The following is a 143,484-nucleotide window of genomic DNA, read 5'->3' as shown; positions in this document are numbered from 1 at the left end:
GGTTCAATCTTATGCTTCTAACCACTCAACTAGCATCAAAGTACTATTAACTTGGGCATTGATCCTAGTCTAGTGAATTAAGCAAGCTAACAAGGAAATACTCATCATAGATCCCTAATGCAAATACTTTACAATCCTACATGAAACATGCTAAACAAGATCCTAATGTGCAGTGCAAACTACATGAACACTCTTTTTTTATAAAGTTTTTTTGCAAAAATTTTCAAATTTTTAGGGTTTTTCTATGCCTTAGATGCTATGCAAGTATTAACATGATTATGCTAAAAATTTGAAATAAGAATCACAAAACACAATGTCAAATGCTATCTCAAACCCTCCCCCAAACTTAAATCACACAGTCCCTGTGTGAAAGAAATTTGATTGAGGATTCAAGATGAAAAACAAAAAACAAAACACAATGTCAAATGCAATGATATCTACAAGGGAAGGTGATAGTGGTACCTTAGGGATTGTGGAAGTAGTTGTCCACATCCATCTGCATGTTGTCATAGGAGTAGTTGGGGTCTTGTTGGTGACTTGGAGGTGGAGATTGGGGCAGCTCGACGATGGGAATCGACCGGGACACGGTCGAGTACGTGCTCGAGTGGGGGGGTCGAGCTGGACCGCGAGTCTCCTTTTCTTCTTCTATCTGGCCTCCCTTGCTTCCCTGATCATGAAAATACCAAAACTAAAATCAAAATACCAAAAACCTTAAACAATATGTACATGGATACCTTAGGGACTTCCTCCCTAGTGAGCTTGTTTAGAGTCACTAAGCTTGACTTTTGATTGCCTTCTTAGGCTTTGTTTAGATACCAAGGAGGTGATGACATCCCCCCTGGTTCGACTTGGTAACCTTGGTGTTCCTTCTTGATCACTACTTCCTTAACACTTGAACTTTGTTTCTTCTTAAACTTGAGTCTTGGTCTTGCCTTCTTCAAAGACCTCTTGTTGAGCTGAACTTGAAGATCTTGAACTGATTCCTCATGAGATGTGACATTAGCTGTTGAAGTCTCTTCTTCTCTCAAAACCCCAAAATCAGCCTTATCTTCAATCTTAAATGGTTGACCTCCAATGGTTGGTAGGTTAGATGGATTTGTAATATCCAAGTCCATAGTCAAACCTTCAGATATGTTCAACCTTATCAGCCCCTCCTTAACATCAATGATTGCTCCTGCTGTGGCAAGGAATGGTCTCCCAAGCAAGATTGGATCCTCTATCTCCTTATCCATCTTTATTATGATGAAATCAGTGGGAATTCTTGCCTTGCCTATCTTGACTAGGAGGCTCTCCAATTTACCAACTACATCTTTGTGTGAACCATCAGCTAGACTTATGTAGAGATTGCTTGGCTTGAATTCAGTGTGTCCAAGCTTTTCTGCTATAGAGTAGGGCATGACACTAACAGATGCTCCAAGATCACACAAGCATTTGTTGAAGTGAAGGTAGCTGATGGAGCAAGGTAGATTGAATGGACCTGGATCTTCAATTTTTGTTGGTACAATAGCTGTCCCAATCTCTTCTTGATCTCTCCTGTTTTGATTATGAGCTTTCTGCTTGGATATGTCAAGTGACATGCCTTTGTAGAGAGGATATGGGGCATATTGTTCCAAAGCTGGTCCTCTCTCTGCTTCCTTCTCTTCAATGACAACCTCCTGTTGAATGGCCCTCACTTCCTTCTTTTCAATCACAACCTCTTCCTTCAAAGCCATGACTTCTTCCTTCTCAATGACTTCCCCTTGTTGTAAAGCTAACTCCTTCTCTTGTTGCAAAGCCAACTGTTCCCTTTTCTCAATAATTTCTCTGAGTTCTTTCAGCTTTTGTGCTTTGAAACGTCCTGGGAATGGTAGTGGAGGCTTGTAAGCAGGAGGAATGTACTTAACAGGTTTGACAGCTTCGGAGTCTCCAGCTCGACCGACCACTCGAGCATGCACCCGGTCGAGTGGCTGCTCGAGTTCCTGGTCGAGTGCAATGTCGACCTCCTTTTGCTTTGCACAAATGTCACTTGGGGCTTCAGTAACTGATGAATTCCCCCAAACTTGGACTTCACTGTCCTCAGTGACAACTGCCTCATTGAGATGAATAGCCTTAGCAGTGCATTCCCTTGGGTGTTGAAGTTGGTTTGGTGTAGGAGAGGAAGTAGAAGCCATGCAACTTTCCATGTTCGTGATTGTAGAGCTCAGGCTCTCCAACTGGTTACTCAGTCCAGTAGAATAAGAATTCAACGTTTGGTGCAGCTCAGCAAACTGCCTTGCTTCCTCAATCTGCTTAGTGGCTTGCCCAAGCAACAGTTGTTGCATCATAGCTCTTAAGTCAGGTTCTTGAGCTTGTGAGGTCTGGAACCATGGAGAGGGATACAATTCAGCCTGGTAGACTGGTTGATGTTGCATGGGTATGTAATTGAACATACTGTTGTGGTACATCATTACTGACTCAAACAGGTACTCGGTCGAGCGCAGGCTCGAGTGGGTGGTCGAGTCGACTGGGAAGTAATGGCTATTTGGATCCGGCTTCTGGCTCGATCAAGTGCTCGATCACAGCTCGGTCGAGTGGTGGTCGAGTTGGTGGTCGAGCTGGTACCTGAAACTCAATCACAGACTAGCAGTAGAAGAAACGAGATCAGTAGTGAACAAGTGGATAAACGAACTTAATCTTAGACTTCTTTTGATCCTAATTGTCACAAAAACACACTCAAATGGGCAACAGCGCCAAATTGAAACAAGATTTTTATTGTGGTGTGAATGATGATGTATGCAATGGTGAGATATGAATGGAATGATGGATGAGTGTTTCAATTCCCCTTATGCTATTGCAGTACAAGAGGTATCAATCCTAAATGAGTGTTTGTGAACAATTAAGATATGCATATGAATCTAAGTTAAGACAAATGTAAAGATTGTTTGTCACTAACAATCCTAGGAAGAAAATGTAAAATGCAGAAAATAAACTACAAGAATTAACAACTAGATGCAAATGAAACTGAATGATTGAAACAGTGATAAAGCAAGAACAAAAACAGAGACTACTACTAATGAACTAATGCAAGATAATTAATGAACTGAAAACTAAATGTATGCAACTGGAATGAAACAGGAATGAAACAAGACAAACACAAATCATAGACACAGAGTTCTGGGGATGAACTCGAGCAGCACTCGACCGAGTGTAGGTCGAGTGGGTGGTCGAGCTAGACTAGACGCAGAAACAAAGCAATGCAATAAAAACAGAGTAATGCTAAATCCAATCAAACAACAAGCAAGCAACAAGATTAAGACTAAGATTTCAATAAACAAAGAAGGTCCTGAGGATGGATTCATGGGATGGACTAATCATTGTGGTTATCTAACTTGGTCAACAAATCTCAAGCAAACTTTGAGCTAACCTCTAGACATATTAATCTAAGACAAGTTTCTCCCACTCTCATGGTCAAGAAACAATCAAACCTATGCAATTCTAGACTTGTTCTCACACAGTAAAGAATCTACACAAGCAGGCATTAAGCAATACATCTCAAACCAAACAAGACCTCTAATCTCTTAGCAAGCCTAATGGTAAGCTCTAGATCTAGCCTTATCTATGCTTCCTAAACATTGGTGTGATGCTAGGAAGCTTGAAATCAGACTCTACCCTCTCAGATATAGAATCAGCATTAAGATCATCTACCCTAGAAGAGATCTACAACAATCAAGCTTGACCAAGTCACACAAACCACAAGATCAATCCATCCTAACCCATCCTCAAGATCCTAAGGAAACTACTCACAACAATACATGGTGATCAAAGTCAAAAACCCAGAAAATATTGAAACTTGCATTATTAGAAAGATTAAACAAAGATCTTCAATATTGATGAAAGGATGAAACTCAAATTCTCAATATCTTGAAAGTTATAGAACCAACAAAATACAAGAATCTAGTCTTCTTTTTTAAGGAAGTACAAGATCTTAAAAATAAAAATGCAAAAGGAATAAAACTAAAAAAGGTAAAAACTAGGTTTAGGGAATATCTAAAAAGTTGCACACTTTGGTGGCTGAAGGTACAAGGCCTTATATAGGTGAGGAGGTGGAAGCCCTAAAAATAGAAAAAGTCAAAGTAGTCAACGGCTCGGTCAACTCGACCAGTGCTCGGTCGAGTCCATGGTCGAGCTGGCTTCTCTCGTGCACACTCCACTCGGTCGAGTCCATCTACCCACTCGGTCGAGTCCATCTACCCACTCGGTCGAGTGCTTGGTCGAGCTGGACTCTGGACCTTGGTTCTTCAGCCTTAACTCTCTTGCTTTCCCTTCAAGATTGCTTCACTTCTCCTCAGGATTGTTTCCATGCTCCTTAAGCTCCAAAATCACCTGTTTATGCATGAAAAGATGCAAATGCAATGCAACTAAACTCTAATGCATGATTAGTCCTAAAGCTACACAATAATGATGAAAATGGCTAGCAAAAGATGCAAAAGATGTGAATAAACTAAGGGAAAACATGGTAAAATATATGAACATCAATCCAAGTAGTTGATTTCCTCATTAAGAATCAGTTCCCCTACCCCTAAACCAAACCTTCTTTCAAGCCATGTTTATTCTTGTGTGTGTGAGGCCTATTTTTGGGATTGAGCTTGGTAGAAAGTGTTAGGTTTGAACTGACAAGAGTAAAGCCTTGTGTATTTCTAGTTTGCATTTTCAAACTAGATAGGACTAGGTGGTTCATTTGTTGGGTTTGGGACTTGGCTGTTATGAAAAGAAAAGAGGAAAAAGAGAAAGAAAAGAGGGTAGAGTCTTTAAGAGGAGAATGTGTTTAAGTAAAAGTCTAGTGAAAGGATGGGAAGTAAAAAATGTTGAGAATGGTTCTAATTAAAGAAAAGAAAAGAAAGAAAAGGAAAGTCTAGCAAAGTGCTTATATGTCTTAAGAATAAGAAGAAAAGAGAACCATAGCAAATAAGTAAGAATCCCCCATCCCACTAGAAAGATCAAATAAGAAACATCTCCTAAGACTTGAAAACCAAAAGAGAAAAGGGTGAAAAAGAAAAGAAGAAGTTAAAGGGTAGAACTAGGATCATTTGGGTTTAGATTGCTAGGATAAAACACTTTGGGAGCCTTTGGGTAGACAAGGTTTTATTCTTGTATGTGTCTAGGTATTCTTACCTTTAACATTCTTCTAAAGCTCAATCCATTTTCATGAGAGAACCTTGGTATTGATAAGCCCTACTCTAAAAAGAGACCATCATTGTCTCAAAGCCTTTATTTCCAAGCCAAATGAGTTTAAGCATTGCATAGAATTGATTCATGTTCTTGATTAATGAATGTTAAAGGAAATGGTTGATTTGAATGCATGTGGATGTCTAAGGCTCAAATCAATAAAGGTTGTGATATGCTTGTCTAAAGTCTTTAAGTATAGCTCATTCAACTTGCATCATAGTACTAGTAACTTGGACATTGATTCTAGATAGTCTATTTGCAAGCTTTAGGAGCTGAGATCCCACTTTCAAACCTCACCTACCTTCTTTTGTCTTGATTATTTGCTTGAGGGCAAGCAAAGACTAAGTTTGGGGGTGTTGATGTTCATATATTTTACCTTGTTTTCCCTTAGTTTATTCACAACTTTTGCATCTTTTGCTATCCATTTAGGCCATTATTGTGTAGCTTTAGGACTAATCATGCATTAGAGTATAGTTGCATTGCATTTGCATCTTTTCATGCATAAACAGGTGATTTTGGAGCTTAAGGAGCATGGAAGCAATGCTGAGGAGAAGTGAAGCAATCTTGAGGAGAAAACAAGAGAGTTAAGGCTGAAGAATCAAGGTCCAGAGTCCAACTCGACCGCACACTCGACCAGACACTCGACCGTGTGCTGAGAAGGACTCGACCGAGTGGAGAATGCACGAGAGAAGCCAGCTCGACCAGCCACTCGACCGAGCACTGGTCGAGTTGACCGAGCCGTTGACTGCTTTGACTTTTTGTATTTTTAGGGCTTCCACCTCATCTCCTATATAAGGCCCTTGTACCTGCAGCCACCAAAGAGTCCAGCTTTTTAGAGAGTCTAAAACCTAGTTTTTACCTTTTTTAGATTTATTCCTTTTGCACTTTCTTTTATTTTTAGATTTTGTACTTGTTTAAGAAAGAAAGACTAGATTCTTGTATTTTGTTGGTTTCATAACTTTTAAGATATTAAGATTTCGAGTTTCATTTCTTCATCAATATTGTAGATCTCTGTTTCATCTTTCTAATGATGCAAGTTTCAATATTTTCTGGGTTTTTGACTTATTTCACCATGTGTTCTTGTGAGTAGTTTGCTTAGGACCTTGAGGATGGGTTAGGCTGGATTGATCTTGTGGTTTATTTGATTTGGTCAAGCTTGATTGTTGTAGATCTCTTCTAGGCTAGATGTTCTTAATGCTGATCCTATATCTGAGAAGGTAGGGTTTGATTTCAAGCATCTTAGCATCACACCAATGTTTAAGGAGCATAGATAAGGCTAGATCTAGAGCTTACCATTAGGCTTGCTAAGAGATTAGAAGTCTTTTTTGGTTTGAGATGTATTGCTTAATGCCTGCTTGTGTAGATTCTTTACTTTGTGAGAACAAGTCTAGAAATGCATAGGTTTGATTGTTTCTTGCCATGAGAGTGGATTAAACATGTCTTAGAATAGTATGTCTAGAGATCAGCTCAAAGTTTGCTTGAGATTTGTTGACCAAGTTAGATAACCACAATGATTAGTTCAGCCCATAAATCCCTCCTCAAGGCCTTCTTTGTTTATTAATATCTTAGTCTAAATATCATTGCTTGCTTGTTGTTTGATTTGTTTTTGTATTGCTCTGTTTTTATTGTGTTGCTCTGTTTTCACATTTAGCCTAGCTCGACCCTGTACTCGACCTACACTCGGTCGAGTGCTGCTCGAGTTCGTCCCCAGAACTTGTGTTTATGATTTGTGATTGTCCTGTTTAATTCCTGTTTTATTTCTGTTGCATTCATTTAGCTTTCTGTTCATTACTTGTCTTGCATTAGTTCATTAGCATAGTGTCTATTTCTGTTCTAGTTTCATTATAGCTTTAATTTCTCTGTTATGTTTGCATTTAGTATCTTGTTCTAGTTGTTTTTACTTTCTGCATTTCATATCTCATTATAGGATTGTTAGTGACAAACAACCTTTACATCTGGCTTGACTTAGACTCATATGCACATCTTGATTGTTCACAAACACTCAGATTGGATTGACACCTCTTATACTACAATTGCATAAGGGGAATTGAAACACCCTGACATCCATTCATTCCATACATCATCATTCACCCACCACACAAAAAGAACCAGTTTCACTGTCCATCGGTCTGGGGATGATAAGTTGTACTCATATGCACCTTAGTGCCCATCTCTGCCTGAAATGCCCTCCAGAACACCGAAGAGAACTTGGAATCCCTATCAGACACAATGCTCGCTGGCACCCCATGCAACCTGACTATCTCCTTCACATACTTCTAAGCCAAGACCGCTGCTCCATCAGTCTTCTTAATGGCCAGAAAATGTGCCGACTTAGTCAACCGGTCCACAATGACCCAAATAGCATCAAACGTCCTGGACACTGGCAAACCTACCACGAAGTCCATAGTAATCATATCCCACTTCCACTCTGGAATGGGAAGACTCTTCAGCAAACAACCTGGTACCTGATGCTCAGCCTTCACTAGCTGACACACATCGCACCTCACAACCCAACTAACCACGTCCTTTCTTCATCCCGACCCAGTGATAGTACCTCTGGAGATCTCGGTACATCTTAGTCGTTCCTGGATGAATAGAGAACATGCTAGCATGAGCCTCTCTCAGAATCTCCTGTCTCAACTCCTCATCCTTGGGCACACAGATCCGCCCATGCACCAGAATAGTACCATTAGCCGAAACCTGATACTCAGAATCAACATCCTTTGAGGCATTCACCAGCCCCAAATCTTTCTCATGTTCCAACCGCACTCTGCTCAACAAATCTCCTCTATCAGCTGCAACCAAACCCAACGGCTCTTGAGAAACCGCACACAAGCTCAATGCACTGATCTCCCCTACCAGAGACTCCATATCCTGCTCCTGAGCCGAAGCCGCCCACCGAGTCAAAGCATCTGCAACTAAGTTAGCCTTACCAAGATGATAGGCTATCTCCAAATCATATTCCGCCACCAGTTCCATCCACCGCCTCTGCGTCAAGTTCAGCTCGACTGAATGAATATGTACTTCAGGCTCTTACGATCTGTAAACACCTGTACCTTTGCACCATAAAGATAAGATCTCCAAATCTTCAGGGCAAAAACTACAGCACCCATCTCCAAGTCATGAGTAGGATAGTTGTCCTCATGCTTCCGCAACTACCGCAAAGCATAGGCAATCACCTTCCCATGCTGCATCAACACACAACCCAAACCAACTCTGGATGCATCTGTATACACCACATAGGGTTCTCCCTGCTCAGGCAAAGCCAACACCGGAGCAGTAGTCAACATCTCCTTCAGGCTTGGAAAGCCCTCCTCGCACTCCTGTGACCAGACAAAAGGAACATCCTTCCCCGTCAACTTAGTCATAGGACGTGCTCTGCTCGCAAAACCCTGCACGAATCTCCTGTAATACCCTGCGAACCCGAGAAAACTCCTGATTTCCGTGGCATTCTGCGGTCTAGGCCAATCCCTGATAGCCTGAATTTTCTCTGGATCTACAGAAACCCCATCTGCAGACACAATATGACCTAGAAAACCCATCTCACGCTGCTAGAAACTACACTTGATCAACTTAGCGAACAACTTCTGCTCCCACAGCTTCTCTAGAACTGCTCTCAAATGCACTGCATGCTCCTCAGGACTCTTAGAATAGAACAGGATGTCGTCGATGAAAATGATGACAGACACGTCCAGAAACTCCTGAAACACGCTGTTCATCAATCTCTAAACGCAGCTGGTGCATTAGTCAACCCAAATGGCATCACCACAAACTCATAATGCCCATACGTCGTCCTGAAAGCAGTCTTCCTCACATCTGCCTCATCTATCGGGATCTGATGATAAACCGACGCCAGATCTATCTTAGAGAACCAAGTAGCACCTCTCAACTGATCCAACAGCTCATTGATCCTCGGAAGAGGGTACTTGTTCTTCACAGTGACTCGGTTCAAACCCCTGTAATCAATACACAACCAGAAACTCCCATCCTTCTTCTTGACAAACAACACCGGTACTCCCCACAGTGATAAACTAGGACAGATGAATCCCTTACTCAACAAATCCTCTAGCTGCTTTTTCAGCTCTGCCATCTCTGCTGGAGCCATTCTGTAAGGAGCCTTGGATAACGGTGTCGTCCCTGGTTCCAGTTCAATCGTAAAAGGATCAGACCGAGATGGTGGTAGCCCCTGCAACGACTGGAACACATCCTCAAACTCCTCTACAACATGAATACCGCTAACCGTAGACTTCCCCACTGACTTTGGCATAGATATAGTAACCAAATAAGCCTCACGACCCTTCTCGATCGTCTTCCCAGCCTGAATGGCCAAGATCACGAGACTCCCCGAAATCGGTCTAATCTCTTGATAAACCAACTTCCCTCCTGAGCGCTCAAACTCCACTCTACCCCAATGACAATCCAAATGAACCATATGCTGATGCAACCAGTCCATCCCCAAGATAACGTCATACAGCTCCACTGGGCTGATAAGCAAATCTGCAGGCCAAGACTCACTCGCGATCTGAATATCGATACCCCTCGCTCTACCAATGACCCTTAGAAACCTGCCTCCAGCAACTCTGACAACTCTCGTACGCTCTCCGAGATCTCCCACGATACCCGCACTCTCTGCACACTCTGAGGTAATGAAGCTATGAGAAGCTCTAGAATCAAACATAACATGGGAATTAAACCCGCCCACCAACAAGGTCCCTACACAAACCTCATGTGTTGAGAACCTAACACTTTATCACAGGACAATATAAAATCTGAACTTACTAAGAATTCACAAAGACAAAGTACCAGAAATTATACTTGTGATCGCTCCGGCGCCTGCTCAATCTGTGCCACCTGCTCAATCCATGCCACCTGCTGCCCTCCCGGCTGCACCTGCTGCAACGCTGCCACTGCTATCGACTGCAATTTGGGACAATAGGGCCTGATGTGTTTTGGCCCCTTGCAATGATAGCACACACGATCTGCTGCCGTCGGAGCACTCATCTTGGGACAGCTAGCAACCTTGTGATCCTTACCTCCACACCCAAAGAAACTCGGACCACCCGGCCTCTGTGTAGCCTCCCATCTCCTCTTGGTTCCCTGCGTAGGCTTGCCGCCCCTGCTAGAACCTCCCTGATGTTGAGCCTTGCTAGGCTGGACTGCTGGGCTAGCCGCCACTGACTGTGCCCGGATATCCTCCTCAATCCATGCTGCAGTCTCAACCAGCTCTGCACGCGTAGCATAACTCTGCCCTCTACAGTGAACCCTCAAATCGTCACATAGGGCCCTAAAAAAACTCCTGATTTGAGCCTCCTCCGAATCCATATCCCGACCCCCAAACCTTAGAAGTCGACTGAACTCCAAGTCAAGCTCCCGCACTGACCGAGTTCCCTGAGCTAGCTGAAGGAATTGCACCTCCAACCTATCCAGTGCCTCCCTAGGGAAATACTTGCGGTTCAACTCCAAGATGAAGTCAGCCCAAGACATCTCCCTCTGTACTCTCCTGGCTGCCACAGAACTCCACCACAACTGAGCATCACCAGTCAAATGGTAGTCCCCAATGTCCACCCAAAACTCCTCAGGACATCTCAGAGTATGGAAGTTACGTTCCACACTCGTCTTCCACGCCTCCGCAGCGGTAGGATCAGTACCTCCCGTAAACTGGTCGGTACGAATAAGACCCATCTCTATCAGCATGCTGATATAACGAGAATGGACCCCCACATCCGCAGCCACTGGCTGCCGCTCCTCCGCCACCACTGGTGGCACTACCTGAGCCTAAGCCGGTGCCACTAGCGGCAACCGCTTTAACAACTGTGCCAGCAAACCCGCAAGGTCGACACTGGGACTCCAACCACTGGGACACCGGCACCTGGGGCCCTAACATCACCGGCTACTGGAGCATCAACACCACCCTCTCCGGCCACACTCACGGAATCCCCCTAGACACCCTGCGACTCGCCGACACCCTCTGCTGTCACACTATGGTCCTCGGTCTCACTAACCACTGGGCTCTCCCCCTACCACAACCACGTCCGCGTCCACGACCACGTCCACGACCACGACCACGACCAGCAACAGCATCCTCTCTAACCATCTGCATTACCATGAACAGAAGGCTAAGCACACAATTATACATAACACAAAATCATAAACTCACCGTGGAATGGCACTGTAGGCTCGAAGAGGATGTTTTAGGACTCCATGCCACACACAATTGACTAACTCACATAATCAATCAAGACATGCAATCCCTAACATCACAACAGAAATCTAGTGAACCCAAACCTAGAACCGTAAGGGCTCTGATACCAAACTGAAACGACCTGACCCGTTTTTTTTTTTAAATAAATAACAAATAATAACTACAGCTAGTGGTCCCATACCCACTAGCCATCTAACCAAAAACACAACCAACAGCGGAAAACAGATACCAATAAATAATCCAATAACCAATATTAATTCCAAATCATAAACTAATGATCCAAACAACATAAACTAGAGAACCAGCAATCGTAAACAACATTCTAGAACTCAACTCTAGCAAACTAACAGAAGCCAGACAACCAAGCGAACCACTAAAACATCCTCCTCTTCATTGCCTTGATTCCACGATTACACTTTGCCTTTACCTGCATCACAAATACAAATTGCAATGCATGAGTATTTTATAAACACTCAGTAAGGCAATCCTCCCATCTACTGGGCTATACACACAAGAAATAGAGACATCTCTAACCATCAATAAACAATCAACAATCAACAATAACAAACCAGGACTCAGCATCGACCGACACCAGTTGGAGGTTGCATCGACCGACGCAAGATCTGCATCGACCGATGCTCCCATTGAATCGACAGACGCATGCTCGACAAAGCACAAAAACCCTAGATTTTACGCGCCGTTCTCGCATTTGCATCGACCGACGCACAGAGTGCATCGACCGATGCAATGCCGAGCATCGTTTTCCCCCAAACCTTCTCGCCGGATTTTTGTTCCTGTAACCACAAAACACAATCCCAAGCCACAAGAAAGCTTCCAATCATCCCAAATACCAATCTAACAAGTCTAACAACACATAACACGCAAATCAGAGAGATCTCTAGCTTAGATAAGCCATGGTCCTGAACTTACCTTTGCCAAGACGAATCTGAACCTCAAACAAGCAAAACAACGCTCCTAGGAAGCTCCTACAACGATCCCAGCTACAGATCTCTACATGAACAGCCTCAAATCTCCAGAAAATCTCCAAGAACACTCTTTCTCTCTTTTCTCTCTCTCAAAAGCGGCCAAAACAACTAATGAGACAAAAGAAACGTCTTAAGGGTTTTTCTCTTTTTCTTTTGCCCAAAACGTAGCGTTTCACTTAAAATCGTCCGCAGAAAACAACCTTGCATCGACCGCGCCTCGTGATCGTCAACCAATTCTGTGCTCCGGGATCAAATTAAGCCTAAGCCTGAGATGCAATCCCTAAACCGGGATTTCGGTTCGCTGATGTTACACTCTCTTACCTCCTCTTAGAAGCCATCGCCGAAGCCACCAAATCTCTACTCTTATATCTTTCATACTTACTTTGCTTTTGAGATCAAGTAACTTTTATGAAAAATAGAGAAGTTTACTTTGAACCCCCTTTTATTGATTCGTTTTTGATGCTATACTTTATAATATCAATGTCATTTCTTTGCATCATGAGCGAGTAGTTTTATTTGTTGGGTTCTATGGGGTGATTCAAGGGAATTCATGGTTCGCTTCAATTAGGTTGTTAGATCTTATTTTCGGTTTTATTATAGAGTTCTTTTAGGACATCTTTATCTTAATGCTTATCCTTGGATTGATTACCAAGTACTGATCTAGAGAACGGGAGCGTTAACTGTGTTATCCTACTTCTCCGAACTAGTGTTATATCGAAACCTTGCTTGTAACCTGCGTAAGTTGAGTTGCGAAGTTTGGTGAATTTATCGAACTTGTTTAACTAGCTGGTTGACATGCGTCGTTTCCTGCGAAAGTTGAGTAACGGAGTGTGAAGACTTTAGACTTTCATTCTATGAGAATAGCTTGTTAGTTCATTAGTGTTTTGTAGTTGAGAACCTAGACCGAAAATTAGTATTTACTTGTTGGATCTTACACTTAATATTGCTTAAAACCATGAAAACCCTGAGATGACTCCCAAAACGCCCAACGCCTTAGTCTTATAGTTTTAAACCGCTTTTATTTACTTTTATTTTCTTGCAATAGTTATTAGGAAAACCAAAACCCCAATCTCTTCTTTAGTCTTAGCCATAGTTCTTTCTCTTATAATTCAATTTGTGTTTTCTATTACTCTCTGTGGGATCGATCCAAAAATACTACAACTGATTAATTGTGTACTTTCAGTCGTCGTGTAGTCTTTTCAGGTAAAAGATTTGAAGTGAAATTCTACACACATCAAAGCTTTTTGGCGCCGTTGCAGGGGAGTAACTAGCTGCCCATTGAATTTGATAAGAACTCTCATCTAAGATACTTTGAAATTTTTCTTTTAAATTTTTCAATATTAGTTTTAATTTTTTTGTTTTTCGATAACCTCTATTTTCCCTTTTAGTTTCTGTTTTTGGATTTTGTATTGCATGACTAGGAGTCAACCCTCCGGAACCGTATCTTCAATTCAAGACATTGATCGACTAGAACGTGAAATTAGGAAACTTCGAAGACAACAACTCATGGCCGAAGAAAGGAACCAGGACCAAGGTTTCCTTAACCTCGACCAACCGCTGATACCTCCTGCCCTCAACGAGCAAGGAGAACCAATTCTTGCACAAGGTGGCAACCCCAACCTTGTAGCCGCTGATCCGCAACTCAATCCTGAAGTTGGCCGAGACAATCTACAAGCTCCTCGTGATGCTAATCCTCTAGGCATGGGAGACAACCTCGGTGCTCCTCCTCACCAGCCTGCTCTCGTCACTAATCCACCACTACCTCAAGTTGGCGGAAGACAACCTGCTTATGTGCACCCTCTAATACGTGCCGCTCCTAACCGTACCATAGCCGATTATGATGGTCCTAACCAATTCGTTGAAGACCGCGCTGCTATCCTTATCACTCATCCTCCACGACGAGATTATGAGATTAAACCGCAAATTATTGGTTTGGTGAAGCAAAATAAGTTCCATGTCCTAACTACCATCCGATGGACCACATTGATCTTTTTGAAGAAATCTGCTCTACAACAAAAACCAATGAAATTCCCGAAGATTACTTGAAGTGTAAGCTTTTTCCTTTCTCTCTAGCCGACAAGGCTCATAGATGGTTAAATTCTTTACCTCTTGGATAGCTTACTAGCTGGGAAGGATGCAATTCAACCTTTCTCAACCACTTCTACACCAAGACGAGATCCAACTCTCTTCGCAACAAACTGCAAAGTTTTCAACAAGGACCGGTCGAAATTTTTTATGAAGCATGGGAACGTTTCAAGGACTATGAACGTGACTGCCCCCATCATGGTTTTGCTCAAGGTAATCTCTTAAGTACCTTCTATAGAGGATTACACCCTAAGTATCAACTTTCACTTGACATGCCCAGCAATGGAGATTTCACTATGAAGACCGTTCAAGAAGGACGAGCTCTCATTGACTACCTTGCCGCAAGTAGTAGCAACACTTGCACCGATTTTGATAGAACCATCCATTCTAGCAATTCCGATGCTAAGGAGATTGCTGACCTCAAGAACATGATGAACCAACTTCTAAGGAACCAAAAATGGGGAGTAAAATCTTGTGAGATTATTAACAATGGAAACATGGAGCCTTTCCAAGAAGATTATTATGACCAAGAAGAAGAAGTCAACTATGTTGGTGCTCAAGGATACTACCAAAATCGAGGGTACAACAACAAATTCAACAACAACTTTAGAAATACTTCTAACCTTTCTTATAGGAACCCAAATGTGGAAAATCCCCAAGATCAGAATTATCCTCAGCAAGCTAACTGCTTTCAAGGCAACAACTTTGGTGGAAACAACAACAACAACATTCAGCCGCGACCTCAATTCAACAACAACAAGCCGCCTTTCCAATCCGGACCTGCCCAGACGCCTACATCTCAAGCCAATGCCAACGTCAACATTAAGATGCATGAACTCCTTGTTGCTTTTCAAAAGCAATCAAGAGATATCAACTCAAGGATGGATAACATCTATACCGCACTAAATGGGAAGTCTGAAAGCATTTCTATCCATGTCAAGAAGCTTGAAACTCAAGTAGCTCAAACCGCCAATGCCGTTCCACGCCAAGTTGGTGTACTTCCGGGAAAACCCGAAGAGAATCCTAAAGAACATTGCAATGCTATCTCAGCCATACCAGCCCTCACCTACCGTGAAGCCAAGCCTATGGTACCACTCTTTGACTCTTATGAGGATGTTATTCGTATGACATGTCCATTTGATGAAGAAACCGCAAGCCACTACCCCCTAAGGAGACTACCTAAAACTGAAGATCCAAGACGTTTTGTTTGCTCATGCTCTAGAACAGGCATTGAATTCTCTAACTCTCTTTGTGATTCTGGTGCTAATGTTAATGTTATGTCAAGAAGTTTAGCCGATACACTAGGATTGCGAGACATATCGCCATCCAACCTTAGTTTAGTCTTTGGAGACTCATCACAAAAGGTTCCCGACGGATTTGTTCGAGACCTACAACTTGTAGTAGGAGATTGCATAGTCCCTACCGATTTTCACATCCTAGATATGGAAGACAAGACCGAGAGACCATTGATTTTAGGAAGACCATTCCTAGCTACTCTTGGAGCTATCATCGACCACAAGTCAAAGAGGACAACCTTTGCTAACATAAACAAGAAGAAGTCATATCTGACTATCTCCAAGCCAAAGCCATGGCCGACCAACTCATCACATGAAGAGCCGATGGATCCTAACATCGACAAGCTGAAGCAATTCGACCAAAGAGCATCCACAAGTACCAACAACCTGCTACCTAAGCCACCTAAACCGCCTAAGCCACCACAAATTTCCAAGATCAAGATCACAGTTCCTCCTGAGCTAAGCAATGAGAGCAAGGAACAGATCCAAGAGATGATAAGGCATACTAAAGAAGTTCTTCCTCATGCTAAAGTTTTTGAAACTTCTGCAAAAGGACAACTTGTTATTGAAAACTGCAGCAGACTTTCAAGATATCAAAGGAGCCGAAGGAGCATTAATTCCCGAAGCTAACTCTTCTCAAGCCTAACTTGGCTATCACCGTCGAGCCAACGACGTTAAACAAGTGCGCTTCTTGGGAGGCAACCCATGTCTAGTAAGTTTTTATTTTTAGGATTTATTTTCTTTTACTTTTAATATTTTTGCATTTTAGTATCAGGTTTTCATAAAAAAAAAACACAAAAAAATAGAAAATAGAAAAGCCAAAAAGAAGGAAGAAGAAGGACTATGGATTGGCAATGCACACTATAACTAGTGGCAAGTACCACCTACTGACCGGCCATGTTCACCGTAACCGATGTACGCTGAAGGCAACGGATCATCGCCGTCCTTGAGTGATCGATGCCGAGAGTCCCCACCAGCCATACCAACCTTAGCCAATGCAATGTCCCACGTACTATGTACTATGTACTATGTACTATGTACTATGTACTACGTACTATATACTATGTACTATGTACCATGTATTATGTATTATGTACTATGTACCATGTACTATGTGCCATGTACCATGTCCGACGTACCATGTACCATGTCCGACGCACCACCGTACCAGCTGCTGCTGTCCGCGACCGTTCATCCGTGTACCGCGAGACAACTCCGAACCACCACCATCCTCACCACCTACCATCACCATTCTTTTACTTAGGTATGTTTTTATTATTTTTGTTTCTCATTATTATTGATGGTTTTAGGTTTTTGTTTCAAGGAGGATGCATTTAGAGATATATCAAACACAATTCGAATGAACTTAGCCTAGTTCAAACTCGATGTCAAGCAACCAAAAGGAAGTATAACCGGTTAGTCACCACATTTTCATACCACAGCCGATCTCTAGACAATTTTTGGGCAACCATAAAATGTCTAAAAGTCGACACAACATCACTCCATCAGGGTGACATTGTTCTTAAACCCTACACTTTTCCTTATGATTTTTAATCCTCAACTCTTTCTTTTTTCCCACCAAGGACGGTGTGATTTAAGTCTGGGGGGAAGGATGTTCCATCCTATACTAATGCTACTTTCTATTTTGTTGACTTGAGACCTTTTTCCACTTTTTAAATCAATAATTTTGAAGTTTTTATCGAGTCACATTTTTTGTATTGAGTCAAAACTAGTAGGGAATTATGATCTTATTCTAACGGTTTAATTGATTTGGATTAACACTCTTATGATTCTTGATTATGTTTGACAACACAACCCAAGTTTGGAAAGACTGTGAGCCGACTCAACAATCCCTAAGTCCCTATTCGATGGATATTCAGATGATCTAACGTTGTCTCTAACTTTTATAGGACCTAAACTGGACATAATTTTCAAGCCCTGGGAATTGGTATTCATTGGACTAGATCTCTACATTCAAGCCACAAAAGACATTGCACTTCTTCAAAAAGTATGTTCCCCTCTCTCTTCCCTTCAATACTCTATAAAAAAAAAGAGAGAGAAGAAAATATGAGATGATTTTGATCAGTTTAGAGGGGGTAGGTAAATTACCTGTGACCTCGTTATTCTACTCTTGAGTCAAATGATCACACAAAGCTTGGAAGCGAGGGGTAGGTAAATTACCGATGACCCTAGTATTCGCCTACACCTTTGATTTAAAAAAAAAAAAGAAGAAGAAGTGAGAAAAGTGAGAGGAAAGGAATCATATGAAGAAAGTCTTGGCTTGAAGAGAGTCTGCAAGCCATTGATCGATTTTGCCTTGGTAAGATTTCACTTTTTATTATTGCTTTAATTTATGTAAAGAGATGACAATAGAGATTCTGGAGACTCTAAAGAATTGTGGGATTAAGGAGCGTTGATGATTCTCATGGTGGATTACAAATGGAAGTTCCTAATGTCAAGGCGAAGAAGAGTGAAAAGACAATATCCCCAAAGATAAGTGAATTCCCATTATTTTCAAAACCTCTTTTCCATGATTTAGTTTGATTATTTGCTTGAGGACAAGCAAAGTCTAAGTCTGGGGGAGTTGATAACATCATTATTTTACTCATTTTAGCTATAGTTTTCATATGCATTTAGGAAAAGTTTGATGAGATTTCAAGTATAAAATGTCTATTATCAAATATTTCAGGTTTCAAATACGTTTTAGGAAAGTTTTAGAGATTTACAGTACAGGCAACTTTTTAAGAGCTTCCAGAACTCGAAATATATCATGCTTGGTGTTTATGGAAAGCTGGAAGAGTCATCTTTCTCCTCAAAGTAAAATCAAGTCAATCCATCCATTCATCCGGAGGTTATGTCTGATTTACCGAGACGTGTTATAAACCGACGTAAAGAGAAGCAACCAGCCGATGGGCTTTCATTCAATGCCTGACCAGCGACCACCACTGCGGCCCAGTCCAAGCCTCCTACACGGTCCAAAAGCCTCTTTCGCCGCCCCTGACAAGCACTTAAAAAGAGAAGACGTTTCTACCCTTACAAAACTCTAACCCTAAACAAAACCCTATAAATACTCTTAAGACCTAGGGTTTTGAGGTGTGCTTCCTCGGTGCTTCCTCGGTGCCTCTAAGTTCTTCATCCACACCACCACCAGCCGACCTAGAGACGACCAGAGACTCCTCTACTGCCGTCGATGCTTGTCCTCTCTCACCTCCTCCTAGAAGCCATCGCCGAAGACACCAAATCTCTACTCTTCCTTATTTCTTTCATACTTACTTTGCTTTTGGGATCAAGTTACTTTTGTGACAAATAGAGAATTTTACTTTGAACCCCCTTTTATTGATTCGTTTTTGATGTTACACTTTATAATATCAATGTCGTTTCTTTGCATCATGAGCAAGTAGTTTTATTTGTTGGGTTCTATGGGGTGATTCAAGGGCAATTCATGGTTCGCTTCAATTAGGTTGTTAGATTTTATTTTCGGTTTTATTATAGAGTTCTTTTGGGACATCTTTATCTTAATGCTTATGCATGGATTGATCACCAAGTACTGATCTAGAGAACGGGAGTGCCAACCGCGTTATCCTACTTCTCAGAACTAGTCTTATACCGAAACCTTGCTCGTAACCTGCGTAAGTTGAGTTGCGAAGTTTGGTGAATGTATCGAACTTGTTTAACTAGCTGGTTGACATGCGTCGTTGCCTGTGAAAGTTGAGTAACGGAGTGTGAAGACTTTAGACTTTCATTCTATGAGAATAGCTTGTTAGTTCATTAGTGTTTCGTAGTTGAGAACCTAGACTGAAAATTAGTATTTACTTGTTGGATCTTACACTTAATATTGCTTAGAACCATGAAAATCCTGATATGACTCCCAAAACGCCCAACACCTTAGTCTTATAGTTTTAAACCGCTTTTATTTACTTTTATTTTCTTGCAATAGTTATTAGGAAAACCAAAACCCCAATCTCTTCTTTAGTCTTAGCCATAGTTCTTTCTCTTATAATTCAATTTGTGTTTGCTATTACTCTTTGTGGGATCGATCCTAAAATACTACAATTGATTAACTGTGCACTTTCAGCCGTCGTGTGGTCTTTTCAGGTAAAAGATTTGAAGTGAAATTCTACACACATCAATGACCATGGCTGATCTAAGCCTAAGATTTCCTTTGTCTTGCTTGTTTGTGGTTGTTTGTGGTGTTTTCTTGCTTGTACTGGTTGCTATAGGGTCTCTATGGATTTATATGGCTTTGGGCTTGAGTATTGGACGGATTAGAGGTGATAGGAAGCGAGATACGACTCTCGGCTTCGAGCGGATTGATGTAGTACTTTTACTTCAATTAAATTATCAATCCACAATTTACATTAATCAACTCACTAAGAATACACAAAGATGCTTAATCTAAACTTAAACAGGAATTGGTTTATTGTAACAGTCTTAACTAACAAAATGGATTAAAGAAAGAGAACAAAGCAAACTCAAAGCAATAAAAACTCAAAACAAACAAGGACACAACTAAGAAACAGTCTTTAAATCAAGATTAAACAAGTGAAATTTGGGCAAAGTAATTGACTTGGGAGATAGCTAACCAATCCTAGATGTCTAAGCACCAATCAAGAACAATCATATGGCTAAGAACACTTATGCAAATCAATTCATTTCCATGATAGAGATCCTATGCAATTCAAATGATAATCAACAATTTCCAAAGGCAATCACAAGGTAAGCATGCATTATAAACAAGTCCAAATACCACTAAACACCTTAATCAACAATTTCCATTGGCTATGAATGCAAAGCTCTTGAATAGTTTGGTTCAGGAATTTCATCAAACACCTTATGGGCATGGAAATCCTAATGTCTAGATTCAACCTTGATCAAGGCTATCTAGCATTATTAACACTAAACAAGATAGGAAACACATAAATAAAGCCCTAGACATAAAAGATCAATAATCTATCTCCCTAATCTACCAAGTCCAAAGTTCTAAAGGATCTACTCACTCATCATCATGATCACACAAAGGAAAGAGTTTGATCTTTGTGAAATCATAATAAGGGATTATAGATTAAGAGATTTGAAGAAGAAATTGCTATTAAAAACTTAGAAGTACTCAATCAATCCACAAACCAATAGTAAAAAAGTTTAAGAACCCTGAAAGCTGCTAAACAAGAGATAAGATAAAGATCAGTCTCCACTTAATAGGGTTAGAGTATTTATAGGAAAACAGAAAAGGACCCGGGTCAACCCAAAACAAACTGGGTCAAATCTGGAATAAAACTAAAACAAGTGTGAACTTAAGTGAACCGGGCAGGCTTTGGCTGGTGGTCCTGGCCGCGGGTGGTTCCTGTCTGGGGCGTGGAAAACGATCGGCCGGCTGTTGGCCGCGTGAGGTGGACGCGGGTGGTTCCTGTACGGGTCGTGGAGAGTTCAACCGGTCAGCCTTTACCCGGTGGTCATGGCCGATGACCTCACTCGGCCGTCACTTGGCCGCGTCCTTTGGCCGCTAGTGTCTCCTGTTCGTTGGTCCAAGTGAGTACAATCGGGTGGATTTTGGCCGATGGTGGTGCTCGATGGTCTCCCACGGCCATGGTTTGGCTGATGGTCTTGGCCGCGGCTAGCTCCTGTCCATGTCACTTCTCCAACTCCACTCTTCTTGCTTCTTTGCACCAAAATAAGTCCAAATGCTCCAAATGTAGTGAGATTACTCCAAGAACCTGAGAAATGAGACACTAGATGCATATGCTCATAAAACAACTAGAATGACAAGATTATGCAACAAAACTACCCAAAAACAAGGCTTAAACCCCAACAAAAACACAAGATATCAACTCCCCCAAACTTATCACTTGCTAGTCCTCAAGCAAGGACCAAACAAAAAGTGAGAGAGAGAGGTTTGAAAAAGGGATTCAGAACCAAAAAGTATCAACAAATGATTCAAACCACAGTCCTTAAATGTAATGCAATGGTGCTAAGATCAATCAAAGTGCTTACAAATATTTTTCTATTGCTTATCACAAGGCACCACTCTAGTTCACCTTCTATCTATTGGTAAAGACTTGCAATCCTATTGAACATCTCTTTCACATTCATTAAAGTGTTTGGTGTGATCTTGCAAATGGAAAATAAATCAAGCTCAATTGGTTTAAGGGAAAGGCTTTTTATAAAGTGGTTGGTAATGGTGCTTTTGGGTGGTTTACTCTCAAACAAAGAGGAATGCTAGACAGTAGTAAAACCTATCTAAGACTGAGAATAATTTGGGCATACAAAGATTAGCTCTTGATGTTCTACCCACCTAGAAGCTTTTCTACCCTTTTTCTCATCCTTCTTTTCTTTCCTTCAAACCCAAAAACTCAACTTGATTCAACTTAAACCTCTTCTCTTCTTTACTTATGGTCTTAAACTTTTGAATATCTCTAAGGCTTCACTTTAAACACAAGCTCTCTTTTTTTTAATTCTTTGAACTTCTTTTGATGAACTCCCATTCTTATTAAGCTATGCTTTAGCATTTTTTTATGAAACTTTTCTAGGAGACAACAGCTAGACTTTTCTTTCTCTTTTTCTTCTTAAGAGACTAAGAGCTTTTAACCAAATCTTAACCTTAGAGATAGATCTTTTTCTTTTCTTTTGACCAAGTAATTCTTTCTTTTCTCCCTCCTTAATCTCTCTTGTTTCCAAACCTTTACCCAAATCAAATTCTAACCACCTATTTCTTTCAAAACAAGTCATATTAGCTAGTTCTAAAGATTCCAAACCTAGCTAAAACAAGAGCCAGTTCTTTGTCGTTCTCAATACTCTCAAGATTTCACAACCTATAGTATTATCAACAAAGAGGCCTCACTCAACAAATCAACACAAGGCTTGAAAGAAAAGGTTAGGGTTCAAAGGTATGACAAGAGATTGGGTTAAACAAAACAGAGTGGCAAATAGAGATAGTTAACCCAAATGGAAGTTCCATGAGCTAGCATTCATAATCCATAAGCAAGATAATTTAAAGATAAAATTAAAGTCCAAATAATATAGAGATGCATCAATGATCAAGCAAGCTTTACACTAAAAGAAAATGCTTTCAAGTGACACAATGCTTTAAGCTTAGACTCTTCATTTTTTTCCAAAGATTAAACAAGCACCAATGAACTATAAATGAGGGCTGTGGGTTCAATCCTATGACTCTACTTTTACAAGGCAACTTCATCATTATCCCCAATGCAAATGCATACTAAATGCTTCTAGACTCAATCCTAAACACAAGAATGAATATGCAAAGCTACATGCATTTTTTTGTTTATTTTTTTTTCTTTTTTTAAAAAATTTTTTCAAATTTTTTTGTTTTTTCTCAAAACATAGCTATTAACAAATGCATGACACTAAAAATGAAAATCAAAACAAAACACAATGTTAGATGGTTAGTCCCTCCCCCAAACTTAATTTACACCGTCTCCGTGTAAGAAAAATCCAAGAGAAAGACTAACAAAAATATAGAAAACAAAACTCAAATGATATATACAATGGAAAGTTAGGATCATACCTTGGCCCTAGTTATGAAACTGAGGGAATGGAGTGAGTGGAGGAGCTTTGGTGCTCCCTTGAGATCCTGGTGAATTGATGGAAGGAGAGTGGAGGTTGATGGTGATGACTCTTGAGAGAAGGTCAAGGAGCTTATCTTTGTCATATGAGAACTTGGGATCTAGCTTGGATTTGACAATAGCAAAGGGTGAAGAAGGACTGTTGTGCCTCACTTTGTACTCTATTGCTCCATCAACAAGCCCCAAGGGATGCAAACACAAAGTCATAGGAGATGAAACAATGGTGGGAGGGTGGGTTTGTTTCTTCTTTCTCTTCTTCTTGTCAACAAATTTTGTTGCTTGACCCAAATCCCCTTCTCTAGAATCTCCTTTGAGGTCATCAAATAAAGAGTCTAAACACTCACCATCCAAAATGTCCTCATCAAGTTTTGTAGTCTCTTTAATCCCCACATTAGCAACTTGAAGCTTTTCATATTGATCATTCAAGTCTCTATCCTCTTCCTTAGTTGCCACTTCTCCACTAGTGATTGTTCCACAAAACATTGTAGAGGAAGGTTTGATAGGATATGATGTGTTGGGATTCACTTGAAGAAGAGTTACTCTCTTGTTTTGGAAATCAATGCTTGCTCCCACAGTGTTGAGAAAGGGAGTTCCTAGAATGAGAGGGAGCTTGTTGGTTTCTTTCATCTCAACTACCATGAAATCTGTTGGAACTGTGCAATCACCAACCTTGAGTGGACAATTCTCAATCAAACCAAGTGAAGATTTTGAGGAAGCATCTCCAAATATGATGGAAGTAGAGGGCTCCTTCATATCTTTGATCCCAAGACTCTTTACCATCTCCAGTGACATCACATTAACACTTGCTCCTGAATCACATAAGGCATCATCAAGTTGTAAATCACCAAGTGAGCAAGGTATAGTAAATCTGCCTGGATCTTCAAGCTTGGATAGTGTTTTTGGTCTGGGTTGTTGTTCACTTGGTGAATCAAATATTCCCATGATTTCTTCCACTTTCTCTCTGTTTGCTAGAATAGCTTTGATGAACTCTATATGGAGAGGAACTTGAGACAAGCTATCCACATAAGGCAAATGTGCTCCAACTCTATTCATATTAGTTTTGAAACTTGAGAGCACTTTCTTTTTAGCCTTTGTAAGAACCCATTGTGGAAATGGAAGAGGAAGAGCAACACTTTGTGCATCTTTCTTTTCAACCTCCTTGGTGAATATCTCATTACCCCTAGATCCTTTCTCAGTATTCTCAACTTTAGCAACCACCAAACTCTCAGCAGTAGAACCATATAGAAGAGCAGATATTTCTTCAATAGACCGTTCATTCTCATCAGCATGGCGATCCAGTTTTGATTTTTTGAAACTCATACTAGTAACCATGTTCACTTCTTCCTTGAAGATGGCATTGCAAAACTTTTTTGGGTTTGGTTCCGGTTTTCCCGGTAGAGAACCCATTTGTCTTGTTGAAGAGGAAGAAGCTTGTCCCTGGACCTGTGTTTGTAACCTCTCAATATTGGCATTTAACTCACCATAGACATTCTCAACTTTTTGGTGCATGGCTTTCATTTGTGTGGCAAGTTCAATGGCACCTCTTCTTTTTCCTTCTAGGAATTGTCTAAGTAGAGCATTTATGTCATCTACTTGTCCTTGAGGGTGTGGTGTATTCATTTGTTGCTGAGGTTGGGAATAGGTTTGAGGCTTGGCTTGGTAGTTCTCTTAAGGTTTTGGCTGATAGTTGGGTTGAGAAGGAAAAACAGGAGGTTTTTGCGGTGGATAAGTCTGGTCTTGTGGCTTCTCCACACTGGTGATGCGGTAAGAGAGGTTTGGGTGGTTGTGGTAATTAGGATTGAACTTGTTATACCCCTGCCCACCAACATAATTGACCTCTTCTTGTCTCTCAACACAAGCTTCCATACCTTCTTGATAACCTTGATAAAGTTCACACTCATTGACAAAGTGAACTGGTTTTTGATTGGCAAGAATAATTTTATCCATCTTGTCATTCAATGCTTTGATCTCCTTGCGGTGCTGCTCATTCATATCAAAATGATCTCTTGGAGTTCTATCATAATTCTCCCCATAGTTTCCATCACTTTGAGCAAGATTCTCCACCAAAGTCATACCAACATCAACCTCTTGGCCAAGAAAGTTACCATTACTTGCTGAGTCAAGCAACATCCTCATCTTTGGTAGCACCCATCTGTATAATGTGCTGAGAAGAGACTCCTTGGAGAAACCATGATGAGGACATTGCATAGTATAGCCCTTGAATCTCTCCCACGCTTCACAAAAACTCTCATTTCCCTTTTGAGCAAAGCTTGATATGTCATTCCTTAACCTTGTTGTTCTTGTAGTAGAGAAAAACTTGGATAGGAAAGCTCTCTTGCATTGCTCCCAAGAGGTGACTGATCCCACTGGTAGGTTCTTCTCCCAAGTCCTAGCTCTATCGCCAAGAGAAAACGGAAAGAGGCGGAGCTTGAATGCATCTTCAGAGATACCATTGATTTTCACTGTCCCACACGTCATGTCAAACTGATCCAAATGGTCAAGAGGGTCTTCCATAGGCAAACCATGAAACTTTGAGCTTTGCACAATGTGGATAAGACTTGACTTGATCTCATAGTTATTGTTCTCAACAGGAGGTGCTCTAATTCCCATGCGGTTCCCATGAATGTTTGGTTGATCAAAAGTTCAAATGACTCTTGGTTGTCTTGGAGGATGGAGAGGAGCTTGGTCATCTTTGTGCTGGTCATTTCCATTATGACCAGCAGGAGGTGGAGGGTTGTTGTCCATAGCTTGTCTTGCGAACCAGCGATTCTTTCGCTCAAAACGGTAGATGTCGTCAACCCGCTCAATCAAGTCTGCTTGGTCTTGACTTCTCAAGTCCATACACCTTGCAAAAGAGAATTCAAAACACCAAAGCAAACCAAGTAAGTAACAATATAAAGTAAATGAATAGGCTCAAGCAAAATTGAAATCCTAATGGTCAAATTGAATGCAAATGGGCAACGACACCAAATTGATGTAGTACTTTTACTTCAATTAAATTATCAATCCACAATTTGCATTAATCAACTCACTAAGAATACACAAAGATGCTTAATATAAACTTAAACAAGAATTGGTTTATTGTAACAGTCTTAACTAACAAAATGGATTAAAGAAAGAGAACAAAGCAAACTCAAAGCAATAAAAACTCAAAACAAACAAGGACACAACTAAGAAAAAGTCTTTAAATCAAGATTAAACAAGTGAACCTTGGGCAAGGTAATTGACTTGGGAGATAGCTAACCAATCCAAGATGTCTAAGCAACAATCAAGAAAAATCCTATGGCTAAGAACACTTATGCAAATCAATCCATTTCCATGATAGAGATCCTATGCAATTCAAGTGATAATCAACAATTTCCAAAGGCAATCACAAGGTAAGCATGCATTATAAACAAGTCCAAATACCACCAAACACCCTAATCAATAATTTCCATTGGCTAGGAATGCAAAGCTCTTGAATAGTTTGGTTCAAGAATTTCATCAAACACCTTATGGGCATGGAAATCCTAGTGTCTAGATTCAAGCTTGATCAAGGTTATCTAGCATTATTAACACTAAACAAGATAAGAAACACATAAATAAAGCCCTAGACATAAAAGATCAATAATCTATCTCTCTAATCTACCAAGTCCAAAGTTCTAAAGGATCTACTCACTCATCATCATGATCACACAAAGGAAAGAGTTTGATCTTTGTGAAATCATAATAAGAGATTATAGATTAAGAGATTTGAAGAAGAAATTGCTATTAAAAACTTAGAAGTACTCAATCAATCCACAAACCAATAGTAAAAAAGTTTAAGAACCCTAAAAGCTGTTAAACAAGAGATAAGATAAAGATCAGTCTCCCCTTAATAGGGTTAGAGTATTTATAGGAAAACAGAAAAGGACCCGGGTCAACCCAAAACAAACTGGGTCAAACCCGGATTAAAACTAAAACAAGTGTGGACTTAAGTGAACCGGGCAGGCTTTGGCCGGTGGTCCTGGCCGCGGGTGGTTCCTGTCCGGGCAGGCTTTGGCCGATCGGCCGGCTTTTGGCCACATGAGGTGGCCGCGGGTGGTTCCTGTCCGGGTTGTGGAGAGTTCAACCGGTCATCCTTTACCCGGTGGTCATGGCCGATGGCCTCACTCGGCCGTCACTTGGCCGCTGGTGTCTCCTGTTCGTTGGTCCAAGTGAGTTCAATCGGTTGGCTTTTGGCCGATGGTGGTGCTCGATGGTCTCCCACGGCCATGGTTTGGCCGATTTTCTTGGCCGCGGCTAGCTCCTCTCCATGTCACTTCTCCAACTCCACTCTTCTTGCTTCTTTGCACCAAAATAAGTCCAAATGCTCCAAATGTAGTGAGATTACTCCAAGAACCTGAGAAATGAGACACTAGATGCATATGCTCCTAAAACAACTAGAATGACAAGATTATGCAACAAAACTACCCAAAAATAAGGCTTAAAACCCAACAAAAACACAAGATATCACGGATCGCGACTGTAGAGGCAGTGTCGATCAACACCAGGAGGGTGTCGGTTGACCCCAAGATTCAACATCGATCGACACTGTGGGGTAGGGTCGGTGGACACCAATACCAGTGTCGGTCGACACCAATACAAGTGTCGGTCAACACTCGGCTGGTATCGGTCGACACCTCTCTTCCAGGAAGACGATACTTGTTCCCTGGTTTGATTGTGTTGTTTGTTGATTGTGTATGACATTGGTATCTTAGTTGCTTGTGTGTATAGCCCAGTAGATGGGAGTATTGCCTCGCTGAGTGTTTATAAAATACTCATGCATCTCAATTTGTGTTTGTGGCGCAAGTAAAGGCAAGATGTGATCGTGGAATCAAGGCAATGAAGAGGAGGATGTTCTAGTGGCTCGATTGATTGTTGTCCGGCTTATGTTAGGTTGCTAGAGTTGTTGGTACCTTGTTCTATGTTGTTTGGTTCATTGTTTTAATTTATTATGGATTAATACTCGTTATGGAAGATTGGTTATTAATGATTTATTGATATTGAATATTTTCTGCTGTTTGGTTTGATTGTGGTTAGGTGGCTAGTGGATATGTGACCACTAGTCTAGAGTATTTATTATTATTTATTATTTCAAAAAAAAACAGATCGGGTCGTTTCAGTTTGGTATCAGAGTCCTTACGGTTCTAGGCTTGGGTTCACTAGGCTTTGTGCTATAGATGTTGTGGATTTGCATGCTCTGATTGATTATGTGAGAAAAAATTGTGTTATGGCATGGAGTCCTAGAACATCCTCTTCGAGCCTACAGTGTGATTCCACGGTGAGTTTTGTTTTGTGTTTTGTTGAATTGTTTGCTTAGCCTTTTGTTCATGGTAGTGCAGATGGTTAGAGAGGATGCTGTTGCTGGTCGTGGTACGCGGACGTGGTCGTGGTAGGGGCAGATTTCGAACGGTTAGTGATACCGTGGACCAGAGTGAGACAGTTGAGGGTGTTGGCGAGTCGCAGGGCTTCCAGGAAGGGTCCATGAGTGTGGCTGCGGGTACTGATAGGACCGTAGGCATTGATGGAGTCGGTGTGGGCGGTGTCGGTGCCGGTTTTGCTGGTGATGCTAGGGTTCCAGGTGTGGGAGTCACAGCAGGTGGAGCCCCTGGAGAAGACGTTGATCTTGCGGGCTTGTTGACACAGCTGTTGGAGCGGATACCGGGAGTGATACCGGCTTAGACTCAAGTAGTACCGCCAGTGGCAGCGGGGGTGCAGCAGCCAGTAGCTGCGGATGTAGGAGTTCATTCTCCTTATGTTAGTATGCTGAGAGAGATGAACAACATTGGTACCAAGCGGTTTTCGAGAGGTACTGATCCTACTTTTGCTGATGCGTGGAGGACGAGAGTGGAACGTAACTTCCAGTCTCTCAGATGTCCTATGGAGTTTTAGGTGGACATAGCGGTCCACAATTCTCATCCAAACCCCTCTTAATTAACCAATTAAAATACAACAATATGCCATGTCATATTATATTTTAAAACATAAATCAAAATTAAAATAAAAGGATAAAACAAATTAAAGAAACAAATTATGTAGATCTTTTATTAAAGAAACTAGGTTTTGAACCCACGCTACGCGTGGGTTTATTTGATATATTTTGATAAAAATTATATATGATTGCTGACGGTAATGAAATATTATCTTATAGAAAACTTTAAATTACTATTAAGGAAAAAAAAATTTCGAATACACACTTTTTAAAAATATAAAAATCAGTTGTGTTTTAAAATCATGAATTTAACTCGACGTCCAGACGAAATGGATCAAAGTGGTGACATCACATATCCTAAATTATTTTTTTGACCACCAGAAAACGGAACACTTTTATAATCATGAATTTATCTCGTTTTTCATATTTAATTGATCGCTATCACCTATGTTTTCGTGTTATTTATTCAATGTTTTATTATTCTTTATATTTTTTTCTTGTCATTTTCACTGTCAAATTTTATGGTAATTGTCATCATTACTTTTACCGTCCGGTTCTTCGTTATACTCTTCTTCTTGTTCTTCCTCGTCAACTTCTTCACATTCTTCCACTGAAAAACCTTTTTTTAGACTACCACACAACTTGTTAACACATCAAACTCCAAAACCAAAATCATATCTTTTCTCATAAAAATTGTGCAATTCATGAAAACCAGCATAGTCAACACATGCACCCAATTATTGATAATTTCATCCATATTATTCGATTATAGATCCACACGGTTTGAAACTTCTCAAACCAAAATCCTTACTTGCTGAGAAAGTAATATGAACACATATATAGTTAAAACAATATTTATGTTTTTCGTCAATCCTTCTTTTTTAAACTCAAATAACATCAAATCAAGGTCTTGCGACGTCAATCCTTATTTTTTAGACTTGAAAATAAAAATTTACTGCGAAAATATCAAATCATCTGTAAAGTCATACACAAAAACATGTTTTACAGCTCATAAGATATATAAAGCACAAACGGAGATAAGTAAGATATTTTCAAGATATTAAAAATTTGATATATAATATTTTGTAATTCTTAAACTTTTAAATTTTTAATAGAGATTAAAATTTTAAAATATTTCAAACTTTAAATGTAGTTTAAATATTTGTAACATTTTATTTTTTTGAGTTAAATACTAATGACACTTTAACTTTTTATAGAGTTTAAATAATTATAGCTTTTTAACATTTTTATGGAGGTATTTATAATATTTCTAAATATTCTATATTAAATATTTAAACCTTTATAAATTTTAATTTGCTAAAATAAATCAAATAAAACTTCTAAATTTGGAAACCTGATAAATAAGCATAAATCAATCAAACATGATAAATTTATAGTTAAAAACATATTAGTTTTATTTATAATGGTTCTCAGCCATTGTCTACAATTTTCTAGCCGATGTGGGATGTTGTAAATATTTCTTTTATTTCTATAGATTTTACTTTTTTTTCTATAAAAATCTTAATATATAGATTACTACTATATTTCTAAAAATGTTATTAATGAAATATCTAATTCTTATTGATTTTTTTTAAAATTCTATATGGACACCTTTGGGAGTTTATAGCTTCAACTTTTTATTAGTATAGATATAATGTCTTCAAATTTCTATGGAGGTTAAGTAATTGTAATGTTTTAAAACATTTTATGAAGTTTAAAAATTTTTAATATTTGAACCTTTTAAAATTTTCAAGTTTCAATATTTATAATATTTTAAACTTTTAAAATTTATAAATTATAATTTTTCAAAAACCTTTTAAATGTTAAGAAATTTTTAAAATTTAAAAATTATAATATTTTGAAACCTTTAAAAGCTAAGACTTTTAGAAGTTTCAATATTTATAATATTTTAAACTTTTAAAAGGTTCGAAATATAATATTTGAACCTTTTAAAAAGTTTCAATATTTATAATATTTTAAACTGTTAAAATTAAAAAATTATAATATTTAAAAACTTATAAAAAGCTAAGAACTTTTAAAAGTTTCAATATTTATAATATTTAATATTTAAATTTTTTAAATATTATAATATTTTTTGAAACTTTTTGAAGTTTTAATTTGATCAGATAAAAAACCGGATCAAACCGAATAAAACTTTTAAACTTGGACGTCTGATAAATCAAGCTTTCCTACCCATTTGTTGTTGGAAGCATATTAATCTTATTTATAATGGTTCTGAACCATTGTCTAAAAAATTTCTAGCCGATGTGGGATATTGTACATAGTTCTTTTATTTACATAAATTTCAAATTGTCCTTTTTCTAAAAAATTAGTGAAATTTTAAAAATGTTAATGAATGGCATGTCAAATCCTAATTGGTCGTTTAAAAAATATCTTAATATAGAAAATTCTGGAAATCTTAAAAATGTTAATTAGTGACATGTCAAATTCTGATTGGATGTTTAAAATCCTAGGTGGACAGTTTTTTTCCTTTTTCTAAAAAATTCTGGAAATTTTAAAATTGTTAATGAATGGCATGTCAAATCCTAATTGATCGTTTAAAATAATTTTTAATATAGAAAATTCTGGAAATCTTAAAAATGTTAATTAGTGACATGTCGAATTCCGATTGGATGTTTAAAATCCTAGGTGGACAGCCTTAGGAGCTTATAGCTTCTACTTTTTATTAGTATAGTTTATGTTGGTTTGGGTTTATAAAATAGAATTAGGGCTTAAATTTATAATATTTAAAATTATATGGCTGTTTGGTTTTATAAAAGAATGGTTAGGATCTATATTTTATAATTAAACAAAATTATATGTCGGTTTGGGTTTATAAAAGAGTAGTTAAGGTTTAGATTTTACAATTAAACAAAATTATATGTCGGTTTGGATTTATAAAAGAGTGGTTAGCGTTTAGATTTTACAATTAAATAAATTATATGTCGGTTTGTGTTTATAAAATAGTGTTTAGGGTTTAGATTTTACAATTGAACAAAATTATATGTCAGTTTGGGTTTATAAAAGAATAGTAAGGATTTAGATTTTACAATTAAACAAAATTATATATCGATTTGAGTTTATAAAAAATAGTTTTAGATGTGATCAATAAAATCTATAATATAATATTAGAATTAACAATTTTAAAATTGATTTATTTACAAAATTTGTTTCTTTAATTAAGATTTGTTTTCTTAATTTAAAGGGGTTAATAAGAAAAGTTCATCCAGTGAACGGAAGAATTGTCCATATTATATAGAGTTGATGGTTTAACACTTCTCAGGATTTATCTCTTACTTACCCAAGGACAATATGTTGAAAGTTGAAACTATTATAGTTTCATACCGAAGCTTGGGAGAAGCTTCATGAAGGCGATCAGGCAACAATTTTTACATGAACTCCAACCCCGATTTCTTTATGAAAAATTGAATAGTTCAAAAATTTATTAATTAGGATTGTTGCACTTCAAGATATGTAAACGCATTGACGTTGGATTTGTTACTTTTGCCATTGAAATCAAACAAAAATCAAACTTAATTTTAAAAAAAAAACAGACAAACTTTACTTGGACAATGTCTCTAACACCCATTTCAGAAAAAAGCATAATTACTATAGTGGAGGATAAAAATAGGACGACACTGAAAATCCGAGGAAGAGGAGGCCTCCAACAGTTGCAACTGTGCGTTGCGAGATCCTTGAAGCCAGCATGCTTCCTCCAACAACCGCTAGTGAAGTACACATCGTGTGTCCAATTGTTGCCCCAATGGCCACTCCTATGGCGTTCTTGTGAGTCGCCAACTTCAAAAAACAGATAAAAGTCATTTGACTGGTAAATTTTACTAAGAAGCTTAGATATGAGACATGACTCTTACAGCTATTGTAGCAATCTGGCTACGGTCGCCCCATTCAGCTAGAAAAGTTAAGATGAAAGACTGCAAAAAAAAAAAAAAATAATACATGAGACAGGTTATATAGTCAACTTTATAAACAGTTTACGGCTAATGTACAAACCAAAAGCATCAATATGCCCAATAGAAGATTACCTCTAGAAATATTGGGGTACAAAATCTTGAGAATAAGCGACGGAAAGGTGTCTTTCCTTGGCCTGACTCAAGCTTCTCTTCAACCTTTACCAAAGATAATGGGAAGTCAGACAAATTTAAATGTTGATAGCAAATAAGGTCAGGCACAATTTCTTTTTAATTGTAAAGATGCAAACAACTGGCAAACACAAGTAGCTTGATATCCACATACTTCCTCCATTTCCTTCTTCTGATTTGACTTTGAATCAGTAGACCTCCAAGCAATGTAGAGTAATCGCAAACCAAAAAATGCATAGAGAACTGCATATTCAAAGATGAAACATCCTTCGAGTGAGACTCAGATTAAAAAGAAAGAGTCACCAAAACTTACAATTATGTGCCCAATGATAATGCAGATACTATTACAACATTAAATTGGTTTACGGATTCACAAAAATTTTACTATCCACTCATCTTGTGATTAAATTGAAGTAATCAGTTTGGATAGTACTTCTCTACTAAATGAATCAACTATCCTTACATTTCACCAGGTATCAAATAAACTTAGATACCAAGATATACAGTTCAAGAAAACTTGAGTTTGCAAAATCATAATCACAAGATGCACTAAAAGATGAGTGGATAGATACTATGCTTCAGACAGTACATTTTAAGACGACAAAATTCATAATCATATAGTTGCATAGCGCTCTCAAAAATTTTAAGCTAATAGAAACTTTAAAAAACCAAAAAAATATAAAGTGTGACAGTGTTCAAACCATATGATATGAGAGAAGGACATACCTGTAGCAGCGCTGTTGGTGTGCTTCCTTGATATCAAGTTTGGCACTATTCTACCAAGTCCAGTGGAAAGAATCTAAATCGAAATCATGAGAATCATAGATATCAGACAAGTAACCCTTTCTAGTTAACTAAGATTTCTCAAAGAAACTATTCAAGTGATCTTGCACTTACAGTCATAACAAACAAAGCAGAAAGTGCACCCGATAAAACAGTAGCTTTAGGATGTCGCATAGCCATCAACGCCGCTATAATAAACGTTTCATCCCCAATCTGACATAATAATGATGAAGAGAAACAAAGATATATCAAGTTTCTCCAAACTAAAGAATCAATCACCCTAGGCTTGAACCATATAAACAAAACCACACGAACCTCGGTCACAAGTATCATGGAGAAACTGGAAAACAAAGCATCAAATACACCAGGGCCAGTTGATTCAAGGTCAAGATTCAAACCAAGAGCAGCAATATTGTCTACACCAGCATCAACTCCACCAAGCCTTTCAGTACCAATCTTAAAAAAAAAAAAAAAAAAAAAAAAAAAAACAGAATCTATAAACAGATTCTGATTCCAAAAAAAAAAAAAAAAAAAAAAAAACAGATCGAGATTTAAAAAATTTACCATTCCACGACGACCAAGCTCTTTACCAGATCCTTCTGATTCTTGTCTCTCATTCTCAACCACCGAATCCTAAGTAAAGGTTTGTTATACAAAATTGAATCAATTTGAAAAGAGGAATCAATGGAGGAAGAAAAAAAAAAAGGAAATCGTAAATACCTGAGCGGAGATGGAAGAGACGAAGATGAAGCAGAAAATGGTGGAGATGAGAACCAAACGGGTAGGGTTTGAAAGCAAACCCATGAGTGATGCGAGAGTTTTGCTAGATCTGTAATTTTCGCGAAAATGGATGAATCTCTCTCTCTCTCTTTGTTCAAAAATTTTCTCGGGAAAGAGCGAATCTGAGGAAATTGGGATCTGGAAATTTGAAAAAAAAAGTACTTACGGTTTAGAAGAGGAGGAGGAGCATTGGAAGAATCGATCGGTGATGAGCTTGGAGCGTGTGAAGCTGCTCCGAAACAGAGAGATCTGTGCGGATTTTGAAGCTCTCTCTAGTAGTGGGATTTTTAATTAAAAATTAACTCAGTTTTTTAATGATAACTCAGTTCATATTTATTACATAATTTAAGAAAAAAATGTTTATATAAAAATTGGCAAGTTGTATTTTAAGAAATTGAACTATATACTGAAAGATTTTATTTTTATTTTCTGTCAAATATACTAAAAGATTTGAAAGAATAAAATTGAAGGTACCATATAATATGCCTTCCGTATTCTATAGTAGTATTTGATTTACTTGTTGAGAGTAATTATCAAAACTAAGAAAAACTATTTAATTTTGTATTGAAAATTAAAAACATTTTATAAATTTTTTAAAAAATATATTTTAAAATCTAAAACATCAACAAACTTAAAAAACGGAGGAACTAATATTTGTATTCCTAGGAATCATCTCTCGATCATACTGTTATTAACCACCACCAAATTGAACATACATTTATTCAAGTATAAATATCAACTTCAAAAGAGAAACACAACACCCACAACCAACACCAACATCCGCATAGCTAAACACATTAAGAGAAATGGCTGCAACATTTGTTTTCTTGAGAGATGTCCGCCCTTACAAGATGGCATGGAGAGTACAAGTGAAAGTCCTTCACTTGTGGCGGCAATACACAAGCAGCACTTCAGAAATCCTGGAGCTGATCTTGGCTGACGAAACTGTAAGAATCAAAACATAAATTTTCATTATTTTAATTTCTTATTCACATGAATCCTACTATTATCTATTTTAATCATTTCAGGGAATGAAAATCCATTCATCAATCAAAACAGACTTGGTTAATAGGTATGTTAACCATCTACCTATTGGTGAATAGAGACATTTTCTCTAACACATGCGAGTGAACAATTTCGTCCCACAAATCATCTTTACAAGATGAGTTTTGTTAACGGGACTATGGTTACAAGAAGTGATCCTAAATCTGACTCCAACTATTTAAGCTTGGTTAAGTTTGAGCAGATTAACAGAGATGATGTAAAGACCAACATGCTGATTGGTAAGTAATATATACAACACATACTGCGTCAATATACATATCTTTTGAGCAATGACTATTTCGTTATGTCCTAAACAATCCCTGAAATAAACTTATAGATGTGGTTGGACAAGTTGTGAACATTGGTGAGATGGAACTGCTTGAAGTTAACAACAAGTCAACTTCCAAACTCGAGTCCGAGTTGAGAGATGAGAGGTGATATCAGGATTTTTGTCTCCTTTCTACTTATTTTTAAAATGTCTAATACAAATCTCTTAATTACTTCACACCTCCTATTATTAGTGATGATAGATTGTCGTGTACCTTGTGGGGTTCCTACGCTGAACGGCTTTACCAAGCCTGCAATGTAGCTAATGGTATCATTGTCGTTTGCGTCCTTAGGTTTGCCAAAATCAGATCCTACAAAGGTAAAAACTGTCCACATTTAGTTATACGATAAATATAACATGGTATTATTGCTAAATATGATATTATTAACTAGCGGTTATATCATTTGCAGGGTTAAAGAGTGTCTCTAATGCTTTTGATGCTTCACAGCTTCATATCAATCCACCTTGGCCTGAAGTTGATGTTTTCACTCAAAAGTATGTTTTACAATTAAAATGATTTGTCCACACTACAACCAACATACAGTACTTACATGTCGTTATGCCCAGGCTGCCAGCTGATGGACTCTCACTCACATTCCGTGAGAGAGTCCCGCGGTTCCAGATTGTGTCGAAGGAAGATGGTGATAGTAGTCAATATCCAAGGAAAACCATTGCCCTTCTTATGGATTATGTTGAGGTTTGTAACTCTAATCAGTACCACAAATAAAACTTACTGAAATATGTTTGGTTACTTTTTGACAAAATTCTATTGTTGGAAGATTGGCAAAATAAGAGTCATGTGCACCATCTATGCAATCGACACTGACTGGGCATGGTATTACTTTAGTTGTCGGAACTGCAACAAAAAGGTAAACCATATTCATGCAGCCGCAGACAATGGTGTCAATAGCATTGCCAAGAAGCCAAAGTTTTGGTGTGACACATGCAAGACCGTGGTGTCCAACGTCATTGCTAGGTGAATTACTATTGAAAAGATGGATTTTGTTCATTACTCAATCACTACATAATATTAATCTGCTGAAATCTTTGTTACAGATACATGATTTATGTGAAGGTCATGGACAATACTAGAGAAACTAAGTTTCTTTTGTTTGATAGCATTGCTACTGAAATCATTGGAGAGTCTGCACCTTCTATTCTTGGGGGGTCATTGGATGAAGTAAGCTCTATATTTTTCATTCATTTTAACAAATATACTATTTACTAACACTTTCTAACTTTTTGAAACCTAAAAATAGATTTCGGATCCTGAAGCTTTGCCAGAACCAATCAAAAACTTGGTTGGCAAGACATTTGTCTTCTTAGTATGTGTGGAGCGAGAGAACATTTGGGAAGGAAAGGATTCCTACAGGGTTACAAAGTTGCTCTCTAAGGATGGACTCCTAGAAGAAGAAAACATTGAAAATTCAGCTGACATTGTTAACCCTGCTTCCATTGTCTCTGGTGACCAGGTATTAATCTAGAGAATATCTATTACTATAATTATGGATTTAATTTTGCAATAATATTAATATATATTAATATATATTTTGTGTTACTTTCTGTTGGTTATTATAGGTTCCACTTGCATAGACTTATAGTCAAGAAACTAATGAGTCCAGTACACCATCATCAAAGCGTGTATATGCTCCTAATGTTGAGGGAAGTGATCAAGCATTTTCTTCGAAGAAGGTCTGTGTTAAACCCGGGGAGAATTCTGCTGAAGGATTTGGTGTGACCGCGGCTACACTAACATTTGAAGACAACAAAGTGAACAATGGTACTGATGAGGAGTGGGGAAGGAGTGTGTTGGTGTAAAGGTGGATGATGCGAATGTGGGTTTGAAGAAAATGAAGGGAGTGAACAATGGTACTGATGAGGATGTGGGGAAGGAGTGTGTCGGTGTGAAGGTGGATGATGCGAATGTAACCATGAAGAAAATGAAGGGAGTTAACATCAAAGTTGAGAAGCGAGAGTGATTCGGAAGTTGAGTTTTTTTTTTTATGGTGGATTGGCATTTTTATTTAATTGAGGCTATTTGTATTTCAGTTTTTGTTTGGAGTTACTTTCTCCTTTCCTTTCAATAAGGAATGGTTTATGTGCCATTCATTTAAGTATCATTCAATAATATTCCACCTTTATTTTTATATCCTACGTAAGCGTATTCAATAATTTTTATACAATCTATAGTAAAGAAAAACAAATTCTCTTACTAACTGTTTTTGGTTGTTTAGTATTTACGTTTTATATAAAAAGTTTTTTAGGTGTATAATTTAAACCGGTAATCGTATTCAGACATTTATAACTAATCTACATATAGATTGAAAACTAGAAGACTGACCCATAGCGCATGCACTACTTCTTTATGCATATTTTCAATTACGGGTTAAAACGTTTTGTACCGTAAATAATAAAAATTCACACATAATTAAATTAGAAATTACCTGCAAACCTTAATGGAGCAAAGCTACTAGCATTTCTTGGTAGAATGTGGTATCCACAATCCTTAATGTTAGTTGCCTTATAAAAAAAGAAAAAAAAAACAGAATTATGATAATCAGTGCAATGGTCAGGATATTCAACAGGCACAATATATTGTATGTTAACTCCAATATTTATTTCCCTAAAAACTACCAACTAATACTTGAAAATCTTAAAACATCACTAAGTTCACTAAATATTCTTTTAAGTATGATGGAAATAATAAAAAAATTAGTATCAATATAATATTTATTTTCCTAATTACTTTAGGATCTCAGTAAATTTAGTGAACTACTAAATATTCTTTGAAGTGTAAAGGAAATAAACATCTCGCTGAAAAACACCACATTTCCATAAATATATACGATGGAAACTGTAAGGTTTAAATACTGCTTTCTCTATCTCCACTATTAATTACGTATATATAGATATACATATATCTATATTAAAGAAGTGTGTGTTGAATATAGATTATTTAAACCCGCAAATCTCCAACAAACACGATTATATTGATGCGTATAAGCAATTTCACGAAACAAACATGAAGAAAAAACTGCATTTACCTGATGAAAACTTGGAAAATTTGATGTCAGCAACCAAAAGAAGTCGTACATCAGCAGATTTTTCTGGACAACCAATAAATATTTCCCCACTACCGCGATCAATTGAGAATGTCTGTGTACCTCTAATTGAAACTTTCAACAAAGTCTTCAGAGATCTTACCAATTTTCAAGAGATGCATGATCCAAACTACATATTCCCATCAAACAATCATACAACAGCAGTAAATGGTTAGTTTAAACTACATTTTTGTCTGTATTGTTTGTTAAAGACCAAATTATATTAGAATTTTCATTCTAAAACATCATACTTACATTACTAATACAGGATCGAAGGACGTGACAAAAAGTAAACTCTCATCCCGTTCATTTAATCTGTTTCTCACACCTACAGGTAAAAAATGAAGGAATGGTTCATGTATTTTCACAACTTCATATTGTATGAGTAGTATGCTTTCACGAACTATACGAAAACACACTTACAATGTAATATGGCGGTTCTCAGGTGAAACTCCGAAGTCAACCCTCACTTCACTTACTCATAACACCTACGGAGAAAACACATCATTTGGGAATACTGTACTCAAAAACATCACCAATATGACCTCCACTTATGGACAAAGATGTCATCCTGTGCATCCACACGTGAGTCCTTCATTAGTATATGTTTCTAGCTTCATACTAATTAGTTAAACATATATAACGATTATAATACTAATATATTTTCTGCAATAAAACCTCCAGATCATCAATATACGGATACTACTTTGTCTATAAACAAACATCAACCATCAAATTATGTTCCATTTGGCAAGGACTTCCCCGCTAGAAATTTAGCAACACAATTCACAAATGCTTCATCCTCTCATTTTAACCAAGGTATGTCCTACTATCACCAAGTTCTTACCATTTGTGTGCCATCTATATTAACATTCCCCTAACTTTTATGTGATAGGTCTAAGTGGTGATATAGAAGAAGAAAACGATGATGAAAGTAGCAATGATGACGAACCATTGGGAGGAGAATACCTTGACTGTTTCTCTGACGATGATGAAGTAGATCAAACTTACAACTATAGCACTGATGATGAGATAGAAACTGCACATGAAAACCCAAGAGGATTAGATATAGATTTAAATTTGCCGCCGATCGTAGAAGAAGACAATCAATTCCTATCTATGCTTGAGGAAAATCTACACCAGACTTGGGAGAAAACAAAGGCTACTATGCGAGTCGCAACTAGCAAAACATCATCACGTGTAAAAAAAAAACAACTGAAACTTCTACCTCGAAACAAATCAAAGCAGGTTAACATTCTACCACTAAATGTTATAAACCTGTATTTGTGCTCTATTTGTAAAACTAAAATCTACTATTTCAACTTTTTAGGTTATCTTGATCATGGTGATCCAACATTCAAGTGTAAGTATTGTGGTGCATTGATGTGGTATGAAGAACGTCTAAACAAGAGGCGAAAACAAAAAAACCCGGTGTTTAGCCTTTGTTGTGGTCAAGGGGCAGTTAAACTACCATTTCTAAAAGAATCGCCTGAAATTCTTAGAAGACTACTTCATGGTAATGATGGCCTAAGCAAGAATTTTCGCCAAAACCTCAGACTTTATAATATGATTTTTGCTATGACTTCTCTCGGTGGAAAGATAGATTGATCTATTCCTAAAGGGCATGGACCGAATATGTTTCGTTTGCAAGGAGGAAACTATCGTAGAATAGGTACTTTGAAGCCAGATGAGGGTGATTTTGCAAAGTATTCACAACTATATATAGTGGTCACAGAAAATGAAGTAAAGAACCAAGCGACTGTTATTGAGTAAGTTTTTGAATACTTAAATCTCAATTGCAACTTTTCCTATTTCCTGATACAGATTTCTTGTATCACAAACAAAGCTTAATATTTGTTTCTTTTTCTCGTGCTCAATAAGTGTAAAAACTCAGAAACTGGAAATCGAAAACCGAAACTGAAGAAGGAAATCATCGAAGCATTAATGAAAATGTTGAATGACGTTAATCCGTATGTGAAGAACTTTAGGACAGCAAAAGATAGGTTTCAAACAGAACAAGAACAACCCTTTCATATGAGAATTGTTGCTGACCGTGTTGGGTTGATGAAAGAACTTACGGTATGCCTACAGCATCAGAGGTTGCTGCACTAATACCCTGTGATTTTCAAAGAGAAATGCCTTCACTTGATATAGTTATACATGAAAAATCTACTGGTCACCTAAAGAGGATAAGTGAAGTTCATATCTCATATTTGACACTACAATATCCGCTAATTCTTTGTTATGGTGAAGATGGTTTCAGACCTCGCATCGAAAAATGTTTTAAAGGAGCAAACAACACCAAGAAGAAAAAGAAGTGTATTAGTATGAGACAGTGGTTCGCATTCCGGATTCAAGAGAGGGATAATGAGTCATACGCTTCTACAGTCAAAGAGGCTATTCCAACAATTTTTGTGTGATGCTTACACAACCATTGAAACAAATAGGTTGAATTTTATAAAGTTCAATCAGTCAAAGAAGCGATGTGAGAACTACAACAACATAAAAGAAGCTGCTCAATCAGGAAATACCACTATGAGTCAACAAGGGAATCAAATTAATATTCCAACTTCCTTCACTGGTGGACCTCGGTATATGGTTCAAAGTTATTATGATGTTATGGCCATATGTAAACATTATGGATTCCCTGATCTATTTATTACATTTACGTGCAATCCTAAATGGTCAGAGATAACAAGATATGTAACAGAACGGGGGTTGACTTCTGATGATAGACCTGACATCATTGCTAGGATTTTCAAAATAAAGTTGGATTCTCTAATGCATGATTTAACAGAAAAGAATTTGCTTGGCAAGACAGTTGCATGTACTATATTTATCATGCTTTCTTTTATTTCGGTAGTTTGATAATATTGATGATTATATTAAATATTGGACTATTGTATATTTGCAGCTATGTATACTGTTGAGTTTCAGAAAAGAGGGCTTCCACACGCGCATATCCTCTTATTCATGGATCAGAAAAGTAAACTACCAACAACTGATGATATAGACAAAATTATATGTGCAGAGATTCCAGATAAAGAAAAAGATCCCGAGCTTTATGAGGTGACTAAAGATTGTATGATTCACGGTCCATGTGGTGCAGCTAATAGGAGTTCGCCATGTATGGTGGCTGGAAAGTGTTCTAAGCTATACCCAAAAAAGCATGAAGACATCACAAAGGTTGGTAGTGATGGTTATCATATCTACAGGAGGCGTCATACTGAACTGTTTATTGAGAAGGGTGGTATTAAGTACGGGCCGACGGTCTATTTCCCCACGAGAAGTATTGTATCGAATCAGATAGATCTCGTTCTTTACCCTCGGTCTATATGTCCCCGAAATAAAAGTTCGAAAGCTATATCTCCCCGAATAAAAAGTTCGAAAGCTAAATCTCCACAGTTTATTTTTCCTACATCAATTAACCCATAATCGTGGATTATATCGGTTTACTATTTACCTAACCGATTAAGAAAAAAACTAAACCTTCATTATACCAAAGCAAACCCGATTTCGACCCGATTAACTTTGATATCGAAAAACCCCAATTTGCGAAGAACCCTAGATAGTGAAATCCAAAAAATCCCCAATTTGCGAAGAACCCTAGATAGTGAAATCCAAAATCAATATCGAAATTCCTTAGCGAAGACAACGATAATGGCGATTGTCGTTTCAGATGCAGAGTTTGGTGGAGATTTCGACGAAGAAGCCAACGACAGAGATGACTTTCACATCGACCAGGTTGTGAATGAGTTCGTCGATGAACCACCAGTCCGCCATGATGTGTATCCGGAGAGTGATACCGATGAAAACGGTGACGGTACAGAGCCAGTTCACACACATATCAGGCGCGGTGATGGGCATTTGTACGATAAGCAGACATTCTTCAGTGGAGTCGCTTTTAAAGAAGCAGTGACGGACTATGTTCTCAGAACTGGAAACAATCTGAAGCAATACAGGTATGATAAAAACAAAATTGGCTTTATATGTGTTGGTTGTAATGGAGATAATGGTTCACGGTGTGAGTGGAAGGTGTATGCTGCAATTCTGCCAAGTGATAATATGTGGAAGATTAGAAAGTTTAATGATAAGCATAGCTGTATCCCTAATGGAGAATGTGAGATGTTCAAGGTTCCATATATAGCTAGGTTGTTTCTTGATAAGATTAGAGATAATCCTGAGTACTTCATGCCAATGAAAATGGAAGAAATCATAAAGGAAAGGTGGAAGATTAGTGTCACTAGGCATCAATGTCAGGCCGCTAGAAAGAAGGCACTAATTTGGATTGATAAGGAGTATGATGAACAGTTTGCTAGATTAAGAGATTATGCTGCTGAGATATTAGAATCTAACAAGGATTCACATGTAGAGGTTGAATGTGTGACGACTGATGAAGGGAAAGACATGTTCAATAGGTTCTATGTTTGTTTTAACAACATAAGAAGAACATTGAAAGAGACTTGTAGGCCTCTAATAGGAATTGATGGTTGCTTCCTAAAGAATAAGGTGAAGGGACAGCTTTTGGTAGCTTTAGGTAGGGATGCAAACAATGGTATTTATCCAATAGCATGGGGGTGGTTAAAGTTGAAAACACAGACAATTGGGTTTGGTTTATGAAGTTGCTGAAGACTGACCTTGGATTGAATGATGGTGATGGCTTTATACTGATTTCTGATAGGCAAAAGGTAATTTCTTATCTCTTGGCTTGTAACTGATGTTGATAGTTCTTTTGTTTATGGTAACTAACAATGATTATTCTTATTATTTAGGGACTGATCAAGGCTGTTCAGCTGGAGTTACCAAAAATGGAGCATCGAATGTGTGTGCAACACATCTATGGGAACTTGAAGAAGCATCATGGTAATAAAACCCGAATGAAGCCACTATTGTGGGATTTAGCATGGTCTTACAATGAGGTGGATTACAAGCGGCACTTGGAGAGGATCTACTGCTATGATACTGGTGTGTACAATGATGTCATGAGGACAAATCCAAAAAGCTGGTGTAGGGCATTTCACAAGATTGGGAGTTATTGTGAAGATGTTGATAATAACCCCACAGAGTCTTTTAACAGCTCCATTAACAAGGCAAGAGAGAAACCATTCATTGTTATGCTAGAGACAATCAGACGACTTGCGATGGGGAGGATTGCCAAAAGGTCTGCAGAATCTCATTCTCACACAGGTAATTTCCTCATTTTTCTTATAAATGATGATGTTTGTTTATGGTTGTACACGATAATGATTGTGTATGCTTGTTTGCAGGGATTTGTACTCCATATGTTGCATTGTTTCTAGCTAAAGAGCATAAGTATGCATCTGAGTCGAAGGTCAGCTCAAGCACCAATGGAGCATATGAAGTAACGCATGGTTAGATAAACACAGAGTCTGCCTGAAAAAGATGCTTTGTTCTTGCATGAAGTGGCAGATATGTGGCATCCCATGTGAACATGCCTATGCAGTCATCATCGACAAAACACTTGTAGCTGAGAACTATGTCTGTCAATGGTTCCGGACAGCTATATGGAAAAGGAATTACACCGAAGGCCTCGTTCCACAGAGAGGTCCACGGTTTTGGCCTGAAACAAAGACTCCTAATGTATGTTTACCAGATGAAGATAACGATCAAGCTTAAAGAGAAGAAGACAAAGCCTGACAAAAAAAGGAAGAAGGGTGCTAATGAGTTGCCAACTAAGAAGAAACCAAAGGAGAAAAAAAGAATGATGCATTGTGGCATTTGTGGAGCAGCTAATCATAATTCTAGGTTCCACAAGAATGAATTTCCCAAGGTGAATGTATTTTCCTTTTCATGGTTTCAGTTTGTGGAGCTTGTTTCGGTTTACTAATATTTCAATGTTTTATATTTGTTTTGCAGCCAAGTCAACCGGAACCAAGCCAAGGTTCACTCACTCAAGCTTAATCAAACTAGCTAAGTAGAAATAGTGTTCTAATTTTGTGGTTGCCTTGAATGTATTTTCGACCACATAGACTTGTAATCCCTATGTCTTTTGTCAAAAATTGAGATGTCTTTTATTAACTGTTTTGTGAACGATTTAGGATTTCATTAATGATCATAACTTCTTAACTTTTGCTTCTCATTACCATCTCATAGTCTTTTAATAGCAACATATTACAACTGAAACAAAAACATAGCAACAACAAACTAAAGGAACAACACTCATCTCGTTCTTCAACCTAGTAGCTTAGTGAGACCAATCATGATCATACAAAAGAAGACTAAGACAATCATGATTTTCTTATGGCTTGCTTTGGCTTCAGACAAACCATCTTCGACCTTCTCAAATATCTCCTTCTCCATCTTCTCATAGACCATCTTCTCAAACTCAAACCTCTCTGTTCTGATCTCTTTCAGCTGCTTCTCAAGGTCAGCATTCTTTGCATTCAATGTGTCTATCTCATTGACAAATGCCTCATCCACCCATTTGAAAGTGTGTTCATCATTCCTAAGCTGCAACATTCCTAATTTTACACACGAAAACAGAAAAAAATCAAAAATAAAACAAAATCGACTTACCTTATTAGCTACGCCAAATGGACACCGACAATATCTCCTGTAAGGGTTGGAATCAGACTTCGATATCAAAGATATGATTCCTTCTCCGCACCAACATCTCTTTGGCACACCGATAGCCCTTCCTCTTCCCTGCAAACTAGATTCAGTGAAATTGGATGATACATTACTCATTGTGATACTCAAACTTGTAAATGAAAGAAGAAGTAATCTCAAGAAGAAGAACCAAACTCAATAAAAGGAATCGATTATGAACAACGAAAATCGATTTTAGGTTTTATTTGGCGATTCTGGGTTTATGATCAAACGGATCGGGTTTTATTACCAAACTGGTTCAACATCTGGTTTACATTCGAGACATATCTGGTTTGGTCTCAGGTTTAGACGATAAACCAATATAATCCAGAATTGTGGAGATTTAGCTTTCGAACTTTTTATTCGGGAAGATATAGCTTTCGAACTTTTATTTCGGGGACATATAGACCGAGGGTATAGAACGAGATCTATCTGATTCGATACAATACTTCTCGTGGGAAATTAGACCGTCAGCCCGTGATAATAGGTATGTTGTCCCTTAGGACCATGTTGTTGTTGTTGTTGATCCTGTTAATACAGCTCAAACTCCTACTACGACCACTACCAAACTAGGAGAAGAATCTACTGAAACTGAGAAACAAAAAAATGAAATCAAGGATTGGTTTGACTGCAGGTCAGTCTTCTAATTTTTGACCCGTGTAATGCAATTCTCATTTCGAAACTTTTTTCTAACCATGGTATTTGATTTTGGAAAACTTTTAGGTATGTCTCGGCTTCAGAGGCTATTTGGAGGATTTTCAAGTTCCCAATCCAGTATAGAACAACACCAGTACAAAGGCTATCCTTTCATGATGAGGGAAAGCAACCTGCTTATTTTGAGGAAAACGATGCAATTGACACAGTTTTGGAACGAGTGGCAAATCAAGATTCTATGTTTATGGCTTATCTCACTCTGAACAGAATAAATGCGGTTGGAAAAGATGGAAAACATGCGAGGAAGCTTACTTATGCGCAAATCCCTGCTTATTTTACTTGGGAAGGTAATAGGAAGCAATTTAAAAAGAGGGCGAGAGGATTTTCTTTTGGTCAAATCAACTATGTTCCACGTAGGCTAGAAACTGAATACTACTTACGAATACTTCTCAACATGCTGTGCACATGGTATTTTAAATGATGATCAGATTTTTATAGACAGTCTGTTTGAAGCGAGTGAATGGTGTTTCCGTGAATATTTGAGAAACTTTTTCACCATGATGCTACTGTCTGATTCTTTTTCTAGACCAGAACACGTTTGAAACGTGGGAACTGTTAGCAGAAGGGATTGAGAAAAAGAAGCAAGAGGAATATAACAATCCAGGTTTGTTATATTAAACTTTGGCAATATCTATGCATTTTAAACGTGTATTTTCCAAATTTTCTTATCTTTCAAGTTTCTGATTTTAATATTTCTCGGTACAGATCTTAATTTGTCGGAATCTGATATCAAGACAAAGATTTTTACCTGAAGGAAAAAACGATCTGTTATCTCTTAGCAAAGAAGACAAGAGTGATAAACAAAATATATTCCTCATATTTCCTTCTTCTACGAGTCTCTCACGTTCAGATGGCTCCAGCTTCCCTTTTATCTTCTTTGCAACGTTAATTCTTTCCTCACGAAGCCTCTCAACTTCCTGCTCTCTGCAATGGTTGATTAGCTGAACGGAGAGGAGAAGAAAAAAACAAAAAAAGAAAAGAAAAACATGTCAATTAATCTCTCAAATCTAGCCAGAGAACTAGTCTTTGTCACCAACACTCCATGATTATTCTATCCAGAAACTAACAACACAACCAAGCTTCAACAAGTTTAACAGATAGCAACAAATAAGTTCTTCCTCAAAGTAGCTGACTTTAAATATTTCTATTACTAAGAATCCAAATTTCGAATTGAGTTAACTGCTAATAGGTTCAACGAGAGCAGAGTAGAAGATTAGATATAACCTCAAGGACAACATCCAGATTAGCATTCGAATTCCTGTTCTTCATGTTGTTTTCGACTGCTTCCTTATTATCCCTTATCCCTTACAGGAACTGCCGCGGCGAGTCTCAATTTGTGTAAACTCGTCGTCAGAGAGTTTCTATCTGCTGACAAAGAAGAAAAACCAATCAAAAGAAGCTGAAGCAAAACGAAACAGTTCTGAAATGAAAAACCAAACACGAAATCATAATCCAGAAAATTAAGAGTTATGAATGAAAAGAACAAATTGGTGAACCCTAAAACAAAACCTCAACAGACTCAAACACTAAGATGTGGAAACAGCGATAGATCTAGGAGACGAGATGGAGGTGACGCCGACGAAGACGAATGATATCCCTCACAAACTTCTGAGAAAATATCAACAAAACATCTCTGGTCACATCTTATTCGATTACTCTGGTGTAGAGATTGAGCGGCGACGAGATCTAAAACAGATCTGGGGGTTCACGATTTGCGATGGAGAAGAGGAAGATGACTCTGTTTTGTTTGGTGGAGAAGAGGAAGATAACTCATCTTCTTTTGAATCGGGTTAAGAGTTTTGAATCTGGGTTTAAGAGTTTTGATGGACAAAAATTAAAAAGCTTAATGAGTGAAACAATGGAGGGAGTAAACGAAATTCTAAGGGGGAGAATGAAATTTTGGTAGCCGCCTCCTTTTTTTCACTAAGTTATAAGAGGGCAAATGAATTAGTTTTTTCCGCTTCAATCAAACATAGCCTTTTCATTTTGACAAACGCTATAAAAAACTGAGGGTATCTCAACCATAGCAAAACATAAAAAAACCGCTATATTATGATGCTATTAATACCTCAATTTCTTGTAGTGTTGGATTTGTGATACCTTCTTGCTCAAAGTGTTACAATGATTAATAGCATTAGGTGTTTGCCCCAATTTTCAGGTGGCTTAAGTTGGTAGCTCTACAGTTGTTGTTCTGCTTCAGCATTATCACATAATATTGTCTTTAGATACAGTTTTAGAACATAAGGTCAAGATAAGGCTGAAGTTTTCATCACTTAGCTCCAATTCTTCTTATAAAGGAAGGAGTATATCCACTGCTGAAGCTAGTGATGATGACACTAACTTTCGGAAGACTACGGTTTCGTATATGAAGAAGAAGAGGGTCTACCCTAATAAGGCTAACCAAAACCATCTAAACAAAATCCCACACACCATTTGGGCTGCTCCATAGAGAAACCAACGTTCTGCTTCTAGTTTTAAGACCTCTATTAATGATGCTACTCGAACGAGCCATATGAGGAGAGATGAATTGGATGAGAGACGAAGTAAAAGCTCGGTTGTGCCTTTTTTAAGGCTAGAAAACAAGCGCTTTTAGATAAGAGAGTCGTGGGAGATGGTTCAGATAGTTAGGAGGATAAACCAAGGAAGAGTATGATACCTCAAATAAAAGAATAGATGATGATGTCCTTCTTGATGGTTAGTTTTGTGTGCGTTTCTTCACTAGAAAAGAGAGTATGAAACTGTTATACTTCCTCAACCCCATTGCTGCATTTCTAACATGTTGTTTCTTGTCCTTTGTTCATGTAATGCCCGTGAACTAGAATCCCGTTTTTGGGTGTGCAAATCGATCGATGCAGGTTGTGCACCGGTCGATGAAAAGTTTGTTTTGCAGGACAACTAAGTAAAACGCTCGTTATGTTGCGTTTTTGGGTTTGGAAACCCTAGGGTCGGGTATAAAAGAACGAAGCTCGACGTATATGAGGGTTTTGGTCGTTCTTGTTGTTCTAAAAGGTTAGAGAGATGGAGAGTTCTTCCAGAGTCCGTTTTGTGAGTTTTGGTGCTTGTTCTTGAGGGATCCTTATGTGGGAGTGGAGATCTGAGGCAAGAAGCAAGATGATTCTCGCCGTTTCAGAGTCAAATCTACTTCTTTTAGAGGTGAATACGGGACCATGGCTTATCTATGCGATTAGATGTGTTTTTGTGTGTTTTTGGGTGTTGATTGCTTATGTGTTTGTTTGTTAGTGTTTGCCTTTAGTTTGGAGGTCTTTGGAGGATGTATTCGATATCACGAAGCCAAGAGGAGTCGGTGGAGATCATGTTCGGCGTTCCTTCGCGCGACTGCATCGATTGATGTAAGGTGTGCGTCGGTCGATGCAGTTAGGGATTTTGGAGGAGATGCGAGGTCGTTTTGATCGATGCAAGCAGTGCATCAGTCGACGCAACTAGGGATTTGGAGGTTGCATCGATCGATGCAAGGAGTGCGTTGGTCGATGCAAGTGTTGCGTCAGTTGACGCAAGATCGCAGAATCATAGATGTGTTCAGAATTGTCTGGTTTGCTTGTTCTATGTATTGATTATGTTTGTCTTTTCTCTTGTGTGTATAGCCTAGTAGATGGGAGGATCGCCTCAGTGAGTATGTATGATACTCACGCATCTCAATCGTTTTTTGTGGTGTGTTGGTATGTGATGTGGAATTATAGCGATGATGATGAGGATGAACTATGGTGTGACACCCCGGTTTCAAGAACATGCAGAGAGGTTTAAAAAGAATTGATCTGACCACCTATGTCACCAAAGTGCACTTATCTTTTCGGTCAAGGGTCCTGAGAGAACTCCAGAGTTAAGCGTGCTTGAGCTGGAGTAATCTCAGGATGGATGACCTTCCGGGAAGTGATTGTCGGAATTGTGCGAGTGATGACAAAACATTGGAAAAGATCATGTGCTGATTTGTAGATACGGTAACAAATCTTTAAAAATCTCCCGAACGTAGCAAACCGACCGTCGGATATGGATAGGCTCACGAGCCTAGTGAGAAGACGTGAGGTCCATTTAGGAAGGTGGGACTATGGACTGGGAGTGGATATGGGGCCCACTAAGAGGTGGCGGATAGGGCGTTACTAGTGGTATCAAAGCCAAACACAGACGAGTGTGGAGTCGAGTGGGCTCACACCGTTGGGGGTGACGGTCTTGGTGTGCAACAAGGACATTGTTATCTTATAGTGGAGGTGAATTGTGACACCCCAGTTTCAGGTTCATGCGGAGAGGTTTAAAAAGAATTTATTTGGCCACCTATGTCACCAAAGTGCACTTATCTTTTCGGTCAAGGGTCCTGAGAGATCTCTAGAGTTAGGCTTGCTTGAGCTGAAGTAGTCTAAGGATGGGTGACCTTTCGGCAAGTGACTGTCGGAACTGTGCGAGTGAGGACAAAACACAGGGAAAGATCATGTGGTGATTTGTAGGGACAGTAACAAATATTTAAAAATCTCTCGAACATAGCAAACCGACCGTCGAATATGGATGACTCACGAACCTAATGAGAGGACGTGAGACCCATTAAGGAAGGTGGTCCTATGGGGCCCACTATGAAGTGGCCGTCGGGGCGTTACTAATGGTATCAGAGCCAAACCTAGATGAGTGTATCGAACGGCGCAAGTGTGGTCTCGATCGATGCAAGGCCGGTTTGGTCGAGGAACGAGTAAGTACATGGAGTTGGTGGTGGATTATGATATGGAGATAGCTTACCACCCTGGTAAGGCTAACTTGGTTGCAGGTGCTCTCGGGCAGCTTCGGCCCAGGAGCAGGACATGGAGACTTTGGTAAGGGAGATTAATGCATTGGGATTGTGCGCTATTTCTTAGAGCCATTGGATTTGGAGGCGGCTGATAGAGCAGATCTTCTGAGCAGGGTGCGGTTGGCTCATGAGAAGGATGTGGGGCTGGTGAATGCCTCTATAGTTGCTGGTTAGGAGTATCAGGTCTCTGCCATTGGTACTATACATGTGCACGGTCGAATCTGTGTGCTCAAGGATAAGGAGTTGAGGCAGTAGATCCTGAGAGAGGCTCATGCGAGCATGTTTTCTATTCATCCAGGAGAGACTAAGATGTACGGTGAACTCAAGCGTTACTATCATTGGGTCGAGATGAAGAAGGATGTAGCTATTTGGGTCGTGAGGTGCGACATTTACCAACTATTGAAGATTGAGCATCAGGTTCTGGGCGGGTTGCTGAAGCGTCTTCCCATTCCAGAGGAATTGGGACATGATCACAATGGATTTATTGAGGATGTCTGTGCTGGATTGGGGTGGCCCATTATAAGGCGTTGTATCTATGTCGTACACTGTTATGCTGGATTTAGGTGGGGGAGAGGAGCATGTACGGGGCAAGTTTTGTTCAGGAGATCTTGGAGTAGATCCGGATTCCGAAATGAACATGAAGAAAACTCAAGATCGGTAGAGGAGTTATGCCAATAAGAGGAGAAGAGATCTTAAGTTTCAGGTTGGAGACAGAGTGTACCTCAAGATGACCATGTTGCGGGGTCCGAACAGGTCATTGAAAGACTAAGTTGAGTCGGAAGTATATGGGTCCGTTCAGAGTGATGGAGCGGGTAACACCAGTAGCATATAGGTTGGAGTTACCTTAGGTTATGCGTGGGTTCCACAAGGTTTTCCATGTGTCTATGTTGTGGAAGTGTCTCCACGAGGATGATCAGATGTTGGCTAAGATTCCTGAGGATCTTCAGCCTAACATGACTTTGGAAGCGAGACCAGTGAGGGCTCTCGAGAGGAGGATCAAGAAACTTCGGAAGAAGAAGATTCTTTTGATGAGAGTTCTTTGAGACTGTGATGGTGTAGAGGAGCAGACTTGGGAGCAAGAGGCGAGGATGAAGGCAAAGTTCAAGCAGTGGTTCCAGAAGCAGGCCACGACTTGAACTTGTTTAGTCTGGTCCTAGCTGTAGCTCGTGGCTGGAGCGGGAATGGAGTATTCCAGCCCATTTCTCATGTTACTTGGTCACTTATGGGTGGTTGGTTGTGTGACTAAGTACTAAGATGAGGTGGTGTTAAGGATACGAATTTCCGCAAAGCGAGGTTAAAAGAGGGAAATTTCCTGAAGTGGAAAGCTTGCAAAAGTTGAAAGTGCTGAAAATGGAAAGTTTTATGTGAGTTAGAATTTGTCCATTTTTAGTGGTAGAGAGCCTGGTGGGGCTTGTGTGGCCTTTGTGGCGGACTGTTGAGTCATTGTGTGTACGTGTGGCGGTCTTTTGAGACATTGTGTGGCCTTTATGGCGGGCTATTTAGCCAATTGTGTGGCTTTTATGGCGGACTGTTTAGCCAATATTGCCTGTTTAGGCGGTCCTTCGGGATGTGTGGTCTTTGTGACGGTCTTTCGGGACATGTGGCATGTTTAGGCGATCCTTCGGGATGTGTGGTCTTCGTGACGGTCCTTCCGGATGTTTGGTCTTTGTGATGGTCCTTCGAGACGAGTGGTCTTCGTGACGATCTTTCGGGACAAGTGGTCTTTGTGACGGTCTAGTTTAGAACATTGTTTGGCCTTGGTGGCGGTCATGTTTAGAACATTTTTTGGCCTCGGTGGCGGTCTATTTCGACATTCGGCCTTTGTGGCGGTCCTTTTTAGGACATTTGTTGGCCTTTGTGATGGCCCTTGTGGCATTTTGATGATCCTTGTGTGGTCATGAGAAATTCTAGTGAGGGGATATGTGGTTGGTATAAGACATTGTGTTGTTTTACGAGAGCCACGGGAGGGAAACCTGGTTAGGAATAGGGCTTAGACGTGTTCAGAATTGTTTTCTCTAGGGATAGTTGGTCATGAACGACTATTGGGGGACTTTAGTTCTCCTAGTACTGCTGTATTCTGAGGCTTTATGCCTTGGGAGTATGGTTGGTATATCGACTTCGGATGAAGATCCGAGGACGCGCTGTAGGGTGGTAATCCGAGAGACGAATATTGGAATTCCTTATATATTATGGCATGCGGGCTTAGTCACGATGAATAGCCAATTTTATGGCATGCAGGTTTCAGCCTGATGAGGAGCCAATAGAAACTCAGGGTTGAGGCCTATGAGTAAAGAAAAGTCCAAAAGCGGAGAGCAAATAATGCCTGGAACATGGGTGTATCGCCTAGAAGTCACCTTCGTAGATCGGTCGGAGGAATACGGGCCATGGAGACGGTTGCACGAGAGTCCTTGGCTGATGGTTATCCGAGATTAGAGGACGGATATATGTTGGTGGGGTAGAATTATAACATCCGCGAACCGGAATCCCGGTTTCGGATGTGCATCGAACGATGCAAGTGTGGTGTTGATTGATGCAAGGCCGGTTTGGTCGAGAAAAGAGTAAGTTATTGCGTTTTAGGTTAGGGAAAACAGTAAAATCGTGTATAAAAGAAGGAACTCGAGTATTTGGCCGAGTTTGGCTTTTTTTGGAGTAAAAGAAAGAAAGCAAGAAGTTCTTGAGTGTTCTTGAGAGTTTTGAGAGATTTGTGGCTGTTCTTGGAGAGATATGTAGATGGGATCGTTGTAGAAGCTTTCTAGGAGTGTAGATCTGCTTGTTTGGGTGTCAGAATCTTCTTGGCAAAGGTGAGTGCAGGACCATGGCTTATCGAAGCTTTAGATTCTTTTACTTTTCTTGTTTATGTGTTATATGGGTTATTCCTTGGCTTGTTAAAGTGTTTATGTGTCAATTGAGGCTTTGGGAAGCTTTTTGTTGCTTTGGATTGTGTTTTGGTGGTTTAGGAACAGAGATCCGGCGAGGAGCTTCGGAGAAGAACATGCTCGACATGTGCGTCGATCGATGCACTTTGTGTGTTGGTCGATGCAATGCGAGGACGACACAAGGTGACCTAGGAGCATTGGTCGATGCCATGTGGAGGCATCGATCGATGCAATTAGGGATTTCGTGCAATGTTGGTGTCAGTCGATGCAAGCTTGTGCCGGTCGATGCAACCTCAGTTGGTGTCGGTCGATGCATGGGTTAGTGTCGGTCAATGTTGTTGTCCTGGTTTGTTGTTGGTTATTGATTGTTGTTTGATGGTTAGATATATCTCAATTGCTTGTGTGTATAGCCTAGTAGATGGGAGGATTGCCTCACTGGGTGTTTATAAAATACTCACGCATCTTATATGTGTTGTGGTGCAGATAAAGGCAAAGTGTGATCTTGAAATCAAGGAGATGAAGAGGAGGATGTTCTAGTGGCTCATTGATGTGTTGTCCGGCTCTCGTAGGTTGCTAGAGTTGAGTCATAGAATGTTGCTAGGATGTTGATTGTTGGTTTATGATTCTGCTGGAGTGAGTTATTGAATTCTTATTTTATTATTTATTGGCTATTGGATATTGGTATCTATTAGTTATTTTCCACTGTTTGGTTTGGTTGTGGTTAGGCGGCTAGTGGGTATGAGACCACTAGTATATTTATTATTATTTTAAAAAAAACGGGTCGGGTCATTTCATAGGGTTTCAGATATTGTGTTGTGGTTGTGTTTATATGTGGCTGGAACCTTACATAGAAGTGTGCTAGGTTGTTGGATAGAATTGTTAGGAATGGTATCATGTTGATGTTTATTGGAGTTGGTCATTAGTTATGTTTCTCATGTGCATGTTATTGGATGTTGGTTAATCATTGGTATTGTGGTTGGTTTAATTAAGTAGTATTGATGCTTAGTTAATTATATCTATGGAAAAATGGCTCTGGTTGTTTCAGTTTGGTATCAGAGCCTTTTCGGTTCTCAGGCGGGTTAATAGATGGTTTAGAGCGGTTTAAGAATATAATTGGTTGAATTATTTTTCTGTTGTTTGATGCATGGTGTTGTGTGATGGAATTGATTATGAGTAGTTAGTCAATTTTCATGTGGTATGGAGTCCTAGTATCATCCTTTTCGAGCCTTCAATGAGATTTCACGGTAAGTTGTGTGTTTGGGTATGCGGTTTGAATTGTGTGCTTAGCCTTTTGTCTTGGTACTGCAAATTGTTAGAGGTGGTGTTGACGCTGGTCGTGGACGTAGACATTGTCGTGGACACCCACGTGTTCGTGGATGTGAACGTGGACGTTGTAGGGGCAGAGGCCCAATTGCTAGTGACATCTTGGACCAGAGTGTGACAGTTGAGGGCGTCGGCGAGTCAAAGGCATTCCATGAGGGGACCATGAGTGTGGCTAGTGGTGGTGCCAATGGGGCCGTAGCGCCAGTGGAGCCGGTGTGGGTGGTGTTGGTGTTGGGTTGTCCGATGGTGATGGAATTCTGGGTCCGAGGGTTGCAGTAGGCAGAGCCCCTGGTGGAGGTGTTAATCTAGCGGGTCTTTTTTTGCATAGTTGTTGGAGTGGTTGCCGGGAGTTGTACCGGTGCAGGCTCCAGTGGTGCCGCCCATGGCTGCTAGTGCATGAGCTCATTCCCAGTATGTCACCATGCTGAGGGAGATAGGTAAGATCGGTACAGTGCATTTCTTGGGTGGTACCGACTCTATTGTGGCTTACGCGTGGAGGACGAGGCTGGAACGCCACTTCCAGTCTCTCAGATGTCCTCAGGAGTATTGGGTGGACATAAGGGTTCACCACCTAGAAGACGATGCTCACTTGTGGTGGAGTTCAGTGGCTGCCAGGGGCGCGAGCGAGATGACTTTGGTTGATTTCATGGAGAAGTTCAACCGCAAGTAATTTCCTCGGGAGGCGGTGGACCGTATGGAGGTGCAGTTTCTACAGTTGTCGCAGTGGTCTTGGAGGGTTTGTGAGCTGGATGTGGAGTTCAGCCGGCTTTTGGTGTATGGGGGTCGAGAGATGGAGTATGAGGCAGCTCAAGTGAGGAGATTCATGAGGGCACTTCTTGAGAACTTGAGGATTCACTGCAGAGGGAGGAACTACGCCACGAGGGCAGAGCCTGTGGAGATCGCAGCTGAGATCGAAGACGACCTGAGGGAGCAGGTCGTGGTGGTTAGTCCAACTGTTCATACAGAGGTGGCGCTGGAGCCGAGCATTCAGAGCAAGGGCAGCAAGTCGGTGCAAAGACATAAAAGGAAGCGGGAGGACACGTTGATGAAAAACCAAGGTGGTCAAGGATGCTACGGCTGAGGGAGCATCCATTATAGGTTGGTGAGTTGTCCCAAGAGGAGTGGGATGCAAGGAAACATTCGAGTGTACTTCTACTGCAGGGAGGTGGGGCATATTAGGCCTTAGTGTCCGAAGTTGCAATAGACGACGGTGGCAGTGGTGCAACCGAAGGAAGGGTCGTGCACTCATCCTGGAATTTAGCTTTTTGATTTTTGATAGTTGTTAAGTTTTTTGTTTTGGAGTTGTAAATGAATATTGCATTTGAAGATTTAATAAAATGATTAGTTCTTATGAAATCTTGATGTGTAATGGGTTAAATAACTGTGCGGTTCAAGAAATAGAAAGTTTTATGTAGTTATCCCTTGTCTATTTTGAGAAGAGCATGTGTAAACACCCGAGTGGTGGAATGTTCTAGAGTTGGCCTGAAGAGTAGTCATGATGGTGGTGATATTTCGGTGAGGGAATATGATGCTCTTCTTTGAACCTCAATGGATATCTCTTTAAAGTAGCTAGATTTTCTTGTGAGCCTGATGAAGCCTCGTTTTATGGACCTTTCCAATGAATGTGATAGAAGTCGTGCGAAAATGTCTCAACAGTTGTTCCTAGCGGCATATCAATTGTGCCTACTGAAATCTTCGCCATGTTTGCCATTTTGGTCATTGGTGCTCATGATTCACTCTTCCATCTTTTTGTTTTCACTCTTCCATCATTGTTGTTGACATGTGCTTTGTGCCTTCTGACTCCATGACCCAACATATTCACATGTTACTGTCCAATATGTAGACCAGAAATTTCTATAATGGAGAACTTGTTGACTTTTATGTGTCAAGACTCAAGAGTAACAATTTTTTTTTTCTCTAATCCTAGACCATACAAAGGAAACCAAGAATAAAGGAACTAAACAACCATGATTAAATATTATGAAAAATGAAAATCAACATAAGTGAGACGCTACAAACATTTGTCTGTGTAAGCATTGGGAAAGTTCAAGAATAACTCACACGACATCAATTCTTGCGTATCTCTTAGAGCGTGGTGAACTGACAGAAAAATTAATCAGTAGAACAAGTAGAACACACATATGTCATTTGTAATTGAAATTATTAATAAAGTGAAGGAAAAAAATATGTTTTAAACCAACCACATTTAAAGACATTAATTAGAATCTTTCCTGCATAAAGATGAGCTAGATAGCACGACTTTGAAAGAAAGATATCTGAGGTAATCTCCTTGTCTAAATGAGTACTTATAATAACTTTAACCACCAAATTTTGGTCTCCAAAAACATGATATTTTCGATATCATTTGACCAAAGAACCATAAGAAAACCTTAGTTCAATTAGGGAGTAGTTTATTGTTAAAAAACTAAAATAACTTTATTGCAAGCAAAACATCTAAAAGTAAAATTTTCCCAGTGTGATCCGTATATGCCAATATGGATTATTTGTTTTCGAGAATACTCAAAGATGTTCCTGCCTCAGTTTTCCCCTGAATTCTTTGATAAGAATTTTGAAAATGTGGACATGATTGCTCTCGAGGTGTTATGCTTGGCATAGAGTGAGAGAAGAAAGCTTGGCAGTTAACCCAGCTTAAGGCTCCCTATAAAATTCGGGAACCAGTCCTTCAAGACCACCCGCCAGGGGTGCATACAGTACCATTTCCAATTATTTTTTTGGGATATTATTGTTTTGTAGATGGTTCTTGGAAAGCAGGCGTCAGTTTGCAGGCGTAGGAAGGTTTTGTATGCTTTTTCAGGATTCATTGTCGATTATGGGAGCCACCAATTTCCAATCCTTACATGATAAAGTAAAAGCTTTCCTTTGAGTTATGCGGTGCATGATCAGACATGACTATAGGGATTTGGTTTTCTTTACAGACTGTCCAGACTTGCTGAAGATGGTGTTTTCTCCTTCGGACTGGCTGGCCTTCTCGACGTACCTCGACGACAAGATCGACATGAAGGGATTTTCATTTTTCTCTTTATCTCTTATCTCTAGAAATACATATCTATCTTAACATTTTTGGAGTACATTTTTGTGCCATCCTTTCTTATCTTTGTATCCAAACAAGTTTCAACTAAATTCTCTACAATCCTTACAACCAAACACAATCATTTTCTTATTTGATAATATTAATTTTCTAAAAACTATCTACCTAATTTAAATCAATATGTTAGATTAAAATATAATTCTCCTTGCACTTTTATTTAATCTTATATTTAATTATTTTAATGACTATTTAATACATAAAGTTCATAAAATTTTAGATTTTTTTCAGCATATGATGTGATTTGAATTTTTATAAATGGATATATATTTTTAAAATTGTCTTAGGATATTTATAACCAAACAAGTATATCTACATATAGAGCTCGAAATACATTTTTGGAGTACAATAGGGTGTCATCATTTTTTGGCTTTTTGCCAACTTCGGGTCAGATTTTTAACTAAATTTTAACCGATTCAATTATCTGGATCCTTCTTAAGATTACCGAATATTTTGGGCCGGTTTTTAATCTAATTTACATGCCGAATCTTTAGGGCTGAGTTTGACAAAAAGAATTGATAACACAAATTCTGTAATCACATCCCTATAATATAGCAACTAATTCAAGATGAATACATCTTAGGAAATATCTAATTTGCGTTTAATAAACGATTACATATTTAGTAATTTCTTATTAGCTTTTAAATGTACATTATTAATCCAATAATATCAATTGAGAATCAAAATAAGAATATGTCATATCATTCATTCATAAATCATAACTAACCAAATCATAAAATATATATTCTCAACTTGCGAATCAAGAGTTTCTACAAAACCTACCTACAACCGTTAACAATATATATATATATATATATAGATGCAATTCACCATCGACTACAAGCACCACTAAACCATTATAGTATCATATCAACAAAATAATAGATACGTCATGTACCACGGGGTAAAACCTAGTGTAAGTGCATATTCTTTGGTACACCAAGCGTGTATCTCTCTGCACAGTGTCTTTTATGTAAACAATTTTCCACCCAATTAAATCCTCTAAGCTAATTTTTTGTTGACAAAAAAAAAAGACATATAAGAAGGGGGAATTGGACTGTATAACCAGCCATGTATCTATCATATATTTTGTATTATATGTATTAATGACATTTTTACCTCTTTTGTCTTTTTTTCTATATCTTCTAACCACCACCACCTTACCTCGAGTCACCATCAACATCACTTCCGGCCACCACTACCCTACCTCCGACCACCACAACTGACACCACCTCCGGCTACCGGCCACCATCGACCACTATCTCCGACCATCGGCGACCAGCATCTCCGGCCACCGAAGACCACCATTGTTGACCACCATCTCCGGCCACCGACTACCACTTCCGACTAACCTTGGACACCACCCACCACTATCACCAAATCATCTCACCAAAATAGTCATTTTACATACCCATTATCCGATTAATCTAATTTTTAAGATATTATTCTATATTTTTAATTGTTTTTTTTGTTTCTTTAGTTGGCAAATTGCCCCTATAAGAAGTGAATTTTATCTTTTGGTGACTCTACAGATAAAGGAAAAAAAGGAAGTTGAAGGCAGTTGAATTAATAAATTTTGTTAGTCCTAACTCGGGTGAGTGTAAAAATTAACAAAACTCGAGAAAATAATAGTATAACATATATTTTTTTGAATTCTCATGTAAAATATTGTCCGAATAATATTATAAATTAATAATGATGTTAATTTACACACATATATATATATAGCATATATATATAATATGTTTGAGAAACTAAATTTTCTCCTAAAGCTCATCTCTATAAACAATTGTTATGCTGTAGTTTTGAACTATAATGATATAAAATACTCTATAACATGTAATAAAAGTAGCTAATTTTTGTTAAGTTTTCAATTTCTAAATATGTATCATTTTCATTTTGAAATTTTTATAGGCTATTAAAATACGACAATTTTTATTATTATTCATAAATTTTAATTTAATTATGTCATATGTATAAGTGAATTTTTCTATACTATTTTTATTTTATTGTCAAAAATGTTTTCTAAAAATTACAAATTCAATTTCAACACCATAAAAATTATAAAATCCGAAAATCTAACATTATTTTTATAAATGTCGCAATTTCTAATCTTAATAATTTAACCAACAAAAAAATGTATCTATAAATTAATAATAAAAACTAATTTACTATAAATTGTCATCGGCCCACTTTAATGGGTGCCAACAAAATTTTCATGATTTTGGTATTTTTTTGTTTGCTGATTGGATAATATAGCATTGGGTTCCATTTTTTTCTCATTCAGGTTGTTGAAATGAAAATTGACGGTTACCACTTAATCCTATATAGTTAATAAATTTTATGATAGATAACCAAAAATTAAAACTGAACGAAAAATGTCATTTAAGGGTTGTATGAAAGAATAATCCATGAGAAATTTGGTGGCAACCCCAGCCATGGCTATGGGATGGGATCACAGCTGGGGTATGGGGACCTCCAATCTGTTCACGTTTTAATCTCTTTGTCTCTTTGAATGATGCTCCCTGCTTAATTCTGAACTTAGATTTTTGTGTGAAGAATCTGTCTTTTGAATGACATTATTTTGAGACTAAGTTTGTTTTATGTCTCTTTTATGGATTTTTCATCTTTTTTTTTTTTTGAATTCTAGAGCTTGTTTTTGAGATGAGATTTTCTGGCAGCCTTTTCTACGAAATATGACATGGCTCAGATTTCTTTTAATGGAATTTTTTCTTTCTCTTTTTTGTATTGTCACTTTAAGTGATCATTATCAAAAAATGTATCTATTACTTTTTATACAATAAGTAATGATTTTATTTTTCTACGATATTTTATTATGCATATTACTATAATTTAGATGAATTATTATAGAATGAAAAACATTGGAAGATGCATATGAAGCTAGAGTGGAAGTAAACAAACTAACTATTTGAAAAGAGTTTGAAGGGCATCATTAAAGTATGAACTTGCTTTACAATTTACTAAAACTATGTCCACATGTTCATAGTTATTGGACTTGATTCAGTGGTTTATTGATTAACAATTTGCTAAAAAACACTCACACATCAAAGTTTATTAAGATCTCTCCAAATGTATAACTATTTATGGATGCAATATTTTGTTAATCAATTATGCATCTAACTTAAGCTTAAATTATGTGGCTAAATCGTCTATTTCATATTGAAAATTTTGTTTAAGGAATTTAATAATCCTAAAATTACATACTTAATTTAGTTTGGACTTAGAAATTGTTGATTTGTCTATGAACACCAAGTCAATTGTATTTGAATTAGATTGGAATCACAAACTATTTTAATTTTTCTTGAAAAACAAATATTGAATGATACAAACAAAAATTATCTACAAGTTACACTTAAAATATAGTAATTAAAATGAATAAAAAATGTTGAAGAAAAATGAATACCAAAAGAGAAAAAAAATGAGAAATGTGAGAGAAAAAAGAAAAAGAATAAGTGGGGATTTTCTGAATTAATTTTAACAACAAGGAATAATAGATAAAAAGCAAGAAAAGGGGGTTGGGCAAGAAAAAAAAAAGAGTTAAAGTTGTAATGAGAGTTAGGAATAACGATTTCTTATACGTCTTCTTTGGCCTTGGAATTGCATGCAAACTAGGTTCCAGGCAATGTCGGACTCCATCAACACAATTCACAAAGACTATTCTTATACCAATCTGGGGTTTTGCTTCCGTTATAATATTTCAAATCTTTCTCTCTAGAGCTGTAATCATGAATATGATCCCTAATAATTGGTTCTTTGTGCCTTAATGGAAAGAAGTTTATTAGTAGGAATCGTTAATTATCTAATGCCAGCTTAGAACTTCTCGTTTAAGGATTTTGAGGAGTCTATTCTATAGATGGTATCACCGTGTTCTACGGTATCTTAAGTTGTTCCTATATGCATACTTGTTCTTCTTTATGTTCACCAATATTGCCACCAATAACTATATTGAAGAGAATCGCTGAAATTTGATCAGCAACTTTGTGTTCATGATTTATGTGCATACTTGTCCATCTTATGCTTACCTTTTTCACTATAAAGTTGTTTTCACAGTTTATCACTATAAAACCTTGATCAGAAACTTTGTGTTCATGGCTTATATGCATATTTGTTATTCCCTGTAATCCATGATAAAAATTCATATGTGATTGTTGGCGTTGGGTTTGGCCAATCTAGGGCTCATAGGAAAAGCCCATTAGATAAAAATCCAGTTCGTCGTTCCTTCACAGTTCATATCGATTTCTACCGAAAGCCTACCCCAGATCCTTTCCAACCAAATCAACATATTAGATTGTTGTTTTCCCTATCAACAGTTATGCATACTTGTTCACCCCATATATATATCCTAATTATGATGTTTAAACTTGTCTAGGTGTTAAGGCAGAAGAAGAGAAAAACACCAAAAGCTCGTGATCATTTTTTAAAAGATCCGAGTATGTGTGATTATTAAATTAATGTAGTGAATATATTATGTCCAGTGTCTTTCTTATTAAGCTTTGTCCAGTGCCTTTGTACCAGGATTCTATAAACAAAGTAGCCACTTATCTTTTTGGGAAAATAACTAGAATGACCTATATATTAGAGTTAATAACTAGAGTAACCCATATCTTTTTTAAATAACTAGAATGGTTTTCATTTTTTTAATGTCTATAATACCATGTATAAGCTTTGTTGTAAAAAAGTTATTACGAAAATGCCATTAAAGTTTTTATGACAGTGTGGCATAAGTTGCTATTATTTACGGAAAAAACTGAATTTCAAATAAATCTGTAAGTAAAATCTATGACAGATTTTATTGAATAGTTATCGCAGATTTTCTTTTTTGCAGATTTGTTTGTGATTTACAGATTTACTTATGCTACAGATTTTTCAAGAATTCTGCGACAGTTTTGTTTTTGCCACAGATTTGTTGTACAGATTTTTTATTACGCTGTTGCAAATTTGTAGGTTGTCGTAGACTTTTTGTCTACCACATACATATCTTACAGACTTTTATGACGATACCACAGATTTTCGTTGTTCTGCAGATTTGTTTTTGCAGACTTGTTCTGTCTTACATATTTATTTTTTAACCATAGACTTAGTGTACAGACTTTTTATGTAATGTAGCTACAAATATACTTACAGTAACTACAGACTTATAATAAGTCTGCAAGTGGTTGCAGAGTTGTATTGAGGAAAGATAATTGCTAGATTGATTTTTAATGATCATAGATTTTTTCAATGTTACACCACAATGTTACACCAGACTTATTTTTATCACAGACTTATTTTTAGTTACAGCTGATTTGTTCAATATAAGTGGTCACAGATTTAATTATGACTAAACTAACTTTTTAGTGTCGACAGACTTAATCCTACAGACTTGTTCAGACCTTTTAACCACAGATTTTTTGTTGAAGACTTATTTACAAACACCACGGACTTATTTGATATTACATGTTTTAGGGTTTGACTTATCGATAGTTGACCCAATCTTTACCTTATCTTCTAATGTTTCGATTCAAACAACTTAACAAACTCAATTAACATATACATCTTACGTGCTTAAATTACTTAATTGTTCATATTCCACTTGTAGGCCATTACAAAACTAATCACAACATAAACTCACAAAAATTCTTATGTAATGATGTATAATACACCACGACCATGAATAAAAGTACAAACAACCATGTTTTTGAAGTTTCTTAACTCTTGTATCTCTTTCTCATATAATTTAACGACTTTGAGCTCTCCAATATCAATCTTGTGCTTTGATGCCCAAAAAAATCTGCAATCAAAACAATACATGTTATACAACCAACAAACAAATCTGTGATGAACAACAAATAAATATGGGAGCCATCAAACATAATTTCACATTAACTCTGATGTAACAAGAAACCTGCAATTTCTCAAACATAATTTCACATCTCTTATGTAATGATGAAATAAAACACACACAACCATGTTTCTTAGCTCTTGTATCTCTTTCTCATATAATTTGACTACCACTTTCAGTCCTCCAATCTCAATCAAATATATCTGTGAGGAACAACAAATAGATCTGAAAACACTTGTAAACAAATTTGTGAAGCAACAAATAAATCAGAAAACACTAACAAATAAATTTGTCATCAAAAAGCAAATAAATCTGCGATGAGCTAACTCTAAAACCTAAACCTAAGCTAATTCTCTAATAAAAACATGCAAACTGTTTACAAACTTAAGCTAACTCAGTAACAAGACCTTCAACTTCGGACAAGAAACCTGTAATTTATCAAATCTAAACCTGCAAGTTCATTAACGAAACAAATCTGCGAAGAGTAAAAAATAAATCTACGACGAGCAACAAAAAAATCTGCAAACACTAGCAAACAAATCTACAATAAGCAAAAAAAAATTTTAGCAACAATTAAATCTGCGAATACTAACGAACAAATCTACGATGAACAACAAATAAATCTGCGAATACTAATAAACAAATCTGCCATCAAACGACAAACAAATCTGCCACAAATAGAGATTAGGGTTTTAGAAAGTTTTACACCATTGTCAATACTGCCGTCTTCTTCTCCAACCAGAAAAACCTCAAACACCTTATGCAAGGCTCTTTTATCACCACACCACCTCCAAACTCTGATTAGCCACTACCAAGGGACACTAGACGAAGAAGAGGAGCCACCACCACCATCACTGAAGAAGCCCTAATTTTTATCGGACAAGAGGACAAGACACGCTGGAGAAGAAGAGTCACTGGAGAAAATAAACAGAAAACTCACCGACGACGGAGAGGAAAAACGAGAGAACCAACTGACGACGAAGAGGAGATTCGAGAGAACCAACTGACGACGGAGAGAAACGAGCGTCGCCGAGAGCCGTCGACTTGAGAGGAGAATCGCCGACGACGGAGAGAAACGAGAGACGGAGAGAAACGAGAGTCGAGAGAGAGAGAGATTAGGTTTTTGGATTTTTATGTTTTGTTTGGATTTTATTGTTTTTAATTTTTAGTTGTCAAAAAAAACAAATTTTAATTATTTAATACAAATCAAAAAAACAAATAATGGCAATATTGTTAATAAAAATGAAAAACAAAACTATTAGGTCTTTTAATAAAAGATTTGAGTTAATTTAGTTATGTCATCTAGAATGGAGTCATTCTAGTTATTTTCACAAACATATGAGTCATTCTAGATAATTTTCACTATCTTTTTATATGTTAACTACTATATGTTCCCTTTTCAGCCGTTTCTGAATATTTGTTGGAACTTTAACTTAGATTTGCGGTAGGACTTGCTTCATATCACTGGTTCCGTCTCGGATTAATAGCATTTAAGAGTATAATGTTAACAGTTAACCATAATAATATGGGAGATTTACTCAGATGTACTCCAAATTAGATAATATTACCAGAACCAACAAATCTTTTTTTTATTACTAGGATATTTCGGGTATTTTCAAAATATCCAGCGTGCCCTTGTTTTATGTTATAGGAAAAAACGTAATTACAAAAATGTCATTGCCACGTCAGACGCCACGTCAGAAATCGCTGATGTGTATTAAATAACTCAGTCGTAACGCGTTACAAAGGGAATGACGGCTGAGTTATGGTATGTTGCGGCTGATATATGGAAAAAAAAATTTGAGTTAGAGCGGACGGCTGACTTAGAGCATAACTCAGCCAAGCGTTACGGCTGACTTAATGAAATCTGGCTGAGTTATGCTATAACTCAGCCGTAAGGACGGCTGAGTTTTCACCCGATGGTTGAGTTGTCAAAATTTTGGCTGAGTTATCACTACGACACGGCTGAATTAACTTTTTCCGACTGGCTGAGTTATGAACAACGGCTAACTTATGAGATGTCGTTACAGCTGAGTTATGGTTAAGCACTATAACTCAGCTGTCATAAGCTGACTTATCGAACAACTCAGCCATTTTACGGCTGACTTAGTAGCAAAAGATTAATTACTAGAATATCATTTAGTTACAGCTGACTTATTAAACGATACAGCTGAGTTACAAATTTTCAGTTGAGTTATGACATTAAGCGGCTGACTTTGGCAGCCATTTTTTGTTTTTCAATTACTGTAATAGTATTCATGTTGCAGCTGAGTTATAATTTTGTTTGATGGCTGATTTAATTAGGCTGATTTACATGTTCGTTTGGTGGCTGAATTGCCACTTCGGACGCATCATCCATGTTAGCATTCTATGTCATCATCTTCTTCGGAAATACGAAACATCGTTCCTTCGACTCTATTTCTTCAACTGATTAAAAAGTGTTCTTCACCTTGTTCTTCACCTTGTTCTTCCCCTTGTTTTTCTCCTCGTTCTTAACTTCTTAATTACACTCATTCTTATTAATTTCCTCATTCTTCTTCATTTTATTTCATGGATCCAGTTCCGGTAATTTTTGTTTCCGATAATTGGGTAAAGAAACAAAAATATGTATTTAAACAACACCCATGTTCGCGATGGAAACAAGTTGGGCACAATGTGAAAACTTGTCGGATGTAGTATTGTTGTAATAAATTTGTTTTGTTTGGTGTAATAACTCAGCCATCATATTAATCGACGAGACCTTTCGTTTTCTGCTTTCAGCTTATTTCTTGTGATAACTCAGCCACAAAGCATTATAACTCAGCCGTCATATGAATCGAGGAGACCTTTCGTTTTCCCCGTAAATACTATAACTCAGTCGTCAAGTCGTATAAATTAGCCGTTTGCTTTCAGATTATTTATTGTGATAACTCAGCCACAAAGCATTATAACTCAGCTGTCATATGAATCGACAAGATCTTTCGTTTTCCCATAAATACTATAACTCAGCCGTCATATGAATTGACAAGACCTTTTGTTTTCCTGTAAATACTATAACTCAGCCGTCACATACCGAAACTCGAAAACAAGGCGGCTTAGACAGAAACGAACAAGACAGTGACGACGAAGAGAGAGAGAGAGCAAGAGAGGATATCGTGCAAGGACGACAAGAGATGACGGCAAGAGATGACGGCGAGAGAGCAGAGAAAGACAGAGTATCGCTGGCAGAATTAGGGTTCGGCGACGAGCGAGAGAGAGAGTTTTTTTTTTCGGGTTGTGAACAGTAAAAACTTTTCAGTTTCCTTCTCTTTTGATATAAAGAATAAACTGTCGATTCTGGAAAAAAAAATGTCTAGTGACATGGATTATGGAAGATGATGTGTATTTTAATTTGCTGATGTGTATTTTTTAATTATTTTTCTAATCAAAATCGAAAAAATAAATCCAAGAGGTAAATTGTAATTATACCCAGGACACTAAATATCTGAGCAATTTTTAGAAAATTTATAGTAATCAGGAATAAACCAACTTTTGGAGTACATCTGAGTAATTCTTTCTAAAAACATATTACATTTTATAAACGGAGTGATTAACATAATGTGATGGTCAAGGATCTGGATGTGCAAGTGAAGGAGGTGGCTATGCCAAATGAAGCAATGTTTTTTCTTTGAACTATAACATTTACAATCTCATTATTTAATCAAGAATTATCACATCATCCAAGAACATGTTTTATATAATTCTTCTAATTACAATTGGAACTGCATTATCTTAAGAGCATCTCTAACCCATCTTCATTTCCTTCTTCATAATGGAGTTTGAAGTCAATTTTGCTCCAACTCATCTTCATTTCTATCTTCAAAATAGAAATCTCCATTTTTCTCTATATTTGGAGATCTCCATTTCTATTTTACACTACAATTTGGAGATTTCTATTTTTTACTCCAAAATAGAGTAGGGTTGGAGTAAAATACAATTATAAAATAGAAAAAAAATGGAGAAATGGGTTGGAGATGTTCTAACATGACTTGCACTGGTTATACGTAGAATTCAGGTTTGAATATTGTTAATTAGGTGTAGATATCATGTCATGTTCTTTTATTTCGAACGATTTTTCTGAAATGTGGTGATAATCTACTGATATTTGTTGTTTCCTGATTAACCAGGTGGATGACAAGAAATACTTTCACTAAATGATGCATCTTTTGTTAAAATGTTCAGAGCTTTTGATCCCTTAATTTTTGTTTCCATACTTCGTATACAGTCTTTATGTTTCTCTTCACATGAGAAGAAGTACTTGCATTAATTACATATTCTCTACAATCAGATTTGTTATGTTCGTCTTCCTTGCATTTTCTATTTCTTATTTGCTCTTCATTTAAGCCAACAGAACTAATGTTGTTCACATATATTATGTCTAGGGAGATTTACATTCAGACACATTTTTCACAAAAGTATGTTCATTTAACACACTTTCTGCCATAAGACACTTTTTACCAACTTTTTCACTGTTCACATAATTTCTAGACTATTTTAACCTTCATCATGTAAGTTGAGGTAGAACTAGAGAAAGCAAAACAGTTTGTATTACAAATAATAAGAACCATTAGATTATAACTATTAGTTAAAATTCAATGGACAAGATTTTCTGTCACATTTTTTTTGTTCTGTTCTTCACTTTTTTTTCTCCTACCCTCTTTGTAATCACTTTATTTAATTATTATGATATATATATATATATTGATTTTGTTTTTATGATTCATTATAATTTTATTTTTTCTACATTTTGAGATTCATTTTACTATATTCAAAATGAATAATTATAATACATATTATCCAATTATAGTTGAATATTTGTTGATTGTTATGTGGATGCTAAAAATAACTTATTATGTGGATATTTATTTTTGGATACTATACTTATTCTAAAATCAAGTCCACATGGACGATGAGTTATACACGTCTACTAAAAACTACTTATGTTTTGGTGAAGCAGTCATATAAACCTCATCATATCCCAAAAAACCTAAGCATGAAATCGTTCATCATATCATATCCTAAAATCTAAACCAGAAACCTCTAATCCCTAAACCATAAACCTTTAAGCCCTAAACCTTAAACCCTAAACCCTAAAGCATAAATCTTAAACTATAAACCTTAACCTTAAATCATAATCATAATCATAAATTTAATTTCATAGCAATTTTAACAAATGTAGCCAAATATGAAAATCTTTTACTAGAAAACATGAAATTGACCCACCCCAACCTGTAAACCGTAAACCTTAAATTAGGCCAAATTTTTGACTACTTGCATTACATTCTTTATAAATTTCCAAATTCATTGATATTGTTCGCGATTATGTGGATGGTTAACATGCATATATGGATACTTATTTTGGATGACTAGAAAAAAACAATATGAATACCTAATTAATCAAACAACTTGAGGTTTGGTAAAGTAGTCATGGTTAACTATCAATAGATTTTAATATTTCATGTCCATAAAATCAAGTCCACATGGATGAGTTATACGCGTCCACTAAAATTTACTTGTGTTTTGGTGAAGTAGTCATTGTTAACTATCAAAAAATTTCAACCTCATCATATCCACTAAAAATCTAAGCATGAAGCCATTCATTATATGCTATACTAAACCTCAAACCCTAAACCCTAAACCCTGAACCGTAAACCTTAAACCCTAAACCCTAAAGTCTAAACTCTAAAGCCTAAATCCTAAACTTTAGACCTTAACCTTAAATCATAAATCATAATCATAAATTTAATTTCATAGCAATTTTAACAAATGTAGCCAAATCTGAAGATTTTTTACTAGAAAACATGAAATTGACATACCCCAACCAGTAAATCCTAAACCTTAAATTAGGCCAAATTTTTGACTTCTTGCATTACATTCTTTATAAATTTCAAATTCATTGATGTTGTTCACTATTATGTGGATGGTTAACATGCATATATGGATACTTATTTGTGGATTATCTGAGAAAAAACATATGAATACCTAATTAATTAAAAAAAATTGTGCTTTGATAAAGTAGTCATGGTTAACTATCAAACGATTTTAATATTTCATGTCCATAAAATCAAGTCCATATGGACGATAAGTTATACGCGTCCACTAAAAACTACTTTTGTTTTGGTGAAGTAGTTATTGTTAACTATCAAACAATTTTAACCCCATCATATCCCCTAAAAACCTAAGCGTGGAGCAGTTCATTATATTTTATACTAAACCCTAAACCCTAAATCCTAAACTTTAGATTATAAACTATAATCATAAATTTAATTTCATAGCAATTTTAGCAAATGTAGCCAAATCTGAAGATTTTTTACTAGAAAACATGAAACTGACCTACCCCAACCTGTAAACCCTGAACCTTAAATTAGGCCAAAATTTTGACTTCTTTTATTAGATTCTTTATAAATTTCCAAATTTATTGATGTTGTTCTTAACTGGTATATAAAGATTTGGAAATTATATTACTGGTTTTTGTGCTATAAACACTTGATATCCGGCGCCTCGATCCTTTGAGCTTAAGAGAAATATTTCATTGAAAAAACTCTCTAATCAAGTGTTAACTAGAATTATCCATCTAAACATGTCCACATGTTCATGATTTGTATGACATAATGCATCATTTTGCTTATTTCTTCTAGAAAAAAATTCTGCTTTTCTCTAACAAAAATTATATATTTTTGTGCCTACACTTTCCAACTAACAAAAATTATATATTTATTTAAACAATGAAAGAGAGAGAAGAGAATGAAAAACATGTGAATTGGGTAACTAGAGAGAGATTTATAGTTTGATGGCATTGTTGTAAATAGAGTTATAGTGAAAGGATATGATAGTTAATAGACATAAAGAAAGTGTCCGAATAGTAGAAAATGTGTCAAATGAGAAATATTTTTTAAAATAGTGTGTTAGAGTGGAGATATTCCTCATGTCTATGGTTAGGGATTTAAACTCAAGCATGCCGTGGTTATGAAAAGGCACACCTACAAGGAGCATTATTTTGGCAAATTCTATTTGTAGTTTTTGGTCGGAAAAACTAGCTAAAATAGTTATTTTTTTGCTTATATTGTTGCACCTGCTGCAATTCAAATAATGTATATGAAGTGTATATGTGTCTATTGCATATAGTGAAACTTAAGTGATTTACATAAATTATGCCGCATAATCTTTTTGTGTATGCTACCAATTCTAGATAAAATTATCAAATTAACGTTCACTTTGTTGGAAAATGATTGACAAGTAACAAACACGCTAAGCTATAAATAACCGCATGGAACATGTTTTACTATTGCCCTAAGGTATAGATAAGAGCATTTCAGGGCAAAATTATACTATCATTGTACAAAGTTAAGATTTCGTACTTTTAAGATTAATCATAATGATGCATGCTACCCATATTTTATGCTCTCCACACTTTCAATTCTGTCACAGTATTATTCAAAAAAAAAAAAAAAATTAAATGTCATTTCTTATCATGAAAAAAACTATCACAGTTCTGAATATAAGCTTACAAGGATTTGTCCAAAAAAAAAACTTACAAGGAATCTTTTTGAACTAACCTCTAAAATGAATATAGACATCAAAATTTACAATTCAAAAACTCAGCAACCTAATATAATTTAAACAGTAAACAAAAAAAAAAAAAAGAACTTGAAACTATATTTGATACCGTAAAAATTTATGAATCAAAATAGCCAAAGATAAAATTGTAACATTTAAACATTGAATTAATTCTTTAAATATTAATCCGCGCGTAAGCGCTACGCGCTGTGTATCCTCTAGTTAAAACTAAAACCAATGGTTACATGATTCATAAGTTGAACAACAAAACATATAAAGAATGATAAGTTGATATTAAAAGATGATGTTAGTTTTTAGTAGTGTATCTAAAGTGAAATTCTAAATCATAATCTACGAAAAATTATTGCTTGAGGACCATTTTAATATAATGTTTTTACCTCAAAATTTAAAGAATTGAGAGATTTAAGACATATTAAATTTATAGAAAAGAAATGTTGGAAGTTAATTCTGTTATAATATTATTTAATGATAGTTAAATATATATTTTTCAAATAAACTTAAATCTCTTGAAAAGTAAAAATTGAGATTAAAAAAAAAAAAGGTTCGTACACCGTTGAAAACGCGTGGCTTTCTCTGACGTTTCCCTCTCTTCTCGTTCCCATGGCTCCCTCTCTTCCTCTGTTCCTTCCTTTGGTCTATCTTTCATATTCATTTCCCTTCATCACAGCACAAACTCGTTAAAAAAAAAAAATTACCAATAGATATATTTTTTAATTCACATCATCATCAGAATACAATTGACAATTCCGCGGCGATTTTAGATCGGAGATTTTTATTATACAGTTACGGCGGTTGGTGGTGGTGGTGGCGATGGATCTGAGTATAAGAGTTTCACGCATTGTTGCGGCGGTTTTCATTTTGTTGATCCAAATTGTCTCCGGTAGTTTCTTGTTCAATGTGACTCATAAATTCGCCGGAAAAGAAAAACAACTCTCTGAGCTCAAATCTCACGACAGCTTCCGTCACGCTCGTATGCTTGCCAACGTTGACCTTCCTCTCGGTGGTGATAGCCGCGCCGACTCCATCGGGTTTCTCCTTCTTCTAGAATCACTCTCACCCTCTTCAAATTTCTAGATTGGATCGTGTTTGCACATTTATAAGATCAAAATGCTTAAACTTAGGAGAATGCAAATTACATTTGGTGTGATTTAGATAACCGCCGAATTAAACCGGAAACGAATTAACCGGAAGCCCACATTTGTCAAATTTTGGTTTGCAATATGTTACTTATGAGAATTGCATTTTGTTTTCTTCAGTTTATACTTCACCAAAATCAAGCTTGGTTCGCCACCAAAAGATTACTATGTTCAAGTTGATACAGGAAGTGATATACTTTGGGTTAATTGCGCACCGTGTCCTAAATGTCCTGTGAAAACTGATCTTGGTGTAAGCTTCTCTTCTTTATAATTTATCGAAACTTCTTACGAGCTATGTTTTGGAAATCTCAGATGTATGTTTTGGTTTGTTATGTAGATACCTTTATCATTGTATGACACAAAAGCTTCCTCAAGTTCGAAGAAAGTTGGCTGTGAGGATGATTTTTGTTCCTACATTATGCAAATGGAGACTTGTGGGGCGAAGAAGCCATGTAGTTATCATGTTGTGTATGGAGATGGAAGTACAAGTGATGGAGATTTTATAAGGGATAATATTACGTTGGATCAAGTTACTGGAAATCTTCGAACTGCACCCCTTTCGCAGGAAGTTGTATTCGGGTGAGTTGAGTAATATAGGCATTAATCACTGCATCAGATGTTTTCATTGAGTCATGAGCTTGCTTCCTCTGTGAGTCAGGTGCGGAAAAAATCAATCTGGGCAGCTTGGACAAACTGACTCAGCAGTTGATGGTATTATGGGTTTTGGACAATCAAACACATCTGTTATTTCACAATTAGCTGCAGGGGGGAGTGTGAAGAGAGTCTTTTCACATTGCTTGGACAATATGAATGGAGGTGGGATTTTTGCTGTAGGGGAAGTTGAATCTCCAGTAGTGAAAACAACTCCTTTGGTTCCTAATCAGTAAGTGAGACCATCTCAAGTCATTACGCATTTGTACCTGCGGTGGATACATTTTAACTATTGCTTCTTTTAGTAACTTTATATAACAACTTTTTAGGCTGCATTACAACGTCGTTTTAAAGGGATTGGATGTGGATGGTGACCCTGTTGACCTTCCACCAAGCCTAACTAGTACTGGTGGGAATGGAGGAACCATAATTGACAGTGGTACCACTTTAGCTTACTTACCACAGAATCTGTACACCTCACTAATTGATAAGGTGAAATTTTCTTTTCACTACTTGTTTCTAGTTTAGTCTCACAACCCTCTGACATGGTATCTTCTGTATATAGATTACTGCTAAACAACCGGTGAAACTGCACATGGTACAGGAAACTTTTGCGTGTTTCAGTTTCACTTTAAAGTAAGATAATGAACTTGCCCTCTGGTCAAAGTTTTTTTATTTTTTCGAGACCAATGGAGGTCTTTAGTATAAGATGCTCTGAGATATTACATGGATCTCGATTATTACATGCTACAAGTTTTTGTGAGCTAAGATATTCTTCCTTGTACTTGCAGCACAGATAAAGCATTTCCGGTAGTCAATTTTCATTTTGAAGACTCACTCAAAATGACTGTTTATCCGCATGACTATCTTTTCTCGCTTCGTGTAAGTTAATAATATGCAGCTTCCCACTTTAATGTGTTGATTATATCGACAGAATGTTCGTACCCTAACTGAGTTTGATCAATAGATTCAAACAAGATAGTTAAAGTTGGTTTTGTTGTGGGGAACTTATCCAAGTTCAAGTTAGATTCAATTGCACCTGTTCTTGCAGTAGTCCTTTCTTCTTTTACCTTTTCCAAGCATTTTTTATGAATAGTTCTACATAGTTGATATGAATTTTCTCATTCCCAAATTTATGATATTCCCAAACAGGAAGACATGTATTGCTTTGGTTGGCAATCTGGTGGGATGACGACTGAGGACGGATCCGATGTGATTCTTTTGGGAGGTAAATTTTCAGATCATACCATAACATGTGTTACACTTCAAGTGTCTAAACTTCATATTTGGTTTCTTTTTCATCTGTAGATTTGGTGCTTTCAAACAAGTTAGTAGTATACGATCTGGAGAACGAGGTCATTGGATGGGCTGACCACAACTGTAAGTCTCTAAAACTCAAGAACTAGTTAGATAAGGATGGATGATCAAAAAGAAGAATTCAAACACACCAACCAAAATATTTTGTTTTTCGTTAGGTTCGTCAAGCATCAAAGTAAAAGATGGATCAGGGGCGGCTTACGCACTCGGAGCAGACAATCTCACAGCGGGTTCTTCGGTGATGAACGGAACACTTGTAACGTTATTGTCGATACTATTTTGGGCGTTCCATTCTTTTACTTCATAGCTTTGCTAAAAAAAAAAAGAAGTTCATTGGTTTGATTATTTGATTCATTTGATCCTTTTGTGGGTGTGATTTGGCTTCTCGGATCATGTAATTTACATAGACACTCACCTCATTCTTTGTTGTATACTATACACACACTCTCAATGATAAATATATGTACAGTTTTGTTCAAAACTCTTTTGGCGGTAATCTTTGTTTACTAGTCTTTTCATTTAACTGTTTCTTTAAAAATACTCATCAAGTTCGACCGACTACAAGAACAATATAAGTAGTTAATGTTGATAATAAACTACACCTATGTAAAATAAATTGAAGAATGAAATAACACAAACTCCAAAAACAAAGAAATTAATGTAACACTAACTATAAAAATACTGATCAGTTTTACTGAAACCATAATTGTTTCACACAAGTGACTCAAAAAAGTCTGATTTGTATTCAACAGTCAAAAAATTCCCAGATAACTGCTGCGAAAAACTCAATTGCAGCATCAGAAAATTTATTAATAAAGGAAAGAAGAGATTGCAGCAAAAGTATTACAACGATTTGGAAGAGAAGATATGTACAATCAGCCACACACAAGCGGGCGTATAACACTAATTTACCCAAGTGAGATAACCAAAACAGTAACTGTTGATAGAAGCATAGAGCATAAGAAGGAAGACATTGAGCTTCTGCCTCTGTACTATCTTCCTACTCTTTGGTCGGGACATATACTGGGAGATTCACGAGTGTGTCGATTCTGTTGACTCCATTGAGCTCAGGCGATCCGGTTCCTGAGCCTGGAGTTGATGTTGATGCTTTGTCTGGTTCCGGTTCAGTAACGCCATTGCTGATGTGTATTTCCTTTGAGAAGGAAGCAGTTGATAAACTGTTTGGTTCGGAGTCAAGGAAGAGGCAAACCACGGCACAGTCATCGACTTTTGAAGTTGGAAACTTCCATCTCCAATTCCTCACTGCAGCCTCCACCAAGGCTCTACCTGCTGAAGAACGTGTTGGGGCTTTGGCCACAATCTCTATAACCTCTTCATTCGTCAATGCATCCCAAATCTAGCAAATTTTTAAAGAAAATAAATATATACTCAAGAACAAGTAGTTTGGTACATCCATTAACACACTTAGTTAATATGGTTTCAATCCAATGTCTAGGTTTGTTAAGAGAATGAGCTCACTAAACTGAACTGATAGTTTTTCAGAAACACTTGGATTTATCTTACCCCATCAGTTGCCAAGACAACAAACTCATCCTTCTCGGTGAGGCGTCGGTAGGAAACGTCAGGCACAGAAATGAGACCAAAGTCTTTCAGGCAAAAATCTCCAAAAGCACGTGCCATGGCGAGACCAGGTGAGTTGTGGTTAGGAAGCCACATACGGGCAACCCCCGGTTCATCTCGAAGAGCAAATATACGTCCTTTGCATCTCTTTATCCTTTCTGCTTCCGCTGGAAACAAGAAAACTCAATTTCTTAATTGATAAACCCAAAAAAAAGGCTTTCAGAGGCAACTGTATGAATGGTAGCTAACCTGGAACATCTGGTTTGAGATCTTCAGTTAGTTGAAAAGGAACAAGTTTGTTTTCTTTGTTCCTTGTACCCAGTACTGCTCTTGAATCCCCAATATTTCCGATAACAAGATGTTGACCCTGACGAAAAAACAAAACAAACGATCAAAAATGATTTTATCATGCAACACACTAAGAAACAACATCAGAACTTTTAGTCCAACTACCTGCTTGACCATGGTTACTGCAGTAGTTCCACTGCAAAAACAATCAACATCCACTTGCATCTTCAATTCCTTATCCATGAATCTGTAGGCTTTAACAATTGAGCCTATTAGTGTTTGAACCATATCTTGATCCTTTACGTAATCCTTATTGTAGACTCGGGATTCTCCATTGGCAGATATATGTACAAGGTTTTCCGAGATCTTTCTATCACCGGTGTTGAGGCTGATCTCTTTAAGAACCTCCTCACAAGACACATAGGATTCCAAGTGTGAGCCTAACTTGAGTGGAAGCAAATCCCTCACTCTCTTTGCAACAATGTGACCATATGGACCATGACCATCAAAAACACCACAAAAAACTGTGTCCGCCATAGACCCAAAATTCTGAACATATAAGACATGTAACGACCAGGATTACTAAAGATCTATAAACCATTAACACAAACAAACGATATGTTCCAAAATAGTAGAAATTTAAGTAGCTTCCCTGATAAGTAGATCAGTTGTTTCATTAAGTAATGAATTTGTTAACAGTGTAGCTCTAGATTGCAAACATACTGACTAAATATAGTTTTAAGACCTCATCAGAGCAACAAGAGCCATAGGGAACAAGCATTCCAATTCTGGCAGTTTCTAAGGAAACAAAAAGAGCAAACAACAGATGTGGGTGATGTTAGCAAACTCACCTCCCAGACAATCATGGCGTCCTGATTAGGGCCTTTCTTGCCCTGTTGAGAGAAGAGAGAGGCGGTGTCGGTAGAGCCATTCAAGAACAACCTTCCAGGGATCCTATGGAGAAGTGGCTCCTCGGTGTTGTCAAAAGAAGAACTACAAGACCTTGATCTCCTCTTGGGAGGCCTTCTCCTTCTCCCAGGTCCAGGAACATGAGGTGAACCATGGAGAGATCTCCTCCTAGTCCTACTACTTCCTCCTCCTCCCCCAGATGATAAGCAGGACCCCATATCAAGGGCCCTGAATAAACTTATCAGGCACTCCAAACCACCAACACAATCAAAACCGTTGTTTTCAGGTGATGGACCTTTTGGAACCCTTTTCAATTCAGTTATCGCCAGGATTGTAAAATTGAACAAAACCAACAGATTTGACCTCTGAATTCTTCACAAGGGTGCTTAAAGGAAACAAATTTATAGCTCTCAGAACAAAACAAAACTGTAGAATCAGACAAAAACAAGAGCCTCCAAGAATCTTTAGTTCCAAGCAGAGAGTCCTTATAAGATTGTTCAGAAATAGGAGATTGATTGTTTTATCCAGAATCTCATCCACAAAACAAAAAGAAAAAAAGAGAATCTTTTAGGCAATAAGAAGAAGAAGAGAGTCGCTTGAAGGTGGAGATAGAATCGGATCCAAATGGAAGGAATCAGGATCGGATTTCAAGGAACAACCACAACTTCTTCCGATAATGGCGCTCTGTTTTTTTTTCTTTGTTCTTCTTCTTCTATGTATATCTCTCTCTGTCTATACTTTATTTTTTTAGTATTTTAAAGTTTCTAATTTTATTTTGACAGCTGGAATTTTTTTTTTGTGAGTGAATTGTTAAATTTATTATTCTGAGTCAGAATTATTAGCCAAAAAGAGTGTTATTTAAATAAACTAATATGACTCACATCCCCGCGTAGTATTTTAAAAGGAAATTTTTAAATTTTCAATTTTAAATTATAATTATTAAATCATTTGAAAGTAATAGAATAGTTGAATACTTGAATATTAAACCTAAACAGTTAGTAAAAACATAATTATTAAAATCAAAACTTATAATAAAAAAATATTATGATAAAAAGACACAATTTTATAAAAAAAACATTGTTTAAAGTACTATAAGTACAGAAATTTTGATAAGAATTATAATAAAGAGCTACAATAAAAAAAACTATTATAACAAAGTGATTCTAACTGAAAATATTAAACTATTTGTTGTAATAAGTAAATGCAATTTTCTATAAAATAATTACAATTATAAAAAATTTAATAATGAGTAAAAATTATCAACGAAAAATTAAAAATTAAAATACACAACTTCTAAAAAAATATAAATAAATAAAAATAGGTTTTTAGCGAAAAGTTAAGATAAATAGATGCAATTGCAAATCATATATTAAGTTGTATTAAATTTCTATATTGCTATAATCATTTTTAAAATTTTAGTTAGATTATAGAATAACGTTGAATATTAGATATTAATACTCAAATTATTTAGATTCAACATAAAACGGAAAATTTGTTTCACCGAACAATGATTTGTTAGTTATTGAAGAAGAGACGAATATATTAAAAGTTCAAAAGATATGAATATTTAAATAAACACACCTATTAGAATAAAAAGTTGTGATAAAAAAATATAATAAAATATGGTGAAAAGACACAACTCTACAATGAACTGATACAACTGTATAATTTTTTTAAAAACATATAAGAACAAAGTTTTTACGAAAATGTACAACGAATAGTCGCAACTGTTGTTCACATTTATTCAAATTGTTATTATTATATGAACGAGCTAATAAAGTATGGAGAGATGTATTCACAATAGGAGATTGCATCGATTACTAAGACCAGACCTGGAGTCTAGTGGATCTCCCCCTAGGTAATTGGTTAAAGTGGGGTTTTAAAATAACATGCAACTCCGATAATAGCATAACAAATACAAAGCAAGACTTATGGCAAAAGGCTATGTGGAGAGATATAGTATAGACTATGACGAAGTCTCGTATTGAAATAATTGGCTTCATCATTACTTTGGCAGTTTCAAATGGTTGGGAGGTGCATTATTTGGATATAAAAACTGTATTTTTCATGGAGAATTGAAAGAAAATGCGTATGTTACTTAACCTGAGGGCTTTGTAACCAAAGGTAGTGAGAGGAAGGTGTACAAACTACACAAGGCTTTTTATGGGCTAAAACAAGCACCTTGGACATGAAACACTAAGTTGAATAAGATTTTTTTAGAATCAAACTTTGAGAAGTGTTCCAAGGAACCTCTCTATACAGAAGACGTGAGCCTGGACATCTTCTCATTGTTGCAGTTTATGTAGATGATTTGCTAGTCAAAGGTTCGAGTCTTGAGCTTATATGTGATTTTAAGAAAGGTAAGGCAAGGGAGTTTAAAATGAGTGATTTGGGAAAGCTCACTTACTATCTTGGTATAGAAGTTCTTCAAAAATGATGAAAATATATTGAGGCAAGAAAGATATGCTAAGAAAATATTAGAAGAAGCTGGAATGGGTGAGTGTAACTCGGTTCTTATACCGATGGAGTTTGGTTTGGAACTGTCTAAAGCATCACATGAGAGATGTATCGACGAACAAAACTATAGAAAAAATATCGGATGCCTTAGATAGTTGCTCTTTCGTTCTCTGTTGGTGTATTGAATAGATATCTACAGGAGCCAAGAGAATCACATGGAGCTGCAATGAAACAAATTCTAAAATATCTCTGTAGAACAATTTCTCATGGTCTTTACTTTAAGCGGGGATGCAAAACAGGTTTGATAGGCTACAATGATAGCAGTCATGGTGTTGATGCAGATGATGAAAACAGTCCAGTAAGTCCTATATTCTATCTTAGTGAGTGTCCAATCATTTGGCCTGTTTTTGAGTTATTTATCTAAAGGTAATAAAAGGAGTGTTTTTTTATATTCTTGATCTAAGTATTAAAATTTTATTTGAGAATATATTTTTCTTGTATTTAGAAAAATATACACTACAATATAATGTATAAACTATCTACAAAAAAAATATATTTATAGATTAAAAAAATACTGATACTGTACTGTATCTTGTTTGACGATAATAACCAACGAGCAAAGATCCATCCACTATCAAAACATAACAAATCTTTGCGATTATAGAAGATTTGGTGGAAATTGTGAAAATACTATTTTTATATTATTTCTTAATATATATTTGACTTGTTTCTATTGTTTTTCGCGTATATCATTTGAGAAATATTTGATAATGATTGTTGGATAGATGTTTATAGGTTATAAAATATACACATATAAAATCCGTAGTTTTCATTCAAATTTTTATTTGGATTTTGTACTTTTTTTGTAGGAAAAAAGATGGCTACCTACACGAAGTATTAATGAATATATGGTCATACATGCGAAGTATATTATTGTATATTCAACTACACGAAGTATATGTATTACATGATCATATGCATAGATTATATGATGTTATGCGGTCAACATCATAGACATATATGTCAGTACACCGGTCAACTGACTCCGGCGAAGACCGACGTTGACTCCAGCGTTGACCAACACTAAAAAAAATATTCTAAATTAAAATAAAAAAATAATAAATTATTATACTAAATCATTTATGGGTTTTCATGATTAAAAGAAATATTCTATTCAATATCGAAATATTTTTTATATATCTCTAATATATTCATTCTTATAATTAGTTACTTTTTATTTTTCAAACTAAAGTAAATAGTTTAATAAAAATCATTTATAATTATTTTCAAGATATAAAAATTCATTTATAATTATCTTCAAGATATAAAATCATTTATAATTATTTTCAATATATAAAAATCATTTATAATTATTTTCAAGATATATATATATATATATCTCATAATCAGATTATTTAAAAACTACAAAATCAATAAAATCAATTCAACTACTTTCCTTAGAAAATCATATGCAAAATATTGAGTATATGACTCTTTACTCTAAATTTTGCATGGTAAATGTTATACAAAATTTTACATTTTTTACTTTAAAATTTACATACTCAAAATAACATATAAACAACAACAAAAAATTCACAATATTTACTTTTAACATATGAACATTTTCATTTTTACCCTCTTTTACACAATTACAATATGTTAAATTAATTTTTAGAATTTTTTTTAAGGTTTGGGTTCTCTATTTTACATTTAGGATATATTTAGGAAATAAATAAAAAATATTTAGATATTGAATTAAATTTGTTTTTCATATCTAATATCTATTCAATATTGTAATATCTAATATCTTTTAACTATTCAATATCTAAATGATTTTATATCTTACAGATAATTATAAATGAATTTTTATATCTTGAAAATAATTATAAATGATTTTTATTAAACTATTTACTTTAGCTTGAAAAATAAAAAGTAAATAATTATAAGAATGAATATATTAGAGATATATAAAAAATATTTCGATATTGAATAGAATATTTCTTTTAATCATGAAAATTAATGATTTAGTATAATAATTTCTTATTTTTTATTTTAATTTAGAATTTATTTTTTTGTTAGTGTTTGTCAACGCCGGAGTCAAGGTCGGTATTCGCCGGAGTCAAGGTCGGTCTTCGCCAGAGTCAGTTGACCAGTATACTGGTATATATGTCTATGATATTGACCGTATAACATCATATAGTTTATGCATGTGGTCATGTAATATATATACTTCGTGTAATTAAATATACAATAGTATACTTGGCATGTGTGACCATGTATTCTCCAATACTTTGTGTAGGTAGTTATTTTTTTCCTTTTTTGTATTCCTAGATAATCCTGGTACAACTGTTTTAAATAAACTAAATGATGGGCTGAATATATATAAAACTGATATGATTTTTTTGTGTGTGTTACGTGCAAAATGGCTAAGTAGTAGTGGATAATTTATTAAAGTCATTAAATTAATTCAGTGATGGGCTGAATATATATTACACCCTTTATTTTTTAATGTTGCTATGTTATACGTGTTGGGCTTTGACGAAATCTTAACTTTTAATTCGATTAGTGACCCCAATTAAGTATTTTTGACAAGGCCTTAGTATTTGATCAAGCTTAATTAGTTTCTTATGACCCATAAATAAAATCCATTATAACTAAGTGCATTTAGTTTTTATATACCTATGAGTTGATTAGAGGCAGACAATTATTTAACACATTAACTTATTGTAGTCAAAATATGGAACCCAATATAACTTATAGGCCATATCCATTTGGATCGACCCATTTAGTCATAGATGACTTTTACACATTTTTCTCCACCAATGTTTTGGAAATCTTCTTACATTATTCGTTAATCTTTGTATGTACGAATATTAGTTTAGATGAGGACAAAAGTTTTGACAGTTTTCGTATTGAAATAATTCACGTATTTACAGATTTTTTCTTTATTATATAAATATGTAATCTTTGATAATATATTACAAAAGTTGGTTTCCCTTCCACAATAATACATAAGAACAATAAGTTTTGGTTCAAACAAAGATGAGCTAAAGTCCCATTGAGTGGTTAATTATTATCTCCACTTATACTCTAACTTAGGCATTTGTTTGCCATGTGTGAAATAGATTTCTTCTCTAACACACCAAATTTTTTTTTTTTTTACCATAATGAACTATGAGACCACCACCTTCATATGCCATAAATGATGCATGAAACTTGAAATTAGACCATTGCCATAAGTCACAAAAAAAATTCTGATCCCATAACACTATCATGGAAACTAAAATCGTAGGTTTCTCCCGCAAAAAATGGAAGCCTAGATTGTGGTTATTTGATATACAATGAATCTTCAACACATTATTTCGACCAAGAGAATTCTTGAAGAACACAAAGTTTTTCTCATTCTATTTTAATTTTGCATCACTAAATCCTACGCACAATCCAATAAAAAACAGAAATCACGAGAGACGATTCATTGTTTAACTGTTTGAATTGGCCTTCCTTCAATACTTCTCTTAATTTTAAAAGTAATTTGTAGATAACGGAGAGGGACAATGTGTTTTTATACAAGTATGTTACATGGTTATTCATTAATTCTTGGTCTTTCTTATTTTTAAACATGATTGTTTTGACTAATATAAATCTGTTGATCGCCTTTGCTGTTTTCTTTTCGCCCTTATCTATTTTTCTGTCTCACATCTATTTAAAGGATTAATGCCTTTGATAGATTTATTTCAACGTTTGGCTTTAACATACTTACGTGGCTGGCTGATAAAAAATAATTTCATGCAAAATATAGTTGTCGTAAAGCTAGGAATGTCAAAATATACCTTTTTTTTTGGTACTGCCAATACAAAATCATATCTATAGACAACATATTTTATGTTAACGAATCCACACTAAAAGTGAAATTGGAACTATACCAATATACTATTCAAACTGAAACTCGAAACAAAAGAGTTGGTTAAAACTAAACAGAAACAAACACAAAACACGTTCTAACCAACTATTTGAATATTTGTCTCATTTTTTTTTCCCATCACCACAAGCGAGTTTGTTAAAAATTTAATATGTACCTACGTAACCACAAAAGAGTTGGTTAAAATTAAATGAAGAAACGAAAAACACGTTGTAACAAACTACATTCTTATCTTTTCCTCTCCAACGGTTGGGGTCCAACCTACTCATATTCAAACTTTATGGACATAATACTACTCATAATATACTCTCTCATAGTTATAAACCAAATTTCAAGAAAGTACATTATAAACTATACGATTAGCCCGAAGATACAAAATATGACCAGCAAAACTAATACATAATGTATAGTGATACTTAAGTATCCTAATTCAAAACACAAAATTATTTTTATATTTGGTTCTAACTAACCAAAAAAAAAAGAAGAAGAAGATTTAAACTATCCTTATGTACAAAGTGAAGGTAACATTTAAGATAGGGTTAGTCTGAATTAGACCACCCGGAGGTGAAGGTAACATTTAAGATAGGGTTGGTCCACGCAGCATGTACAAAGTCTATAGAGCATGTGATAAACCTGGCTATCAAACACAGTTTGTGGTTGAAAATTATAAACCAAGTAACCAACTAGTATTTAAGAGAGCCTTGTTTCTTCTGTAATTCATCAATACAAGCTTATAACTCTCCACATATATTTTGCGATCAGATAACTAATTAATCGAAAGATGGACGGAAAAACCTTGATTCTTAGTGTGCTCGTAATGACTCTGTTCATGGCACAAATTCAAGTTGAGGCAAAGAGCTGCTGTCCTTCCTCCACAGCTAGAAATATCTATAATTCTTGCCGTTTAGTGGGAGGTTCCAGGGAAAGATGTGCAAGCCTCAGTGGCTGCAAAATCGTTAATGGGAAATGTCCTAACGGATATACGAAGGACATTCTCGAGAACACAGGTAAAGTGGTTATTATTATAATTATTAAAAACTTTATATTTTTGTAAGAATGATCGAGGTTTCATTTTATTTGTTTTGATTTTTGTTTTAAGATGATGTTGTCAATGAATACTGTAAGATTGGGTGTGCATCCTCTGTTTGCAGTGCTCTAACCACTCTCCAGAACTCAGGTAAAGCAAACTGCTTGAACTCAGAATCATTGCTATTAATACCTTTTTGAATAATCGACAAGAAATTATTTAAATGCATTTAAATTTTGTTTCGATGACTAGATGCAAGTGAAATCGTAAATGGAGCTGTTGAAAAATGTGTCATGGCATGTTCTACGGTCTGCACCAAAGGCTCGATGAATGCAGTTGAAACTGCCTAGACAATCATATCCATGAAGATACATCTCAAGGCTATGGGATAGTCATATTTCGCAATGTTGCTTTTTAATTTTTCAATAATTGTCGTATGTGACAAAAAAATGTAGAAGGTTGTCAATCCCTAGACTGTATATGCCTTCTATTTTCTATCTTAAAAAAATAAATATTTGGTCTTCTTCGTTCTATTTATAGTTACTTTCTGCTATAAAACATTATGCGAAATAATATCTAACAATTAGCTAAACTGTTGCATTAATTTTCTCAGAAAACTGAAATATGTATGATGATATATGTAAAACATAAATTATATATGTGACAATACTATACTATATGTTGATTTATTTTCTTTTGATTGGGTTCATATTGTTAGTTTTTAATATTAATACCAAAATCAATCTAGAAGACTAGAACAGAAAACCAAATGTAAAACTTAATTATCAGTTATATTAACTTTTGGCTACTTAAGTAGGCATATATATAAAAGAGGCAATTTGCCAACTAACCAAAACAAAAAAGACAATGAAGAATATAGCATCATATTTGAAAAAATTAGAAAACTAAGAAAAAGAGTAAGTAAAATTACACTTTTGGTCTTGTGAAGGTTTGGTAATAGCAGTGTTCAAGAAAGTGATCTAGGCGGCCGCCTAGGTGCTAGGCGCTCAACAGACGCCTAGATGACCGTCTGAACCGCTTATAATTAAATAAATTTTATTTTAATATTTATTTTTAATATTTTTAACTACATATATATTTAAACTATTAAGTTTTATATTATTATACGTAATTATAAATATTTATATGTTGTTAATATAACTTAAATAAATGTATTTTTCTTACTTTTGTTTATAATTTATAATTTTTTTATTTTTCTAACATATATTTTTATATACATATATATATATAATGTTTTATGTTGTAAACGCCTAAACCGCCTAAAAGCCGTCTAGGCCCCGACTAAACGTTCTAGGTGCTAGGTGCTGGGTCACCGCTCAAATACCATCTAGCGCTTTCTTGAACACTGGGTAATAGTGATGGGTGGTGTCCAAAAGTTGGATGGATGTGGTGGTCAGTGATCGGAAGTGGTGGTGGGTGACCAGAGGTGGTAGCGGCCGGTGGCTGGAAATGGTGGTTGTCGATGGCCGGAGATGGTGGTAGTTGCCGGTGGCCGGAGATGGTGGTCGCCGATAGACTGAGGTAATGGTGGTTAGTGGCTGGAGATGGTGGTGGTGGCAGGTGATAGTGGCTGGTGGTAGGTAGGGGGTGATGGTGGTCGTATGAATACTAAACCCTACATAGTAAATTGTCAACCCAACTCTACTTTACTAATACATAAACTGTTTATCTTGGGGGTCAAACATATCAATAATACATATATAATAGTGAATCTTACTTTTTAGTGGTTAGATTAGTCACTTAGTGAAATATAGTTTTTTTGAGTGTTAGATTTCTTAAATTTCCTATATAAAAAGATGCATTAATTATGTAAAAAGAAAAATCATATCTCTGAAGTAGACAATATTAAATAAAATTAATATATCAAATCACTTTGAAATCACTTTGTATATTAGATTGCAGCAGGATATTGGCCTATAATCCTTCATTCCTCTTGCTTCGTCTTTTTTGGGGATCAAAGCGAGAATGGTGGTATTGACACCCTTAAGGAGGAAGTATTTTTGAAAAAAGGACTGAACAGCAACAGCCAAATCCTTCCCAATCACAGGCCATGCAGTTTTATAAAATTCAACCGTATATCCATCTGGACCTGGGCTTTTGTTTGCAGACATTGAGAACAATATACATCTGATCTCCTCATCAGTGACCTCACGAACGAGCATGACTTTATTTTGTCTATTGAATTTTGAGAAACCGGGTGAAGAAAATCTTAGAATAGTGCATTAGTTACACAAATAACACATAAATGGAACAAAATGGTAATATTGAGCTGTGTTAGGACAAACATATCTCTTATGAAAACGACTTTGTGATATTTCTCATGTGACTTTTCCCTTTTGCATCCCTTTTTCCTCTTCAATTATTGTGATAAGATTTTTCTACCTAAAAAATTGGATTGATTAAAACATCTAATCTACCAAAGATATTATAGAAATTTTAATTACAAAACAAAATATCAAATTGATAGGCTTTAAAAATAAATGAAAATGTAATAAAAAACCAAAAAATAATGAAGGTTTATTTTGCAATTTTGTTTTAGATCATGAATTATCTTACAATTCATCTTAATTGCACTACAAAAAAAGTTTCGGTTAACGTTGGTTGTTATTGACTTGAACGTTTATACTGTAATGCCCGCAAACAAACTTTGGTGTTGGGTGTCGACCGACGCCATGGGGTGGTGTCGCTGGACTCGACACCACAAGTTGGTTCAGGCTGCGATTTGTTTTAATATTGGTTTTCTGGTTAGGGTAAATTAAACCAAGAGGCTAGGTTTATGAGGGGAGGGAATCTTCTTCTCCTTACATCGTCGGGTTGGAGCCACGAATGGTAGGGGAAAAAGGAGATGGATTTTTGGTGGTTGTTGTTGCCTCCAGTCTAAGCCGTGAGATATCTCGGAGGTGTTCGTAGAGAAAGAAAGAGTGGACCTTCGGTGGTGGCCTAAGAGAAGAGAGAGAGCCGATTTTGGTTGTGGTATGAGAAGCAAAGAGGGCTGAGTTCCGGTTGTGACATAGAGTAGAAGAGAAGGGAGCAGTGTCATCTACTTTTGGGGACAGATGCAGAGGAGGCTCGGTGCTCTCGGTGGAGGACGATGGAGAAGGAGGCTCACGGGAGAGAGAGAGAGAGAGAGAGAGAGAGAGAGAGACAAGTGGGACGGTGTTAACGTGGTGTCTTGACGTTTGGATCCGTGAGTGGGAGAGTGTGGAGACTCTTTGAGGCTCCTTATCTTGGTAAGTCGTGTTGTTTGGTGTTTATTAGATTAGAGAATCAATGGTTGCGAAGGATTAGAGTTTTGTCGTGAAAGGGAGCTTGAAGGGAAACTCTGGTCGTGATTTACGGGTTGATGTCGTTCAACACCATGGTGGCAACATTTGGAGGATAACACAGAGTCTGATTTGACTGAATTTTGGGGGAGAGCTTCGTGGTCTTACAAGCCCCATATCTAACAGTGAGTTTGTGAAATGAACGGTTAGTTTCTGAATTAACCGGATTTTAATATGGAGGATTTCTAGAGATGTTTTGTGGTAAGTTTGGGATGTCGAGCGACACCAAAAAGGTGTTGATCGACACCAGCATGTTGTTGTTTGATTAGCCGTTGGAGAACGGCTGGCGTTAGTGTGGATCGAAGTGGATTGTTGGTGAGGCGAAGTCCATGGCTGGAGCGGAATGGAGTATTCCCGCCCATCACTCTTGTTAGTTGGTCGTTTAGGGGTGGTTGGTTTTGCAACTAACTCTCAAGATGATGTGGTGTTTGGGAAACGTGTTTAAGTGAAGTGGGGACAAGTGGTATTTTTTTTTTTTTTTAATATAATATTAATTCTCTATTGATCCTAAACACCAAAACACAACCAAATGAGCGTTTCACTTAAGTCGTCCCGCAAAAACCGACCTTGTATCGATGCACATCCCAAACCGGGATTTTGGTTCGCGAGCGTTACAAGTTTGTCCGGTCGGATGTCGATGTAGTCTGATGCAGAATGATTGGAGTCTACAAATGTAATCTTTTTGTGGAGTTGAAGTACGTCGTATGATTGTGTTCTATAGATGCTGAGTATGAGTTAGTTGGACCTAACGTATATTTGTGGAAGTTTTTGTAAAAAGTGATTTTTACGTCAGTTGTATCAGAATTATGAGGTTCCGGTAAAATTGTTTCCCGTGTGTTATGTGCGAGGATAGGGAATCCGGGTGCGGTCGTTTCAGATACTAAACCGACATAAACCAAATAGCATCATTTTAAAAACAGTCGTAATATTGTATGATGTTAAGTATTTTAGCATCAGTTTAACAAACGATGATTACTTTTACGTCAAATATTTGAGTCAATTTAAGTAAGTATAGTGATTCTTTTATGTGACACAAAACTTAAAAAGTTATCGTTTATATAACCTTTGTATAAACCTTTTTAATTAACTTTTTGTTATAATGGAAACAATTGCAAAATAAATAAATAAGATATCATCAAAGGAGAAAACATAAAAAGTTAAATGCGTCTCTAATGAAATTTCAGTCGGTTTATAAACTGAAGGCAAAAATTTTGTTTTAAAAAAACTTACGTCGTTTTAGATTGTAACGTAGATTAATATATAGACGTATTTCAATGTGTTTTTTTGTAGTCTTTGCTGATCAATTTAGTTTTTGACGTCGCATCAACCACTATATTCTCTCAATGATAGAAATTTGAATTACAAAACGAAAGATCAGATTGGTAGGTTTTTAAAAATAAAAGAAAGATGTAATAAAAATAAATAATAATAAATTTTTATTTTGCATTTTTTTTTAAATCATGATTGATCTTGCAATTCATCTTAAATTTCACTACAAAAAACGTGCCGATTAATGTCGGTTGTTATTAACCTTGAATGTTGATACTAAACTGGCATAAACCAAATAGCATCATTGTAAAACCCGTCGCAATAATGTATGATGTTAATTATTTTGGCATCAGTTTAACAAACAACGTTTCCTTTTACGTCAAATATTTGAGTCAATTAAAGTAAGTTTAGCGACTGCTTTATGTGACAAAAAACTTTAAAACTCAACTTATATATAAGCTATGCATATACCCCTTTTTTATTAAATTTTCTGTTATAAGGGAAAAGATTGCAAATAAATAAATAAATGAAAAAGAAATCAACAAAGGAGAAAACATAAAAAGTGAATTACTTCTCTAGTGAAATTTCAGTCACCAAATTCCATGTTTTAAAACAAATTTACGTCGGTTTAGATAGTGATGTAGATTAATCAACGTATTCCAAAGTGTTTTTTTTTTGTAGTGTTTACTGATCATTTATTATTTGTGACGCCGCGTCAACTGCTCTATTCTATCAACGATATGCTATAAATTTTAGTTGCGAAACGAAAGATTAAATTGGTAGGTTTTGAAAATAAACTAGGGACTGATCTGTACGTGCGAAGTTTTTTTTTGTTTTTTCCTATAAATTAATTAATGGGCCACAAGTATTGAATTGAATTTTAATAACGTAGGTAGGTTTGATTGTGTACATGTCCATTATCACTCTATCTTCCTTCCCAATAATCAGAGTTAGATAAATAAAAAAATAAAAAAAGACAAAAACGAATTAAGAAAATGAAACGGCTAATAGAGTTGTCTCCAAAACAAAAAATAAATTCGACCAAATTGATCTGATTAAGCCGATCATCTTTCAGACAATTTTGATTTTCCAGTTGGGAAACCCAGTTAAAGATCCATAATCAATCTGTCTTTTTGGATTCTTCGATTTCGACTTGAATGGATAAGTAAGGTAATAACTCGATCTGTTATTTCAATTTCCACCTTATAGTTCATAAATTGTTTAGATTTATCATTTACTTGTACTTTATGTATAAATATAGTATGGGTGTGGATCTTTAAGATATTGAATTGGATATGGTTCTTGTTCTACAGGTTTGAATCTTTTTTCCAAAATTGGTATTGAATTTTGTTGTTGCTTACATCGAATAAATGTTATGATTTCTATTGAAGTTTCTGTTATCCTAATTTGTTGCTTTTTTCTTAAAGATCAGGACAACAAATGAAGAATACTACATCAAAGATAAGAAACAAAACTCTTTCGATTTTTTTCAACGCCTCTAATTTGATCTGTAAAAATGCTATTGTTTAATTTTTATTGGTCAGAGTTAAATTTCTTTCAATAAGACGATCATTAGACACAACAACTGGACTGACGAATGAACTATAAGAAATGGAAATATTGGATTTCTTTTGCTTTGCAAGTAGATTCCGAATGAAAGATAAGAAACCGAATCAATGTTTACTTTAAGAAAGGTTGTATTTTTCATTTGAATAAAGTGTAATGTCAAATTTGTTTTTTTTTTGCTCAGGGTAATTTGGGTTTTAAGTAGGATTATTATACTTTCAAAATCGAAGTGGAGTTAAGAAGAAATCTATTCTATATCCTGGTAAGTTAATCAAGTTTGAAAAATTATTTTTTTAGCTTTCTGCTTTTTTTTCTATTTTATTTGATAGTTTAGGGTTGTGAACTACTTATTTACAGTAAGTAGTTTCTATTACCAATTTCTAAAAGTTTACCAAGTGTTAATTTAATATTTATACAAAATGAAATTTTTTAAATAGTATGGAACAGCAAGTTTATTAGTTCCATACTATTTAAAATTATTACAACAGAATCCACCTCGTGGAAAAAAGTTTGAGACTAAACCCACATCTGATACAGCATGTTTAGTTCAAACATAAAAATACCATACTAAATTATTACAACAGAATCCTTATTTTTTTTTTAAATCTTGTTAATTAACTATACCAATCCACGATACTCCTTCCAAACAAAGCTCTTGTGTAGTAACTTCTCCTCCTCACCATCCTTGAGAGTTTTTTCATCCGTTGTAAACATCCTATTATTATACCAGATATTGAAATATGCATTCGCAAATACGGTGAATTTTTAAACTATAGATTTATTCAATACGCATAAAAGAAAGAAAATAATTGTTACCTTCTTAAAAGTTTTCTTCTATCTTAAAGCGATTCATTTCAAATTCTGAAAAACTTCTTTGAATACCACATTTATTGTTTCCTTTTAAGGTTTTCTTCTTTATCCACAATCAAACCTTCAGTCATTTTCTAAAAGTAACTCTTGAAACTGCAACAAAAATCTGACCATGTGAAAAAACATGGCCTAGACAAATACAATCCAACATAATTCAAAGATTGTCCCTGATTTTTGTTAATAGTCATTACAAAAGCAACAACCAAGGTAACTGTCTTCGATGCATTTTGAAAAATAATTTAGTATCTGAAGAAGTACGCAATATCTTTGGAATGAGCACATTATCGCCTACTCTGTCTCCTTTAATCACAATAGCTTCCAAATCAAATCAGCCAAATGTGTGATCTGCAATCTTTTACCATTTATTAGCCCTCCTCTTGGATCTATATTCCTTAACAAACATTACTGTACAACCTATCTTCAATCTTGTTATATGATTTGGGACTCTAGATACCTTTAGACTATTTAAAAAAGCAGGGGTCAGCAATGGACTGTTTTCACACCGTTTGTCAATTGGTCTATCGAATCTGAACTTAGGTATGGCATTTTTTCACCTACAGACAAATAATAACGTGTATTTAAAATTTTAGGTATATTAGATATTTTCAAAGCCTAACATGAATTTTTAAAACAACAAATATAGTACTAACATTCTAGCTGATCAAGAATATACTTATTGATAATGCCAACATCCTCATTGGTGAGACATAAAATTGTTTTTTTTCTAAAGAACAAGGAATCTTTTTATCTTTCAAACACACTTAGAATTTCCATAAACCTCTCTACTTATTAATGACATAAACAAAATCGCATCATTTTAAAAAAATGTTGTAATATTGTATGACATTAAGTATTTTAGCATCAGTTTAACAAACGACGTTTACGTCAAATATTTAGTCAATTTACGTAAATTTAGCGTTTTATGTGACACAAAACTCAAAAAGTCATCGTTTATATAACTTGTGTATATCCCTTGTTTTAATTAACTTTCTTGTTATAATGGAAACAATTGCAAATAAATAAAAAAGATATCATAAAGCATAAAAAGTGAAATGTGTCTTTAATGAAATTTCAGTCGGTTTATAAACTGATGACGAATTTCTTATTATAAGAAAACTTACGTCGGTTTAGATTGTGACGTAGATTAATCAACGTTTTCCAATGTGTTTTTTTGTAGTGTTTGATAATCAATTTATTTTGTGATATCGCATCAATCGCTCTATTCTATCAATGATATTCTAAAAATTTGAATTACAAAACGAAAGATCAAATTGGTAGGTTTTTAAAAATAAATGAAGATGTAATAATAAATAATAATGAATTTTTATTTTGCAATTTTTGTTAGAACATGATCGATATTGCAATTCATCTTAAATCTCACTAGAAAAAATGTGTCGATTAACGTTGGTTGTTATTGACCTTGAACGTTGATACTAAACCGATATAAACAAAATAGCATCATTTTAAAACTCGTCGTAATAATGTATGACGTTAATTATTTTAGCATCAGTTTAACAAGCGACATTTACTTTTACGTCAAATATTTGAGTCAATTTAAGCAAGTTTAACAACTTCTTTATGTGACAAAAAACTTATAAAGTCATCTTTTACATAACCTACATATATCCCTTTTTGAAAAGTAACTTTCTTGCTAAAATGTAAACAATTTCAAATAAATGGAAAATATATCATCAAAGGAGAAAACATAAAAAGTTGAATACGTCCCTAATATATTTCAGTCGGTTTGTAAACCGACAGAAATTTCCTTTTTAAAAAAATTATTTTTATGTGACAACCCGTCCCGTGAACTCCATTAGCCTACTCGCTAGCTTGCCCCCATAGATCCCAAGCTGGTCCTGCAAAGCAACGATCCTAACTTCTCACTATGAATAGGAACTATTCATCCAAATCCACCAGTAAGTTATTAGTGCGTCAGGCGTTCCTCGAACCCTGGTCTCCACCTTTTAACAACATTCCCACAGGACAAGCTGTCACCAATTGTTCTGCAAGCTAGCGGGTAGGCTAGTGGGGTTCACGGGACGGGTTGTCATAAGTTGCAACTATTCATTGTAGAGTTGTGTTTATTCGAATATTCGTATCTTTTGAAATCTATTTGTTTGAACTGTTTTCATTTTTTTGCCATGACACAAAATAATATAAAATTTTAATATCAACAGTTTTTACAGCTTTCTAAATTATTCTCTAGCATTCATTCTTTTAAAAGTAAAGAAACTCTTCCAATTCTTGATTTAACAACAGATTTTTGGAATGATGAATTTAAATTACAACTTTTAGTTAATTTTAAATATAAAAATTTAATGTCTATATATAATAGCAATCCGAATAAATGCCACCAAAAGTTGTGTTTTATCAACCGTACCTTTTGGATATTTTTTTTAAAAATCTGTAGAAAAATTAAATTGTGTGTTTTACAAAAAGCTGTGATTGTTCATTATAACGGTTTTTTTGTAACTGTTCACAGTAAAGTTGTGTTTATTCGAATATTCATATCTTTTGAAATCTAGATATATTCATCTTTTTGAACTGTTTTTTTTTTTTTTTTTGTCATGACACAAAATAATATAAAATTTCAATATCAACAGTTTTTACAGCTTTCTAAATTATTCTCTGGTATTCATTCTTTTAAAAGTAAAAATATTTTTCCAATTCTTGATTTAACAAAAGATTTTTCGAATGACGAAACTAATTTACAACTTTTAGTTAATTTTAAATATAATATTTTCATGATAATACCTAGAGTTTTTTTCAAGGGTTAGATGGATTATATAGTAAGTTTTTGAATTTGACTTCTCAATATGATAAGAAATATGTATTTTATTTAAAAACAGTTTATATGGGTTATTAGGTGAAATCAAGTGCACACACAATATTTGCGATTTTTCGTAGCACCTTTTCATAACTTTTTTCATTTAATTCAAACGGTTGTATCTGTTCATTGTAAAGTTGTGTCTTTTCACTATATTTTATTTATATCTTTTCATCACAACTTTTCGGTCTAATAGGTGTGTCTATTTAAATAGTCATGTCTTTTAAAGTCTCTTTATATTTGTCTCTTCATCAGTAACTAACAAGTTCGTTGAAACAAATTTTCCATTTTATGTTGAATCTAAATAATTAAATATTAATATCTAATATTCAACGTGATTCTATAATCTAACTAAAATTTTATAAATGATTATAGCGATAGAAAAATTTAATACAACTTAATATAGAATTTACAGTTGCGTCTATTTTTATCGTAAGTTTTTGTTAAAAAAATAGTTTAATATTTGAAAATAAGAATAACAATCTGAATAAATACGAACAACAGTTGCAACTTTGCTTAGTATTTTTTTTGTAAGAAAATTGTTTTATTCTTTTTTTTAAAACTCAAACAGTTGTATCTTTTCATTTTAGAGTTATGTCTTTTCACTATATTTAATTCATATTTTTTCATCACAACTTTTCGTTCTAATAGGTGTGTCTATTTAAATAGTCATGTCTTTTGAACTTTCTATATATTTGTCTTTTCATCAATAACTAACAAATCATTGTTCGTTGAAACAAATTTTCCGTTTTATGTTAATTCTAAATAATTTGAATATTAATATCTAATATTCAACGTTATTCTATAATCTAACTAAATTTTTAGAAATAATTATAGCAATATAGAAATTTAATAAAACTGAATAACAACATGTCCCGTTGACCCCACTAGCCACCACTAGCTTGCCCCTATAGGCCCCAAGCTGGCCCTGCAGGACATCGATCCTAATCCCTCACCGTGGAAAGGAACTTACATCCAAATCCACCAATAGGTTATTAGTGTGCCAAACATTCCTCGAGAAACGTCTGGCGCACCAATAACCTACTGGTAGATAGTTCCTATAATATAAAATTATATTAATATTCAAATTTATATTATTTTGTTTTTAATTATAATTATTTAATATAAAATTATATTTACTCATTACAACCATTAGTTCAATATTCTCATTTATGATCACTTTGTCATAATGATTTTTTTAATTATAGCTTTACCATAATTCTTCATTAAAAATCTTATATTTATAATACTTTAAACAATATTTTTTTGCAAAGTTGCATCTATTCTACATATTATTTTTTGTTAAAAGTTTTCATTTTGATGGTTGTGTTTTTAGTAACAATTTATGTTTAATTTATGTATACAACTATTTTATTACATTCAAATGATTTCATAATGTATAATTTTAAGTTTTAATTTTTATTTAATTTTTTCTAAAATACTTGATTTTATAATGTATAATTTTAAGTTTTAAATTTTATTTAATTTTTTCTAAAATACTTCTCCGTGACATCGCGGGGGTTATGAGTCCTAGTAATAATAATAATGATAGTTTGTTTTGGCAATTTTGTTTGAGATCTTGATAAAATTTGCTGATCAATTTGTTTTGTGTTAGCCGCTCTAGTGTATCGACGGCGGAGGTGGATTAAAAAAGGGTTTTGAGAATTCTGTCCAAATTCAACTTATCTATTATTGAATCGGTGATGGGTTCCTAAAGATTTCAAAAAATGAGGACAAAGTTTTCTCGTATTCCTCTCTCTCTCTGTTTCAGTTTCTCTTTGTGGCCGGAGAATTATAGAGTCGATGGCATTAGCATTGACCCGGAGCACTAAAATCACAAAAGCCTAGTGCTCCAAGATCAATGTTTTCATAAGATGTCTCCAACCTTTGGTTACATATCTCTCTTTTTGTTGTTTCACCTCTCACAGTTTCACAAGGCTTATCGAATTATTTCTTAGAATTGTCTAAACCGTTTTGAAATATAAGAAAGAGAGTATTATAAAGAGCCATCATGAGACTAAGCACAGATTTATCGAATCTTTCCTTTGCGATGTAACTTTTTTATTCATAGCAAACCAGGTTCACAACATCATCTTACAAGTACTTCGCATACGTTTCTGTTTATATTACAGGACGTACAGAGGAAGTTTATTCAAAACTTAGTACAAATTCTAGAACTGGAGATTTGTGCAATCACTTAACTCGAACTGGAACGAGCTTGAGAGGTACTTTCTTGACGACTGTAAGGGTACCAGCTTCTTCTTTATCGATGTCTTTATGTGTCATACCATCAGGTGCTCTCCAATCGAAGTAGTAAAGTAAGTTCAATAGTCCCAATTCCACAGTAGCTACCCCCATTGCTATACCGGGACATATCCTTCGACCAGACCCAAACGGTAAGAGCTCGAAATGTCTTCCTTTATAATCCACAGGGCTATCCATAAACCTCTCGGGGTTAAACTCTCCCGGGTTTGTCCAGTATTTCGGATCTCTCCCTATCGCCCAAGCGTTCACCAAGATCTGTCTCTTTGGAGGAATATCATAGCCTTGGACCTTGATGTGAGCCATTGTTTCCCTTGGGAGCAGAAGAGGAGCAGCTGGGTGTAATCTGAATGTTTCCTTGATCACAATGTTCAAGAAAGGAACTTTGTCGAGATCTTCTTCGGTGATTCTCTCCTTATTGTTTCCCAGACGGTCTCGGATCTCCCTTTGAACTTTCTTCATGACTTGCGGGGTTTTAACGAGTTCCGTCATTGCCCATATCATGGTAATAGCTCCTGTTTCTACCCCTCCTAGTAATATATTCTGGCAAGCAGAAAAAAATAATTGTAAATATGCAGATTCAGTTTCTATGCAAATGTGTTGAAACAGATCTTGTGTTTTTTTTTTACCGTTAGTAATGCCTTGATGTGATCTAACGTGAGGGTCAAGGCATCATCTTCGCCTTGTTTATTCATCACATCCAACATAACATCGACAATATCTCTGTGATCTTTTGATATTTTTCCAGGATGTAAATGATCATCGATCACACCTTGAAACAGAGTATCGAGCTTGACGAAAACATCTTTGAGCCTCTTGTGTTGCCCGGAAATACAGTCAACGAGCCATCCAAGTCCAGCAATAGGAAAGAAATCAGAGCAAGTGAAACTTCTCTGAGCTCTCTCGGCTTCAAACACAAGCTCTTCGACCTTGTCTTTATCGATAAACTCACACTCGTGGAACCTTTTCCCATAAGCTACTCTGAACAGGATACTCGCGGTTAGCCAGAAAAGGGTTTTGCTCATATCGACTGGAGATCGATCCACCGCTGATTCCGACAGTTTCGTGATAAGAAAGTTACATTCTTCCTCTCTGATGTACCCGGAAGACTGAACCTTTTTCAAACTTAAAAGCTCACGCACAAAGAACTTGCGCCGCTCCTTCCACTCGTCACCGTATGGTGTAAAAGCCACATCTTTAAAACCCCGAGAGGTTAGCCTCGGACCAACAAGCTTAGGTCTGCTGCAACAGTCTAGGTCATGAGTTCGTAACACCTCTTCAGCTGCTTCTCTCGATGAGATAACAGTTACAGGGACAAACCCTAAGTGAAGAAGCATAACGTGTCCTGTTCTTTCGGCTAGACGTTGAAATAACTTGTGAGGCAATTCTCCAACTTGGTGTAAGTTTCCGATAACTGGTAACGTTGGAGGGCTAGGAGGAAGGTTCCATTTAGAGCGTTTGTTCTTCTTGCTGATAAAGATCAACGAAGCGAAGGTGATGATTAAAAGACAGAGCAAAGAGACTACCATTTTTTTTTGTTTCTTTTGTTAGACAGAAAAATGAAACTGATATGCTCTATGTATATTAATAGTAGTCACACCGCTTACATTTTAATTAGATTTTTGTTTTTTTCTATCATATGTTAATATATTACAAAGTAGGAATCCTATGAAGCTAAAGTAAATATAACATATACTACATAATTATAATCTGTACCAAAATCTTTATTATGATAAAATAAAAAAAAGTTGAACATGATTAATAATAAAAAACTATAATATATAGTTTATAGTAAAACACAAATAATTACTCATATTGAGATATTAAATTCATGCATTTTAGTATGGAATTTAAAAGTCACATGTTACAAAATTTTCTTGTTAAGTTATTGTTTTTTAATATTTAAATTATATTATATAATATGTATTATAATACTAACAAAAAATATTTTCATCAGATAACTATGAATAATGTATAAAATTATATATGTAGATTATGGATAAGGTACATACATAATTCACAATTTTTGTAACTATCTAGATAATACATATGTTGTAAAAAAGGGAATTGAACTAAAAATTAATAAATGAGTGAAAACAAAAGTCTCTCCCACTCCACTAAATTAAAATAAAAAATAAGTAAAAGGAAAATAAATAAATAAATATGTAGAGAGAAAGACTCAAACCTACAACATATGTATTAATTAAACAAATACACAACCAACTGACCAAAGCAAATTTCTAGTACATATACTTCTACAATTGCTTTTATCATTTATCATTGGTGGTCTAAAATAGATGTTTTGGCTGTCTTATGAGCGGACCGGGCCTGTGTACACTTTAAAGATAAAAAAACAGAAAGATTTATTAACGATTTGTGTCCATCACTGATAGTTTGCATGGTTGTATAGTGTCTTTATTAATTTTTGCTCCACAAACACATTAATTGTAAAAAATAGAATGAAAATTTTAAAACTACCCTATATGGTCATGTGGTCCATATGATATCTACTAAAAAATAAACTCTTTAAATTTTTCTCTATTGACAAAATTTCATTTAAACCATAATCGGGCTACAAAGATACAATAATCTAAATTAATGTATTATTCTTTGATGAGCTGATAAGGATGTCTGGTTTGACTGCGGTTCCTTTATTACTATTGCAGAGCAGAGGTTTAGATTACATATTAAGTACGTAATCTAAACCTCCCTTTTGTCTGGTTAGAGTACATATATCACAAATTTTGGAAATCAAAAGACCAAAAAAATTAGGGGTGGACATTTTCGGTTTATGTTTGGGTTCGGTTCGATTTGGTTTATTCGGTTTTGGTAAAACTCTAACCAGACTCAACCGAAATTAGTTTGGTTTAGTTTGTGTTCGGATCGGTTTATGTTTGGTTTGGTTTGGTTCAGTTTGGTTTTAGTTTTGTTCGGTTTTAATTCGGTTTATAAATCAAATAATGTAACAAAACAAATTTGATTATGGTTTTATAATAGTTAATTAATCAAAAAAATTTGAAAAGCTAGAAAAATAAAATTAATACCTAATATTAAATATAATTAAATCTATATTTATATTTAATTAATTTTATTAGAAAAGTTAAAATAAAGTAAAATAGAAACCAAATGCAAGTATTAATAGGTAAGATCACATATTTATAATTTTAATAAGATTATTAATTTAACTTAATAAACACATTGGGTTATTGGTTCGGTTCGGTTTTAAACTGAACCGAACCGAACCATTTGGGTTGAGAAAAAACCTAACAACATGGTTGAAGTATAGGATTGGGTTTGGTTTGGGTCGGTTTGAATTCGGTTGGTTCGGTTTGGTTTGATTTGTTTCACTTTAAATGCCCACCCCTAAAAAATATATTAAACATGAGATCCAACACTTCCCTTTATACTTGGTAAACTTAAAAATACTCCAAATATGACACAAAACTACTAAAACAAAATAAAAAAAAAATCTAAAACTCGGTATCACGCAAAAATAAAGAACTCGACTTAAATTCGGCAGTCGGTAAAAAGGTTTATGTGCACTTGTTGAAAGACAATCAGTCGACATTTGTTGAACAAGTGCACACAAACCTATTTACCGACTGCCAAGTTTCGGTCAAGTTCTTTTATAACCATTTTAACAATCTTATTCAATGAGTTATATTTTATTATAAATATTGTTATGTAGTTTAAAATTCGGTATCACATAAAAATGAAAAAACTCTATTGAAATTCGGCGGTCGGCACATAGGTTTGTGTGCACTTATTGAAAGACAATTAGTTGACACTTGTTGAACAAATACACACAAACTTATGTACCGACTGCCGAGTTTCGGTCAAGTTCTTTTATAACCATCTTAACAATCTTATTCAATGAGTTATATTTTATTAGAAATATTGTTATGTTGTTTTTTTGCCATATACATTTTTTACCACTAATGTTTTTAAATCATAAGTTTTCTATTTAACATAGATATTTTAAAAATCTCTATAAATAATGACGATATAGTTTATTTAAATATTTTATAATTTACATAATATTCAAACATTTGCATTCATTGTCACAATAATATCATATATAAACGCAATCAAATAAGAAAAATTCGAAAAAATATTTTTTGAAAATCATGGAAGCTCATAACCTTTGGAGCTATACTCCACTTACTAAAAGTTGGGGTTATGGCTCTGATTGGTATCACTAATTAAGATCGTTTGCAAACGAACCACTCCTATGATTACTAATCAACATATCGTTTGGAGATAGTGGTTGGAGATCTTGGTTAAAAATCTTGGTTGGAAAAGATGGTTAAACCTTACTTTTGGTGGTTACAAACACCAACTTGAGTCACTCCATGAAACCAACGTTGATGAGGTTTAAAAGTTATATAGCTTTTATTTTGGCATTTTGTTGTTTGTTTTTGGTATTGAATTATTTTTATCTCACAAAATAAAGAAAAGTAGTGAATATAATCTAATTTTACTCATAAATTTCAGGATTTTTTTAACCTTTTTTTAAAAAAAAAAAAAAACACTATTGAGAAGAAACATCAATGAAAATTTTCTCTCTTTCTCTTATATATGTGTGCATCTTACAACACCATGTCTTAATACAAGTTTTCTTCGTATACAAAAAAAAAAACAGTTTCATTTTGCTCCAAAAATAGTTCTTGTTACACAATCAATGTTTTAAGTCCATCCATTATGACTTCCGAGCATCGTCCAGAATCATCACGTGGGAGATCATCACGTTCAAGATCATCTGTTTCGAACCGTGGTCCAGTAAGTATCGATTGCATTGTAGATTGGATGCATAAAAATTTAATTTAACTATGTTCATATTTCATATTATAAATTAAATAATAATTTATTATTTTAAATTTTCATTTTCCAACTAAAGTAGTTTAATTATTTACTAATTATTATGATTTATACATTCAACCACTTCAATGGTACCTATCAAACTAAATACTCAACCGTTCTTTTTATTCATACTATTTTTTCTTTATGTTATCTTTAACCGCTGTTTTTTTAATCGCCTTTTCTATAACCGCTCCTAATTTTTTAACCGTCTCGTTTAAACATGGTTACCAATCAGATCCTATATCTTTTCTACATATACTTCTTCTTTATTACAATAATTTTAAGATTAGTTCAACTGGAGCTGGAACTGGATTATGTTTTCAGACTTGGTTTATAGCTTGATTTATCCGGTTATGATAAACCGGCTATTTGTGTTTTTTGTCACATTGAAATTTTAATTTATCACAGGGGTATAATTATAAAACCAACAAAAAACAAGAAATTAGAGTGTTTCCGCGAGAGAGAAACCCTAGCCTCGCCTCGCCTTCCGCTCGCCACATCTCCGCCGTATGTAAGCTAAACCAACCCTACCACTCATCTCATCACCGCATTTCGAACTTCTTAACCAAATCGTTCGCAACCTTGGCCGATCAAGCCGCGCGATCAGAGTTCTAGGTTTAGAAACTTGGATTCAGGGTTTTGATCCATTCACCATGCCGAGACATAACGCTGAAGAAGCAGATGTATGTTTAAGATGTGGAGAACTTGGACATGACATGATCTTGTGCAAGTATGATTACACTCAGGAAGATTTGAAGGTAAAGTTTTGTTATTTTCTCATTCTTGTTTAAAAATTTTCATTCAAAAAGAGGCAACTGATCATGACCATAGTTGGACTTTAACCAGGATATCAAATGCTATGTATGTAAAAGCTTAGGCCATCTCTGTTGTATCGAGCCTTGTCATTCACCGTCATGGACTTTATCTTGCTACAGATGTGGTCAACTGGGTCATACTGGACTGGTAAGTTGTTGAGATTTTGATTTGGAATCATCTACACTGCTTATTGAGTTCGAGCCTCTAGAACAGGATTGATCTTAGAATTTTGATCTCTAGGCATGTGGTAGACACTACGATGATTCTGTCAGTCCATCATGCTTTAAGTGTGCGGGAGAAGGGCGTTCTAAGTGTCACTGCCCTGATTCTTCCAGCATATGCAGTAGGGAAGAAGGGCATTTCTCACGTGAATGCCCGAATCCTTCATCGAGCATTAGCGAGTCAAAGAACAGAGAGGCTCACCGTTTATGCTACAAATGTAAAGGAAGAGGACTTATGCTCGTGAATGCCCCATTTCTTCACTTGTATAGGCTCCGTATCTCTCTCCGCATTTGGGTTCTTTGAGCTCTTCACGATCTTTTCCTTTCTCTCATGTTATTCACTTATCTAAAGTACCAATTTTTTTTCTTTGTTTTGTTTCAGGATAAGTGGGATATATATATGGCATCTAATAAGAAACTTCCACTTATTATTGCAGTGCATCGACCAATTACTAGTCATTTTTTGGTTTGGTGAACTAGACAAAATATCTGGATACAGTATCAAGACACAGTATCTGGACGCAACATCTAGATGATGTTCGTTTGTGTTATTGGTTCATAGTATCTGGACGCAACATCTAGATGATGTTCGTTTGTGTTATTGGTTCATGTGTCCATAAATTTTATCTCGATTCAATTATGTTTGTTTTGTAATTTTATATCTGTATCTGGATACAATATATGTAAAATATCAAAAAACTTTTTATTTAATGTTGAATATGTTTTAGTGGTTTAAATTGACTTATGTTTTTTTTCCTTATTTTCATATATATTAAATAAATATTTAAAAATGAGATTTTGTGTTTTTGGTAGAAAAACAAATTTTGCAGTTTTGGCGGGAAAACAAGATTTTACGAATTTGGCGAGAAAATAGAAAAACGTAATTTTGCGGTTTGGCGGAAAAAGAGATTTTGTGGTTTTGGTGGAAAACGAGATTTTGCGGTTTTGGCGGGAAAACGTAATTTTGCGGTTTTGGCGGGAAAACAAGATTTTGCGAGTTTGGTGGGAAAATGAGATTTTGCAGTTTTACGGGAAAACGAGATTTAGCGGTTTTGGCGGGAAAACAAGATTTTGCAGTTTTTACGGGATAACAAGATTTTGCGGTTTTGGCGGAAAAACGAGACTTTGCAAGTTTGGCGGGAAACGTAACTTTGCGGTTTTGACGGAAAAACGTAATTTTGCGGTTTTGGCGGGAAAGCAAAATTTTGCAGTTTTGGCGGGAAAACGAGTTTTCATGTTTTTGTGTGTTTTTTTGTAGGAAAACGAGTTTTGCGGTTTGACGGGAAAAGCGAAATTTTGCGGTTTTGGCGGGAAAATGAGATTTTGCGGTTTTAGATAAAAATGAGATTTTGCAAGTTGGTGGATGAAGAATTGGAATTTTAGAATTGTATGTATATTAGAATTGAGAAAAAATATTTTGCAGTTATTTAATTAAAATAGGGGTATTTTTGACTTTTACAATTTATAAATTCCAAACTCTCTAAAAAATCTTATCCAGAAATTCAGTTTTTTTTGGATGAGTTTTTAAAATGTATTGTATCCAGATGAGTTCCTAATTATTACTAAACGAATAACAATAAGTATTTGCATCCAGATATTGCATCTGGTTCACGAAACGAACGTGACCTGACTCGTTTAGGTCATCTTCATTGGTGGTATTTAGATGGAGATGGTAAAGTTGTTTAACAAAAACAAAGAATTTAATTATGCAAAAAGTGAATGAAAATGTTAACGATCGGTGTTTACAGGAGGAGTTTTAGGATCGTTAAGGACCCTGTGCGTGTCACCTTCTCATTGGATGAGGGGAAAATAAGTTTTTTTTTTTGTTTTTTTTTGTTACTCTCGCTCTTTTCCCGACTCTCTCTATTTGGCTAGTGTCGAGGGAAGAAATCAAATCGGAACACTCCACCGGCAACATCGGTTCATCAAATCCGTCTGTTGATCTAAGTCGTCGCTATCATCATCTTCGTGGTTTAGGGTTGCTCAAATCAGTCGTTATCATCAAATCTGTGGTTAAATGATGCTTCAATCTGTTTATATTGGTAAGAATCTCATGATGAATTAGGTTTTTTGATGTGATAAGAAATTAGGGTTAAACGAATTGGGAATTTATGTAAACAAAGTTAGGCTCCTAGGTTGTTTAATCGATTGAGAATTGATAATTGATCTGTTTGTATTCTCAGCCTGTTCCTACTCCGAGTGGGAATTGATGCTATTGAAGATGATGTTATTGAATCATCTACGATGTTCGAGTTTGTCGATGATAAGGTGTTGCGTTTGTTTTACGTCTTATGTAACTTATCACTGCATACTGAATATTTTGTTAGGTGGAGACCATTGTAATCAAAGCTATAGGAAAGCTTGATGATCTTGACGAAGAGCTTAACACTTACTCAACGAGGCTTCCTGAATTGTACAATTTGCATTTTCCTGAGCTTGCTAAGATCGTACATGACAAAATCCAATATGTCAAGGCTGTAAAGCTAATGGGGAATCGGATTAACGCACCAAAGCTAGACTTCTCTGAGGTTATAACTTGTTTACCACTCTCTTTTGTCTTTTATTTGTCCGGGTTTGATACTTATTGAATGCTTACCTATGGAGAGCTTTGAATGGTTTTCTTGTTTAGTTATGGTACAGCAATCCAGACTCTTCTTCAACTTAAATACTCAGAGCCTCAGATTCTCAAAAAGTTTTGCGGGTTGGAAGGAGCATTAGAGAGAATGAAGCTGCAGCTGGAGGAATCAATGGCGGATGAATACAAGAGAGACTATGCTGCAGATGTGGAGAGCCTTCGTGGTGAAGTGGAACTGATCGTCTACCAAAAGCTAGGACTTTTATGAACCATGATCAGTAAGAAAGCAACTCCCTGTGCTTTAATTTCTGGTTGGAAAACCTTTAGCTTTAGCAGTTGTAGACAAATCTAACTGTCTTAAAGATAGAGTTGAAGATGTGTAACTTAGGCGGAGCTTACTGATCCATTCAATTTTGCATGTTATTGCCTTGACTTAAGAGGTTTTCTTCCCCTCGTCTAGTTTCATATAGTGTTTGCAATGTTTTATCTTTTATGTATAGAATAAACTTCCACTATTTGTTTGATTCGTGTTCCATGTTAAATGAAAGAGTTGCAGACACGTCAAACGTACATACTTTAGTGATCATGTCAAAGCCTACATTTTTCTTTCTGGCAAAGATCATGCTCTTGTCGTTTGTAATCACCGTAGTGATATTGATTGGCTTATAGGATGGGTTCTGGCTCAGGTACATAATTTAATCATACAGTTTCATCTATCTTCTTTTTTATGTTTTTTGTTTGAATCCATAAACAGGTCATATATGATGTTTACAAAATTTAAAAATTTGAACGAAATTCATTATACTATAATAATTTCCAGAATAAAAAAATTAATTTAAGGATCCCAATTTTATGTACTACCAATGGATCCACAAAATTGTAAAGTTTCTTAAGTGGTTAACTTCACTTTTATTCAAAATTTACAATTAAAATTTTTTTAAGCAACTTAGCTAACAACCAACCAATGGAGAGATTATAAGTCTTTTTCCAATTTAGATAGTATCAATTTGTATATCTCTCTGTCAATAAGTTTAGGGATCCTGCATTCTGTAATTGCAGTTTAAGCAAGGTGTGTGGAATAGCATCTGGAACAGCTCTTGGGTGGTTACTTCTCATAACTTTGTAGGTTGCTGTAGTTTTTCTTGTCTGTATCGTCTTTGTTCTGTCTCTTTTGTAAATGACCTTTGGATGTTAATAGAAATCCATCTGTCCACAAAAAAAAAAAGTATTTTTGAGCGTTCTAAAAGCTCTTCATTTTTGCTGATGTTTTTTTTGTTGCTGCCATCTTATCCATAACCAAAAAAACAGTACAATTACAATAAAGTGCTGAGGAAAAGTAAAAAACCGAATAAACCATAAATAAAACAGCTTTTGCTTTTGCCTAAATCCGTTTGCAAAAGAATCCAAAAACAATATAGGAAAACAGAGTCATCAAAACCAACAAAAAAAATTGAAAATGAAACAATAAACTTCGAAGTGGACTTATTGCCAAAATACAAAGCAGAGTACAGTAAATATCATAAGCAGAAGTGACAGATAGAAGAAACTCGGAATTATTATTGTCTTCATTGCTTGTTTATTAGGAACATAGATCGATCACTCACTCTTCTTCCTCCGCCTCTTCAAGCCAATTCACAAATGGCTCTAAGCTTTTCACAAAGGTTTGCCTGCAACATTCATCACAAGAAAACATCACGATGAACTTTTTAGTTACAACTTACAATAATAAAGCTTCCCATTATGTCATCGAACCAAGTACATACCTGCCCTTTGAGTTGGTTCCTTTACGGAACCAGTGGAGAATGGTGTCTTCAGCGAGGACATCGAGTTCATAGAGCGACCTCACTACTTCTGGGAAAACTTTCATAAGCTTTGCATCCTCGTAGCATTGCATTTGAACTTTGTACATCAGTTCCAGCTCTAGCTTTCCGCTGCTGCAGAAGGTGTTCAGAAGCGGAGCCCATGTTTTCACCTACACAGGTAAAAAATCAAGAGATAAAGTGACCATAAGGGATCACATATTATTTCAAGGCTAATAAGACATCAAAAGCGATTAGCCCTAATGATTTCATTATTCACGACTCCCACTTCTCTTTTATTCATGACTACCAACCAACTAAAAATTAGCACAAAGCCATTTGCAGTTTGTGGAATAACACACTATACGAAGCTTTTATATAACATGATAAGTATGAATTGAATGACTGGGTTCTCTTATCCATAGAATCTTACCTGGCGCAGAACAGTGTTAGCATTTTGCTGCTGATTTTTTCCAGACCACTGAACAGCATCCATTAAACCATCCCAAACAACACGTACAACCTCAATGTCAGGCAGCTTAGCATCTTTGATCTGTTGCTTCACAGATTCAATGACTTCGTCTACATTACTCTCCTCCTCTGTGACCTTGCTTGTTAGAACGGTTTTGATTTCCCTCAGTTTCACCTCAAACATTTTCTTTGAATGGTACTCCACTAGATCGGTCAATCCCTCATTTCTAAAAATCCAAGAGGTAAACACGTTATTTCAATTCATTGTACTAAATACAGAAAACAAAAAAATCGCAGACATAGAATGTAAAGGCAGACGAAAGAGGATAGCATTAGCAGCAGCATCTGTACAATATGCTTGATGAATGAATAGATTAATTGCGATAGCTGAAAAACAAAATCACATTACTCTAGACATATAGTAGTCAGATTAATGAATAGATCATTTAAAATAGTTGAGTTACTGACGAACAAAATCATTCATACTTTCTTAGTTAGGTAGCTAAACAGAATGATGTACAATTTTACATGCATTTCTACTAAATAATTCTGGACAATGACACCGATTTTATATATTCATGCAGTTTTTCCACCATGTAATTAACTTCAACAAATCAAATTTGGGAAATGCATGCAATGCAATCAGAGCTAAAGAAGTATCAACATGTTACCAACGAGGGAGTGTTATATAACTGAATGAAACTCACGTGAAATGCTCTGCAAAACTTTCAGCAGATCGCCTTACAGGTGGTAGGAAATCCATAAGGTTGTCTTCCATCTTGCCACGCCTCAGAATAGAGATCAAGTCTTCAAGACTGTTCTCAACCAAATACTCCTTGAAGAAGTCTGTTACAAAAGTGAGCACTATCCCTTTGGCAACGAGATTATCCTTGAGTAATGGCTGGAAGACAGTTTCTGGAGGTAATCCTGAGAGCTTCTGGGAAAAGGCAAGTGCTGTGAAGATAGCAAGCTTCTTCCTTTCATTTTCCTCAAAAAGCTCCAGTGACTGCAGGAATCTCCGAGTAACATTTTCAAGGTTTTTTATGAGGAAAGGCTTCCTCCGCAGAATTTTCTGTATATAGACTACAGATGGTAAAATGGCTTCCCGCTTGGGTTCACAGTCAATTACAGAGTACGTATGGCGTTCTCCTTCATCAGATTTCACTGTTCCAGGTTGCGTGCGTCCCCCTATGAATATAACCTTAAACACAAGCTATCTCAATCAAAACTCATTTAAAAAAAAAAAAAAACAGACAAAACCAGCAGCAGACATAAGAAATAATAAAACAAACATCCCACGAATAGAAGAAAACAGAACCACCATAACAAGAAAAGAAAAAACCAGGAAGATCTTTACAGGCGCCATTAACAAATTTTACACATATGCTTCCATACAAGTGGACATCAGAATCACAAAACAAGACAATGTTTGATTCTAGTATCATGAGCCCCTCTTGTCAAAGAGACAAGAAGTTGTTATGCACATGATGTGATCAAATACACAAGTTACTCTTAGGCTTAGCAAGACACTGGAAACAGGGGAATAGGACTACACCATCAATGTCAAAATTAAAGATTATAGTAAGAAAAAGGTTTATAGGAAAAAAGATCACCAAGGAAATGTCCAGAAAGATTTGTTTGTAAACTTACCTCAAAGAAGATGTCACCATATCTTGTGAAATTAAGATCTGATGATTCAATACTTTTGGCAACAAGTTCCTAAACCAATCAAACAAGAGCTATAAGCTTATAGAGCAAACACATGCAACAACAAGTAGGACATCAAAATCTGGACAGGAAACAGCAAAACATACCAGATCACCAGCATTATCCAGGTAAATCTGGACCACTGCATCAGAGAAGGCTGCAGGGTCCAGAGGAGCAGCAATATTCCGTTTGCGGGTCTTAATCCGCGTACCTCTGCTCGTACAAACAAAGAATATATAACTAAGAACAACTTTTAAACATACATGTTATCCAAAGAAAGAAAATGCTAAAAACTCAGCAGTAAAAGATAAAAACTACAAATAAAACCGCACAATAGTCAAACTAATAACTTAAAACACTTAAAACTCTAACTAAAGGAAAAGATTCACTAGTTGAAAAAAAAAACCAACTTCAACCTTAATTGTAAATAAAATACTACTATAATTCAAACAAAGAGCAATCATATCCCTCAAACAAGAACAACACACACGAGTCAGAACTTATCCTATAAAAAAACTCGAAAAGAAGAGAAATGACTAACCCGAGAGTGGGTTTCTCCTTCGAGCTGCAGGACAAACAAAAGGAAACAGATTAGCAAGTTGTTCAGGGTGAAATAACCAAGTGCAAATGCAAGAAAAGAGAACACAATCTTTGTTAAAAAAAAAAACATGATAAAGAAAACGAAATTATGTTATTCCAATCATAAGAAACCCTAGAAATCGAAAAACACACACACACACACATTTCGCAAACATGAACCATTCCCACAGATTAACATTGAACGGAAAACATTGATTCATAAACGAACACAGTCTAATTCAATTCCATATTCTAAAGAATAACCCAAATCGGCGGCGAATCCGATATTTCACAAATCCCAAAACATCTTTAAATCGAATTCAATCAACCCGCAGTGGAGTTTCATCCACCAAATGTAGAAACATCAAAACCAAAAAAGAAAACAATAACCGAAGAACGAATTCAAGATTTTCGCCATTAGAGAAGAGATAAATCCATTATACAGAGCGAGGAAAGAAAGAGATGTTGCGGGAGTGAGGAATCTTACCTCATAAACCAAGATCAAAGAAGAGATGAGCCTCTGACTCTTGTGGATCTGAGAGCTTTTTGTTCGAAGCTCAGAAAAAAAAAAAAAAAAGGTATCTGAGAGTGAAGAGAGAGAGAGAGAGAGAGAGAGATAAAATCAGAAAAGCAGCTGAAGTAGGAGGAAGAGGCAATGCTGTGTATATAAAAAGCCTTCTGTCTCGACGCTCTCTCTGTAAGTAGAGATAACACCGTGAATATCTAAAAGACGTATTTACCCCTTTCTCACATCACCCAAAAATATCTTACTCAGTGACTACTACCTAAAAGGCTGAAACCCAACCGAGTCTGACCAGAACAAATTAAATTCGGTTCTATACACTGAATAACCGAATGCCCAAAACCTATATACCAAATGGTTCGTAACCGTTTGGCTTCTTAAAACCCGGTACACGGAAAAATTGCCAAGAAATAATCTCCCAACAGGTTCAGTTTAAGCGTTTAACCCAAAATACATGCTGACCCCAAGTTATACGTCATTCGTTCTACTTGTATAGTTGTCACTTGTTAGTTATGGTTCGATTCCATCCAGAGCCGGCCAGAACTACAACCAGAGCAAGCAGGTGCTTGCGGCCGTCAGCCAATATCTAGTCATTAATCGATTTTTTTTTGTGGAGTTCTCTTAGTTTGATGGTAAAATTAGTTAATTTTTAACTACATGTACCAGGGTTCGAATCCCAGCACCTCCATATTCTAATAATATATCATTTTTTCTTTTAAAAGTATTTATAAAATATTAGGCTTGCAGCCCATATGCTCAGCACGGGCTCTGATTCCATCAACTTACTCTGGGCGTTCAGCGTGTTCGGGTATCCGAGTCGGTTTGTTCGGTTTTGAGAAAATTCGGTTTTTGAAAAATCCTGCCGAATTGAGCCGAAATTAAATTCGGTTCAGATCGATCGGTACTCGGTTTATTTGGGTCGGTTATTTTAAACCGAATAAACAAAAAAAATATGTTAGTGGACTACATTAACAAAAAAACCACCAAATTCATAATGGACCTAATCTATATAATAATAACAATTTGAATAAATGCGACCAACAATTGTGTTTTTTCAATCGTACCTTTTGGATATTTTCTGAAAAGTCGTGTTGGATCATTGAAACGGTTATTTATGAAAAGTTACAACTGTTCACTATAAAGTTGTGTTGATTGGAACATTCATATCTTTTGATATATATATATATATATATTTGTATCTTTGAACTGTTTTTTTTTTGCCATGACACAAAATCAACTAAAATTTCAATCTCAACAGTTTATACATTTTTCTAAATTATTTTCTAGCATTCATTGTTTTAAAAGTCAAGAAATTCCTCTAATTTTTGATTTAACAAAAGATTTTTGGAATGATGAATCTAATTTACATATTTTAGTTAATTTTAAATATAAAAGTTTAATGAAAATACCTAAAGTGTTTTTCCAAGAGTTAGATGGATTACATAATAAGTTTTTGGATTTGACTTTTCAATATGGTAACAATCCGAATAAATGCCACCAAAGGTTGTGTTTTTCAATCGTACCTTTTGGATAATCTTCCAAAAAATCTGTAGAAAAATTAAATTATGTGTTTAACAAAAGTTGCGATTGTTCATTGTAACGGTTTCTTTGTAAAGTTGCAACTGCTCATTGTAGAGCTGTATCTATTTGAATATTCGTATCTTTTGAATCTATTTATATTTGTCTGTTTGAACTGTTTTTTTTTGCCATGACACAAAATAATATAAAATTTCAATCTCAACGGTTTTTACGGATCTCTAGATTATTCTCTAGCATTCATTCTTTTAAAGTAAGAAATTCCTCCAATTCTTGATTTAACAAAAGATTTTTGGAATGATGAATCTATTTTACAACTTTTAGTTTATTTTATATAAAAAATTAATGAAAATACCTATATATAATAACAATCCGAATAAAGGCCATCAAAGTTGTGTTTTTTCAATCGTACTTTTTGGATAATTTTCCAAAAAAATCTGTAGAAAAATTTAAATTGTGTGTTTTACACAAAGTTGTAATTGTTCATTGTAACAGTTTTTTTGTAAAGTTGCAACTATTCATTGTAGAGTTGTATCTATTCAAATATTCGTATATTTTGAAATCTATATATATTTGTCTCTTTGAACTGTTTTCATTTTTTTTGCCATGACACCAAATAATATAAAATTTCAATCTCAACGGTTTTTACAGCTCTCTAAATTATTCTTTAGCATTCATTCTTTTAAAAGTAAAGAGATTCCTCCAATTCTTGATTTAACAAAAGATTTTAGGAATGATGAATCTAATTTACAACTTTTAGTTAATTTTATACCTAGAGTCTTTTTCGAAGAGTTAAATGGATTATATAATAAGCTTTTGGATTTGACTTTTGAATATGGTAATAAAGATGTCTTCTATTTAAAAGCAGTTTATATGAGTTTGTAGGTATAATCAAGTGCACACACAACAATTGCAATTCGTCGTAGTACATTTTCATAAAACGGTTGTATATATTCATTGTAGAGTTATGTCTTTTCACTATATTTTATTTATATTTTTTCATCACAACTTTTCGTTTTAATAGGTGTGTCTATTTAAATAGTCATGCTTTTTAACTCTCTTTATATTTGTCTCTTCATCACTAACTAACAAGTTCGTATTAAAATAAATTTTCCATTTTATGTTGAGTCTAGATAATTGAATATATTTTATAATCTAACTAAAATTTTAGAAATGATTATGGTAATAGAGAAATTTTATACAACTTAATATTGAATTTACAGTTGTCTATTTATCTTCACTTTCCGTTAAAAAAAATTAATATTTAAAAATAATAATAACAATCTGAATAAATAAGAACAACAGTTGAGACTTTCCATAGTACTTTTTTGTAAAAAAATTGTTTTTATTTGTTCTTTTTAAAAACTCAAACCCAACCGTATTTATTCATTGTAGAGTTGTGTCTTTTCACTATATTTTATTCATATTTTTTCATCACAACTTTTCGTTCTAAGAGATGTGTCAATTTAAATAGTCATATATTTTGAACTCTCTATATATTTGTCTCTTCATTAATAACTAACAAATCATTGTTGTTGAAACAAATTTTTCATTTTATGTTAAATCTAAATAATTTAAATATTAATATATAATATTCAATGTTATTCTATAATCTAACTAAAATTTTAGAAATGATTATAATAATATAGAAATTTAATAAAACTTAATATAGAATTTACAGTTGTGTCTATTTATCATAACTTTTCGTTAAAAACTATCTTAATATTTAAAATTTATTTTATTTTGTTCTTAAGAGTTGTATATTTTAATTTTAATTTTCATTGATACTGTTTCACTCATTATTAAATTTATTTTTAATTATAGTTATTTAATAGAAAATTACATCTATCTTAACATTTTTGGAGTACATTTTTGTGTCTCTACAATCCTTACAACCAAACACAATGATTTCCTTATTTGATAATATTAATTTCAAATTTCCTAAAATCTATCTACCTAATTTAAAGCAATAAGTTAGATTAAAATATAATTCTCCTTTCACTTTTATTTAATCTTATATTTAATTATTTGAATTACTATTTAATACATAAAGTTAATAAAATTTTAAATTTTTCAGCATATGATGTGATTTGAATTTTTATAAACGGATATATATTTTAAAAATTATATGAAGTACATTTTTGTGCCACATTTTTTTTGCAGACCACCTATCTTAACATTTTTGAAGTACAAATTTGTGACATTCTCTCTTTTTTTGTCGGGTCGGTTTCAAATTAAATATTAATATCCAATTTTACTAATTGGATCCTCATTATCTATACAAACTCTAATCGGATCATGTCAAATTAACCTCTAATGACCCGTGAATATTGATGTCGAGTATTCTCCCTATATTTCCTCCACTTGATTATGAGTTTCCTTTTCAAATTTTTAGCTCCGATTCTTCTACAAAAAAGTAAAACATCACTTATTTATTTTTGGTAATAGAAACAAAAATATATCATTTCCATATACGATTACTAATGGCCAAAAACTAATTCTAAACTTATTGATTTCGCAGTTTCCATTTCAAACTTTGTTCCCTCCAATATTCTACAATCAAACAAAATCACATTCACTAATATACAGTAATAGAAGCAATTATATCTTATAAAATATTTAATGATTTATAAATATGGTAGAACCTTAATTTTATACTGGCATATTCCATAAACTCCAAACAAAAATCTACTCAGACCTACTTGTTCACCAAGCATCTCTAAGCACTCACACAAAACCCTACTCTCTCATTGACACTATAAATAGTTCTCTTTCACCGCAACTCATAACACCAAAATTAATAAAAAGCGATAAACATATACACAAAGCTTATTGTCATGCGTCTATTGAAACTATGATAACTTGATCTGCATCAAAAGTCCTAGATGATTCATTTGACCAATGTCTAAGTGTGCAAAATTTTGTGTATATAATGATCTGAGTGTTGTGTTTATTATACAATCTGTACTCATTTATCTTTGTTTATAACTACAGCAGATTCGTTCAAGATCTACATATTCATTCAAGATCTAGAAGCATTGTCATGTTCATGTCTGGCTCAATTTTAGCATCTAGACTAAAAGTTTGACTTATTTGTATAATAAACTAAAATATTATAATTTGTCTCTTGATTTTAATTTACAGGCTCAAAAGCAAGAGACTATCAAGAAGATGACATATGCCTAAAGAAGCTTGATTTAATTTACAAGCTGATATGGTTGTTGGATTTAAATTTCTATTTTACTTTATATCTTTGCGTTTAAACGATATAAGCTTCTTTTTAACGACTATCATTTAGTCAATTTTAATACAATTATTTTCCACATGTATATATATATATATATATATATACACATATATCTTTGATGGAAAGAAAAATGTACATATCAAATATTTTGCATTTGCTAATTCATTTTTTGTTTTTAGATTTTATTTTTGGTGTAGAATTTAGTTCTTGAATATTAATTTGTTTACTTTTTTGTTTTTATCAATAACTAGAGTGTAAAACAAAAGTTTTCTACCGTAACATATATATTTATAGAATATTGTAAAATATATATTCAATTCAAAGAAACTGAATATACTCATAATACAAAATCATAAAAATTATACATAAATGTAAAATGCAAAAATTGTCCCGTGGTGTACCATGGGGTAAATCCTAGTTACTCATTCTAACCATTAGTTCAATATTCTCAGTAAGGATCACTTCGTCATAATGATTTTTTTTAGTTGTAGCTCTTTACCATAATTCTTCATAAAAATATCTTATATTTATAATACTTTAAACAATATATTTTGCAAAGTTGCGTTTATTCTACATAATATTTTTTGTTATAAGTTTTTATTTTGATGATTGTGTTTTTAGTTATAGTTTATGTATTCAAACTATTCTATTACATTCAAATAGTTTCATAATATATAGTTTTAAATTTTAAATTTAAATTATTTTTTTCTAAGATACTTCCCCTGCGACATTGCGGGGGTCTGAGTCCTAGTATAGATAAAAAAAAGATTAAGATAATGGACCTAAATGAATCTGAAAACAAATTACAAGCCCAGATTCATTAGGGTTTTCAGAGATATGATGATGTGTAGCTGCAGCGAGCTATGACAACAAAGATCGAAAGTTTTTGGGCGTCATTTTTTCACCTGCAATCATCAAAACTACATGATAATCGATTACATAAAACAATAAAAATAAAATCATTAAACAATAAAGAACAATATTTTAGGTATTACAACAACGAGGAAGACAAACACAACACTAGTACCCTAAACAAAGTAACAAACCCAGAAGCATAATGAATAATCTCTGATTTCAAAGTGTACAGATTAAAAACCATCCAACAATAAACATGTACAGAACAATCATATACATCAATTTGATATAAAATATATTTAAAATAATAAAACAAAATGCATATTAAATTATAAAGAAAAACCATAAATTTTATTTTATGTGAAATTTTTTTATTTTAATTACATTAACAATTATTTGAATACTTATGATAAAGAGGGACAAAAAAAAATATTAAAATACTTAAAATGATTTTTTGTTCTTCACTCTCACACCACTTCCACTTTTCACACATTTCTCTCTTTTACCTATGGCATTCTCACACTCCTCACACTCACATACTAAGGGCATCTCCATTAGTAAATTTCTTAGCAAATTTCTAAACAATATATTAACTATAAAGAGTACAAATTTTTCAGCTAAGAAGTTTTGTAAGATTAAGTAAAATTTGTCCCTCTAATGGTAAAATTCTAACCAAGTTTTTTAGCATCTATTAAAATAAATCAGAGAACTTGTTTTACAAGCAAAACATGAAAGACATGAGCACTGAAGTTGGAAAAAAAACATGAGTACATTTTGAACCATGAACCCAGTACAAGCACGATATGACATGAGGACTGAAGTTGAAGTTGCTCTGGCTTGTTGGTGATGAGTACAAGCTTGTTGTTGCTCTCGGATGTTGAATCAATTTGGTGCTTCTCTGAGTTTCTATAATTCATTCATGTGCAGCTTTCGGATTCTATTGGAAATCCACCAATACCTACAAAATTCATCAAACAAGTCGAGGACACATCCTATGAGTAAGAAAGAACACAATTTTCATCTCTGTTTATACTTGTATCATCATTGGGAGTTAAACTCTGACCTATTTTCTTCATGACAATACCAGCTGCCAAAACAGTAATATCGCCTGCCAATGATGTACCAATCAAAATTGGTCGCATGTCCTGTGTTTCTAATAGAGAGTTGGCAAGAATAAGTAAAGCTGCAATCACTAAAGTAGTAAGACGAGAGAAGTCGTATGAATAATACTTAACTGAATTCTGAGCGTGCAAGAATCAACTAAGCTTCCATTCCAAATCATACAACCATATCCTAAGCCATGAGAAAAAGCTATACAAGAATATGTCTGCAATTTTTAAGAGAAACCATAATCTGCAGACACTATCAAGAGAAACCATAACCTGCACACACTATCAAGTAGCGGTTTCTTAAGAGGTGCAGTCAGTTAATATTTTTCAAAATACAAGATTTGAAAGTTATGTGAGGCAAACTCTCACTAATCCAAGTAATGAATTCATTTAAGCCAACAACATATATACCTTCTTTATTCGGATTGTTATCCTCCATTTCCAGAGAAACCATTACCTGCACACACTATCAAGTATAGAGCACTTAGGAAAAGGCAATCTTTGTCCCATTCAGAACAAAAGTTTTGCTGAACTTACCAGTTTAATACCTTGTAGTGATACTTTTTTTACAGTTCCACAGTACATTGTTGAAATTTACGAAACAGATGTTTGTACCTAACAGAAAGAAGTAGTAGAATTGAGTTGAGACATGAACACAAAACAAAACCACCCACAATCGATTACAAACCATTCCACTTTCACTACAATCCTGAAACCAATTATAGTTTCAAGAACAAAGATCTTGTAGCCAGAGAACAAAGTTAAAATTATTATTCAATTGGCCAAAATCAGGTTTCTCAATCAAAATCCAACAAACCCCAAAACTACACAAACTTTGTAACAAATTGAATCACATATTTCATAGTTCATCCAAAAAAACATCTTCGATTAAGACGAAAGAGAAACTATACAATTAAACTTATAGATGCAATTCTAATGTTCATAAAGAAACCAAACAAGTGTATTTACAAACAAAAACCGACCTAAATCAAAACTGATTTAAAAAAAAACAAAAGTAAATGGATCACATCGATTTCTAACAAAAAATTGAACACATAGTTTGTGAATTAAAAAAAAAACAGAGAGAGATTTACCGTTAAAGCTTCCCAGAAAACAAATTATGAAACACTGTGAATCTCCCCTCAAATCGACCTCAAGTCGATCTTTGGATTTTCGTCTTTGTTTCGCCATCGGGAGAGAGATATATAGAGAGAAGGAAAGAAGAAGAAAAAATGTGATGAACTATGAAATTTGAATCGAGTTTCAAAGATTTTAAATGTGATGTAGAATCTGTTGTTATTAGATTAGTATTTTGTTAAATTTTGTTAAAGTTTAGTATTATTAGTTTGTGTTTTGTAAAAAATCATTCAAAATCTTAACAAATTTGAGTTATTGGATACAAATTTTTATAAAGTCATTAAAAGTTTTGTGTTATTCAATTAAAAAAAAAGAATCTAGGATTGTTAATGAGTTCAATTATTATGTTATTGGTTCATGATTTTAGATACTTTCTTTACAAAATAAAGTCATGGAAAGTATCATAAAAATATAGAGATTGTTTGGAATACTTTACAAGATTCACTACAAGAAAACATGCGATTAGCGACTACTAGTAGCGACTACAATTGTAGTCGCCAAAAATAACGACCAAATAGTGACCACTTTGCGACTACGTTGTGACTACAGTAATTTAGTTGCTACTGAGTCACTACGGTACCGACCACAACTGATAGTCGTACCATAGTCGTTAAATTAGCGACTATTGTGCGACTCATTCGACTAGTCGTAAGGTGGTCGTAAAATAGCGACTACGGTACTGACCACAGCTGATAGTCGTATGTTTGGCGACAACTCTGCGACTCATACGGCGAGTCATTAAATAGTCATCTTGTAGTCGCCAAATAGTCGTAAAAGACAGTTAAAAAACGTGTTTTTTCATGTGGGGAAATGCATGAAGTATGGCTTTCAGAGAGAGATAGTGCATGGACCTTGGGTTCAAGAGATAGTGCATGGTCCTTTGCACAAGGTCAAAACTTGGACAATGTACTATACAAGAGGCTATGTGTTTCATACGCAAACTCATGCACGGTGTTGGATGGAAGGCACTTGGAAGAGCAATAGTGGTGTTGTAGACGTGAACGCATCAAGGAAATACAACAAATATGAACCATTTATTTTAGGTACGTAAAAACTCCATATAATTTAGATATTTATACATAAATGTTAACTATCCATACTAAATAATGATTTTGCAAACAGCATCTCAAGCGGATCAAGTTTGTTATATTTCATATCCATACATAAAAAAACCAAAGCGGGAGTGGCTCAGTGTTCTAAAAGTAAATCCTAGAGGAAACAATTCAGGAGAATACGAAAACAACGAACCAGCTCTGTAGCAATATTTAAACCCAAATAAATTATATTTGTTAAATAATATTAAGTTTGTTTCAGTATTTAAACCCAAATAAATTATATTTGTAATCTGTAATTTAAATTAATTTTCGCTAAGGTTTAATTTTTACCAAAATAATTTAAATTTGTAATTATAATTTTTACCAAAATAATCAATTAATTTTGTAATTATAATTTGTACCAAAATAATTTAAATGTTACAGTTTACAACTGGGCTAAATTTAGGTCCAAATCCACTTCCTAGTTAACTAATTAAGGCCTAAATATTCCTAAACTAAGCCCATTAACCATTAACCACTAACCTATACGAAACCCTAGTCTCACAAGACAAATCCTTAACCTCTCTACCTCTCGAAATTCTCTCGAAACCTCTCTCAAACCCTACTCTCTCGATCCAAACTCGACTTCTCTGCCTCTTCGAATCTATCAGTTTCTCTATCAATCACCAACAAGATGCCGAATCGAGGAAAAAAGAGGAAGGTTGCTCCTAACGTTGCTCAGAGACTGAGAGGGGCGACACCAAATCGACGGCCTAACACTCTCCCCAGTCAGTACAACTTCACGCCGACGGTCCAAGATCCTCCTCCTTCGCAGACGCCTGAAGTACAAGTCGCTGGTTTGCAACGACAGTCATCAGCAGCCCAGATCCGGAACTATCCTCCGCCGCAACAACTTTTTCAGAACTCATTTACACACCCACCTCCACCCAAACTACACCGGACTCCTTCAGAAGAAGTCCACTTCAATCCACAGACTGAGGCCAATCTTCAGGATGTCCCTCCGCCTTCTCCAGTTTGACCCTCTCAAACTCGATCACATCCATCGCATCCATCGTCTCAAGGGAACAACTTCGAAGAAGAATCTTCTCCGGTGTTGCCAGAACTCCAGGAGGACCTGATGTGTGCTCTAAATGCACTGCTTCTGGTTCCAGACAGGGATAAGTTCACCACCGTCCTCTCTCCCACACCCATACAAAACACCCAATGGTATGATTTTTCCTCTTCACATGTTTTGTAATGGTGTTTTGGTGAGTCAATGTATTATAATGATTGTGGTGTTGGATTATACGAATAGCAATGGTGTTTAATGATTGTGGTGTTGGCTTATACGAATAGCAATGGTGTTTTATGATTGTGGTGTTGGCTTAAACGAATAGCAATGGTGTTTTTTGTCTTATGCGTATGCGTATTGTAATTCAATAGAAAATGATGCCTCTTCTATTGATCTCATTTCTTTTGGTTTGTCTATTATTTGCTTTTAAGTAACCTACTTACTTGTTTTATTGGTTCATGTGTATGGAGGTTTACTCGTGAGAAAGGATCGAAACTTGTCCGAAAGATTACTAAAATTCTTCTAAACAAATTCAATGGTCCCTACTACAGCTGGACATGTGTGCCGCAGGACAAACAAGAGAGATACTTTCTTGAGTTTGCGGTACGGATTTATGTCACATAGCCTTCATACATAGCTTTACATGTCTTCTTTTCACTCACAATAGCTCTTTTTTTTCTAGAAAACCCACACCTGGGATCCTTTGATAATCGGGACTGTTCAAGCTTATTTTGAGGAAATCTGTCAAAAGCGGATCAAAGATATGGTTAGCACTGTGAGGACTAGTCGAGTTCAACCAAACTGGATTAGAAACACTCTCTGGATTACGATGGAGGATTATTGGGACACTGAAGAAGCACAACAAAGAAGTAAAACCTACTCTGATGCCCGTATGTCTGACCGTAACAGCCTAGGTCCTCACGTCCACCTCTGAGGGCCAAAGTCATATCGACAGCTTCAAGACGAAATGGTTAAGTAGCTGTTATTTTTGCCACTTTCAATTCTTACATAGCTTTTATTTTTTTAAGTTAATCTATGTTTCTTTGCTAACATTGCAGGTTGAGGAATTGGGAAGAGAAGTCCGACTTGGTGAGGTTTTTATCAAGACACATACAAAGCCTGATGGTACATATGTTGATCGGAAGGCAGAGAAGATTGCAGAAACATATGAGACACTAGTAAAAAAAACATGTATACCCACCAAAGAACTCGTGGCTGAGCCTAATTATTCGTGGCTATAAGTAAAAAAAGTCACAAATAGTCACAAAAAAAAATCGTTGATATAGCCTCGTAACTAAATTATTGTCGTGACTTTTCATGGCTATGAAGTCACGAATTTGTTACTCATGATCTGTGGCTAATCTTAGCTACGAAACTATCACCATTACTTCGTGGCTACCAGTAGCTACGAAGCAACCACAATTAATTCGTGACTAAGCCTAGCCACTAATTTTATGAACATTCGTGACAAAGTTAGTAGCTCCAAAACTACAAAAATAATCATCTAGTTTTGTGGCTGATTGTTTGCAAAAAAGAATTTTAATCTCTAAAAAATAACCTGTAACGAAAAGCTAAATTCACAAAACATGAAATCAAATAGCAATATTTTAACATAATCATAAGTAATCTTATCTTACATATTACCAAAAGAGCTTACTAAATAACTGTTCATCTTGTCTTACATATTACCAAAAAGACTTACAAAATAAAAGTTTAACTGTTCGAAAGTTTAACATAAAAGCTATAAACATCATAGCCTGTAATTTAAAGACCTAATGATGCACATCAGACATCTAAGTTGTCTTGGTTTGAACCTGGAGTAGGTGCAACAGTTGTAGAATCTGGATCAGGAGCAGCAGCATAAGTGATCAACCAGCTCGTCCATAACCATAACATTGGTGTTGAGTCACTTGAAGTTAGTCTCCAAAACAGAGATCAGCACTTCCGTGAAAATTCCATCTTTGCGCCGTCAGTGTGTCCTCCGCACAAGATCAGTGAAGGCTGGTGCTTCATCCAAACCAGACTCAAACATTTATAAAAACAAAGAGGAAACATTATTACATATATTAAAGTAAATAATAACATACGAGAAGTATAACACTTACCATCTCATGCTCAATCTGCAAAAAACGTCGAGGACATACACATGCTTGTGAACCCCTATGCCATCATGATAAGATAAGTAGCTTCCAGCATTCTTTCTCTTCTTTTTAGCTGGTTATGTTTCCCAATACTCCATTAGAGTGTCCTAATCAGCCTCGCCAATGTACATGGGTCTCTGATTTGCCCTCTTCTTTTTGCTGATGCACTTGTGTGTGACTCCTGGTGGCATCCATCTACATTGCAGATCTTGCAATTAGAAGCACAAATAAAAAAAAAAGTCCATAAAGTTGACTAAAATTTAAACATAGAACAAAGCCAAGTTAAGAATCGACATCTACAAAACCTAACCCACATAAACATGTTCACATTGAAATGAGTAAAAGCTCATAAACTATTACACAATTAAAGACACACAATTAAAGCAAATACATAAGTAAAGTTAGAATACAAAAATCGAACATTTATTCATGTTTAAAATCAAAATCAAACATATCTAAACATCACCTGTGTTGAAAACGTGATAAAATCAAAACAAAAACAACAATATGAACAAATCAAATCCTAGAAAACCCTAAACAGAAACGAAAACAAAAGTTCTAAGCAGCCTTACAGAAAGAGAGAAACAGATCAAGGAGACAACGAGGGAAAGAGACGTAACTGGTAATTAGGGAACACTTCTCCAATCGGAAGAAAAAAGAAGAAGAAGAAAAAGAAAGAGAAGAGACACCGTCAATTACCTGTTGCACCTGACTCGGAGGACCGTGGGCGACGACGACCATAGAGAGTCATTGCCGTTCGTCAAGGAAGAGATCAGTCGGAGCTGGTTTTAGATTAGGGACATCAGCTTCAAGGTAGAACAAGAAGAGGCGTTAGGGTTTTTAATTTTATCTTCTTTTTTCTAAGTGTGGTGGTGATATAAACGAAGAAGAAGAAATAGTAGTATATAATAATACCCTTAAAATTACTATTTAGCCAAAATTTTCATTTAGCCGGGAAATTAACTGTTGGGATGGTGGGAAATTATTTGGGTTAGTCCACCCAAACCATATAAAATTGGTTTAAAATAATTATTCAATTTTAATGAATTTTGATAACAATTGTATGATTTATTAATATTAATTTCTATATAATTTAGTAATACTAATTTTTTGATATAATAATATATAATAAACATAATTTGATGGGATAGCCAGAAAAAAATTAGTGGTAAGCCTTAGTCACGGTTTAGCCACTAATATTATCGTGTCTATTTAGTCACTCAATGATTTGTGGCTATTCTGTGACAAATGTTGTCACGTGCTGTGATTATTTCGTGGCTAAATAGTCACGAAGTTGCTACTATTTAGGTTAGTGGTTAGTTCGTGACAAATAAATTTTTAGTCACGAGTGTTCGTGACAAAAACGTAGCTATACGTTTTTTTTACTAGTAAGAAGACTGTTCAAGAGAGGTTGTCTCAGCTCGAGGCAGAGTCTTTTGATGTGTCAGACGGAGAATCACGGCCATGGGACCTCACAACAGAAGAATATACAGAAATTTTCCTTGAGATTACTTTTTTTAAAAACCAATACACATTTATAGTCCTGGAGTTTAATTTGTCATCCTCTAATCTTAACTTTTCTCTTATTTTCAAGTCCCACTAAGAAGGATTCAAGAGGAACACCTTATGGAGTTGGAAGCCTCAAAGAATGCCTTGTCAATGGAAAGCATAAGCAAGCATGTGGCTCTTCTACCTTTGTGGCTCTCCAAGAACAGTTGAAGGAAGCTCAACGCATGATAGAAGAACGGGCTGCTCATTCGTTGAGGCGTGATGCAGAAATTATTGTGCGTGAAGCTGAGCAACCCAAAGTTATTGCTGCCCAGAAGGACAAGATTGACCAATTCTGCATCGTGGAGGAGTTTTTGAGGGAATATGATCCGCGGTTTCAGAATTTCGTTGCAAGCCATTCAGCTAAAGAGACAACCACAGAACCTTTTCCCCAAAATGATCCAACTCCAACTCCATCAACTGCTTAATAGGTTTCTCTGTCTTAACTCTTTTTGGATGAACTCAATCTCACTCTTTTCGGATGATCTCTATCTCACTCTTTTGGATGAACTCATTGAATCTATCAGATTGTGTTTATGACCATTTTTGATTTTTGTAACTTGAACATGTACCATGTATTTTTATATTTCAATATTTCAATATTTCAATATTATGCCTTTCCAAATTCGAATCATTCTATTTAAATTGGTATACAAGAATGAAAGGAAGTGGATAAAGAGAAATTAGTATATGCAACATTCAGATTCTGAAATCATCATCAGTGGCGAAATAGTCGTAATGTAATTTCTAAATAGTCTCCTCAAAGTCACTAAGATAAGTGACTATATAGCGACTACAAAACCATAGTCAGTACTTAGTGGCCAACAAGTCACCACAATTATACGACTAAAACCCGACAACAGTAAGAAGACCACTTGGATGTGACACTTAATCACACTATAGTCGTAAAACCGTAACTAATTTAACGACTACGAGAAGTAGTCGCAAAAAGACGACTATATATATGACTACATTAATTAGCGACTCTCGATCTCCAAATGCTTGCGTTAGTCGCTATTTAGTCGTAACAACAGTTTTTACGACTATAAAGCGACGAATAGTGTAGTCGCTAATCGCCTGTTTTCTTGTAGTGATTTTAGAAAACTAATCAACAAAATTCTCATGCAATCTTTAACAATCTTTCACTTTTTCACTTGTAATGATTTTGTTGAACTCTTCAAAAATTTTCATAAATTAGAATCGAATACCATCCCCTGATATTTTATCCACTCAGATTGTGACACATATGGTTCTTATGAGTTTCTAAAAACCCTTAGCTAAGAGTTAATCCTTAGCATAATTCAGAGTTTTCATTTTTTTTTTTGTTTTGTGGCTAAGAATCAGCTTAAAATCTTGAAAAGTGCTCCAAAGAATCCTGTATTTTTGTGATACTTTCCATGACTTTATTTTGTAAAGAAAAATGTCTAAAATCATAAACCAATAACATAACAATTGAATTTATTAATTGAATAACAAAAAACTTTTGTTTTAATTGAATAACACAAAACTTTTAATAACTTTATAAAAGTCTGAATCCAATATATCAAATTTGTTAAGATTTTAAATGGCTTTTTTACAAATCACAAACTAATAACACTAAACTTTTAACAGACTTTAACAATATCTTGATCTAATAACAACATAATCTACATAACATTTAAAATCTTTAACTCTATTCAAATCTCAAACCAATAACCCCCAACCTAATGATTTTGTTGAAATTCAAAAATCTTTATAAATTAGAATCCAATAACACCCCTGAAAATTAGAAATCCTCCTGATTTCCCAACGTGCTGATATTCGAATTAGATATATAACCTTTACTAGAGAGAAGAATAAAAAGAAGCAATCAATTAATGGAAGAAAACTACATTGGAGTTGTCCTCTACACTATTTTCTCTCTCATCTTCTTGATAATCTATCTCAAGTTCTTGAAACAAAAGAAACAGAATCTTCCCCCCTCTCCACCGGGATGGTTGCCCGTAATAGGCCACCTACACCTCCTGAAGCCGCCCATCCACCGTACCCTCCGCTCCTTCTCCGAGTCCCTCGACCGCAACGGCGGTGGCGGCGTGATGTCCCTCCGACTTGGCTCCCGTCTAGTCTACGTAGTGTCCTCATATGCGGTTGCGGCCGAGGAGGGCTTTGGCAAGAACGACGTTGTTCTAGCCAACCGGCCTCATGTTATCATCGGGAAACACGTTGGGTACAACAACACAAACATGATCGCCGCACCTTACGGTGATCACTGGCGCAACCTCCGTCGCCTCTGCACCATCGAGATCTTCTCCACCCACCGCCTTAACTGCTTTCTTTATGTCCGTACCGATGAAGTCCGCCGCCTCATAAGCCGCCTCTTCCGTTCCGCAGGTAATATATGTGTTAATGCTATAGATGTGATTCTATAAAATCTGGTTTTCAAGTGGAGCCGCCAAATAAGGGAAAAAGAGAAACTTACTTTATTGGATACAACTTCTTTTTCTCTTTTGGATACCTTGTTGGATAACCGGCAAGCTGATATGAGATAGCTTTTTCAAAAAATGGTATCCAATGAGTTAACTTAATTAATTACTAAGAATTAGTTTTACAAACTATAAATTTCAATATTCTTTTGTCAAATCTTACACGAAGAAAGGTTGGTCCACACAATTATTATTTTCCTTACAAATGAATGAGATTCGATGTTTCTTCTATTCTTTTTAATAATTGTAGGAACTGAAAACACGGTGGTGGAGATGAAACCAATGCTTATGGACTTGACATTCAACAACATAATGAGAATGATGACAGGGAAACGATACTACGGCGAAGAAACAAACGATGAGGAAGAAGCCAAACGTGTTCGTAAGTTGGTCTTAGATGTTGTGGCTAACACAAGTTCAGGCAACGCCGTTGACTATGTTCCGATCCTGAGACTGTTCTCAAGCTATGAAAAAAGGGTTAAGAAATTAGGGGAGGACACAGACAAGTTTGTACAAGGTCTTATTGACGATAAACGTGGACAACAACAAGAAGCTGGTACTACAATGATTGATCATTTGCTTGTTCTCCAAAACTCTGACACTGAGTATTACACCGATCAAATCATCAAAGGCATCATACTGGTTTATTTCTTTTTCCTTAACTTATACTGTTTTACCTTTTGATTACTATTAGGCAAAAGATGATATTGTTTGGTTATTACATTACTAAATTAACACTTTATGATGTTAATGCAGCTAATGGTAATAGCAGGAACTAACACATCATCTGTTACTCTAGAATGGGCACTATCCAATTTGCTTAACCATCCTGACGTAATATCTAAAGCGAGAGCAGAAATCGATAACCGAGTTGGTTTAGACCGCCTTATCCAAGAATCAGATCTTAGCGAGCTACCATATCTCAAGAACATCGTTCTCGAGACCCTCCGGCTGTACCCGGCAACACCATTACTAGTCCCACACATGGCATCAGAGGATTGCAAAGTGGGGTCCTACGATATGCCACGTGGCACGACGCTGTTGGTAAACGCATGGGCCATACACAGGGATCCAAACACATGGGATGATCCAGATAGCTTTAAACCAGAGCGGTTTGAGAAAGAAGGGGAAACACAAAAGCTCATGGCATTTGGATTAGGTAGAAGATCGTGTCCTGGCTCGGGTCTTGCTCAACGGATCGTGGGGCTTGCTGTCGGATCGTTGATACAATGCTTTGAATGGGAAAGAGTTGGAAATGAGGAAGTGGATATGAAGGAAGGAGTTGGTAACACTGTACCCAAAGCTATTCCGTTACAAGCCGTTTGCAAAGCTCGTCCATTTCTACATCAGATTCTCTACTAAGTTTCTTGAAAGTATGAATAAAACATGTGTGACATCTATACTACTAAAGCATAAGTACTCATGGACCAACTTTTGGACCATGACTTTGTTTTGGTAGTTTTTAAATAAAATGGTTAATAATCATTAATTATAGATACATTAGTATATAATTCTCTAACATTTCAAATTAAGTCGGAATACCTTTAAGCATATTGCTATCGCTTAATAACTTCAAAACGATCATTGTATATCTATTACCGTGTAAATGATTAATGATGTCTAAACAACGTACTTATCTAAATATGTTAAACATTTACCATATAAATAAATCAAATATACTACTCAACACTATTTCGAAATTATAAAAAACACATCAATCAAAATATTTAATGCATTCAAAGTATACATAAATTAATTACAATATGTGTCATCCTGTGCTGTAGCACGGGTATCACCTAGTGTTATATTAAATCAAATGATTCATCTCTACATGTATTGAATCTAGTAAGATGTTTCGCATGTTATGTTACATAGCAAATGTCACTTAATAATAAAAATTAAGACCATCTCCAACCCATCTCCATTTTCAATTTCATAATGGAGTTTGGAGTCAATTTTGCTCCAACCCATCTCCATTTTCATCTTCAAAATAGAGATCTGCATTTTTTTCTCTATATTTGGAGACCTCCATTTCCATTTTACACTATAATTTGGAGATCTCTATTTTTTACTCCAAAATGGAGTAGAGTTGGAGTAAAACCCAACTTCAAATTACAGTTACTCCATTTTGAAGAAAAAAAATGAAGATATGGGTGAGAGATGCCCTAAAAGAATCAAATGAGAAAAGAACCATTGAGTAAATAAATGGAAGTGTTGTTGACTTCACTCAATCGCATTGTCTCACTTCTCACTCGTTCGCTTCTGAAACGACCTGACCCGTTTTTTTATATAAAGATTATAAATAATAATAATAATAATAATAATATTAATAAGACTAAATATTCTACAACTAGTGATCTCATACCCACTATCCAATAATTAAATAACCAATATTCCAAGTATAACAATTCCAATAACCAAGAATCAGAAAACATAGAACCAGCAACCTAGCAATGTTCTAATGACTCAACTCTAGCAACCTGGCAATGCTAGACAACAACCAATCGAGTCCCTAAAACATCCCCCTCTTCATCGCCTTGAATCCATGATCACACTTTGCCCTTCCCTGCACCACAAACACAAATTGAGTTGCATGAGTATTTTATAAACACCCAGTGAGGCAATCCTCCCATCTACTGGGCTATACATACAAGCAACTGAGATACCAATGCCATAAAACAATCAACAAACACTACAAACAAACCAGGGAGTCTCGCTGGAAAGGAGCTGTCGACCAACACCAGCCAAGTTTCGACCGACACTACCCCACAGTGTCTACCGTTGCTGAACCTTGGGCGTCGACCGACACCCTCCTAGTGTCGATTGACGCTGACTCTGCAACCACGATCCGCTCAAAGCCGAGGGTCGCATCTCGCTTCCAATCGCCACCAAATCGTCCAATACTCAAACCCCAAGCCTTATGCATCCGTAGGAACCTAGAGCAACCATTGCCAGCAAGAAAAACACACTGAACAACAACAAACAAGCAAAAACAGAGGAATCTCAGGCTTAGATCAGCCATCGTCATGCACTCACCTCTTTGCAGGAAGTTTCTGACCAACCACGACGAATCCAACCTTCCTAGCAAGCTTCTAACACGTCTCTAGCCCTAGATCTTCAGTCCCACAAAAAGATCTCACCAAAAACGCCTTGAAATCTCACATACTCTCACCAAAACCTTAAGAAACTGTTTCTCTCCTTTTCTCTATGTTAAGTGGCCAAAACAACAAAACAACCACGACCTAGGTCGTCCTCACACTTAAATACCCCGGTTCCATGGTTTCCTTAAACCAAACCGATCAGAAATCGACAATTAAGTCAATCTGGTCGACCCAGAATTTATTGGTGTCGACCAACACCCCATTGGTGCCGATCAACACTCATCCCCAAAACGCAGAGTTTTGGTTCGCGGATGTTACAACTTCTCTTATGCTTCTTCCGCTCACAAATTCTTCGTTTCTTCATCCTAATCGGCTTCGATCAGACGATTCAATCGCTTTTCACTCAAACCATCTGGTTCCTTCGCACCCATGTCTTCTTCTTCTCCCTCAACGGTGTCGAGGCTATAACCACCGCTCGTTATGGGTCATGGAAGTCTCCGATCACTGTCGATACCATTTCCAGAGCTTCGAAGCGTCTTGGCGGCACCACCGTTGATTGTTGTGGCCGTCTCGTGTTGCTTGTGTCTCGTCCCAATGGATCCGGGTATTCGATTCCACTTGATTTCAGACTTCGATTGCGAAACCTTAATTTGTTTATTCGAGCTTGATTGGGGTTTTTTTTCGTTTATTTGTATGATTGAAGGAAAGGAGTTTTGGTGATCCAAGGAGATGAAACAACTGATATTACTCCAAAGGACTTCGCTGTGAGGACTGTAACTCAATAATACGGTGGTGGTGCGTTCATGATTTCATCAGATGACAAACTTCGAAATAACTTTATAAAGAACTGAACAAAGACTGATTGGTCGTAAGTCACTCATTTCCACCTAATGCTGAATTTTGGTGTTAACAAATGTGGGTGTAACTCCAATCCACTAGGAAAATTCCATCTTCAAAGAATGCTTGAATCTCTTTTATCACCTAAACCCCAACAATTTCCCTAGTGTCATACCATCATGTCATGAACCCTACCCGTGGGACTCTTTCATAGGTCTGAAGATTTACTCTCTGAGTTAACAAAAAAAAAATGTATATAAAACAACTTTACTAGCGACAAAAATAAAAAAAAGTTAAAAAACAGGACCACATCGTTTAAAAAAAATGTGGTCCTGTTTTCCTTTTTCAAAGTGGTCCAGTTATGTATATTAAAAAAAAGTTGTCCAGTTTAGGCTATAAAAAAGTGGCTGGTCTAAATTTTTTCTTCTTCTCGATTAGTTATATCTTAAATATAAAACTGAATTGAACACAATTTTCACCAAAAACCTCAAAACTTCGGTTTGTTAAGACAATCATTAACTGAAATAGACAATTAGTCGGTTTTGAAAGTGAACCAAACGATAATCAATTTTGGTTATCTTTTACATTTTAAAAAATTCCAAATCTAACCAAAAAATCGGTTAAACTGATCCTGGCCTCGATAATCGAACTCGTAGAACTACTATATGCCTAAACATTCATTTTGACATACATGTAAATTGTAAGAGCTGTCTAAAAATGAAGGTATTATATTCTAGAGGACCTAGCTATTGTCTTTTCTTTTAGCAATGAACTGAAAAGACATCGTAAATATGAAAAGAAGATGTAAGAAATTAAATAGGGTATATAAATATATAATTATATATATATATACATACATGTGGAAAAATATATATATATATATATATATATTTATACATACATATATATTGATAAAAACATTCCCTATAAATAAGGATATTCCCTATAAAAACATTCTCAAGAGGTCCTACATTCTCCGTCCCGCTATGCTGTGTTAGGGGATAATGTTGACGAGTTGCTTGGGCAGAAGGATGTAGGCGACAATAGTGCTCTTCCTACCAAGTCGACGCTGGACCTTCACCTTCAAGCTGATGCATCTAGTATACAGAGGAGTTTAACTGGTGACGAGTCTCAACGACCTGTCACTAGGCAATTGGCTCAAAAAGGTTCTTCGGAGTCTCTTTCTCTCAAAGCTAAGCCCCCCTTAGCAACTCGAGTAGAAAAAACTCCTCCAAACGCCATTAATGTCTAGGTTCTTTTGGAATGTGCGCGGGTTCAATAAATCAAAAAAACATTCCAACGTCTGAGACTGGCTCCACTCTGCAAACCTGCAGTTTGGTTGCTTGTTAGAAACGCGAGTTCAGGAGTGTAATGCCCCTTGGATTACATCTTCTGTCTTTAAAGATTGGTCTTATATGACAAACTATGAGTTCAATAGACTGGGAAGAATTTGGGTTGTCTGGAGAAATTACCTCAGGGTGTCTCCGGTGTTTAAAAGTGGTCAGCTAATCACTTGTTCGAACTTGTTGGATGGTGCAGTGGAGGAGTTTTTTGTTTCCTTTGTTTATGCCTCTAATTTAGAGGAGGAGCGGAAGGAGTTATGGGAAGATTTAAAATCACATCATGATTCGCCATTGTTACGTAACAAGCCTTGGCTCATCATGGGAGATTTTAATGAAATTTTGGATGGTGAGGAACACTCAAATTTTGAGAGTTCACCTCTCTGTCTAGTGGGGATGCGAGACTTTCAAGATACAATTGCTTACTGTTCCTTGATTGACATGAGTTATCATGGACCTTTGTTCACTTGGAGTAATAGACGTGAGGAGGACCCCATCTGTAAGAAGCTGGATAGGACTTTAGTGAATGAGGTATGGGCTCGCACGTTCATGGAAGCCTATAGTGTGTTTGAATCTGGGGGGTGCTCTGACCATCTGCGGTGCCGCTTCCAGTTAGGAGCTTGCATACAGCGGTCTCGCGGACCATTTAAGTTTTCTAATATGGTTGCTTCTATGCCAGATTATTTGCCCACAGTCAAAACCTACTGGGATGAAACGAGACCACTCTTTCACTCAACCTCAGCTATGTTTCGTTTCGCAAAAAAGTTAAAGGGGTTGAAGCCCATCCTACGAACATTGAGTCGAAATAGCCTTAGTAATCTTTCCACTCGAGTTACTGCAGCCTATACAGACCTATGCACTAAGCAGTTGGCCACTCATACTGTACCATCCTCTGCAGCCATGGAGGAGGAAGTAGCAGCTTTTGAGCGTTGGAACCAGGTTTCTGATATTGAGGAGAAACTCTTGAAGCAGAGATCCAAACTTTACTGGCTGCAAGTCGGTGATAAGAATAATAAATATTTTCACCATTCCATTGAAGCTAGGCTTGCGGTGAATGCTATGAGGGAGATCAAATGTGAGGATGGTTCTACTGCCACCACTCAGGAGGACATAAAAGCCGAAGCTGTTCGATTTTTCAGTGATTTCTTATCTCATAAGCCAGCAAACTTTGTAGGTCCAACGGCTGAACAAACTGAGCAATTTGTTGACTATCGCTGCTCTGTTTCAGCGGATGAGATACGTGATGTGGTGTTTAAGATGCCGAATAACAAAGCGCCAGGACCCGATGGATTCTCAGCTGAGTTCTTCAAACAAACTTGGCCTATTACTGGCAAGGATTTCACGATGGCTGTTCAGTCCTTCTTCTTGAAGGGCTTCCTGCCTAAAGGCGTGAACACCACCATACTTGCTCTAATTCCAAAAAAGACTGATGCCTTGGAGATGAAAGATTACTGTCCCATTTCATGCTGCAATGTAATGTATAACGTAATATCGAAACTTTTGGCTAACCGACTAAAGAGAATTCTACCCTCCTCTATAGCCCCGAATCAATCAGCTTTCATTAAGGACAGACTAATGTTGGAGAATGTGTTGTTAGCCACTGAGCTAGTTAAAGATTACCATAAGGAATCTATCACTAGTCGTTGTGCAGTGAAAATTGATATCTCAAAAACTTTTGAATCAGTCCAGTGGCTGTTTCTTCTTCATATCCTTAAAGCTATGGATTTATCGGCTAAGTTTCTATACTGGATTGAACTCTGCATAGGAACGGCTTCTTTCTCTGTTCAAGTGAATGGTGAGCTAGGGGGTTTTTTTAGCAGTACGAGAGGTCTCCGGCAAGGCTGCTCGCTGTCGCCGTATCTCTTTGCCATTTGCATGAACTTTCTCACTTGTATGCTTGATAAAGCGGTAGTGGATCGTCAATTTGGCTACCACCCTCAATGTCGCAAGATGAAACTCACACACTTGTGTTTTGCAGATGACATTTTGGTCTTCTCAGACGGGACAACACAGTCTATAGGGAGTATCCTGAAGATATTTGCTGACTTTGCCGTTTGCTACGGGTTAACTATCAGTTTGGAAAAGTCAACCATCTTTATGGCAGGCATCTCCCCGCAGAACTGCAGTGCAATTCTCAGTCAGTTCCCTTTTACCCCAAGTGCCCTCCCAGTCAGTGATCTAGGACTCCCTCTGCTCACTAAGCGAATGTCAAGAAATGACTATCTCCCTTTGATAGAGAGAATACATTCTCGAATCTCCTCCTGGATGAGTAGGTTCTTATCTTTTGCGGGAAGGCTCCAGCTCATTAAATCAGTGCTTTCAAGTCTCACAAGTCTCTGGCTCTCTGCTTTCCGGTTACCAAAATAGTGCATCACTGAGATTGAAATTCTTTTCTCGGCTTTCCTTTGGTCTGGTCCAGCTCTTAATCCTAGAAAATCGAAGGTAGCTTGGTCTGAAGTTTGTAAGCCACGAAAAGAAGGAGGCCTCGGTGTTCGGTTGCTCTCTGAATCAAACACTGTTAGCCTTTTAAAACTTATTTGGAGGTTGCTATCGGTAAAGGACTCTCTATGGGTTACTTGGTCTTGCATTGCTCTCCTTCGGGGCAACACCTTGTGGTCAGTTAAGGGTACGACCTGATCAGGTTCATGGATATGGCGAAAACTCCTGAAATACAGAGATAAAGCCATGTTTTTTCACAAAAAAGAAGTGCGATCAGGCACGGAAACTTCATTCTGGTATGATGTTTGGTCCCCTCTCGGGAGGCTCATTGATCCACTAGGTCCTCGTGGTACAATTGGTATGGGGATACCTCTGAATGGCACGGTTTCCACAGCCCTTTCCAACCATAGTCGACGACGACATCAGACTCCTACACTCCTTCAGGTAGCGGATACGATGGACTCTCTTCGTTTAACTACGGGTAATGATGTTTCCCTTTGGCAAACAAAGTCGGGTGTGTTTAAGTCACACTTTTATTCGCGTGATACTTGGCATTTGGTCCGGCAGACACACCCGGTCTGTACGTGGTACAAAGTGGTCTGGTTCCAATACGCTACCCCCAAATAATCTTTCCTCACCTGGTTTGCAGTTCGTAACCGTTTAGCAACAGGGGATAGAATTCTAAAATGGAATGGCTCTGCAAATGGAACATGTGTGTTTTGTGCGTCGACTATTGAAACACGAGACCACTTGTTCTTCTCCTGCCCATACTCCTCCCAGGTTTGGTCAGCTCTTACAGAAAGGATTCTCGGAAGCCGATTCACAATAAGCTGGGACTCACTCCTCACCATACTTGTTACTTCAGCTCCACGTCTTCACATCTTTGAAATCTAAATCAAATCTTTGAATCTAGTTACTAAAAATAATTTTATTGTCTACTTGGATATAAAATCTTAGTTTTTGAAATTTTGATTGGTATATATATATTTTTAAAAATATTTGGCAATTTTCGTCCATAATTTTATTAGAGAGAAAAAATAATTTTTTTAACTAATAATTATCTGTATATTTAAAAAATCTTAACTGTTAATTTTTATTTTTTATTTTTTTCAAGTATAAATTAGTTTTGATTTAAATAGATTTTTTTTACTTTTCTAGATTTTTTATTTTTGATCTGTCAGCGTTTTTATTTTAATTAATTATATTTATTTAGTTATTAAATTAATCTTAATTAATATTTTCTAATGACAATTGAATGTAATTTTTTACAAATTTTAAGGTTAGTTTCATATTTGTACTTCTTAATTAATATAGTAGGATATAAGCTTAGAATTATATTGGATATGGGATTGGAAATCAATTTGTTTTTTTAGCGATTGTAAATATATAAAATTCAAATAAATAATATTTTTGGCTTAAATATTTGTAATTTTATTATTTAATTAAGTAGATGTTTGTATACAGATCTCATAATTGGGATCCTAGCTCCGCTATTTCATACACCTTGGAGTGAGAACCAATCTTTGACTAAACTGAGATGTTAATTTAATTCTTTCCCAACTATAAAAGCGATACAGACTTGGAGAATGGGAAGAAAAGTTCACTCCAGTTTGAAGAGAGACCGGAAAAACAGAGGCTGGAGGAGGAGATATATTGAGTTAGTATACTGGTCTATATTATTATTGTAACCGCTACTTGGGAGATTTTTAATTATTTATGTTTCTAAAAAAACCTATATTATACTGTCCAATATCACAAACTACATAACTTAATCTTTACGTATAAACCAAATGTTGACTATTTTGTTTAAACAGTTACAATAATAATAAAGACACATAAATATATCTATATTAACATATTTTAGTATATTTGTTGTTCTACCTTTTAAATTATATTTATTTACAAAGTTAATCTTTAAATAATTGAACAAAAAGATAAAATCAATTAGACTCTTAAAATATCTCTAACAATCTTATTATATAAAGTTTGATGTCAAAGTTACTCATTAACGAGATCATGACACGTGTCAAATATATCGATAAGATGTTGACACGTGTCCAGATTACTGCTTAATATGATCGAGACATGTGTCAAATTAACGATCTTAGATTTTGACACATGTCTAAGTTAATTGCTAAAAAAAAAGGTTAAAGCTAAAAAAAAGTTAAAAGAAATATTTACCAAACAAAAAAAACTAATCCAAAAAAAAAATATTTACCTATCACCGTTAGGAAATAGAGCATATGTCTTATTATATAAAAATGTATATTAATTGGTATCCTATATAAAATCAAAACCTTAAGTACGCTAGGAAATCATGAACAACAAAAAAACAAATACAAACTATGCGAGGTCAGAAAACCTTGCTAACAAAAGAAAACAGGGTATCATGAGTGATGATCAGATTGCTATGATCGAAAAGACACTTGCAGATGAACCTCATATAAGGCTGGATTTAACTACGCTTCATATATGGGTACACAAACTAAATCAATGTGTAAGTGAAATATTTTTATACTGCTACACATATATCTTTTACTACTTCCACCTATCTCACTATTTTCATATCTATGAATAATAGACATCATATTATTTTAAAATTTTCATTGATGTTCATTGTCTAACATAGTTTTCCAAAATACAGGGTTCCCACATTACAACTTTGCAACTTAGACGATGGTAAAAACTTTTATTCTATTTGTCTTATACAATTTTGGATGAAGAATCTACGTACTATCAATATTTTTTATTCCTTCTTTTTAATATTTAATTAAATTATGTTGTAGTATTTTTAGATTTTAGTTATATTATTTAGTTAAATTTGATTTTCTTATTAGAAATTCGTGATATTTTAAAATAATATTTTCTATATTATTTTGAGTTTTTTTAGTTTATTTTCCAGTTATAGATATTTAAGATCTTTATTTATTTGTTCCTTTTAAAATATCTATTTTAAATTTCTTATGTTGAAGTATTTTAAATTTTTTTATTTTATTTTATATATTATATCTATAAATTATCTAAAACTCCTATATAAGGGTGTCAAAATGGTTAACCCAACCCAACTCAACTCATTATCCAATGAGTTAAAAGTTAAATGAGTTTATGAGTTGACTCAACTCATTTAACAATTTAGTTGGATCAACCCATGAATCCATTTAATTAAATGAGTTAGATGAATAATAGGGTTAACCCATTATATATATATATATATATATATATATATATATTAGTCCTATATTAGTCCTATATATATATATTAGTCCTATGTTATAAATTTTTTATTTTTCTAACTGTCTTTTAATTTCTCAAATTTTATTGGGTTGGTCATAAATTCATTGCAATCATGTAGATATTTTTTTTCTCAGTTTTTCATCCAAAATATTTTTTGAGTAAACAGTTTTAGTTGTTTGATGTCACTATATTTTACCATATTTTAAGCCTTGTTTAGTTCATATTTTGCATCATATAGAAGTGATTCCTTAGGTTTTATAACTATTTCTGTCCAAATATGCACTTAGGATGTTTAGAAGCATGCATTTGCGCATTTGGAGTATTATTAGGTGTTATGGAGCTCTAAAAGGGTAAGGAAGGACTTTGTGTTATTTCTGGATCTAAACAAGAGGATTGGACGTATCAGGAAGGGAAAAGAAGGCACTCGACCATACCACTCGAGCAGACACACGGTCGATTACTTGGTCGGATTCATAACGAGCTCCTCAAAGATCCATTCAAATGTCCTCTAGCCATTTTAGGTCTTCCTTTCCTTCCTGTATAAACATATTATACTCTATGGCCGGAAAAAAGCCACGTTGGGGCAGAAAATATTTTTTTAAGAGTGAGAGAGAGTCAGCAAACCTAGTTTTTCCCCTTTTGGGGATTTATTTTACTTTATTGCATCATTAGCCACTTTTGTATTATCTCAAGAAATCTTTGATACTTGTTGGTTCCATAACTTTCTAAGTATTGAGAATTTGAGTTTGATTTCTTCTTCAATATTGTAGATCTTTGTCTTATCTTTCTAATCATGCAAGTTTCATTGATTTCTGGGTTTATGATTTTGTTCATCATGTTTAGTGATTGTGAGTAGTGTATAAAGATCTTAAGGATGGATTAGGCTGGGTAAAAGTTTTGAGTGTTTAGATTGATCAAGCTTTATTGTTATACATCTCTTGTAGATTAGATATGCTCTATGCTATTCTTATACTGAGAGGGTAAGGATAGATCTTAAGCTTCTTAGCATCATACCAATGTCTAAGTTGTTAGATAAGGCTAAGTCTAGAGATTATCATGAAGCATGCTAAGAGATTAGATGTTTTGTTTGATTTTTGACAATAATGATCTGGGTTTTAATGAAAGTTTATGAGGAACAAAGTAAAGAAGTATGAGCGAGTGTAGAGAAGTATAAGCGAGTGTGAGAGTGTAAGAGTAGAGAGAGTGAATCGGATAAGTGTAATGGAGAAAGAGAATTCTCTCTACTTATTTGATTTAGATCCTAGATACAAACTAAATATAGACAACTTACAAAGAGAATATTCCTAGAAGATGCTATGCACAATTACACATAATGATAGTGATATCCTTCCTTAAGCTAAACATGTGATCTTTGGTTGACTTAAACTCTCCCACTTGATTCAAACTCGCTAACGTCTCTATGGAGGAAGGATCTAGAAGTTCCTTTACCTTTGGAGACATATCTTCATGGGCTGGACATATGTGTTCTCCAAATGGTACGGACGGCCCATGTTGCGCATTGTCCGGACGTACGGACGTACGGACATGATGGTTGTACAGACATGGTGTGTGAGTTCTCATACTCCCTCTCAAGCTTAATCATATAACTTTATTGATTAAGCTTGGACTAACGAACACCCACCTCATTAAAAACCTTAGTATAGAAAACTACTTGGGAAAAACTATACATAAGGGAAAAAGAGTGTAGGTGCCATGTTAGGAAAGCTCATGGCCGTGTAAGGTCTTTAAGACCGAGCTTAGAGTGAATATACTCACACACTTGTGGACTGGCAGCCTTGGTAAGAATATCAGCTAGTTGTTCTTTGCTGTTGGTGTGGCATGGAAGAGTGACACCAAACTGAATCTGTTCTCGGACCTTGTGACAATCAACTTCAATGTGTTTTGTCCTTTCGTGGAACACCGAGTTTGTGGCTATTTGAATAGCTGCTTCATTGTCACAGTGCATTGTGATAGGCTTTGAAGACTCAACTTCAAGATCCTTTAGTAATGCTTTCAACCACACCAATTCGGTAGTTAGCTTCCTCATGGCTCTATATTCGACTTCAGCACTAGATAGTGACAACCACCTTTTGTTTCTTGCTTTTCCATGTTACTAGGTTGCCTCCTAAGAATGTGCAATATCCAGTGGTAAATCGACGATCCTCACGGTCACCAGCATAGTCAACATCACAATATCCTACCAATTCAGTGTTTTCATTCCTCCCCATCCAAATGCCTTGTCCCGGTGAACCCTTGATGTACTTGAGGATTCGATTCACCATGTTCCAGTGATGTAGAGTTGGGTTTTGCATGTGTTGACTCACCTGGTTCACAGCAAAACAAATATCAGGTCGAGTAATGGTAAGATATATTAGCTTACCTATTAATCGCCGATATCTTGTAACATCTTCAAATGGAACCTCAAGCTCCCCCTTTCCACCAGTCTTATAGCTTTCTTCAAGTGGTGTTGTCACTGCTTTTGATCCAAGTTTCCCTGCTTCACTCAAAAGATCAAGAGTACATTTCCTTTGTGATAGAAATAAACCTTCATTAGACCTATATACTTCTATCCCAAGAAAATATTTAAGTTCTCCTAGATCTTTAATATCAAATACTGATTTAAGAAAGTCTTTAGTCTCTTTAATGCCTACCTTGTCACTTCCAGATATGATGATATCATCAACATATACTAGAATGACTACAATATCTTTGTCACTTGGTAATGTGAATAGTGTGTGATCGGCTTCTGATTTGCGAAAGCCTCTCCCAAGCAATGTAGTACTTAGTTTATGGTACCAAGCTATTGGTGACTGCTTTAGACCATAAATGTCCTTGTTGAGCTTGAACACTTTACCCAGACCGATTGTCTCCTCTAGGCCAGGTGGAGGTCGCATGTATACTTCATCCTCGAGTTTACCTTGCAAGAATGCATTCTTGACGTCCATTTGCCAAAGTTCCCAGTCCAAATTGGTAGCCAATGAGAGAACAACTCGAACCGTGTGGAGTTTTGCAACCGGAGCAAACGTATCAAGGTATTCCTCCCCATACGTTTGTGTAAATCCTCTTGCAACAAGCCTGGCCTTATAGCGTTCAATCTCCCCATCACTCTTATACTTAATGGTAAAGATCCATCTTGATGTGACTGCCTTCTTACCTTTTGGTAAGTCAGCCTCGTCCCATGTATGGTTCTGTTCCATAGCTGTTTTCTCGGCTTTCACTGCCTCACGCCACACTTTGTGCTCCTTGGCTTCATCGTAGGTTTTTAATACCCAATGCTTGTCAATTTGTCCAAGGAAAACTTGGTATTCCGTAGGAAAGTGAGCTAGGGTGCAAATGGCTTGGATTGGATGAGCAACCGCAACATTGTTTTAATACATGCGTGTGTTTTTCCAGTTGGATGGGTCAAACTTGAGCCGTTGGCTGCATCGTAGTGGAATGACTTCGTCATGATCATCTTCTTCATCTCCAGCGTCGGTTGGTGTGTTTTCTTCCTCATAATGCACACCAGTTTCAGCATCTTCATCGGCATGTGTTGTGTCTATCGGGTTAACGACTGGGTCAGCGTTAATAGATTGGCTTGATGCAGCTTCCTCAGGTGGACTAGAGCCTCTTGGTGAGTTTGGACCATCTGATTGTTGGTTGTCTCGATCATTTGCAACGCCTAGCCGTTCAAGTATGATACAAAGATTTCTAGCTCTATCGGATGGAGAAGTAGATAGGTCTTGAAGTTCTTCCCAATTTTTCTTGTCATAGAAGCCTTGAGATTCGACGAACTTCACATCACGAGAGACTAAAACTCTTCTAGTTTCTGGATCATAACATTTGTAGCCTTTTTGTGTGGTGGAGTAGCCAATAAACATTCCTTTGGTACTCTTGGCGTCAAGCTTGTCACGTAATTCTCCTGGCCTTAATACAAAACAAACACAACCAAATACTCGTAGGTGATCAAAGGTAGGTTGTTCTTTATTTAGTACCTCGAATGCAGAGACATCTCTCAAGATCTTTGTAGGTGTACGGTTGATGAGATAACATGCGGCAATGACAGCATCTCCCCAAAACCTCTTTGGAAAATTTGTGTGGAACATCATGGACCTTGCTACTTCCATGAGGTGTCTATTCTTTCTTTCAGCTACACCATTTTGTTGTGGGGTATAGGGACAGCTTGTTTGATGAATTATGCCATATTTATTGAGGTGTTGTTTGAAGGCATGACTTGTATACTCTCCACCATTATCTGATCTCAAAATATTAATCTTTGCATTATAATGGTTAGTCACATAATTTTGAAAACTAATAAAAGCTTCAAGGACTCTATCTTTAGAAGGGAGCAAAGTTAGCCAAGTAGACTTAGATTTTTCATCAATAAAGGTAACAAAATACTTTTAATTTTCTCTAGATAAACATGGAGATGTCCAAACATCAGAGTGAACAAGATCAAAATAATTCTCATAAATAGTCAATGACTTAGGGAAAACAGATTTGCAATGTTTACCAAGAATACATGCCTCACATTCATCATTTTTGAAAGAAATATTTGGGAATATTAATTCTAAAGCGCAAGTGTGAGGATGTCCTAGTCTAGCATGCCAAATATCATTGTTTGATTAAACATTAATTGAACTAAAACAAGATAAATTTGATGTGGGGGGATGGTTTGTCTCGGAAGTCGTCGCTTCTCCTACCCTGGCTGCTTGATGTGCTCGTGGTCCTCCTCGGTTGTTCATAGGTCGATAAGCTCGGAGATGAGGATGGAGGATCCAGCACCGACTCTTGAAGTGGCCAATCTTCTTGATGGTCACAAACAGGTGGATTCTTGTCATCATGTTTGTAGTAGCCTTTGTTTGCCGTGGCCATCTCCACCTTGTTTGCGGTGACAAGCTCTCCTTTGCCACAAATAGTCCAATAGAGCCATGCTTTTTTTGTATCTGATTACAAACATCATCGAGGCTTGGAAGCTTGTCCGATCTCAAGATATGTTTTATGAGATAATTGTAAGATGGGTTGAGTGTTAAGAGTAGACCGAACACTTTGTCTTGTTCACGCCTCTTGTTTAGTACTTCCGGGTCAATAGTTGTCGGTCTTAGCATCTCTAGTTCAGACCAAAGAGATCTGAACTTACCAAAATGCTTGGTGAACTCCATATCCTCTTGACTGAGGTTGTTG

General features: G+C 35.7%; 8 protein-coding genes, 8 long non-coding RNA genes, 1 other non-coding gene and 5 pseudogenes across 30 annotated transcripts; 11 read left to right on the top strand and 11 right to left on the bottom strand.

The window, feature by feature from the left end:
* Nucleotides 1-14,567: 14,567 nt before the first annotated feature.
* On the bottom strand, nt 14,568-14,662 carry LOC147934337 (small nucleolar RNA R71; annotated as a pseudogene).
* A 10,855-nt stretch (nt 14,663-25,517) lies between these two features.
* On the top strand, nt 25,518-25,624 carry LOC147934336 (small nucleolar RNA R71). Its single transcript, XR_015573311.1, has one exon. It is a non-coding gene; the product is annotated as a small nucleolar RNA R71 (small nucleolar RNA).
* A 7,123-nt stretch (nt 25,625-32,747) lies between these two features.
* LOC104728214 (GDT1-like protein 3) lies at nt 32,748-35,433 on the bottom strand. The gene is made up of 10 exons (XM_087476663.1): nt 35,094-35,433; nt 34,868-34,976; nt 34,712-34,780; nt 34,463-34,603; nt 34,262-34,360; nt 34,091-34,163; nt 33,519-33,607; nt 33,308-33,391; nt 33,137-33,196; nt 32,748-33,062 (listed from the first exon to the last, which is right to left on the bottom strand). Exons 2-10 carry the CDS (start codon nt 34,949-34,951, stop codon nt 32,874-32,876), a joined length of 888 nt encoding a protein of 295 aa, XP_087332789.1. The 5' UTR covers nt 34,952-34,976; nt 35,094-35,433; the 3' UTR covers nt 32,748-32,873.
* Nucleotides 35,434-35,633: 200 nt separating this feature from the next.
* Nucleotides 35,634-38,278, top strand: LOC104728213 (replication protein A 70 kDa DNA-binding subunit D-like; annotated as a pseudogene).
* Nucleotides 38,279-43,060: 4,782 nt separating this feature from the next.
* On the top strand, nt 43,061-45,322 carry LOC147934335 (uncharacterized; annotated as a pseudogene).
* A 148-nt stretch (nt 45,323-45,470) lies between these two features.
* Nucleotides 45,471-48,824, bottom strand: LOC109127181 (serine--tRNA ligase, chloroplastic/mitochondrial-like). Of its 8 annotated transcripts, none has more exons than XM_087476661.1 (5): nt 48,233-48,697; nt 47,948-48,088; nt 47,472-47,664; nt 45,938-46,073; nt 45,471-45,871 (listed from the first exon to the last, which is right to left on the bottom strand). In XM_087476661.1, exons 2-4 carry the CDS (start codon nt 47,990-47,992, stop codon nt 46,003-46,005), a joined length of 309 nt encoding a protein of 102 aa, XP_087332787.1. In that variant the 5' UTR covers nt 47,993-48,088; nt 48,233-48,697; the 3' UTR covers nt 45,471-45,871; nt 45,938-46,002. The 8 variants fall into 8 exon arrangements, 7 of the variants coding, with proteins under 7 accessions (XP_087332787.1, XP_087332788.1, XP_087332784.1 ...); XM_087476662.1 differs by having other exon boundaries at nt 45,471-45,866; XM_087476658.1 differs by having other exon boundaries at nt 45,938-46,066.
* Nucleotides 48,825-64,360: 15,536 nt separating this feature from the next.
* LOC109127630 (uncharacterized) lies at nt 64,361-65,784 on the bottom strand. Its single transcript, XR_015573208.1, has 3 exons — nt 65,600-65,784; nt 65,368-65,513; nt 64,361-64,608 (listed from the first exon to the last, which is right to left on the bottom strand). It is a non-coding gene; the product is annotated as an uncharacterized LOC109127630 (long non-coding RNA).
* Nucleotides 65,785-72,687: 6,903 nt separating this feature from the next.
* On the bottom strand, nt 72,688-73,171 carry LOC147934334 (uncharacterized). Its single transcript, XR_015573207.1, has 2 exons — nt 73,037-73,171; nt 72,688-72,911 (listed from the first exon to the last, which is right to left on the bottom strand). It is a non-coding gene; the product is annotated as an uncharacterized LOC147934334 (long non-coding RNA).
* LOC104724043 (aspartic proteinase 36) lies at nt 72,883-75,840 on the top strand. Of its 2 annotated transcripts, none has more exons than XR_015573205.1 (10): nt 72,883-73,283; nt 73,512-73,641; nt 73,729-73,970; nt 74,050-74,274; nt 74,372-74,534; nt 74,608-74,678; nt 74,839-74,924; nt 75,195-75,270; nt 75,351-75,422; nt 75,518-75,840. XR_015573205.1 is itself a non-coding variant. In XM_010442489.3 (10 exons), exons 1-10 carry the CDS (start codon nt 73,066-73,068, stop codon nt 75,664-75,666), a joined length of 1,437 nt encoding a protein of 478 aa, XP_010440791.1. In that variant the 5' UTR covers nt 72,883-73,065; the 3' UTR covers nt 75,667-75,840. The 2 variants fall into 2 exon arrangements, 1 of the variants encoding a protein (XP_010440791.1); XM_010442489.3 differs by having other exon boundaries at nt 74,834-74,924.
* A 308-nt stretch (nt 75,841-76,148) lies between these two features.
* On the bottom strand, nt 76,149-78,927 carry LOC104724042 (putative protein phosphatase 2C 74). The gene is made up of 5 exons (XM_010442488.3): nt 78,080-78,927; nt 77,394-77,777; nt 77,190-77,307; nt 76,884-77,107; nt 76,149-76,716 (listed from the first exon to the last, which is right to left on the bottom strand). Exons 1-5 carry the CDS (start codon nt 78,353-78,355, stop codon nt 76,360-76,362), a joined length of 1,359 nt encoding a protein of 452 aa, XP_010440790.1. The 5' UTR covers nt 78,356-78,927; the 3' UTR covers nt 76,149-76,359.
* Nucleotides 78,928-82,002: 3,075 nt separating this feature from the next.
* On the top strand, nt 82,003-82,997 carry LOC147934333 (uncharacterized). Its single transcript, XR_015573206.1, has 2 exons — nt 82,003-82,108; nt 82,674-82,997. It is a non-coding gene; the product is annotated as an uncharacterized LOC147934333 (long non-coding RNA).
* Nucleotides 82,998-83,667: 670 nt separating this feature from the next.
* Nucleotides 83,668-84,070, bottom strand: LOC104724041 (S-protein homolog 9 pseudogene; annotated as a pseudogene).
* Nucleotides 84,071-84,811: 741 nt separating this feature from the next.
* On the top strand, nt 84,812-86,073 carry LOC104724040 (putative thionin-2.4). Its single transcript, XM_010442487.3, has 3 exons — nt 84,812-85,520; nt 85,613-85,690; nt 85,793-86,073. The coding sequence occupies exons 1-3, from the start codon at nt 85,295-85,297 to the stop codon at nt 85,888-85,890; spliced, it is 402 nt and encodes a 133-aa protein (XP_010440789.1). The 5' UTR covers nt 84,812-85,294; the 3' UTR covers nt 85,891-86,073.
* Nucleotides 86,074-91,063: 4,990 nt separating this feature from the next.
* LOC104724038 (uncharacterized) lies at nt 91,064-99,313 on the top strand. The gene is made up of 6 exons (XR_015573204.1): nt 91,064-91,323; nt 91,581-91,981; nt 97,549-97,641; nt 97,711-97,812; nt 97,896-98,183; nt 98,427-99,313. It is a non-coding gene; the product is annotated as an uncharacterized LOC104724038 (long non-coding RNA).
* Nucleotides 97,445-99,233, bottom strand: LOC104724039 (cytochrome P450 71B17-like). Its single transcript, XM_010442486.2, has 2 exons — nt 98,308-99,233; nt 97,445-98,221 (listed from the first exon to the last, which is right to left on the bottom strand). Exons 1-2 carry the CDS (start codon nt 99,205-99,207, stop codon nt 97,610-97,612), a joined length of 1,512 nt encoding a protein of 503 aa, XP_010440788.1. The 5' UTR covers nt 99,208-99,233; the 3' UTR covers nt 97,445-97,609.
* Nucleotides 99,314-102,987: 3,674 nt separating the features above from the next.
* On the top strand, nt 102,988-104,320 carry LOC104728210 (uncharacterized; annotated as a pseudogene). Its single transcript, XR_015573134.1, has 4 exons — nt 102,988-103,296; nt 103,385-103,501; nt 103,595-103,839; nt 103,958-104,320. The product of XR_015573134.1 is annotated as an uncharacterized LOC104728210 (transcript).
* An 819-nt stretch (nt 104,321-105,139) lies between these two features.
* LOC104724036 (uncharacterized) lies at nt 105,140-106,720 on the top strand. 2 transcript variants are annotated; one of them, XR_757492.3, is made up of 3 exons: nt 105,140-105,617; nt 105,903-106,103; nt 106,205-106,720. It is a non-coding gene; the product is annotated as an uncharacterized LOC104724036 (long non-coding RNA). The 2 variants fall into 2 exon arrangements; XR_757493.3 differs by having other exon boundaries at nt 105,293-105,617; nt 105,759-106,103.
* Nucleotides 106,721-107,642: 922 nt separating this feature from the next.
* Nucleotides 107,643-111,546, bottom strand: LOC109124677 (uncharacterized). Its single transcript, XM_010442485.3, has 8 exons — nt 111,194-111,546; nt 110,669-110,692; nt 110,235-110,340; nt 110,071-110,139; nt 109,128-109,621; nt 108,383-108,647; nt 107,914-108,122; nt 107,643-107,817 (listed from the first exon to the last, which is right to left on the bottom strand). Exons 1-8 carry the CDS (start codon nt 111,196-111,198, stop codon nt 107,751-107,753), a joined length of 1,239 nt encoding a protein of 412 aa, XP_010440787.1. The 5' UTR covers nt 111,199-111,546; the 3' UTR covers nt 107,643-107,750.
* A 5,883-nt stretch (nt 111,547-117,429) lies between these two features.
* Nucleotides 117,430-119,356, bottom strand: LOC147934332 (uncharacterized). The gene is made up of 5 exons (XR_015570319.1): nt 119,071-119,356; nt 118,514-118,591; nt 118,103-118,433; nt 117,931-118,020; nt 117,430-117,825 (listed from the first exon to the last, which is right to left on the bottom strand). It is a non-coding gene; the product is annotated as an uncharacterized LOC147934332 (long non-coding RNA).
* Nucleotides 119,357-120,763: 1,407 nt separating this feature from the next.
* LOC147934331 (uncharacterized) lies at nt 120,764-122,478 on the top strand. The gene is made up of 3 exons (XR_015570430.1): nt 120,764-121,822; nt 121,902-122,189; nt 122,278-122,478. It is a non-coding gene; the product is annotated as an uncharacterized LOC147934331 (long non-coding RNA).
* A 327-nt stretch (nt 122,479-122,805) lies between these two features.
* LOC104724035 (uncharacterized) lies at nt 122,806-124,292 on the bottom strand. 4 transcript variants are annotated; one of them, XR_002034048.2, is made up of 3 exons: nt 124,060-124,292; nt 123,325-123,555; nt 122,806-123,242 (listed from the first exon to the last, which is right to left on the bottom strand). It is a non-coding gene; the product is annotated as an uncharacterized LOC104724035 (long non-coding RNA). The 4 variants fall into 4 exon arrangements; XR_015570427.1 differs by having other exon boundaries at nt 122,806-123,220; nt 124,060-124,263; XR_015570429.1 differs by having other exon boundaries at nt 123,325-123,568; nt 124,060-124,239.
* A 2,376-nt stretch (nt 124,293-126,668) lies between these two features.
* On the top strand, nt 126,669-128,876 carry LOC104724034 (cytochrome P450 81D1-like). Its single transcript, XM_010442483.2, has 3 exons — nt 126,669-127,278; nt 127,621-128,012; nt 128,127-128,876. The coding sequence occupies exons 1-3, from the start codon at nt 126,765-126,767 to the stop codon at nt 128,730-128,732; spliced, it is 1,512 nt and encodes a 503-aa protein (XP_010440785.2). The 5' UTR covers nt 126,669-126,764; the 3' UTR covers nt 128,733-128,876.
* Nucleotides 128,877-143,484: the final 14,608 nt, after the last annotated feature.

The sequence above is a fragment of the Camelina sativa genome, chromosome 11 (genome assembly GCF_030686135.1).
Source record: "Camelina sativa cultivar CO46 ecotype springtype chromosome 11, ASM3068613v1".
Classification (NCBI taxonomy): Eukaryota; Viridiplantae; Streptophyta; class Magnoliopsida; order Brassicales; family Brassicaceae; genus Camelina; species Camelina sativa.
Note: the sequence above shows the minus strand (reverse complement) of the source record. Positions and strands in the feature narration are given on the sequence as shown.

Coding starts and splice junctions, on each gene's coding strand:
- LOC104724034 (XM_010442483.2), top strand. CDS start 126,765: ATGGAAGAAAACTACATTGGAGTTGTCCTCTACACTATTTTCTCTCTC. Junction 127,279..127,620: donor CCGCCTCTTCCGTTCCGCAG/GTAATATATGTG, acceptor TAATAATTGTAG/GAACTGAAAACACGGTGGTG. Junction 128,013..128,126: donor TCATCAAAGGCATCATACTG/GTTTATTTCTTT, acceptor ATGTTAATGCAG/CTAATGGTAATAGCAGGAAC.
- LOC104724040 (XM_010442487.3), top strand. CDS start 85,295: ATGGACGGAAAAACCTTGATTCTTAGTGTGCTCGTAATGACTCTGTTC. Junction 85,521..85,612: donor GGACATTCTCGAGAACACAG/GTAAAGTGGTTA, acceptor TTTTGTTTTAAG/ATGATGTTGTCAATGAATAC. Junction 85,691..85,792: donor AACCACTCTCCAGAACTCAG/GTAAAGCAAACT, acceptor TTCGATGACTAG/ATGCAAGTGAAATCGTAAAT.
- LOC104724039 (XM_010442486.2), bottom strand. CDS start 99,207: ATGGTAGTCTCTTTGCTCTGTCTTTTAATCATCACCTTCGCTTCGTTG. Junction 98,222..98,307: donor ACATCAAGGCATTACTAACG/GTAAAAAAAAAA, acceptor TCTGCTTGCCAG/AATATATTACTAGGAGGGGT.
- LOC109127181 (XM_087476658.1), bottom strand. CDS start 47,992: ATGAAGAACAGGAATTCGAATGCTAATCTGGATGTTGTCCTTGAG. Junction 47,665..47,947: donor ATCTGGATGTTGTCCTTGAG/GTTATATCTAAT, acceptor CTCTCCGTTCAG/CTAATCAACCATTGCAGAGA. Junction 46,067..47,471: donor CAGATCGTTTTTTCCTTCAG/GTAAAAATCTTT, acceptor TCTAGTTTGCAG/GGAAGAGGAAGGGCTATCGG.
- LOC104724042 (XM_010442488.3), bottom strand. CDS start 78,355: ATGGGGTCCTGCTTATCATCTGGGGGAGGAGGAGGAAGTAGTAGGACT. Junction 77,778..78,079: donor ACGCCATGATTGTCTGGGAG/GTGAGTTTGCTA, acceptor TTATATGTTCAG/AATTTTGGGTCTATGGCGGA. Junction 76,717..76,883: donor TTGTCTTGGCAACTGATGGG/GTAAGATAAATC, acceptor AAAATTTGCTAG/ATTTGGGATGCATTGACGAA.
- LOC109124677 (XM_010442485.3), bottom strand. Junction 110,140..110,234: donor TGGATAATGCTGGTGATCTG/GTATGTTTTGCT, acceptor TGATTGGTTTAG/GAACTTGTTGCCAAAAGTAT. Junction 108,123..108,382: donor CTAACACTGTTCTGCGCCAG/GTAAGATTCTAT, acceptor TTACCTGTGTAG/GTGAAAACATGGGCTCCGCT.
- LOC104728214 (XM_087476663.1), bottom strand. CDS start 34,951: ATGGGTTTGCTTTCAAACCCTACCCGTTTGGTTCTCATCTCCACCATT. Junction 34,164..34,261: donor CTGCTTTGTTTGTTATGACT/GTAAGTGCAAGA, acceptor ATTTCGATTTAG/ATTCTTTCCACTGGACTTGG. Junction 33,063..33,136: donor GCCAGATTGCTACAATAGCT/GTAAGAGTCATG, acceptor TGTTTTTTGAAG/TTGGCGACTCACAAGAACGC.
- LOC104724043 (XM_010442489.3), top strand. CDS start 73,066: ATGGATCTGAGTATAAGAGTTTCACGCATTGTTGCGGCGGTTTTCATT. Junction 75,271..75,350: donor CGATGTGATTCTTTTGGGAG/GTAAATTTTCAG, acceptor TTTCATCTGTAG/ATTTGGTGCTTTCAAACAAG. Junction 75,423..75,517: donor TGGATGGGCTGACCACAACT/GTAAGTCTCTAA, acceptor GTTTTTCGTTAG/GTTCGTCAAGCATCAAAGTA.